The sequence below is a fragment of the Sander lucioperca genome, chromosome 4 (genome assembly GCF_008315115.2).
Source record: "Sander lucioperca isolate FBNREF2018 chromosome 4, SLUC_FBN_1.2, whole genome shotgun sequence".
Classification (NCBI taxonomy): domain Eukaryota; kingdom Metazoa; phylum Chordata; class Actinopteri; order Perciformes; family Percidae; genus Sander; species Sander lucioperca.
The window spans coordinates 19,955,425-20,099,603 of record NC_050176.1 but is presented as its reverse complement, the minus strand read 5'-3'; the positions used below and the strand labels follow the sequence as shown (position 1 = coordinate 20,099,603).

At 41.3% G+C, this 144,179-nt stretch overlaps 6 protein-coding genes across 13 annotated transcripts in view; 5 read left to right on the top strand and 1 right to left on the bottom strand.

Annotated features, from left to right (window-relative positions):
* dchs2 (dachsous cadherin-related 2) overlaps positions 1-4,929 on the top strand; it is a 44,205-nt gene extending 39,276 nt beyond the window's left edge. The window contains exon 20 of the mRNA XM_031302333.2: positions 1,323-4,929. Within this exon, the coding sequence (XP_031158193.1) occupies positions 1,323-3,925 (2,603 nt within the window). The 3' untranslated portion in view covers positions 3,926-4,929. The remainder of the gene's footprint in view (positions 1-1,322) is intronic.
* Positions 4,930-34,649: 29,720 nt separating this feature from the next.
* On the top strand, positions 34,650-36,843 carry sfrp2 (secreted frizzled-related protein 2). The gene is made up of 3 exons (XM_031302351.2): positions 34,650-35,584; positions 35,832-35,912; positions 36,224-36,843. Exons 1-3 carry the CDS (start codon positions 35,083-35,085, stop codon positions 36,526-36,528), a joined length of 888 nt encoding a protein of 295 aa, XP_031158211.1. The 5' UTR covers positions 34,650-35,082; the 3' UTR covers positions 36,529-36,843.
* Positions 36,844-42,615: 5,772 nt separating this feature from the next.
* Positions 42,616-46,842, top strand: tnip2 (TNFAIP3 interacting protein 2). Of its 2 annotated transcripts, none has more exons than XM_031302344.2 (6): positions 42,616-43,292; positions 43,925-44,230; positions 44,412-44,501; positions 44,724-44,987; positions 45,142-45,258; positions 45,737-46,842. In XM_031302344.2, the coding sequence occupies exons 1-6, from the start codon at positions 42,975-42,977 to the stop codon at positions 46,022-46,024; spliced, it is 1,383 nt and encodes a 460-aa protein (XP_031158204.1). In that variant the 5' UTR covers positions 42,616-42,974; the 3' UTR covers positions 46,025-46,842. The 2 variants fall into 2 exon arrangements, with proteins under 2 accessions (XP_031158204.1, XP_031158203.1); XM_031302343.2 differs by having other exon boundaries at positions 42,620-43,292; positions 45,734-46,842.
* A 6,333-nt stretch (positions 46,843-53,175) lies between these two features.
* Positions 53,176-75,067, bottom strand: fam193a (family with sequence similarity 193 member A). Of its 3 annotated transcripts, none has more exons than XM_031302285.2 (23): positions 74,622-75,067; positions 72,949-73,023; positions 71,710-71,952; positions 67,151-67,326; positions 66,875-67,042; positions 65,790-66,036; positions 64,990-65,114; positions 64,594-64,741; positions 63,711-63,785; positions 63,538-63,612; positions 63,321-63,433; positions 62,452-62,694; positions 62,120-62,276; positions 61,784-61,924; positions 61,016-61,294; positions 60,430-60,652; positions 60,007-60,324; positions 58,984-59,266; positions 58,648-58,834; positions 58,067-58,306; positions 56,963-57,866; positions 55,573-55,654; positions 53,176-54,198 (listed from the first exon to the last, which is right to left on the bottom strand). In XM_031302285.2, the coding sequence occupies exons 1-23, from the start codon at positions 74,841-74,843 to the stop codon at positions 54,105-54,107; spliced, it is 4,818 nt and encodes a 1,605-aa protein (XP_031158145.1). In that variant the 5' UTR covers positions 74,844-75,067; the 3' UTR covers positions 53,176-54,104. The 3 variants fall into 3 exon arrangements, with proteins under 3 accessions (XP_031158145.1, XP_031158144.1, XP_031158143.1); XM_031302284.2 differs by having other exon boundaries at positions 59,959-60,324; positions 63,711-63,773; XM_031302283.2 differs by having other exon boundaries at positions 59,959-60,324; positions 74,622-74,843.
* Positions 75,068-75,148: 81 nt separating this feature from the next.
* Positions 75,149-92,845, top strand: arfip1 (ADP-ribosylation factor interacting protein 1 (arfaptin 1)). 5 transcript variants are annotated; one of them, XM_031302287.2, is made up of 10 exons: positions 75,149-75,464; positions 76,984-77,372; positions 81,669-81,770; positions 83,124-83,232; positions 85,082-85,183; positions 86,326-86,438; positions 87,251-87,472; positions 88,680-88,837; positions 90,414-90,588; positions 90,685-92,845. In XM_031302287.2, the coding sequence occupies exons 2-10, from the start codon at positions 76,986-76,988 to the stop codon at positions 90,838-90,840; spliced, it is 1,524 nt and encodes a 507-aa protein (XP_031158147.1). In that variant the 5' UTR covers positions 75,149-75,464; positions 76,984-76,985; the 3' UTR covers positions 90,841-92,845. The 5 variants fall into 5 exon arrangements, with proteins under 5 accessions (XP_031158147.1, XP_031158146.1, XP_031158148.1 ...); XM_031302286.2 differs by having other exon boundaries at positions 75,150-75,618; XM_031302288.2 differs by lacking the exon at positions 85,082-85,183 and having other exon boundaries at positions 75,151-75,618.
* Positions 92,846-95,750: 2,905 nt separating this feature from the next.
* On the top strand, positions 95,751-140,067 carry fhdc1 (FH2 domain containing 1). Its single transcript, XM_031302345.2, has 12 exons — positions 95,751-95,943; positions 114,438-115,280; positions 117,113-117,174; positions 122,185-122,287; positions 122,424-122,509; positions 123,747-123,847; positions 132,247-132,317; positions 133,293-133,400; positions 134,160-134,230; positions 135,112-135,229; positions 135,389-135,553; positions 136,807-140,067. The coding sequence occupies exons 2-12, from the start codon at positions 114,774-114,776 to the stop codon at positions 138,979-138,981; spliced, it is 3,567 nt and encodes a 1,188-aa protein (XP_031158205.1). The 5' UTR covers positions 95,751-95,943; positions 114,438-114,773; the 3' UTR covers positions 138,982-140,067.
* Positions 140,068-144,179: the final 4,112 nt, after the last annotated feature.

The following is a 144,179-nucleotide window of genomic DNA, read 5'->3' as shown; positions in this document are numbered from 1 at the left end:
GAAGGCAATTAGAAGTCATTGAGATAAAGTGCTTCGGAGGAGCCATGCCTATCCTATTATATCCCTTTTTTTTAAATTCTAAACCCAAGAAAGAATTCTGGCCAGTCTTTTCCACTTGTAATTTATGAGCTTTGAACTCCAAAGTTTAATATCAAATAAATGTATTTCCCCATGTTTTGCTGTGAGGAGCGCCAATGGAAAGTGAAAATTGCATCAATGTTGACTAAAGCTCTCTAAATCCAAAAATGTAATATGGTGCTTTTTGTGGTGTGGTGCCTCTCGGTTTTTCCATTCCTATTTGTTTCGCAAACAATGAATGGTGCTGCTTTAGAATAGAGCCCCAGAATTAATAAAGTCATCATGTAGAAAAGTATAAGGGGCAGTGAAGTGGAACAATAAATTGGATGGACAAACACTTTATTGTCATCCAAGAAGAACTTTTGCTCTTACAGTCTGCATATGGAATTCATTAAAGAATAGTCACACTGGGAATAATGTTGCATTGCGGTGTCTAAAGACAGGGACAATTTAGATTTAACTCTTAGTACATTGTTGAACAAGTAGACATGTTTTATTGTTCTCAATCTGAAGAGAACAATCTGTAAATTTGTTTATCCATCTGTTAAATCAGTAAAAAGAGTGTTACAGTTTTTCATTAGTAAGGCCAGATGTCAGGTCTTTCTTAAAGTGTTTCTACCTTGTAAACCGTTTCATTGTGAGATAAAATGCACGTGTTTGAATGTGTGCATAATGTCTGTCTGACTGACTGCAATATAATGTTTTGGTAAAAGTGAAACAGATTTTAGTATTGAAATATTTTGGACACTGAAATCTGATATATTATCTCCTTGTTAGCACCGTTACCTATTTGCATATGCAGTAGACATAGAGCAATATCATTATTCATTTGGAGTCATGTTTCTAACCACCTGACAACCCAAAAAAAATCCCAAAATCACTTTTCTTTTAGCTTTATTTTACTTTCTCCCAACTCAAACTGAGAGAAATAGCTGGCTCTTTAGCATGCTAGATGCTCCTCTATGTTCACCAGTTAGTCACTAACTTTGTCTGTAGTTTGTGTGTAGTGTTGGACAGGTGGTGTACTGTACACTGGGTCAGAAAATAACTACTATTAGCTAAAAGCAGCTAAAAAGCTCTATAGAACTGAGGGGGGTTTGGTGGTAACTGACTGACAGGTTCGCCACTACAGTAAGAGCAACTTTCACATTGCGCAGTCATTGGATCCATTTCTTATATTGTAGTGTAGTGTAGATAAAAAAAATAAAACGGATTCACTCATGAACACATGTTTTGTCTTGTAGGGTCTGTTTTCACCAATAAGCCCTTGAAGGCCATCACAAACAGCAACCTGATCCATCTTTTGGTTGAGGCCAAAGACGAAGGCGATCCTGTGCAGTCTACTGTCACCTCCATAGATGTGCTGATTCTGGACACCAACGACCATGCACCTTTGTTCCACCAGGACATCTACACGCTCACCGTCCCAGAGGACACGGCCACAGACACTACCCTCCTGACGCTGTCTGCAGAGGACCAAGACTGGAGCCCCGAAAACACCCATTTGGACTATGCCATCATCAGGGGAAATGAGGAGAAGCGATTCTGTCTGGAAGTTAAAATGGTTCAGGTTGAGAGTCAGATGAGAAATGTAGGAAAACTTGTTCTGTGTAACCCTTTGGACCGTGAGACCACGGAGAGCTATGCGCTAACAGTGAGCGTGTCTGATCGAGGAACGCCTCCACTGAACAGCTCTGCTGTTGTTATGGTGACTGTGACAGACTGCAATGACAATGCCCCTGTCTTTTCCAGCACAGGATACCATGCACAAGTGAGTGAAAACAGCCATGTAGGTACCAGACTGGTCCAGGTCAGTGCTCAGGATCCTGACCTGGGAACTAACGGCCTGTTGCGATACGACATTATCTCGGGGAACAGCAAAGGTCACCTCAAGCTCGACCCTCAGTCTGGCCTTCTGGTGGTCAACCACTCACTTGACTATGAGGAAGACTCAAAATACACCCTCACCATCCGAGCATCTGATGGTGGTGAATCATCTGAAGAACGTAAAGTCACTTTTACAGTGGTCTTCATCACAGTGTTGGATGTTAATGATAACACTCCATACTTCATGTTCCCTACTGTTAACTGTTCAGTGCTGGAGAACCTCCCAGCGTTTACCCACACCTGTTCTGTCCATGCTGTTGACAGTGACTTAGGCCCTTACGGCCAGCTCACTTACTCTATTGTGTCCTCCTGCTTCATGGACTATGGCAGTGGCAGCCCTGAGAAGAAGGAGGCCTTTGCCATCGACTCCCTAACAGGCGACATTCACACCAGACAGACCTTTGATTACGAACGCGAGAGTGAGTACTGCTTTGTAGTGGAGGCCAGGGACAAAGGCGACAAAGCAGCTACAGTGAGAGTGCAGGTGACCATCAAGGGAGTGGATGAGTTCAGTCCCGTCTTCACCCAAAAGCAGTACCATTTCATCCTGCCAGAAAACGCCAAGGCTGGAGAGACAGTCGGTTACGTGATGGCGATGGACCATGATGGAGGGGTTGACGGGCTGGTGGAGTACTCCCTTGTGACGTCATCGCCGTTTTTCTCAATAAACAAAACAATTGGTGCCATTTTTGTGTCTGGTCCTGTATATCGCAGACGAGGCAACCATGCCAGTGAGGACATGGTGAAGCTGGTAGTGTCTGCAGGTAGTCCCAGATTGGCCTCCAGGACCACTGCCTGCCTAGTTTATGTCAATATATCCAGCTCTGCTGAAGCACTCACGGGGGTGCCTCTCAATGCACACATGCTCAGTTTGAGTGTCTCACTAATCACGTTCCTCCTTGTCCTCCTCATTTTTGTGGGATTGGTTCTCAGGTACAAGATCAAGGAAGCGGCAATCAAAAAGGCAGCTGCCATTGCCGCCAACTTGAACCATGGCACAGGCTCGTTCGGTAGATCCATTAGCCAAAGTGCCATCTCTCTGCAGGAGATGAAACCCAGCATCTTGGTGACCAAGAGGGACATATCGAACCCATACAATCAGTCAGACTCGAGCGGCCGTGGATCAGCAGAAGGTGAAACTGCTGAGGACCAGGAGATCAAGTGGATTAATCAGTACCCCTGCCGTAAAAGAGACGAATCTGTGCAAGGCAACCAGGCCTTGGAGATCCCAGACTCTGCTTTACCTGGGGACAATATCTCCTGCCACTCTATCGATGTAGGGCCAGAGCACATTTTATCTGTCAATAAATGTTTAGTCTCAGGGATGGCCAGCACAGAAAGCCTCCACCACTTCAAAGAAGAGGGAGGAGGTGAGGGACTACTTCCTGCAGTACTTACGTTGAGGGATTTGGAGGAAAGCATGAGGACGGGTGGGTACCCTCCACTCTCGGAAGCCCACGACTCTGCGGATTCACTTTCTTCACTGTTGTGTCTAGAAGAGCAGCTGCAGGGCAGCTACAGCTGGGACTACATTTTGGACTGGGAGCCACGCTTCCAGACTCTGGCCTCCGTTTTCACCGATATCGGGATGCTCCCTGACGAGGAGCTTCAAGGCGGCCGTGAGGAATTAGCAGCAGAGGCAAGCTGTCTCATGTACCCACCGCCCCTTATAACAGGAGTGGCTCAGCCTGGCATTAGGACTGTACCTCCACGAAAGCCGGGGCGTGTGCCGAGCCTGAGAAGGAAGCCCTCTTACCCCAAATATGCGTATTCCCCCTTAGCCAGGAACACAGGACTTACCCCTTCAGCCATGACACCCAATTTCTCCCCATCGCTGTCTTCTCTCACCATTAGGACCCCCAGTGCCTCACCAGTTGTCTCTGAGACCGGGGTTGGGGGTATCAGATTTGACTCAGGGCCCCTCACTGCAAGCCTACTGGAGGCAGAAATCCAGGTGTAGACACGAACTTCGATCCAGTTTATCTGTGGCATTCAATTCCATCTTTCATTCACCATCTGAAGGTATTTCCCTTAGTATTTTAGGAGAATTTAAGGGACACAATTTAGTTTTCATTTTGGTTTAATGACCAATAGGCTGATACATTGGTTTATTCATTCATCCTATTTTTATGGTTTTGGACTCATAGATGTCATGAGTTTAGTCCCAAAGGGGCGATACCAGGCAAAGTTGTCATTTGAACATAATGTAGTCATTGAATTAGTTAGATTGAGGTTGATCTCATAACTTGCTTCTGTAATAAAACAAATATCGGTAAAAGCCTGAACTAAGTCTTGCATTATATTCTTATAATGCAGCACTTCAATTAAGAGCAGATGTTCGAGTCGGCAATAATCATTGAATGTGTTATTGTAAACATGTTTATATGTGCAGAAAATGAAACACTTTGTTACTGCAGTTGGTTGCAGCTTCTAAATGGAAACCTTTCAAGGTTGGTTTAACCTTTAATAAGCAAAGAAAGGCAACATTGTTCTGTGGTTAAGTTTATCTTCCTGCAGTCATAAAATCCAGTATTTTGAATAGAGACCCAGTTTTGCCTCCCTCTTCTTTAATTCATTCGGCCAATAAAATTCCATGACGAACATTTCTTCAGTCTAGGACCGTTTTTTAGTTTCCATGTTATATTGTTCAGTATTTTAAGGCTGGAAAAGAGTCAAGTCTTTTAAGTCATTCTACACTAACACTAATTTTGTACGGATTTAGGAATTGGGATTATATTGTTCTGCTGTCACTGGCGAGCACGATGAGTGATTTTCATAAACTAGTTTTACTTTTTCCTCATGAACAGAAATGGTCTTTTCCTTTCATGATTGTTTTTGTGTGCTGACTGTAGAATACTGACATTCTGTTAAACAGCACTTTATGTACAATTTCCAGAGAGTTGTATGAGTTTGAATATTAATACATTTGCAAACAAATTTGCAATAAAGAAACTTTCTTCTGTATTTTCTTTGATTCACCATTTAAAAGAAGTTATGTTGGTGTACTGATTGTCTTTCAGGAGATTTTTATAAGCTTATGCATGTATGTGTATACTGTTATATTCAAAGATGAGAATAAGTAAAATGCAACAATAATGAAGTGTACTTAATGCTGGGAGAACATTAAAAGAACAAAGAAAATAGTATAATGAAACAAGGAAAATAATCATTAGATGTATGTTTACCACACAGAGCTAAAAATGTCCAGCTGCATAAAATATTGGAATGGAAGTGCCTCTTTATGGGCATTTTCGTCCTGAATCCATTTTCCCCATGGCAACCCTCAGTGTTTTCCAGTGTTTACTCAACAAGTATCCAAATTGAAGCAATTCATACTGCACACCACGTGGTTAAACGCCTGATCTTAACCTCTTGAACTTTGATGTTTTCCTTAAAAAAATCTTCCTAAGTAGCTTCAAAGTTCTAAAAACATTTTTATGTGGTAGAGAACAACGCTGCCGTATAAACCCTTGTTTCAAGGCTTCATTGAGGTTGTACCAAACTGTTAACATGCAGTATTTGTTCTCTCCATCACTTTCATCCAGTATCGGTGCAATTTTCCTTTATTTTAATAAAAGCTGAAGAGAGCCTCCACAGTTTTGGAGACTTTTTATTTTTTCTGCTTGTAACAGTGATCTGAACATCTAAGAAGTTTGCTTCTCTAAGTAAAGAAATACAAAGTGATTCAACGTGGCTCCACTTGGTCTGCTGTTAATCCAAATGTGCCGCCCTCTGGGAACATATGAGCTGAGGAAGCTGAGGAGCTGAAGTCTTTATCAGATAGTCTCATGAAAGATAATAAACAGACAGGCCCTGAACCAAACCAGCCAAATGTGTCCTGCATGTAGTCACTGATAGGTGCGTAATTATTTATTGACTCAGTTCAGTTTCTCCTCTGCACCTCAGTGGGTTTTGACAAGCTCTGCGCTCCTCTGTATTTGTGATTTCAGCAGGTCCTTGGCCTCGGGATCATGGTGATGGAAGACATCTCTCTCCATATCAGGTGATCTGGCCAAAAAACTTCTGTGTCTGAACACACAGCTCAACAGTCCCCACAACTGTTCAGTGGAACTTTATCAAATGCTGCCTGTCAGTCAGGCAACTAAATTTGCTGAGAGGTCAGGAAGTCTCAGGTACAAAATATTCCTTAGTTATTAAAAACACTTTTATGTACAGTACATACCTGATATTATTCACAGTTTAATAAAGCAGTCGTGGAAATTTACTGTAATCTCCAGTAAATTAGCTGCTATGTCTCCATTACCCTGTGATCTCCCACTATCTGCACCATGCTGGGATACTACCTGGCCCCATGTTTGGTGCTTGGTAACTTCTTTTAGGGCCTTTTCACACCTGAAAGTCCAAACCAAGGTTTGCATTTTTGCTACATTGTATACATATGATTGGTGGTTTCACATTGCAATTATGCGAGCATGCTAAAGAACTATACACAATATACCTACGTCCTGTCGTCACCTGCTGTGTCTATACACTTGCAATTGATTGGTTGGTAGACTCTCTCTCTCTCTCTCTCTCTCTCTCATCCTATCAGAAAGTAATTCCCAAACAAAATTTCTATTTATCAAAGTAGCACAAACCAGTTCGCACACATTAAACCTGGGACTTTTAGAGCCCATGGGGGGAGTTGCCCACTTTGTGCAGTTAGTAATCAAGCACAGAATGTCACTGGACAAATGAAACTGATAGACAGGGCAGTGTCAAAAAGAAACAGTCAAGTAAAGGCTAATACAGTTCTCTAAGCTCCACAATAATGTTATTTGTATTCGATCATCACTTGTCAAATCTGGTCATGGGTGAGCTCACAGCATTCTCCTTGAGCCCTGTTTTCCTGCAGAACAAGAAGAAAAGATTATCATCTGATAGTCCAATTTGATAATCCCTTGGAAGAGGAGGTATTGTGACAAATAGAACACAGCTGTGTTCTCATCCTGGCTTGATTTCATATTTATCTCTATTTGCATTCTATTGAGAGTTCTGCATTGTGGTTTCTGGCTTGTTCTGGCTTTGTTTCTCAGGGGAACTGAGGCTGTATGATGAATTTAGGTTACATACACTTGGTGGAGAAACAGTTGTGGAGCGGGAAAGTCAAGTCAGGGTGGCAGTTGATTTAATAAATTGTTTCAAAACGGTTTTGATGGTTTGCTAAATTTTCCTCTTGGCTAAAATAAGATTGGATGGAGTTAAAGATTAGCTAAACTCAAAGTTTTAACATTGACGAATGTAAAATGTAATTGCAGCAGTCTGATCCTGGTGTCTTATATTTTGTGCCAGAGGTACAGGCGTTTGGTATAATTTTACCATATTTTTAATTAACTTCAAACTTCTGTATGAGATGCAGATTTGTAGCATGAGATTTTCATTACAAATTCCACATGTTGTAAGCTATAACAAGAGCATCTGGGAACTCTTCTGAAGTTGTCTTACATGAAAGATGGTATAGATTATAGACTGAGGACTGGAAAATAAAAACAGCATAAGCAGCTCATTCCAGTTTGAGCACCCAGATTTGTGTCTTCAAAAGCCATTTTAATTGTGCATATTTTCTTATACTTTTTCAAGCATGTATATTCTATTCAAATGTACAAGTTCCTCAGTATGATCACGTTGCCTCTGATCAAAGCCTCAACTTTTTTTCCAAACAGAACAATCTGCTTCATACCTTTCTAGTAGCCTATTTAACTTTGATAATACACTGCAGGTGTACCAACATTTGGTACCAACCAACCAAGATCTATCTGTCACACAAGTAGCCTATCAAAAAATGTATTGATATGTCGAAAGCTAGCATAAAATTGGTCTCTGAGCCAGATTCATAATGTTCAATTTTAGACTAACGTTAGGCTATATTTTATAACTCAAAGTCCTTCTATGACTTGTGCTTAGACAACATTTAACATTTGAGAACAATTGCTTCTTTTGTTAAATGAAAACCAAATTATTGAATGTAGGCTACACAGCTAAGATTACACAGCCATGCTAGCAACTCTGAGTTGTACTGTACCAGAGACTGTTGATTAATTAGTTATAGACAGGGTTCATACGCATTTTAACCAATACTTTTCCATGACTTTTTCATGACTTTTCCATGACTTTTTGGCAATTTTCCATGACTATGTATTCCTGAAAATGTCAGTCGACATTATACAATAAGAATACAAATCTGTGTTAAAGTTTACCCTCAGAGGTTTAACAATAAAATAAATGACAATTTATGTGAAACGTATGTGAAACGTATGTGAAACGTATGTGAAACGAATAGAACGTTGAGGTTAGGACGACGTGAAATACATTTATTAATCACATATTATTATGCTGTGTTAAAAAAAAATTCCATGACTTTTCCAAATCTTTCTGGGTCTTTTTATGTTTCCAAAACCTTTCCAGGCCTGGAATTTGCATTTTTCAAATTCCATAACTTTTCCAGGTTTTTTCAAAACGTATGAACCCTGTATAGAGAATATTTCACTGTAGGCCTACTGGTAGTGGTACCTGAGTGGCACAGCGGCACTTTGAACTATAAATGTCAGCAAGCTAACATGCTCACAATGACAAAGTTGTGGTAAAGTCCTAAAGCAAAAAATAAATGTTCTGAGTCTGTCACATCACAGGAAAAATTGTTATTGACCACCTAGCCAAAACTGAATAATTAAAAAATTTGGTTTCAAAATTGTAAAATAATAAACTCTACTTGATCTGAGACGCTGGGGGCGTCGGGCGTGTCTGCTGAAGTATGGAGTTACTTATGCAAGCAAAAAAAAGGTTTGAGAGCATATTTCTCTCGAAACAAACTGAAGGCCCTGAGCCAACAGACTCTCGTTACAGCTGTGTGTTAGTTCATTTGCACATAGCCTATACTAAGAAAAAGTAGCACACCCCCTGAGCCGGAAAACCAGTGCCGCTCCACGGCAACAGACTATCGCATATGGAACAAGATTGCTAACAATATACAGTATGTCATCTTTATTTTAAAAACTGTATATTTTAACATAATACTAAATCCACAATACTGTACACCTCAAAATGAAATATGGAGCCTTCGACTACATTCACACAAATATATCCAAAAAATGCAACTGTTGTCCAAGCAAAATGTAATCTTACATACAGTATCCAAACTGTATATAGAAAGTGCTATATGAAATGTTACATAATACTAAATCCACAATACTGTATACCTCAAAATGAAATATAGAGCCTTACATTAGACTACATTCACACAAATACAAGATAACGAGATATCAAACCAGAAACAGTTTAATTGTAGCCTATAAGTGCAACCTGAGCTGACTATCAGATTTCTGTAGCATTGGGCTAGTAGGCTTTGAATCAGAAAGGGATTTGCAAAGGTATGCAGCATGTTTCGGATTATTTTCTCAAAATATAAGGGTCCTTTATTAAGTCAAAATGTATAGACCACCAACCTACACCGTAGACTACAAATAACCTAAGCTAATTTCCCAAAGAAGTGACATGTTCTTTTAAGTGGGCTGCTGGTTGAGAGGAAGAAAGCAGACACACACAAGAAACAAAAAAAGGGCACTTTGGCCTTGAGGGGCAAAAGGGGCAGGTGCTCAAGCACCCATAGCCCCCCCCCCCTCTGCACGTGCATGACTCCAGCGCTCATCGAACCATGACTACAGACCGCACAAAAAATCCTGGACACAGAAATCGTGAAACAGTCTTTTTCTCCACAATTATAAAATTAAATTAATTAAATACTACACAGTTCACTGTCTTTTCCATGTTTTTTTTCGAACATGTAGGCTATGTGTTTAGAAAGAAATCACAGATTTTGCTTTACTCCGGACGTTAACATGCTGATGTTTAGCAGGTTACCGTGTGTTCATCATCTCAGTTTAGCGTGTTAGCATGCTTTGCTGTTAAGCACTAAACACATATGACAGTTGAGGCACAAGGAAATTAGTCATTACTTTTTAGTCATTTAAACTGAAATATTTTGACAAATTAAATGAATGGTGCTAGATGAAGAGTTCTCCGCTGATTTAGCAGTGCACTCTCATAACACTGTCAGAATGGGCGGTTTTGTTTTCATATTTTTTAAAGGATTTTTTTTAATTCCACACATTTTTCTTCTAAGACAAAACCTGGCACCTACTTTACCCCCGATGCAACCGGACTGCCGACAGTTAGTTGGATATCCGGGTGTCCAGCAGCGGACTACAGAAGTAAGCTCACTTCTTTCCAACTCCACACACCCAGATTGTTTGTAGTCTTTAAGGATTTTGCTATTTTCAAATTTGTGACTATAAAAGAAATTGTTTGAGTGTAGAATTCAACTAACTTTGACACAAGCTTTGAGAATGAATGGTTGGACCTGCAGTAAACACAAACCACTTTACCATAGGCGGTGCTAGGCTATTTTTAGGGGTGCTGAAGCACCTGCTGAAGCACCCCTAAAAATCATCTCCGCACCCCTGATCCCCTTATCATTGTGATTTTGTGAAATCGTTTAGTGCTCAAACCTTTTACTTTTGCAAACCTGATAACGCGATGGAATAGGATAAATGACGACAGGCTCAGCTTTTACTTACAGGCTATCTGCGATTCCCTGAACGAGGGCGCCTCAGCCTACTGTTCAGTCTGCGCAGATAACTTTGGGGAACGGTCGTCAAAGTATGGCTACTTTCAACCACTGAAAAGGTAGGCTATGACTAATGGAGTGAAAATTAAATCTAGTCGAATAAACATGTTTAAGTAGGCTACAGGTGTAGTATTTGTAAAACCAATTTGTGGAACCAATCTGTGATTCCCTGATCACAATGATGGCAATTATATCTGAATTAGCCTAGCTTATTCACCACCGAGTCTAATTTTGTTGTGCAACGTTAGACAAATTGCTAACTATAGGAAAATGTAGCTTAGGAGTAGCCTACAACGAGTTTTTAAAGTGTGCTATTAATAGCCTGCCGTAATGGCTTGAGCACCGCTAAAAATATCCTAGCGCCGCCGCTGCAGTTACCTCCCTACCAGACACTTTCTTATTTTTAACTGTCAATGCCAATGAAAAATAAATAATTCAACCTGACGGATCATCAGACTCATTCATATCAGAACTGAAACACTGGAACAACAAACCCTGACCCACAGTCTGTTTCCCCATAGATGGATATACGTTTCTTTTTTTAAAGAAAACAGCCAGGTTCAGGTGAGAAAGTGTAAGATAAGTCTTTAACATTATCCCACTGCACTGAACAGCAACCCCATATTCACATATGTTATAAATAGGTGAATATATAACCTTTGGTAGCCTTCACGATACATTCTCTGTTGATTATTTGATTACATTTGCCTTTTGGTTGACAGCACAAATGAGTGAGGAGAATAGAGAGGGAGAAGGGCAGAGAGAGCAAGATGAACAAGGTGAGAAAATGGCTAGGTAGCCTATAAGTATATATATATATATATATATATATATATATATATATATATTTGTAGGACTACTGTGTTTTGTTTTCTCTTTTATTTGAAGATTATTTTCTAGTTGATTACAAAATGTTTTGTATGCGATTGTCAGTGATACCACAGAGGGAGGGGGAGAGGGAAAGAGGAGGATGGAGAGAGAGTGGACAAAGAGAGGGACCTGGAAGAACCAGGTGAGAAAGTGGACATATATTGTACGGGCAAAAACACTTAAAATATTCCATTCACATTATAATTACATATGCATTTCACGGAGGACTAGTTTCTTCCCTCTTTAAGTGTTATTTTTGCTAGGCTATATGATACATATTATTCATTGGCCTCTGATTTATTTCCTGTATTGCATAATATTGTTTTGTGGCTCATCATTAAAGTTGGTCTTCTCAGATTTATTGATGTCTTACTTATCATATAATGTAGTTGTTCTATTAGAGTAAATGCTTTTATTATCAGGCCCAGGCACTTAAGAAAAAGAGATGTTGGATTTTCCCCATCTGGTTCAGAGGCATTATTAGATTAGATTATTCATCATTTAGCTGTATAACCATATCAGTTTCTATCAATGATGTAAATGAAAAAGTTGAAAATTAACAGCAGAAAAAAATATGAATAATCCTATCTAAAAATATGTTAAGGCTTATTTTACCAGTTCAAGGTATGTGCAGGGGCGTAGCATAAAATTCTGGGCCCTGTAGAAAGGCATTCTCTATGGGCCCCTCCCTGCATCCACGGCTATTAATTCTAGCATCTTTTTGGGCCCTCCTCACATAAGGGCCCTGGGTACTCAGTCCCCTTTCCCCCCCAGTCCGACGCCCCTGGGTATGTGCTGCAATAATCATGCTTTGTAGTTGCCATCTTTTTTCACAGCAGATGCCTTGAATCTGTTGATAGTTTGTCATAATTGCATGTCTCAGTCTGTCTAGTTCTTTCTCCAAAACTCAGAAGTCATGATTTAAGGGTTTAAAAAAAAAAAAAATCTTACGGCCCCGGACCCCCCTAGCTTAACTGCTATCAACTGCTCATTAGGGGCTGAGCCCCCCCAAAGGTCAGATCCTAGAATCGCCCCTGCACTTTACAACTTTTAGATCCGTCCAATCCAATTCAAACTTTTTATTTATGAAACAATCAACACATTTACAGTTTTGTTTTGTATCAGTGTAGAGAGTGGTTGTCAGGAGAATTATATTTGCACTGAATTCAGATATGTTTTTAGTTTAGAGGAGAATCGGAATCTTAAGGTCTGTCAGGAGGTTTGTGGCAAAAAAATAAATCATCATCTTCAGTGTCATAAATTACCACTGGGCCCTTTTGACTCCAGATAATCAACATATGTGCAGAGTCCGGATATATTTTCCATAAATCTTTAAATTCATGTAAGCTGTGTTGTTGACAGATTGTGTAAGCATTGTCACACTGAGAAAACGCTTTATGCTTCATTTGTGATCAATCCAAATGTTGTCTGTTTTCTGTCTCTTCCACGCCCCCCCCCCCAAAAAAAAAACAAAAAAAAAACAAAAAACAAAAGGAGGCACATTTTGACAGCAGAAGAAAGAAATGTTAACCATCATGATGTATTAATAATGGGGACCAATTTTAGCATTTATTTATAATACATCCATTTTTCCCACAATTTTTACAAAGGAATCGCAACGCGCTTCACATCAAGAATTAATCACAGAACAGGAACGAGTAAACTGCGCTGACCACAGCTTACCTCTGTTTGTATCAGAACCATGTGGAGTGTCCTTTCTATCTTCTTTTCCGATGTTTGACAAGTGTGTGGGATGATATATGCCAGGGTGTTGCTGTGCCTGGTTCTGATGGAAATTAACACAGACATGATGTGGGATAGCTGAGCAGAGCTGGGAACAAGGATTTGAAGTGGGGATGGTAACATGTAGTGGTTTGTTGCTTGGCAGATTTCTTCCAGACTCTTATCGAGACCTCCACCAACGGTGGAGTTTCATTCCAAAACAACATACAGTACATAGATTTTTGGAAAACAAGACTTCCATACCTCTTAAATATATCAAACCCAGTTTATATGAACTACAGTAAACCACAGCAAGTAGTGGGAAGTATTTAAGTACATTTAAGTACTATAGGAGCAATTTTATCATACTTGTACATTGTTTGAGTATTTCCGTTTTTATGCTGTTTGTAATATTACAGCACTACATTTCAGATGAACTGTTAAACTGCTAAATCCTAAATAAATTATATACTTTAATAGTTTTAATGTGATTTGCCAAACAGTGGGTTCAACAATTATCCAGTTTCACTGCTATAAAAGTGTAAAAGATGTCCAGAATTGTATAAAACCACTCCAGATAAAAAACATTTTTTTTAGCCATTCTAGTTGCATGACTCTATGGATAGCAATATCAGTCTGTCAGTTGGTCCACCACTTTGGTCAAGACTGAAATATCTATATCTAATTGATACTGGATGGATTGCCATGAAATCTCATACAGATATGTCTGGTGCCCAGAGGATGAATCCTACTGACTTTGGTCATCTTTTTTCTCTCGAGCCACCATGAGGTTGGCATTTGTGGTTTTGAAATGTTAAATCAACTATTGAAAGTTGTATTTTGTCCAATGCTATGGTTAATGACCAAATACCCGCATAAATAAATGATAATATGGCTATACACAGCTTATATTGATACGTTTTTTTTTTTTTTAGTTTGCATGGCAGCTGGATTCTCGCGATATCACAAGATTAGGGCTGTAGCTATTGATTATTTTAGTAATCGAGTATTCTACCGATTATTCCATCGATTAATCGAGTAATCAAATAAGAAATACTTAGTAAGAAATACTTAGTAAACAGCAATAGTAAATATTTATTATTGCTGTGTACTAAAAAAAAAGGAAACTAATTCCAATTTCCAAGTACATTTTTGGTGACCCAAATGTTAATATTTTTCACCCCCTTCCCCTTCTTGCCTCTGGCATTTGCACTGGATATGCAAAAGAGCTGTTCACTAACCAGAGGGTAAATGTGACAGTACAAAGCTTACAGCAGGTCCATTCAACTACACTGTTCTGGGGGACACATTTTAAGAAGACTAATACTGAGTGAGGAGAAAGAATGCAGACATCACCGGCATGATGACATCATTCACGTGCATATTAAGTGGCCATGCTGGGGGGAGGAGCCGGTTTGTCTCCGGCAGCAGCTAAGTTTCCAAAGATTAGTAGCAAACTAATAAACAGTTAGACTACAAACCGACAGCTCTCGTTTTAGCTTGTTGGTAAAACATGGCTATTTGCAGAGTAGCATGCTGTAGGCTAGTTGTGTAAAACAGCACAGTGGACGAGCAGCAGACGTTAGTTAGCTACCTTGTGTCGGGTTCGCTCCGTGGAATGGATGAGTAGACTGAATGTTTTCTACAAAGATGATATAGTAGCATGTTTGCAGCTTAAAATGATCCCAAACTTTCTGTCGTTTTCTCTTGCCTGTCTCTTCTCTTAGACCCTCGCTATTTTCGTCTTTGTTCATTTGTAATCTGGGCCGTCAGTCTCGTGCATAGACACTATATAAACGGTCTTGTGTCCACAGAAGCGTCAACCTGTTGTGTGCGCTAGTAATTATCCTCCGTGCGGAAACACAGTGAGCCGTACAACCTTAATTACATTGATTTAACGAAGCTTCGAGGCAAAGAATTTTGCTTCGAGGATTTTTTGTAATTAAATTATTCGAGTTATTCGAGGAATCGTTTCAGCCCTACACAAGATTACACGTGAATCCATCCTGTCAGGCTCAAAACTAACGCGTTTGTGTCTGAACTACCAGCTTACCGCACCAATCAGCGTCCAGTGAGGAGCTACTGGCAGCTACGGGCATGGTTTGGTTGTGTGAGACGGCCGCGAGTGTTCATTTAAAACAACAATTGCAAAGGTGATAGACAGATGGTTCATCCAATCACCTGCCAGGGCCTCCTCTTTTCCAAACAGTTTCCAATGGCGGCTTTTTATATGGTTCTGTGTTCGTGACAAACAAACCGCAAACCATGCTTGTGTCAAATGACAGCGTTTTAGTGGCCGGTTAGCTCAGTTGGTAGAGCAGGCGCACATATATAGAGGTTTATTCCTCGACGCAGAGGGTCCAGGGTTTGAGTCCGACCTGTGACAGTTTCCTGCACGTCTTCCCTCTCTCTTCCCTTTCATATCTGAGCTGTCCTAGCCATTAAAGGCGGAAACACCCAAAAAAATAACCTTAAAAGAAATGAAAGCGTTTCGGAGCCACCTTTCAAGCCTACACACACACACACACACACACACACACACAGTCAGTCCTGGAGACTCTTGAACGAGACCAGTGGGGAGAGGGAGAAGGAGCTTTGTTGGTGAAGGGCAGGAGAAGGGAGGGTCAAACAGGCTTTGGATGTATGAAGGAGCCTCAAGCATCACATTTGGGTCCAATCAAATCAGTGATGTTTTTTGGCCACAATATATAAAACAGATGGACCAAAAATGGGAGGAGTACAATTCTTTTGTGTAAAAGCAGTTCAGAGTGAAGAAGTAACATTCTTTTTGATCTTTGCTTTGCAGCTCCCCTTCTTTTTGTTCATGTTTCATACTTTGGCATTTATTTCAAGTGTTGTTTTGTAGTTTTCGTTCTTAACATTAGTTTGTCTCGAGTACCGAGCATTTTCATGTCATGCCTGTAGCTTGTATGGCCTTCTGTTAACATATCTCAACCTTTGACCTGCTTGTAATATGAAGCCTAATATATTTTGGAGTGTGAATGTCACCTTAAAAGAGTGTTTTTGGACATGCAAAGTTGTCTCAAGTGACCTCTAACCCCTCAGGAAAGCAGCGGGGGATGAAGTGTGCACAGGAGGGTGGGGATTGTTTTAGCCACAAGGGTGAAAACAGGGCAGGTGCTCCCTACTGGGGCCTCCGTTCCCAGTATAAGGGGCCCGGTTCTCCTGTGATGGATGGGTCTGGCTGAGATGCCAGGCCCCTTTGGGGCAGAATCCACAGCAGGGGAGGCCACCATCTGGTAACAGAATGTCAAGGCTGACCCGAAGGTGGAGATTAATGCCCCAACCTCAGGTTCAAACTGAACTGGCTGTCTGACACAACGTAGACGAGTTGGCAATGACAACTTTCCTCCCTAGTCCAAAAGGAGTCCACCCATTTTTGTCTGTGGGGACATCAAGAAGATGGAGAGGATCTAACAACTTTAGGGTCAAGTTTTTCCAACCTCACCGTCTTCCTCCTTTTTCACTGGGTGTCCCTCAGTGTGTGTCATGGAGATCAACTTTAAACAGTACAGTGTCAATCTCTCTGGTGGTGCCAGCTTTGAGTCTGTGTGTTTGCCCTGCTCAACAAACGAGAGCTGTTGTTATGTACAATGCAAAACATGCAAAAATAAATAGAATTTCTTTTTAAGTCCAACTTCAACAGCATGCATAAATTACAGACAGACTAAAACAAACACAGCATAAACTTTTCCTCCTAGTTTTCCTTAGCCACCTAAAGAAGCAATGTTTTTTTTTTTTCCAAACCACTATACCATCCTCCACACTCATATACACAATCCAACCGCAACGACCGTGTGGAATAAACACAGGTGGTGAGTAGCATGAGTTCATTCACTGACCAGTGAAATCTCCATCAGTTAGCTCAGGCTAACAAGAATCAGAGGCCTGGGCAGTTTTTAGCGGGTGAGGTTTTTTGGGGCCTATTAGTGTCTCGGCTGCACAGGGAGGTTGGGAGGGGAGAGGTATTAAACAATTAGGACCATAGACACAGATGTGGGATACAGAAGGAAAAGCTCAATGAGTGCATGTGTGTTGAGGGTTCCCAGGCCTATGAAATTGGTCATGCAGGACTTTTGCACAGTGTCCCACGTTGAGCTCATTTCATCCCTTCACTTTGATGATACTCTGCAAAGCACAAAGCATATGTTTATTTAAACTATTTAGTTTACTCTGTCTGTGTTTTTGAATGTATATACAGTGCAAAAACATGAAAAAGACAGATATACTGTAGATAAACAGAAAGTATAGAAACATGTTATATACAAGTATAGTGCAAAAAAGATGTTGGAGGATTAACTTCACATGTCAGAAGGCAATTAGCCTAGCTTAGCATATACTGTAGACAGGAAGCAGGAGAAAACGCCTACATTGGCTCTCTTTCAAAAATCTAAAAACATTCCTACCAACACTTCTAAAGCTCCCTAATTAACACATTGTATCTTATTTGTTTAATTTGTACATTTTACATGCTGTAACGTTTTATTGGCAGGAACAGAGACTTCCCTGAGGCTTGTCGTCACGGTGAGGTTGCCAGGCATCAAGAAGTGCTGGGCTTTTCATCAAGAAATAGTTATTCCAGCTTTACAGCTCCAGATAATTAATACACGCAATACGCATGCAAAGACTGTGCAGGCTTTACAAACATGACTGCACAATACGTAGTTCATGAAGGTCACAATTGAGGTTCCTAAAACACTGTAGTCTGGATCAACGGAAGTACATTTCCAGGATAATTACCCGATGTCCCTCACCTTCCACTGTCTGTGTGTTGCCGTTCTCAAACTCTGTACGCTTCGGGAAACAACAACACAATTCAGGCTAGCAAGCTACAAACTGAAAATGGAAAGTTTTGAAGAAAATTTTGATCGTGCAACAAGCAGTGATGGGAGTAACGCGTTACAAAAGTAACGCTATTACAGTAATGTATTCCTTTTTGCTGTAACGCGATAATATAACGCATTATTAATAAAATGTCGGTAATATTATACCCGTTACAATCTCAGTAACGCGAGTTACAACGCATTTTAACCCGACATTTAGAGGCGTTTGTTTTTTTAAGAATTCACCAACACCGCGAAACATTTTGGCACAGAAAAAAAAGGTCTACGAGTGTTTCCTGTTACTGGATTCGGTGGTTGAGATGACTGCAGAGATGGATACATTTGCGACATGGACATTATTTTCGACATGGAGTTTTTTACGCTGCATTGAAGCGGGTTGTCCCGTCACTGTTCCCGTGGTCAGAACCAGAGACGGTAGGCTAAGGACATCTGTGTCCTGTCAGTGCCGACAGCAATGTGACCGAGCAACTGACAGATAACAACATGTCGGGAATTAATGTTTAGTCTTGCTACACGTAATATCATTACATTTTATCAGCGGTGGAAAGTAACTATACCGTAGGCTACTTCGATTCAATTGTAAGGTGCTTTTAATTGAGTATTTTCATTTTCTCCTACTTATTAGGCTACTTCTACTCCACCACAATTCAGAGTCAAGTAGGCTATTGTATGATTTACTTAACTATTTATTTTATAGCTTTAGTTACTTTGCAGATTCAGATTAATAATACAAAATAACATGAATAAATTATGTATATAGTGGATACAAATGACACTTTGTTGATCCCGTGGTGACAAGCTACCTGCCAAGTCATACTTCTGCATTTATTTTGGTGAAAGTAACTCAAAAGTAACGCAAAAGTAGTGTAAAGCATTACAATTCAGAGACAGTAATATTGTAATATAACTAATTACTCTCAAATGACAGTAACTAGTAATCAATAATGTATTACATTCTGGAAGTAACTGGCCCAACACTGGCAACTGCTTGGTTGTTTTGGGGATGATTGTGAAGATTTACAAGGAATATTGTTTACAGCATTTACTATGTAACTGGGACGTTTTGGGACCGATTGGTGGACAAAGTAAACACAGCAATAAGAGCAAATTACATTTAAATATGTATCCAGCTAATTTAAATAGCTCACGTTACTGTATTGTGTGAACAGTTAACTTCAGTTAATATCTTATGTGGCGTTTTCTTCTGCGGGGTGCAAAATTTCCACCAAGACAAGTTCCTTCCCGAGTCTATTTTGCAGAGCCCCCGACACTGCGTCCAGACCTTAGCGTCGCCCAAGACGATTGTGATTGGTTTAAAGAACCGCAAACAACCCAGAGCGTTTTTTCTCTTATCCCAGAATGTATGTGTGGTGTAGCCAGACCCTACTCCACAGCGCTGTGGAGAAAGGTCTGGCAGTGCGAGACTAAAAACACCAAATTAGTTCTGTTGCAAGGTCGGAAATTTGGAGCAAACTAAGTAGTAGAACAATGACTTTATTATTCATTATGCATTATACTGTACATGCACTTCACTAACCCTAAAATCATTTTGAATATTAGGCCATCTATCATCCATCCATCAGGAGTAACATTGAATACCAGCTTGATTTTATCAGAATACAATGAAGCTTTTAGTTTTAATATTTCTTATAAACAATTGGATATTTTATGCTCCTTTGGCAGAGCAACAGTAACATTAAGTTTGTCTTCAACAAAAAAAATCAGGCAAACAAAGCAGTTTCATCATCTTGACACTGAGCGAGTTTGTCACTTCTTGCTTACCATTACAGTTGTAATAGTAGCCTTAAAGCCCAGACATCATGCATGGAATGGGTTAGAATAAATGTTATATTTAAGCTTGTTTACACTGGATGTGTCATCTGATAGGGCATATGTAACTCCTGGCAGAACGAGGCATGGTTGGATGTTTTGGTTGGAACGCTATAGCTCGATATTGTGCCATCACCATAATTTAACCAGAACTGTGAAGCAAAGATTAGCTTAGATTAGATTATTTAATTAAGCACTACTGTGAATGATAAGCATGGCCATGTTTACTTTCTGGTCATGGGCCTTGGGGTGCAGTGATGATGCTCTAAACCATTTTCACAGAGCTTCTGTTTCATCCTTCTGTGACAAATACAAGCAGAATGTCAAAAGATTACAGCAGAAGCACTTTTGTTGGAGGTCGTTTTGTTGGATGTTTGAGGTTGGAAAAGCCCTCGTTAAAGGGGAGCCATCATTTAGTTAATGTGGGGCAGGGTTTTAAGTGCGTGTGTGCAGTGATGTGTCTCCCCAAAGAGTTTAGGGTAACTCAGGGTCTTTTCCTTCTCTCAGCAGGACTCTGCAGGTTTAATGTGCACTGCCCCGGGGATTGTTCCATCTGCCATTAGACAGAAACACACACACACACACACACAATGTAGTGACGCTATTGTAAGTCAATGCTAGTCTCTTCTGGGAGTGTACTGTGGAATAATAAAGGGCTTGGTGATTCCCTCTGACTGCATTAAGGGCGTTTTCCTCTGTTACCACAGTAGGAGAATTTAGCACGTGGGGTTTTAATGTTGCCTTCTTCATATGAAAACAACGGGGAAGCGGTGATGACATGTTTGTGGGTCCATTAGATAGACTGAAAGTTCACAGTTGGCACTGTTACAAAAGCATTTATCTCGACGGAGGAGCAAATGTCTACGTTTGGAAATAAGCTATGAAGTAAAACTTTGCAGTGTAGTAAAATAAGACTTCCAGGCATTATATGATGGAAAACATGTAGTGTATACATTTGAAGTACGGAGCACAGTTTGAAATAGTATTGATGAATACATAGATCAAGTTACGCTTGGTTGAGGCTGATTAGGTTACTCTAGCCCAGATTTTCTTTTTCAGTCGAGCTCCATCGGTCTTATTAACAAATGACCGGGCTGAGAGTACAAAATCATAACGTATACTCACTGAAAATGTTTGTCACTTATGTGGTAAGCTTTTTTACTTTTGTTGCACACATCCACATTTGCGAGTCATCGTGAATAATAAACAGCTGACTGTGCTGGTGACAAATGGAAGCAGCATATTTAGGGATATTTATGCCTGAGGGGTCAAAGTGTTTAGAACATATTAACGGAGAAATGGATTATGCCGGAGAAATGATTTGAGAAGTTAAGGACATTTTTCATCGTGAAACTGGGCTGCCATTGGAATCCCTTGCAACGGCCATGAATCCAAGTGTCCTCTGCCAGCTGCAAACCTTTCAGAGTATTGGATACGCAAAAACATCTAATCGGAGTATTTCTTTAAGATTATCTATACTATCCAGATTCTCTTGGCACTGCCTGGATTGCATCTGCAGACTGATTTTATGAAGTGGCGTATGTATGACACGCCAATTCGTATCCCACTGTTGGCGTGTTATCAAGACGCATACTTTTTAGCGTGTTTATCAATGCCGTTTGGCCTCCATTGACTTACAATACCTTGCGATTGCGTGTGAATTGACGCCGTAGCGAGTAGTATGAAAGGGCGAAAATCCATGTAGGGAGGATTGGTAAAACACAGGACTTTCACCCAGGAGAGCGGGGATTGCGTCCCGCGTGTGATGTTTCCTTTCCACGTTTGTTCTTTTCCTAAACCCAACCGGTTCTTCATTTCCTAAACCCAACCCACGTGGCGTGTCACGTTTCTGAAACTCAACCCCGTTCCTTTTTTCCTAAACCCAACCCGCGTGTGACGTTTCCTAAACCCAACTGTAGCCTAGTGATAACACGTAGCCTCGTGACAACACGCCACGTGGCTTTAGAAAGTGGCATGCATGTTTACACTGTGACATTGCAGACTGCCGTTTGTCCGCTGTATACAGTGTAGACATACATGCTGATAGCTCAAAATGCGTACAGATAACACGCCACTTGGCTTTAGGAAAGTGGCGTATAAGTCGTGATATCACGTTGGCATCTGGGATCAGATACATGTTATCCTGTGAGGGTCATCATTACATGTAATATGATAAATGTTATAGAAATATTATCAAATAATATCCTGTTTCATCTCACAGTATTATCTGTAGCTCAGTAGCTAGCTAGTTGTTTTAGGGTGTTGGGTCTACATTTATCAAAAGGAGGGTACATATAAAGAGCACTCTGTACTCTGATACTTACACTTTGGGTTCTTGCAGGATGTTTATATGAGTACACTATAGATAGTATTTTAATGTGTTTGAGTGTTGAATTTAATTATGGTTTTCCTCATGTACATGCAGTAACTCCTTCCCTTCTAAACCCTGCTTTTCTGACATGTATAAATGTTGTTGCTATCTCGATTTTGTATTGATTTATTGTTTTGAAACAGAAAGTTAAAAAAATGTAAAAAATTTATAAAAAAAAAGACCTGAGTGTGCAGAACATTTTCTCTTCATATTTGCTTTTCATGATCACCCAGTAAAACAAGACGAACAACAGATATAATTCCATGTGCTATTTTGTCCCTCGGCTCTCAGATCACTGGCATTCCAGAGCAAATTTCCTAGAAAACTGTGAAGTCTATATTCTGTGTACTCGTGCATGTGTGTAGATTTTGGCAAGTCAAGGGTATCTCTTAATTACATTTATGCTTTGCAAGTTGAATGGAGTTATAAGTCTCACTTGAAGTACACTGGAAGACGCTAAAACATTCGGTGTCAGGGGAAAGAAATCATATCACATACATCTGGAAAATGAAAAGATTATTATTATTATAGATAGCAACTACAAGTCACATCTTGTTTCATGGTTCAGAGTGGCTGTTTTGAAGTTTAGTGAGCAGAGGTTGTTCAGAGTTTGGTATAAAGTCTGTTTCTGTTCGGGTTGACACACACACTTCTCAGTTATGCCTCCAAACAAAATGTGTCCTTGTTGTGGTGTCACAACTGTGAATGAATACCAAACCTTTATTTACACTTGAGCCCGTGTCTGGTATTCCAGGGGTCACTGTGGGTCACTTGCTAACCTGCTGCTACCATCGCTAAAATTAAGAGGGGTGGTTTTTCTTTTTAGTTTTTTTTCTAACCCCAAAATTCCTGTGATGAAGGTACGTGAGATTATATTTCACAACATAAACTGCCAAAAGGCAAATGATCCATGACTTCTGCCAGAGTGGTAATTTGTTTCTGTCACTGACACACTGAGTCTTTGTAGGAAGTAAATTCTTTTGAAAACTTGACTTAATGGTTTTCAAGATCAAATAATTTGTATATTTCCATTTGCATTTACATCCAATAAACAGCCAAAATGACGAATAAAAGAAAATCAAAAAAACAATAAATCATCACATTTGAAGTACAAGTAAGTAAGTAAGTAAACCAAGTCAAACTCAAGATCCAACAACAGCACAACACTAAAAAAAAAAAAGAAAAGAAAAGAAAAAAAAAGCAATGTTTCAGATTGAAATCCAGGAACACATTTATCAAACTTCCCTAAAAATGACAATTAAAGCCACGTCCACATGGACCAAAACGATCTTTTTTTCCCCCGTCTTCCCTGGCATCGTTTCAAGAATAGTTGCGTCAAAGCCGGTCTACGGAAAGCCTTTCCACTCCCTATTCAGTTAACCTGACTCCACCAGATGGATTGCTTCGCATTTGCTCGGCATATCCATCTGGGAACTTTCCGTTGGAGAACTTTTGGGAAGGGGCGAAAATACTGGTTAGTTGATTGGATAAACCATCTGTCTATCACCACCTATGTTAGTGATAGACGGGCCAAATCAACCAATCAGTTCAATGATATATCAAACTCTTGCCGAAACCAGTCGGGAGAAGAGCAAAAACATCTTTTCCTCCGAGAAAAGCCTCCAGTGATGTTTTTTGCTCTTCTTTCAATGAAGGAATACTTTCTAATTCGAATAAAACTTGCGCGATAGCTACGCTCATCTCAACCGTGGAAGCAGCCATGTTGTTTAGACTGAACAGTCGCTTCTTGTTGCGTCACACCTAAACCTGCCTCAAAACCAACGCTGATTGGTCGGTCGTTTGGCGAACGGCTCCAAATTTTCTCTGTCTCAAGATGCCAGACTGATCTGCGAGTGGAAAACTGGAACTCGCGAGAGAGAAATTTGGTTGCAGTTCCACCAGAGTTCCACTGGGGGTGATGGCAGGCGAGTGCAAAATGAGTGGGACCCTATGGAGCTAGACGGCTAAATTTGTCTCTTTCGCCTGATTGTCGTTGAGAAATCTCAGATTTGATTGTAGTTTTTGCAAGTTCAACATGGATTATAGGTCGAAAGTTGAATGAACGAGTACTTATGTCCTTTTGATTTCTTACAGGTTGAGTCGTTGTTGCCCATAACACGCTAGCATTCTGCTAATGAATGCTGATTGGTCAGTGAAGGACTGATTACGATCGGAGATCACGCTTGACGGCATCCAAAGCAGAACCAGAATGTCAGAGTGACTATTTCGGCGTGGTCTTTAAAACATTAGCAAACCTCTTTCTAGCACGTGTATTGACACGGAGAGCCTAACCTGTCAGCTGTGTTGTCGATGCCTCGAGAGAGAAAAGGAAGTGACTCAGAGCTTGCCGTAAAGCATTATTTCTGGCCGTATATGTGTATGACGTCATTGACATTTGAAAAGGCTTGTTAGAACAAAAAAGTCACTTTAAAAAAATCTAACACCCAACACCGTGGTGGACACCGGTGGTCAGGGAAGCTGTCCGACTGAAGAAGGAGTCTTTCCGGGATATGTTATCCCAGAGGACTCCGGAGGCAGTTGCAAGGTACCGAAGGGCCCGAAGAGCTGCAGCCTCTGCCGTGAAAGAGGCAAAGCAGTGGGTGTGGGAGGAGTTCGGAGAAGACATGGAGAAGGACTTTCGGTCGGCACCAAGGTGCTTCTGGAAAACCGTTCGCCACCTCAGGAGGGGGAAGCGGGGAACCATCCAAGCTGTGTACAGTAAGGATGGGACGCTGTTGACCTCAACTGAGGAGGTAATAGGGCGGTGGAAGGAGCACTTTGAGGAACTCCTAAATCCGACTAATACGCCCTCTATGGTAGAGGCAGAGCTGGAGGATGATGGGGGATTGTCGTCAATTACCCTGGTGGAAGTTGCTGAGGTAGTTAAACAACTCCACAGTGGCAAAGCCCCTGGGATTGATGAGATCCGTCCAGAAATGCTTAAAGCTCTGGGTGTGGAGGGGCTGTCTTGGTTGACACGCCTCTTCAACATTGCGTGGAAGTCGGGGACGGTGCCTAAGGAGTGGCAGACCGGGGTGGTGGTTCCCCTTTTCAAAAAGGGGGACCAGAGGGTGTGTGCCAATTACAGGGGTATCACACTTCTCAGCCTCCCCGGTAAAGTCTACTTCAAGGTGCTGGAAAGGAGGGTTCGGTCGATAGTCGAACCTCAGGTTGAAGAGGAACAATGCGGATTCCGTCCTGGTCGTGGAACGACAGACCAGATCTTTACTCTTGCAAGGATCCTGGAGGGAGCCTGGGAGTATGCCCAACCGGTCTACATGTGCTTTGTGGATCTGGAGAAGGCGTATGACCGGGTCCCCCGGGAGATACTGTGGGAGGTGCTGCGGGAGTATGGGGTGAGGGGGTCCCTTCTCAGGGCCATCCAATCTCTGTACGACCAAAGCGAGAGCTGTGTCCGGGTTCTTGGCAGTAAGTCGGACTCGTTTCAGGTGAGGGTTGGCCTCCGTCAGGGCTGCGCTTTGTCACCAATCCTGTTTGTAGTATTTATGGACAGGATATCGAGGCGTAGTCGGGGTGGAGAGGGATTGCAGTTTGGTGAGCTGGGGATCTCATCGCTGCTTTTTGCGGATGATGTGGTCCTGATGGCATCATCGGCCTGTGACCTTCAACACTCACTGGATCGGTTCGCAGCCGAGTGTGAAGCGGCTGGGATGAGGATCAGCACCTCTAAATCGGAGGCCATGGTTCTCAGCAGGAAACCGATGGAGTGCCTTCTCCAGGTAGGGAATGAGTCCTTACCCCAAGTGAAGGAGTTCAAGTACCTTGGGGTCTTGTTCGCGAGTGAGGGGACTATGGAGCAGGAGATTGGTCGGAGAATCGGCGCAGCGGGTGCGGTATTACATTCAATTTATCGCACCGTTGTGACGAAAAGAGAGCTGAGCCAGAAGGCAAAGCTCTCAATCTACCGGTCAGTTTTTGTTCCTACCCTCACCTATGGTCATGAAGGCTGGGTCATGACCGAAAGAACAAGATCCAGGGTACAAGCGGCCGAAATGGGTTTCCTCAGGAGGGTGGCTGGTGTCTCCCTTAGAGATAGGGTGAGAAGCTCAGTCATCCGTGAGGAGCTCGGAGTAGAGCCGCTGCTCCTTTGCGTCGAAAGGAGCCACTTGAGGTGGTTTCGGGCATCTGGTAAGGATGCCCCCTGGGTGCCTCCCTAGGGAGGTGTTCCAGGCACGTCCAGGACTAGGTGGAGGGATTATATCTCCAACCTGGCCTGGGAACGCCTCGGGATCCCCCAGTCGGAGCTGCATAATGTGGCTTGGGAAAGGGAAGTTTGGGGTCCCCTGCTGGAGCTGCTACCCCTGTGACCCGATACCGGATAAGCGGACGAAGATGGATGGATGGATGGATAACACCCAGCAGTGTGTATTTTATTAGCCTCCCCTTTCGAATGCAACATTCAAATTACTAGACAAAAAATTATCTCCTGAGAAAAGTGGATTTTGAGGGGTACAGCTCCATAGACCACCATTCTTTCTACACTCGCCTGTGAGCGCCCCCTATATGGATCAAAAGTGGAACTGCAACCAGTTCAGAAGCCGGAAGTAACGAGAGAGTGGAACTTCTTCCCTTATTAGAAATTCTTTGGTTGCGTCCAAACGGATCCATTTGTAAATGACTCAACACACTACTTCATATTCCAGGCCTATAGGTGGCGCTGTGTCTGCTACAGAAATTCACCAAAAAACGGAGAAGAAGAGGCGGAGCATGCGCATAAAGCTTGCGCGCTGTATACAAACACACAGTAGAAGAAGAAACCAAACAGAAGAAGAACGACAAAAATGGGTAGTGCAAGGAAACCAGAATCGTTTGTGCGGACACAAGCATGTTGTCCGCCATTGTTGTTGTCGTTGTTATGAGATGTCGTCGCGGGATAAGAGGTCGAAGGCCAGAGGTCGAGGGGTCTGGCGATGACAACATCGATACGTAAGTATGCGGCTTCGCCATCCAAACGAAGACGCAAGGGCGGAATTTGTTCACCCTGGGACCAGGTTTCGAAAAAGTGCGTCTTCAGGTAGTGCGTTTACAGGATTCGTTTGGACAAAATGTGCGTTTATACCAAAAAGCGTTTCCGTGTGGATGGCCCCTAAGAATGCTCTAAAAAGCCATGTTAGGAAAAAAAAAGTTACATCAACTTACTCCTACTTACAGCAAAGTGTCAAGTAATTTACATGACCATAAAGTTGAATCAGGGGCGTGCTCGGAGCAGGAACAATCCATCAAAGACAACGATTTACCCTACATCTGCCATGTTGCTGATTTTTGTACATTGTAATTGATTGTAATTTTCATTTTAAAATGTGAATTTTATTTGTGCAAAATCCTCAATATCTCCATTAGCAAGTAATATGTTAAATCAACAACAATCTAATATATTTATAAACTATAAATAGAGATGAAATTCTAGGAAATTGCCTGAAATGGAAACTAAAAGGAAAGCACACTGGAGAACTTAGTATCACATTGACAAACATAATCAACGCCAGCAGTCATGTTGTTTCCGACCCTGTTTAATGCAAACAAAGAGAACAAAAACATCATATCAAATGTTCAAATCAAAGGCAAAAAAAAAACCCAGCCAATTCTGAATTAAACACATTGCTTCCACTAACATAGGCCTATTAATCATCACAATCAATAAAATATTTTAAAACCAGTCTAAAACATGTCTCAGAGGGTGATCGCCTCTATTTCTGTGCTGCAGTTATTTAGGAGCTACTCTTAACTGAATTTAATTATGTTTTATTCTTTAGGTTGTGAGTAGGTGAAAAAGTGAAAAGAAATTACTTTCTCTATAAAACTTGCAGGACAGAACTTGACTATAAACCTCCTTAAAAGAGCAGGAAACTCCCCACACTGAAGATAAATGTATCTTTTAAATTGTTTAAACCGTCTTCAGATTTTCATTCATGAAAGATTTAGTAAAAGCTCATGCACTCATTAAGAAGAGAACGGGAACATCCCTTTTGTGAGGACCGTGTGAAGGTGGCGAGCGGAAGGACTAGTTAGTGCCCTTCTCCACATGGGGTTGGAGATCAGGTACGGGTCATTCAGAAAACACTTTGAGATTCAGAGATTCTGGCACTTTGGTCTAAATTGTAAAATGTCCCCCGAGAGCCCTTCACAGTGTGAGTCTTCCAGCTTCAGTATTGGTCAGGGGTCAAAGAGCAGGGTCCTACAGAAGGATCTGCTTGTCACACTGATCCATGGACATCCTGCGAGCATAAACCTGCCCAGCTCTCTGCTGTCTTTTATGATACCATGACACCGTTTTTGGATCCTGTAACACAAATCTGGCTGGACTTTTGACGAGCCTTGAAGTACTCAGATTGTTCCCAATACTAATTACATCCGTCCGTAAGGTGATCACCACAAGCCATTAGAGCAGTTAGCTCTGCATTTTGGGAAAACTTTCTTGCCGAGAGTTAAATGAGAACATTGACGCCACTCTCGTAAAGCTAAAGCTCACGAATGAACATGTTCTGTTTCGTTTGTTTAATCTGTACAAAAAAGCGAACGACAAGAATCTTCCCAAAGTCTAGTCACAGTTAGGAAGTCTTTCTTTGTATAAATTAAACAAACGAGATATAACCTATTCATTAATCTATAGTCTGGATCAACTGAAGTACATTGTCAGGATAAAGCCTGACATCCAACGCAGGACGGCCCTCACCTTCCGCTCTCTGTGTGTTGCCGTTCTTAAAACCCCTTCGCTTCGGGAAACGATAACAGACGTTGAGCTAGCAAGCTACACGCTGAAAATGGCAAGTTTTGAAGAAGATTTGGCTCGTGCAACAAGGCAGGCCTGCTTGGTTCTTTCGGGGAATGATTGTAAAGATTTACAAGGAATATGTTTATGTTTACTATCTAACTGGGACGTTTTGGAGCGATTGAGGAAGATTGCTGTGGACGAAGTACACACCGCGATACACTAGTAAAAGAAAATAACGTTTAACCATGTATCCAGCTAATTTAAATAGCTCACGTTACTGTATTGTGCGAACAGTTAACTTCAGTTAATATTTTATGTGGTGTTTTCTTTTGCGGGATGCAAATGTTCCACCAAAACGACCAAAGATTCCTTCCCGAGACTATTTAGCAGAGCCACCGTCGCTGCATCCGGAGCTTAGTGCCGCCGCCGATTGTGATTGGTTTAAAGAAATGCAAACAACCCAGAGCGTTTTTACTCCTATCCCAGAATGTTTGTGTGGAGCCAGCCCTTACTCCCCAGCGCTGTGATGCTAGGTCTGGCAATGCGAGACTAATTCATGAATGAGTGAACTTTAGAGGTGCTGACATGAGGATTTTGTTACCTTTGGACAGAGCCAGGCTAGCTGTTTTCCCCATTTCTAGTCTTTATGCTAAGCTAAGCTAAGCTAACGGCTGTTGGTTTATACTTATACTCCTACAGACATGAGAGTGGGATCGATCTGAATCTTCTCATCTAACTCTTTGCAAAAATGCAGTAAGCATGTATATGTGTATACAGTACCAGTAAAAGGTTTGGACACGCTTTCCCATTCAAGTGAATAAGAAAGCAGGTCAAACTTTTGACTGGCACTGTATGTCAAATTATTGCTTTCCGTGACTCGTAAGTGGCTGTTTAATTAACATGAAATATTTCTAACATTGCATTTCAATACTTTAATAACAGAAAATACAAATAATCTTGTGCCCTCTCCACATATTTGTACAGTGCACACATCTCTAATATGCATGTGGTTATCCCAAAGACTGGTAGAGTGGTCTACGTGTCCCACAGCTGCTCTGAAACCCCATCCTGAGTCAATTAGACCTGTACAATAGGAACATCAATTACGCCAAGCAGGCACAATCTATATGACTCTGGAGCTCTAATGAGATTAATTCTTCTTGGATGGGATACATTCTTTCCCAAATGTCAATGTAGAAGGAGTGATTGAAGTTAACAAGCTCATTAGTGCACTTCAAGACAATGTTCAGAGCTGAATGGTTGATTCTCAGTTGGCAATCAAGGGGCCGTTGAAAAGGAAAGAGTTGAAAAGGAAAGAGCGTGGATCTTTTTTATTCTGGGCTACTAAATAACCCCTTATCTTATCAGGCAAGTTATCAGATAGCACCATTTTTGTAAATGTGTAGAGCATTGTTACGAAGTCCAAACAAAGTAGTAAAATACCAAGAGTCTGCCGTACATTCAAAACTGGCAGTGATTCAGCGCAATCACTCATAGGAGAGATTTCAGACCAATAAAGTTATACTGTAAAATATATTTTTTTCCTTTAAAGGATATAAGGCTGGCATTATTCTACATTTTCCATATGCAACAAATCCCGTCAGAAACCAACATTATATTAGTCGGTCTCTCAATAATCTCCAACTTCCCCAGCCCATCTATGGCCCGAAGCCCATTTGTTCCTACTGAAGACATAAATCTTCAAAATGGTAGTTTCATTTTTAAAAGAGGCTCAGTCATTTCCTGAAGCAGCTGACGTGTTTAGTCAACACTACTCAAACAGGAATAAAGTGCATTTCTTCGGGACAATTTAAATGTGCGGATTAATACACATTTGGTGCACTAGCGTGTATTTACGGCAGCAGGATGGTGTATGTGTGATTGATTCAAAATAAACTACAGTGTCCATATTCATGGCAATAAAGGAACATTTTTCCCAGCAACATTGTGGTTTTAATAGTTTTTGGCTAACAATAGAGGTCTACATTATGACACAGAGGAATAGGCTTACACAGACAATACTTGTTAGAAAGATCACTTCATTGTTGGTTTAGGTCTTTTCATGGGATTTCTTTGGACAATAAGAAAAATATAGAATATCACCAGACCTATCTTATAATATGTTCCGATCAGATGTAATTTTGTCCAAATCAGAAGCTGGGTAGCCTGGCTGTATAATAATGGGACTATGAGGAATCTGCTAACAAACAGGACTTTTCCAAAACAGGGTTGGTTTGGTTTACACTATAGCGGTCCTGATGCCTTTGATGCTCCTCACACTGAGCGATGAGTCTTCATGAACATTCAATAAATTGATTCCTCAAACATTTCCACTGGGGGTTTTATGGCTTTCTTTTGAACCTGCACCATACATCCTGTGATTGTTTTTTCAAGCCCTCTATTCTTTCTCTATTCTCTAAAGGGTGGATGGAGGTGGAAGGGAAAGAGAAAGAACGAAGGGTTACTGGGCTACAGATGGACCACTAGGTCCGACAAGCTGCGTCTCATTTTCACACAGAGTTGTAATGAAAACCCGCTGGGGTGACTTTAAGCAAATGCCTAGGATCAGCTTACCTTCATCCCGAGCCCCTGACCTTAACGGTCTGTGAGACAGTATTGTTATCTGTGTTGGAGGAATAAAGCCTTGTGCTTGGTAAGGTTTGATCTTAGTTGAAGTCCATTTATCCCCTTTTAGAGCCTTTGCTTTTTGTCATTTTAAAAGGCAAGTTCAAGTATCCAGGATGTATTACTTTGACTACTTTACCACATGTTTTGTATATATATGTATAATGATCCCGTTTCAGTTGTCACACAAGCTGCAATTACAGATATATCAACTCATGTCCCATATGAGTTTGCATACACAGCCCAAGAGTGCATCCGGAGTGTTTACAGCTGATAACATTTAGTCGCCCGAGAAAGGTTAGCATGTGACCTGCCACACCACAGGTACAGTTTAGCCAGCTGACCTGCTGCTCAGCTAAAGGGAGTCCAGTTGCAGGTTAATGGGGGGTGTTCACCCTTAAATGGCCATATAAGTGTTTCTACAGAGACCTGAATAGAAATAACACACTTTGAAGGAGAGGGGATACGAGGGGGAGAGCTGCCCTATAAAAACAGGTTAAACCTTTGACACAGACAAGTTAGGTCCCTGCTCTTCAGACCAACTTTGGCTCTACATTAAAATAACACAACCCTCTCATTCATTTGAATGAGTCTGGTCTGGTGCTGCAGCAGGGGTGCCAACGCAGAAGGCTACGGCAAAAAAAACATTTTTTTTTAAAATGCAGGGTCGTCTGGCAACATGACATCATCCAGCAAGGCGATGTGGTGGCTAATCAAATGCATGGATCTGTTACTAAAACTTCCTGGATCGTATTTCATGTCTCGCTGGTACCTGGAGCAACATGCACCCCCCACCAATGCAGCCCCTTGTTTTCTCTCTGAATGCCAGCTCAATCCTGATAGGCTTGGAAGACATTTTTTCTCTTTTAAAGGAATTATAACCTGTATTTTTTTAATGATATAATAACACAGGACCTAATCCCTGTGTGTAATGTGAAAGGTGTCACACATAGTGATAAGTCCACACAAATTATAAGCCAACTCTTCAGTTCCCGCAACTCTACTGTTATGGTTCACTCTCACCGCTCTCATAGCCTCGTTCTCAGTTGCTTTCAGTGAAAAAGCCCTAAAAAAAAAACACTGCGCACTATACTGCTCAGCACCAAACAGACAGACAGCAGATATTTCCGTCAGGAGTTGGTGGAGACCAAAAACAGAGCAAACATCGCTGTGGACAGTTTTAATTGAAACCCCTTTTTCCTAAAGAAACAGTCCCAGTGGAAAGTGTTCATAGCATGCTCTGTGGATCACCCAACAGTAACAACAACACTGTTTCTAGACAGAGATGTTGAGAACTTTTTCAATTTCATTTTTCAAAGCTTTGAGCATCACATATTAAATTCTATTCACCTCCAACTTAATCCTCTACCGTGGTGGTAGCAGAAATTTCAGAGACCTATATCTCATGACATCTTACAAATAAAGACAAAACTTTCCGCATGGCTAGATACAACTACAGGTAAGTGACAAAAACATGTTTATTTTTTTGTAATTTGTGTTAACTGCCCCGTTAAATAAAAAGAAAGTTAGAAAGCGTATTAAAAGTCTTACTGTAAAGAAGTATCGCTGTAGCCTGCACCTGTAGCAGGCTACAGGTAGTAGTTATATAGCTTTGCTCTCATGTACAGTAACCAGTTTCTGGAAGTGAGCAATATATATATTTACGATAAATGTCATGAGACAATAAGGTGGATTCATGAGTCAGGGTGATGCATCTAATTTAATTCAGACTCCTTTGTTAAGGAAAGCAAGTCGGGAAACACTGTATCTACAGTAGCAAAACAAACGCCTCATTTAAGGGTGGAGCACTTTATTCATAAAACATATTTACACATGCCACGTTCACAAAATCAGGGTTTTTTTTTTCATTCGTTCGGGCTTGTTTTCGTACAGAAAGAAAAAAGAAGTGGCACCTCTTTCCAAAATATCGTCTTTGTTCAGTTCTGCTAAAAAGGAAATTGGCACACCTAGAGCTATAAACTTTAATGACAGGTTAAATTCAGAGAAAATATACTACAACTGTGTTTTCTATTCAAATACTTTTCCCTACTACTTAAAACAAGTGACTCATGAGCTTTTTGAATGATTGAATGAGCTGATGAGGAGGTTCTTCTGAGAGACTGGATTGTGACACAGTGATCAACATGTGGTACTTTGCACACTAGATGAATTTTTTTTAAGATTCTTTTTGGGGCTTTTCTGCCTTTAATGGATAGGACAGCTAGGTGAGAGAGAGAGAGAAGGGGGAAGACATGCAGGAAATTGTCACATGTCAGACTCGAACCCTGGACCTCTGCGTCGAGGCATAAGCCTCTCAGTATATGTGCGCCTGCTCTACCCACTGAGCCAACCCAGCCACCACTAGATGAGTTTTAGAGTAGTTTGATGCTCATCGATGCAAGGCTTCTGAGGCTTCAGCTCCACACATGGTATTTAATTGACCTCCATTGCATTTGGGTGTATTGGGGGGGCAGCTACAGAAGTCTCAGTGGCAGATATCTTTAAATCTGGGTATAAGTCAAATCAAAAATATCTGAATATCTAGAAACCACAAAGGGGTCAGTGGGAAAATATGTCTCTGTAATTTGGGGGAATTTACCCTTTTAGCTAGAAATTCCAAAAACTAAGATCACACGAGAGATTTTAAGTGTTCACTCATTGCAGAGCAAGAGGAGGGTCAAGCCTGAGAAGAACCACACGGCTGTCTGCAGACCAGACTGTAGCTCAAGGGGGTCTGAGAGCGGATAGGAGCCAGAGCTGCAGTGCAAGGAGCAGGCAGATTTGGTTTCACCCCTGGGTGTGCTGAGCCGAGTGGAGGTCTGCTTCTCACACCATGGCAAACAATATATCACCATGTGGTATGAACCTGCAGACCTGCCCGGAGGATTTCACCACTCAACTCCTAATGATGGAAAATTAACGCTCCACTGAGCTGAGCTAAATGCACCCACTGACAGCATTCCCAAACTTTTTACAGCATGGGTCTAAAAAAAACAAAAAAAAAAACAAACAGCTAGTTAAGTCACTCGGGATATATTGCTGTTGATTTGGGCGTAATGAGGGAAAACCTGTCAGACACGTTTTGTTATGATTTCCACGAATGGCAGGAGATGAAATAGAGGGGGAAATTGTTAAGCAAACGACTGGTGATAAAATACTATGAGCTATAATTAGAAATCAAAAATACCTGTAAGACCCAGAGGAGGAACAAGTGAGTATTTGATTTCCTTTGGACTGAAGGGACACATTTGTCCACAAAGTTCACCTGATATGAGGAAACCAAGTGCTGAATGGAGAGAAGGTTCTTTACGCACAGCATACGCAGACTCCTCCCAGACTAGCCTGGTAGAAAACCTCTTGTTACAGTAGGAGCTGGCCACTGACACAGAATCTATCCGCGCTGACTGATGCTCAACAACCCCTGATTGCGCATTTATATCTTGCAGGGTTTTTTTTAATTTTTTTACGCGCATGCAAAATGAAGGCTTTTATTTCCACAGTGTCAGTGTTGTGGCTGATAACAATACCCTGGGTGGAAGCTATCCACGGAATGTACAACTTCGGCCAGCATGAATTATTCTACAAAAAGAACAACTGCAAGCCAATTCCTGCAAACCTCCTCCTGTGCCACGACATAGAGTACACAGAGATGCGCCTCCCGAACCTGCTCGGACACGAAACCATGAATGAAGTTCTGCAGCAAGCTTCGTCTTGGATCCCGCTGGTTCAGAAGCAATGTCACCCCGACACAAGAAAGTTCCTGTGCTCCCTTTTCGCTCCCGTCTGTCTGGACGATTTGGACGAGCCCATACAGCCGTGCAGATCTCTGTGCGAGAGCGTCAGGAACGGCTGCGCGCCCGTGATGTCCGCGTTTGGCTTCCCTTGGCCAAAGATGTTGGACTGCGACCGTTTCCCACTCGACAATGACCTGTGCATACCGCCTGCAGGCATTGACAGCGTTGTGCCAGTCACCAAAGAAGGTAAGGCTTTGTAGAACTGTATTTCAGAAGCAAATTTGCCATCCCCAAATATTGAGAAGGGCCAAATATAAATGCAAAATCTACTTAGTGGCGCATACATATTAATAGATCATCTGTCCATTTATTGCGCCAGAATCCACTGTGGTCACATCTGGATATGTGTGTCCCCTCTGCTACTACTTTGCACATTTTCTGTAGAATTATAGCATATTGTGTCATTTTTTACCTAATCTAATTTCTCTTTCAGTGCCCAGAGTGTGCGATGCTTGCAAGGAAACAGATGAAAATGACAACGAAATAGTTGACAACCTGTGTAAGAATGACTTTGGTAAGTAGTCCAGCCAACTATTATTATTATTATTATTATTATTATTATTATTAGAGCAATAGTTCCCAAAGTGAAGATCAGGGGCCCCAAGTTGAATTCACTGTTGAATGTGTTTCTTACACTCAAAGGTGCAGAGAAAGAATGTGTTTTGTGACCATTTCCCTCCTCACTTTTTTATCTCCCCTATTGCATGCATTTTTAGTACTAAACCATATAGAAATACATAAGCATTCTCAAGAGGCTCAAAAGGATGATCTCTATATAGTTTTTGTGAAAACAAATCCCTTATTTTCTCTCCTGTCTGTACCAAGCTCTGAAGATCAAAGTGAAGGAGATCTCCTACATCAACGGTGACACCAAGATCGTGCCGGAGAACAAGAGCAAGACCATTTACAAGCTGAACGGCGTGACAGAGCGCGAGCTGAGGAAGACGGAGCTGTGGCTGAAGGACGGCCTGCAGTGCATCTGTGAGGAGATGAACGACATCCACGCTGCTTACCTGGTCATGGGCCAGAAGATGGACGGCCATCTGGTCATCACCTCGCTGAAGCGCTGGCAGAAGGGACAGCGAGAGTTCAAGAGGATTTCCCGCAGCATTCGCAAGCTGCAGTGCTAGGAAGGGAAAGGAAACAAAAACTGCATGTGTCACTGTTGAAGAAAAAGTTTAGTTGAGCTCTTTCCAATGATCCCTTTGCAGTTGTCACACAGGTTGCGATTATAGTTCCTAGATTCCTCTCTAGATTCCACCTGTTTCTCCTTGGCCTCAGACAACACACCACTTCCTGTATTTTACATTGGTTTGTAGTTATAAATGCCCAATATCTTAAAAGAAAAAACTCTATAGTATAATTCTCATAGATTTCCATGTTGTGAAGGGTGACACATATGCCCCAATACACTCAAATTTGTCAATAAGGCCACACTATTCTTAAAAAAAAACTCATCTTTCAGTGGCTAAATCACACAGGTTGGCCATGTCTTCTGAGCAGGGCACACATGTATATCTAGTACAGACAGTAGTAAGTAAGTATAGGGGGGGACAAGTCCTTTAAATTGTAGTAATGTGAGATTTTGTGATGTTCATTGACTCCAATTCATTTTGCACTTAGTGAGTAGTGTGTGCCCCCTAATGGCCAGTATTAAAGTGATGTGTCTCTGGGCAGCTGTCGTTGTCAGCTCATTAATTGCACTCAGCTGGTGTCCAAGGTGTAAAGGAATCACTGAGTACAAGGTTAGAGTGAAAATTAGCAGAGCTTTGACTCTAAAACAATCCTTGGCAGATGTGGCTTACTGTTAAATCTTGCGATGCGTGTGAGTTTAAGACCTTTTTTCTTTTCTCTTCTGGTATTCCTGGGATTATAACCTACGAATTAAACTGAAAAAAAAATGTCATGGGGCATTCCTCAAACAAGATTAAGTCATCAGCAGTTGTTTGTTTAGGATTATTCAAAAGTCCTAGAAGGAACAAATTACATCACAAGGGTCAAAGGCCTTAGCTGCTTAAGTGATTAAAGTAACTCAAGTTAAATTTAAAAAAAATAAAAATAAGAGCTCTGGTATGAATTTAAGTCTTCCGAAATAAGGTATTTAGCACATTTGCTCTCATAGTACTACAGAAACGATTAACTGATTGATATTGTGTGTTGCATGTTGAGTGAAGCTGTGATCCCTGTGTGCATAGTGTGATGTTCAAAGACAGTTAGTGTTTTTGTATTCCTACTGTTTTCTCAAGCAAAAATGAGAAATAGCTGGCTATATTCTCTTCCTGTTCAACATTTTAATAATCTTAAGTAATATTTTTGTACTTGAGCCACTGCATACGTTTTTACCGCAGTATGATGAAAACCAATATTTTTCTACTCCAGACTTTCATATTTCATTTAAAACTTTTAAGTTGGGCTTTGGTTTGCATCTTCATTCTGTTTGAGTGACACAAGTTGGTTTTTAGGTATTATTATTATTATTATTATTATTATTATTATTATTATTATTATTATTAGAGGATGAATATCTGAGTTTTGGTTGGTAGTGTTGATTTGATGAGCAGTAACTTGTTAGGCGCAAATAATCAAGTGTGTGTGTGTGTGTGTGTGTGTGTGTGTGTGTGTGTGTGTGTGTGTGCGCGTGCAATGTAAAGTTATTTTTGAAAGTATTACTGTGTAAATATCAAATACTGCCTTTTATTCTTTTATAAAGTGTCCAGCGATTTAAAAGCTGCCAACGACATCTTGAAATTACTCATTTTATTGTGTGTGGCAGGAAATAATATAGTCACGAATAAAAGAGGAATAAAAAAAATATTTCTAAGGCCAAACCATTATTAATGTAACACCGCCATCTAGTGAAATTGAATGGTATAATCTGGTCATGATAATTGGAGGCATTTGGTGGTGATGTTTTTGCAACACTTTATTTACAGTTTTTTCCTAATGACATTGTGGTGCCTTAAATAGTAATGCTGTGATGCTGTATGAAGAGGAATCCACCGACACTGTTCTTGATTATAAAAAGGTTTATTACAAGCAAAGATTCAGCATCAATTTTACAAACTCCTGCATGTCAATATACCACAACATATACATACACATAACATATAGGCTTATAATGCTAAATAAAGCTTGGTCTGTAAGCATAGTGCCAGTTAAATTACATCCACATGTTGAATGATTTTCCTGCTTGCCTACATATTTTGTCCTTACCTTTCTGAGAGACACATGGCAGTTATGATGTTATGTTCCTGATGCCCATTTGTTTTTCACTACTTTGATAACCGTGAGAAGTTATTGTACTGTTCACAAAGTGAACAGTACAATAACGAACAATAACAATATTCCTACATGTAATTTTACTGAGAGAAAAGATACCAAAAGGCACGCTTATTGTTTTTGCCCATGGAAACGTTTACCTCCTTTCTTCAAGATCATCCAATTTATGTATTTGCTATTTTATGTTATTGGTTTGATTCTGTTCTTTTGTGTTTTTATGCTGCTATTACTGCCTGTATTTTATACTTCTTCTTTTTTGGGAACCCTGTGAACAAGTGCCATTATAATATCTTTATTTGCCTTGACTTAATCCCAAAAAGGCACCCTATAGCCTCACACAATGACAAATTTGAAAACATTAAACTCAAGACTTTTTTTGAAAACATTTTATTTCTTGGTGCATCAAATGTAAGAAATTTGTAAAATGTCCCATCAGTTTCCCCGAGTTAAAGTAAAACCGCTAATTTTGTGTGACCGAACATTCCAAAGCTCAAAAATAAATAAAACAATACACTGATATATAAATTATGAGAGATGCAGCAAATTCTCACATTTGAGAAGCTGGAACGAACATTTTTTACTTTTGACTTAGAAATTGATTATCATAAGTGTTGATTTAATTTTTTACGTCAATGAGTTAATCAACTAATTGTAGTCAGGACTACAACAAACTATTTTACAGGTCTACCCGTCAACCTGTGTTAGGAGGTGATGCAGTAAAATGTGTCCAGCTAGTTTATCATCCAGGTATTGTAATACCTGGATCATCAATTTTTATTTTATTTTTTTTTTTTTAAATGTGCTTTATAAATACATTTGGATTGGATGACTAACATTATACCAACAGGTCAAAAATATATTACCCACTGAGCACAGAGGGTAGAGTCTTTTGCCACTCGTCCAGAAGGTTTAATCAGTGGTGGTGAGTTCCAGGCATTCCTGCCTCTCTGGGTCATCACACGTGTCACATTGGCTGAGTTTATTGGAGCAGCATGATCAGGGTGTGACTGTATGTGAAACCGAAAAACGGGAGTGTCAGGATGGCATCTCAAATATTCAGACTACCTGTATTCAGAGTATCTACTGGAGAAGGGACTCCACATTGAGGCGCCTCGCTGGCTTCTGAATTGCACAGAAAGTGAATGGTAACTGGAAGCCAAAAAAAAAACTTTTCTTAAAATCCCACCGTGACACCTTCCCACGTTTTTTATACACTTCACACCTTGATTCATGTGAGTCTGACAGCTGTCACATGACTGCCACATGTGGCATTATGTGTGACTGACTCAGACCTACGTGGGACTCCCCACTGGCCAACTGACTGGCCCCTTAAATAAATGTCTAAAGGTCTTTAACTCTACACCCACAGTCTAAACTGTTGTTTCAATTTGACTTGATGATGATTAGAAGTGCAGTGTTTGTCCAGGGTCCAGCCATGACGGGAATGGAGTTCTGCTCGTGTAACAATATGTGTATGAATTATTATGCATTGTGTGTGATACCACTGCAAAGGGGTGTGCATATCAATAAATATATCCTGAATTCAAAGCCTAGCCCAGCTTCAGCCCTGATCCCTAACAGTGGATGTACATTTACTCAAGTACTGTAGCCTACTTGAGTAGACTCAAGCTTTGACTTGAGTATCTCCATTTCTGCCACTTTATACTTCTACACAACCTTTCGGAGATAAATTCTGTTCTTTGCAGTTCGAGAGCTATATTGACTAGTTACTTAGCAAATAAGGATTTAACATACTAAACATGCAATCACTACAAAATGTTGCATTTTTGATACCAAACACTATATAAATGGATCAAATTAGCTCCACCTTGACCAGCTAAAACAAACATTTTGCTAAAGAAAAAAATGTGACAATTCCAACACTGACGGAACATTGTTCAAAATGAGTACTTCTACTTTTCTTTTAAACTTAAGTCATATTGTGAATGGCATCCTTTTTATTTGTAACAGTATGTTTGTTATATACCTTTTAAGTAGGCCTACATCATCTGAATACTTCTTTCATCACTGTGCCACAGTGACACTTTTACTTTAGTTTATGAACCCATGCTAAAGTTGACTAAAAAGAGGAATACAAAAAATGATCTTTTGGAAATTGATCTTAATGCCTCAATTAAAAAAATGAGGAAAAATCCAACCTTTAAGGACACCAATTTTCTTTGTGAATGAATAATGTATCGTAAATAAATAAATGTCCTTCCTTAAAATACAGGGGGCATAAGTAAGTACACCCCTATGTTAAATTCCCATAGAAGAAGGCAGATTTTTATTTTTAAAGGCCAGTTATTTCATGGATCCAGGATACTATGCATCCTGATAAAGTTCCCTTGGTCTTTGGAATTAAAATAGCCCCACATCATCACATACCCTTCACCATACCCCCACATCATCACATACCCTTCACCATACCTAGAGATTGGCATGGTTTTATTTCAGTTAGCCTAATAGCTAGTTTGATTTGCATTCAGAGATGATTTTATGGAAAGTACCCCATGCCAATCTCTAGGTATGGTGAAGGGTAATGTGGGGCTATTTTAATTCCAAAGGCCAAGGGAACTTTATCAGGATGCATAGTATCCTGGATCCATGAAATAACTGGCCTTTAAAAATAAAAATCTGCCTTCTTCTATGGGAATTTAACATAGGGGTGTACTTACTTATGCCCCCTGTATTTTAAGGAAGAACATGTATTTATTTACGATACATTATTCATTCACAAAGAAAATTGGTGTCCTTAAAGGTTGGATTTTTCCTCCATTTTTTTTAATTAAGGCATTTAGATCAATTTCCAAAAGATTTTTTTTTTTTTTTTTTTTTTTTTTCCCTCTTTTTAGTCAACTTTAGCATGGGTTCAGAAACTTGAGTGCCCTGTATATACATCTGTCATCAAAAACAATGAGTTATGTTGGTCTTTTTGAGCAAGTCATTTTAATTATCCTCTGTGACATTTATCATTTTTAAATTCTATTTAATTTTACAATTTTGAATGCATTTGAATATTGGCATATTCTGTCAATTGAACATCTCGCAGAGAAGATGCTTGGAGTATTGCCTGTTTTACCAGCATAATCTTCTGGAATACTCGCTATACAGAATGACATCGTTGGAATATTCTTTTAAGACAATTATACGGTAAACTAGTACCATGATGGCACAATGACACTATAGGCGAATTCCTAAAATGTATATTGTAGATAAGGAGTTAGGAGTTACGGTAACGGATATAGTGCATTTTCCAAAATTTCATAAAGCAGAAATGCCCCACAGGATCATTAAGAGCCATACAAGGGTCAAATCCTGCTGTATGAATCAGCCAGTCTGGTCTGGACAGCTACATACTCACTGGTGTGGCCGTAACTGCGCAACTCAGACTGTTGGAACAGACATATTAAATGACATCATAATGAAGAGAAGAGAAACGACTGCAATAATGATGGGTTCATAACTGTTGGGAAAATCAAAAACTTAATTATGGGGAATTTGTTGTGACACTACAAATGCACTGATGTGACGTTTAGGGGGCGTGTTGCGTGGAATCCCTGTAAACTACCGTTGGGAAAATGTAATGCTTTTGGCCTATTAGCAGGCCTATTGTTTGTTATTCCATGCAAAATATTAGCTAATACTTATATATGATATTTGAAGCCACTTTCTGTTGTAGCCTACTACAATGACCTTTGGGTGGGATTAAACAATTTTGTTTATGAGATGCATGATAGGAACGTTTCCCCCCTTTCACTCCCAGGCTCTGTGGCCCAATTTGTAAACGTATACATGAACAACTTAATATGAACACGTTTCGCTGTTTTACAATTTTGCAACTTTGTTGCTATTGCTAATCAAAAAGCACTTGGGTGCGTTGAAAAATTGCACCTCTCGCTTCGAGAGTCCGAGTATACGACTGCAATGAAGGCACCACCGCTATTTCTTTTATCCGCCTCCGGTGATAACGTTACCTAGCTTAAAACTTCTGTAGCTTGTATTCAAAATTCGTGTCTTTTGTTTTCATTACCATTTGCCCCAGCAGGCTGTATAAAACCCCTTTTAACCTCCCAAATGACGGTCGACGGTGAATATTTTAGAGCAGGCAGGGCGGCTCAGTTTGACAAAGCTCAAAAAACTCCGCGGGGAAGTTCCCTAGGAAATCCCCCAAGACTGTACGGAGATATTATTCTCAACACCTTCGAGGTCCATTTCGAAAGACACGGGGCTAGAAGCGGAGACGTCAAATGCTGGATTATTAAAATACTTGTCTGTCAAATCTACGAAGCCAACTATGGATAACGTCAGTACAAACTCTGATAACGACATGCTGAAAGACAAACTGCGGAGTTGCAGCACGCTGAACACCCTGTATCATGAGACGCGGCAGGAAATCGACCTCCTGAACAAACAGATTTATGTGAAGGACAACATCATCGCAGATTTGAAAGCGAGGCTGGGGAGATATGAGAGGATCTACATGAATGTGGGAGATAACGAGTCTGTGGCCATCGGGCCGTCCAAGTCTTTGCTGGAGAGCTTGTGTAAAGAAATATGCAAACTGAAACAGAAAAGGAACGATGTGGAGTTCAAGGCATCTCGACAAACCGAGGTAACAAAATAGTTTTGAAAATGCTTAGCTAACTTATATGTTGTTTCATGCAGATGAGTGTTTATAGACAATGGAGTCTAAAATTAGCTGGAGAAAAGTTAGTACAGTGGCACAGGTCTGTTCCATGTAGGTACACGTCTTGGCAAGAACTAATACACTTTTAAAAACCCTATGACAGGTGTGTGTGTGTGTGTGTGTGTGTGTGTGTGTGTGTGTGTGTGTGTGTGTGCGCGCGCGCGCGTGTGCATACAAGTAGACCTATGATTGAAAGAAAATCAAACACAGAACAAATATTGGTAGCAATTGGGGTTCAAAATGAACTTTTTTGTCCACGTGCCTAATGGCCAGTAAATGTTCAAATTTGACCTGCCACTCAATAGATGACCATTGTTTGTTTTTTTTGGGCTGGTGAGTGAAGCAAATCTACCAGTGCACTTGCATATTTTACCAGCATTTAGCTAGTAGATGGTGCTAATTTTGAACCCTGGTAGCAATAATTAGAATAATACCACTTTTTATTTCTGCATGTATTTGTATGTAGCCTAAATTTTAAAACCTAAAATATGCCAAAAGATTGCACATTACAAACCTGATATGGCCATGCAATGTAATCTCCCTGTCTTTGCTCCCAGGAGATCCAGAGGCTGACTGTGCAGCTCCGAGAAAAGGAGCTGGAGTTGGAGAGCGTCAGGTGTCAGCCGGACCACGAGAAGGACCAGGAGATCCACCGGCTGCGCTCGGCCCTGGAGGAGAGGGATCGGTCCGAGGCCACCCGAGCCGTCCTCTGCACATCCCTGGCGGAGGAGGCTGACCAGCTGCGCAGCCAGCTGGGTGCCACGGTGAAGGTGTGCCAGGAGCTGCTGGCCAGGATGGAGAAAGATAAGAAGGGGGGAGAAGGAGAAGTGGAGGATGTGGCTCAGCAGCAAAAGTCCAATGAGGTAGGTGTGTGTGTGTGTGTGTGTGTGTGTGTGTGTCTTTCGACTGTTGGATATGTTTTTTAATACTTTTTGGGGACTGACTGTTGCCCTTTATTTACTTGTGTATATTAGACCTTTTAAAAGAGCACTTCTTTGGGTTTTTAGGGCCCTGTTGTAACCTCTCATCCACCATTTTCTACAGATGACAGAGTCCTTCGACATGAATGGTGTTACCGCCCAAATCCGTCAACTTCAGGAGGAGAATCAACAGCTAAAGCAGCGTGTGGCATACGTAAGTCTACACGGAGAACAAGTTTACAAGTTGTGGTCAATGACATATTTCTCCCTGAAGTCAAACATTTATACAAGATATTAAGGTGGTGGTGTGTTTTTTTTTTTTTAAGATATTAAAATGACTCCTAAATTCAACAATAATGTGCTTACATTCCACATCAGGCTGAAATACCGAACAGGGTGCGCGATCTAACCTTTTTGTCGTAATCTCTGCTTTTAGGTACAAAGTCTGAATTCCCAGTGGCAGAAGTATGACTCCAGCAGGGAGGACTATATCCGAGGTTTATGCCAGAGGCTGAAGGAGACCTCTGGGCCGGGCTTGATGCCTGGGCTTGGCTCTATAAGCGCCGGCTTGCTTCATCAGGAGATTTCCAGGCTCAACGGCTTACTCGAGGAGAAGATGAGCGAGTGTGCACAAACGAGGAGAGAAGTGGAGGAGATGAGGAGGCAAGATCAAGAGCGCATCCAGACTCTGGAACAGCAGGTCGGTGCTACATCGTGGCCTCAGTACATCTCTGTATTCTGCTACGCTGAATCTGAGATTACAGTTGTAGAATTTGACTGCATGCAGCTCTTGAGGCACCTGATGCTTGTTTGTTTGTTTTTAAACCGATTTTTCTTTCTTGTCATTAAATCAGGTCCTCATCTACGCAGACGACTTTAAGTCGGAGCGTGCCGACAGAGAGCGGGCACAAGGCCGGATCCAAGACCTGAAGGAGCAGGTTCATCAGTTAAAACAGCAGCTACACAAACAGGTGAGACTACAGCTTTTTAAACAAAAGTGGGTGAGTGCTAGGGCTGCACAATTAATTGCAATTGTATCGAAATCGCTATAAAGACTATTGCAATATCCAAATCGCAGGGGGGGGGGCGAGCAATATTTGGCAAACATATGTCAAACCATTTTGAATGAAGTCTTGTGGTGCTGCAGACACATCACGGCCTACAAATCAAACCAGATTTGTTTGGTACAGATCCTCGCAGGAATCGCACTATAATCATTGAAATATATTTTGTTTAATATTTTCAAGGAAAATAATGATACAAAATTATCATTCCCTCCAATATCGTGAATCATATAGCAATATCAGTCAAAAATGATTGCAATTAGATGTTTTCTTCATATCGGGCAGCCCTAGTGAGTGCATCTTTAGGCACATTAACTTGCATATATTCCCATTTGTGTTGGCTTGTGCAATCCTAACTGTGTATGTACCTAACTGTCTCCAGCAGGGAGCAAGCAGAGAGAACAGAGAAGTGGTTCCCATGTGCCGTGTGCACATAGGACACAGGATCTCCTCGCGGCGACATAAGGACTCTTCAGAGCCTCTGTTGAGGGCCACTGCTGAGATGCAGCAACAGCCGGCCGCTGCAGCGGCGGCGGCGGCGGCAACACCGAGCCCCGCGTGGAACCAATGTCCAGGCCTGTCGGAGTTACAGTGCCCGCGGTGCCTCGCCACGTTCAGCGACGCAGACGCCGCAGAGTACCTGAACCATTGTGAAGAGTGTGCCAAACTATAAACGGAACAACACTCATTTTTGGAAGAGACAAAGTTATCTCTCGCTGACAATAACTGAACACTGAAGAGCAGCACTACACGACAGAAAATAACCTGAGTGGAGTTTCCAATTCGGAAAGACTTGACTACAAATGAAACGACTGACTTGAGATGTTTGTACATAGTGAAGCAAAACTGTACAACCTAAAGTTCCCCTGTTGCAAGAAAATTAGTTCATCAGGCTTTTCTGAAGTCTGCATAGTTAAATATCCAGCGTCGGGTTCGTAGTGTTCTCCTGTGGCAATGCAGGAGATTATTGTGGTGGGAAAGTGGATGCCAATGCAATATATAGAATATCATATACCTCAATGTGTCAAATTAAAAACCTGTTGCACTTTCTTGACATTTAGCTAATAACTGAATCGTACGAGCAAGAGATTCACGACACATAAGCTTCTTATTTTGGTGCTATTAGTTTGTTTTTGATTGAACTTTACATATTTCTGTCCTGTAAATTATATATTAACAGATTTAAAATATATAACAATTATATTAATATTTATTCTCTTTGCATAAATAATAGGAAAAGGCAAAGCATTCTCGTGCAATGTTTTATTGCCTTTTCACCAAAGCCATGAAATATTTTTTTTTTTTTTTTTTTTGGGATCCAAAATCTTAAAACGCATTACAACTGGAAAAGAAATGTTTGATCCACTTTTTGTAACAGTGTATGTAAAGATTGCATCCCAACTGACAATAATATGCTCATTTTTGGGAGATCTAGTGCTGTCTTTCTTGAGCTGGCACATTATTTTTGTAATAAAAGACTGTTTACCCACACTTTATCTTATGGTGATTTATATAGCTTTAAGTATGTTTCATTATCGCGTGGTGTATTTTAATTCTTGAGACAGTCTGCAGCCTCGAGCTGTAACCACAGATCATAGCCTAACCACGAAAATGTTGGCACTACTTAATCGAAGTCTGTGTGCATGTCTTTTTAGTGTCTGTGTGTGTGTGTGTGTGTGTGTCCATCTGTGTCACGTGTATGTGCTTGCGCACGGTGGAAAACCCCTTCCCGGTGTTGCCTGAATGGGCACGCTGTACTGTCACAGTCATATTCCCAGCTGTTATGTGACTATGGCAAACACTACAGGGGTATGAGAAGACCAGAGAGAGACTGTAGCTCAAGTTACATCCAAGAACCCTCAACAACTGTAGTCAGTCGCTGTGAAGTATCATTTTGACACAACGGGCCTATAGTGCTGTTTGATTAATCAGTTGTCATGGGTTTAGTGTAGTAAGCACAGGAAGCTGGACATCCCCTGTTTTAAAGGAAGTAGGCAGTTGCAGTGCACAGAAAAGACATACCCAAACTACTGTCTTCTCTGTGTGTGAGTGAACATATACCCGTTTTTTTTTTTTTGTTTTTTTTTGATAATTGCTAATTTAAAGCAAAAATATGAGTTTTTAAAGAAGACGCATACATAATGCACACATTCTTGTCTTCTTGCAAAGGAAAAGTTGAATCGATGAGCAATAAATGTAGGAATCTTGCTCAATTCATTACTCCTTAGAGGTTTTGTCATTACCACTTTACCAATAGATTATGTTAGCTAATGTTGCCAAACTGTAGCTAGATATTGCTGTACGACCAACTGTAGAACTCTTATCTACTTGTGTCATTTATGGGATAACGGTAAATGTGGTTGCTAGTTGCATAGTCTTGCTTAAAATATTTTATAAAATATTTCTATATATTTGCTTTGTTTGCGTTCTTACCAAGAGTCAGGTGAGAAGATTAAGCTACTGCAAGCAGTTGGTTAGCTCAGTTTAGCACATCGACAGGATAACGGTTACACGGTAAACAAGAATTCGCTGAGAAATAGCCTGCAACATTTTTGTTCAGCTTAAACACACAAGATAAAACATATTAGTTAGCTTTAGAGGTGCTGATAGGTGGATTTTGTAACATTTGACAGAGCCAGGCTAGCTGTCTAGCTAGCTTAGCTGCTATTGGGAGCTTCATATTTACCGTACAAACGTGAGTGGTATTAATCTTATCTAACTTTCTGTCAGGAAGTGAATAAATGTATTTCCCAAAATGTAGAACTGTAAAATATATAATTTTAATGTTAATCTCAAATGTATGGATTTTTTGAGAAAAAAATCTGTCTTGGTGGTCTATCTCAAAGTTTTCCACCAAAACCAAATTCAACCAGATTTTAAAAACAAGATTTTTAGTTTTTTTTTTTTTTTTTAATGCTTAAAAAGAAAAGTGTTGAAGGACTACTTCTGAAATCAAAATGAAGAGGTTTGATTTGACAGCTGGCACATCACCCAACTGCCCAAGCACTCAAATGACACCAGGCAGCATCACATGCTAACTTACTCATCAGCTAACTGGGGAAGATATTTGTGGCTGAATTAGTTTCCAAGACATTTATTTAATTTACATAACACTTCTTATCCAATTCATGTGCCCGCAGAACCATTTGTTCCAATTTTGGCTTTAAAGGGCAACTTCAGTATCTCGTACTATAAAAGCCAACCACACGCAGACTGGTAGAAAATACACACAGGCCCCAAAAAGGCCACGAGCTGTCTGCTGGGGATTCTCCCCCCGCCCCACACACCCACGCATTTTACAACAGGGTCTATAAGTGACTGAACTTCAATGCAGAAAAACACGCTACCCACCGATCTGAGTGTGGAAAAAACTAGGTCACAAGTCCCCACCTGAGTGTCTGGAAACTTTTCTAAGAAACAAAAGAATTAATAAGAGTCAGGTGACAGCTGTAGATCAGTTCCTGTTGGAAACTAGTTTCAAAGCATCAGGATGTACTGATGTAGCTGTTGTGTATATACTTCTAACAAAGAGGGAAAACTTCTTGACACTGACACTTATCCGGACAAATACAGAATGGATAGATACGGCCTTTAATCTTATGTGTATCCTAAAAGAATGGGAATTTCCCGCCATCATAAGGGAATTCCCAAAAAAGCAGACATGTTTATTTGAAAATGGAGTGCTGTCGACTTGAGCAGATTATTTTTGATTTAACGTATGTTGGTTGAGGTAGTTGGTATTATTGCTGACTGTTCATCAAAAGATTTATTTGGTGAGAAAGTCCAGTTGTGGTGAGTTTCAGACATTAAAAACCAGCATTGTGGCAGATTCGAGCCAAGAACAAAGGGAGTGGGGGGTGATTACCTCTTTGGAAGGGTTTTGTGATCCTGAAGCGCTCCAGGCAGTTGACAATGAAAAGATCAGCATTCTGATTACAAGCTACAAGGCAGCTGTGATCCCTTCTAATAATCCTATTGGCATTCGCCCCTGTCATTGTCAGACTGCTGAGTGCACCATTGTTTTTCTTCATCAACCAAGACCACATTTACAGCCAAAGGTCAAAACAATGGAACATTTTGAAAGAACACATGATGGATGGAAACTTCTTTATAAGTGACCTTCTATAGACGTATACATCTATTATTAAATTAGGGAAATGTCTGACTTAAGTGGCTCTTATCTCTGCATATATCAAAAACACAAATCTGTGCCAATTTCATGTTTTATTTAGATCACGGCCCACGTTTGTCTCTCAGACATTTTCCTGGGTGTTTTTTGACTTGTCTACGTTAGCGTAGTTTTGTGGGGCATTTGCTCAAATGTGGTAGATCCCATCTTGCATCACCGGTGACTGAGAGCAAGCACACTCTACAAACAGCCAGACAGTCATTCATACCTGAAATAAATTCTGAGTCAGAAGTGCTTTGGTAGCTCTCACAAACCCAGACCTTTTGTCTTGCCCTTGTATATGAAGTACATTTACCACAGTTCAATTAATCATCAAATTGCACTGCAGGAGTGGTCATTTTTCATTGTGAAAACCTTCGGTTTTAAGAGTCACTCTTCAGAAAGTGAGGAAACGGCCACTGTGAGGAACGTAACTGTAACTCACTTCCTCTACTCATGATCCATTTGGCTCTGAACATAAGATATCAACATACGATACTTTTACAGCATAAGAGTCGAGCATAAAAAAAGCAAGCGCTGCTTAAAACTCCATTATAGTTTTCTTTTGTAAGTAAGAATTAAATATATGAATATTCTCCATCCTGAAGTGTTGGGTATCTCTTTACCCTTATATACAGTATGTGTGCAAATAAATGAGAAACAAGGTTAGGCTATAGCAACAAAAATGAACTACAACTTGAAAACTGAAAGATTAGTTTCTGGTTTTCCCAAGCTTTACCCAGACAGTTCCACATTTAAATTGAGCATATTTTAGCACTTCATGGCAGAAGGGGAAAATCAGCAGTTATTTATAGCTTATAAAAAGTTGACAAAAATGTCATTAGGCCCTCTATTTAATTAAAATAAAACTGGTGGAAAAACACCAAGCAAAAGCTTTTACTGCTACTAATGTCCTGTCAGTGCCGTTAAGTGAAAGGTACGTATTAACTCGTACCTCGTGATAAGCCAAAGCATGAACTCATTTCATGCTCACTTTACCCTGAGGGAATGTACTTCATTTCAAAACTGCCTCAAATCAATTTTCCCTAGAGTGCCATGTGCATATATGAAATGGGGCTACATATGTAAATACCTGAAGTAGCCCATTGGCAGATACCTTTTTTTTTTTTTCTTCAACTATTGAAACTGAACTCCAGGATCTGCATGACTCAGTTACAGTGGCCTTCTACATTGATTATGACTGTCAATTAGTGGATTTCCCAAAAGGAACACGTATTTATTTGAGGGTGTGACTCACCCTGCAACCTTGTGTAGCCGCAGACATGCAGAGCAGCAACAATGGGTAAAATTCCTGCTTTGTCGCAAGCAGTACATGCGATTCACCAGTTCCATATGGGCATGATCGCTTTTAACGTGAAGGGGATTTTCTCACTTTTGTTTAAATAACTTCAAATCCAGCATAAATTCGACATTTTGGGGAATAGCCGTGTGCTGTCTTGCCTGAGTTACGAGAACTTCGATACAATTCTCATGGGGCTTTTCTCGATCTGTGTTCTTCTATTGACTTGTGTTCTAGTGTCCCTGTGAAACGTCATCTCGTGTTGCCTGTACTGTCCCAATACACAAGTTCACATTTCACCAAGAACAGTTAAGATTCCTGGAAAAGTTCTTGACACGCCCATTTTACCGAGGATGCATTGGTTGGTAACTTGTATGAACTTCGCAGCACCCGTATCCCAACATTCATTTCGGCATTCAATGATGGTCGGGTTTCCGGTACAGGCAGACCAAAAACAGGACAATTTTAACAATTTTCGCCATATTATTCATCACTAGTGTTGAGCAATAACAGCAAGAACACATCATCTCAAACTGTTAACAGCGTTTTCTGTGCTTGTGAACTTGCGGGTTCATTCTTCCAAGAACAACCAGCAAGAACGTTCTCCCCAAGAACACTGTTCTTTGCATTCTTGAGATTGAGAAACACCCAGGTTCATTTGTTAAAGAAACGCTATGCAGTTTTGGTAATTTCTTCGCTGTTTTCTCGCTTTTTGCTCGCAGGTTTCTCTATAGAGCTCCCCCTACAGCTTCAGAATAGATATTTGGCAGCTCCTATGTTTACTCATGTCTGACTCCTCGCTCAGTCAGTCTGCCGTTTCCTCTTTCTCCGTTCCTCCGACAATGCTTTCCTAGCTTTCTGCTTCTTTTTTGCTGGATCAGCTACCTTGTTAGCTGGTTCCTGAATAGGCGTATGTGTGCAGTGCCGTGAAGAAATTCGTTACATCGCGAGACCTGATATATCACGCGATACTTCCTGATGCTGAGGCCGGCGGCTTGCGGCCAAAAGTTGCAAGGGTGGTTTTTCAGCTCACAGGCGCTAGGGGGGAGTGGGACGACCACCATTCAACCCGAAAAAAGTCACATAACCATTCCAATGACTCCGAAGCTTTCATTAAGGTAAATTAAGCTAAATACAGCTGCATAGTTCCCCTTTAAATATTAAGTTACAGTCAGTTAGCTTAGCTTAGCACAAACACTGGAAACAGGGAGAAACAGTTATATGGAGATTTTACTGGGTTTTTTTGGGATCTGGACCTGGTCCAATGTGGTCTACATATGCAAAAAACAGTAAAATCTCCCTTTATTGCATTTTCACAAATAGAATAAAGCTTTCACAAATCTGAAACTGGGTTTTTAAGACTCTGTAGCCTCTCTGGGATAATGTAGTCCAGATTTGACAAGTCTAGGTATTGTGGTTTTGGATCTGGACCTGGTCCAATGTGGTCTACATATGCAAAAAACGGTAAAATCTCCATTTCACAAATAGAATAATGCCATCACAAATCTGAAACTGGGTTTTTAAGACTCTTTAGCCTCTCTGGGATAATTTAGTCCAGATTTGACAAGTCTAGGTATTGTGGTTTGGGATCTGGACCTGGTCCAATGTGGTCTGCATATGCAAAAAACGGTGAAATCTCCCTTTATTGCAATAAACCTTTCACAAAGTGTGTTTTAGACATGATTAATAATTTACCTTAATGACTAACACTCATTCAATACAGTAACAGGTTAAAAAAACAGAGGATCAGTCACTTAGCAATGTAAATTATGTTTCCCTGCTGAATCGGACAGTTTTAAGTTCCCCTTAAATTTCCCCTTAACTGCCGAATCGGAAGCTGCGAATCAGATACCAACTTCAGCTTCGTACAAAAATCTGCCAACCAGCACCTCTAAAACTCACTTTTCAAAACGCTACATCTCGTTTGTTTAATCAGTACAAAAAGATGGATGTGTTAAAACGTCAATATGTTGCTCTACAGGGGATAATGTCCCGGACTATTTCTTGGCTCTAAAACGGTTGCCAGGCAACCAGCAGAGACTCGAGTTCTGTAAACATGTCATTTTTTTTAACAGATTAAAAAAATGGGATGTAATGTGTTAATTAGTGTGGTTTAAAAACCCCTTTTGTATCACCCTTGGACAGAGCCAGTCTCACCGTTTTCCCGTTTCATCTTTGTGCTAAGCTAACCGGCTGTTTGCTTATATTTAAAATGAAAATCCGCCAGAAAGTGAATGCGCTTATTTCCCAAAATGTTGAACTATTTCTTTACATGTATGTGTAGTTTAGGTGTCCATGTCCTTTATTGGAAATTTCTTCTGCATGTAGGAAATAAGATTTGACACAAGACGCATAATCCTGCCATACTACTGTATTCCATCTTTCAAAAAAGAAAGACAAGATTTAATATTACTTAACAATATGTTAAAAGTAGCCAGTTTGGCTTCAGTGTTAATACAATATACACTCTATAACAGATTGATAGTGTGAGTATTGTTCTTTTTCAATTTCATTCTGAAAGGATTCTGATACAAGCTGGCTACAGGTCAAAAATAAAGAAAACAAAAACTGTAACTGGTACACTTTTACTCAACAGTTTGTTAAACAGAACTTAAAAACCAAAAAAAGAACATTGTCAAGTATTACGCTTTTCTCCTTTCTGTGAAATAGGGTGGAGGGGGATGTTGGGGGGCAGGGAGTGGAGACCAGCTGACCAAGCCCATTCCCTTGTCAATCATGTTGATGAGATGCCGTGCTAGGAACGGGAAACAATGGGATAGTAAGCCACAATATCTCAAATACAGCTTTTTAATTCATTACATTTCTTTTTCATTTTTTGTAGTTTCCATTGTCTCTTATTTTTTTTGGAAGGAAACTATCCAGACATAGTAAGCATCTTTTGACTACAGGTAAGCCATTATAAGAAAATAATTTCAGACCATGGCTTTTTCAGTCAAGAGAAATGCCCAACTTGGACTAAAAGCACACAAGCACGCAAGGAAAATTAATCGGCTGTAAAGTAGCATTTTGTGATTCTTTTTGTGTAATTTAATTTAATTTTTGTTTTAGCTCTGCAGGTAGATCAGTCCAGATGAGCCTGTGTTGAAACCACACAGCGACAAGAACAAAGCAAGGCAGCGTGGGTGTGATTCGGGCACAGCGGGAGAGAAGTTCTGGGAGGACAACAGCTGGCTGGAGGTAAAGGGATGGGGGGGGACGGGGACGTGTGGGTTGGTATAGCTGTTAAGGTACTGATTGTGTCCTGATAGTCACTCACTAACAGCCTCAATGTGCAGCAAACGTAGCTTTCTTCAAACTAAAGTTTGACCAGTTGATGGAAAGTCGTTGGCGGGTCTGCCGGGCCGAATCCAAGCAAAACCTGAAGAAAAACAAAATAAAAAAAACATTAACCCTCTCAAGAGCCATACTCCCTCAATTTGAAATGTTAAAAAGGCCCCCTGATGAATTTTCATGTAAGGTTTCTCGCCAGAACACATTTTGCAAATCTCTGAGGCCTAATAAACGTGTTGCATGCATTTCCTTCCCGATTAAAGCTTTAGTGCGTAACTTTGTGATATTAACAACTGTCCGTTACATTCAAGCCATTGCCAAATGAGTTGCTACAAAGCTAATTAAGACTATCAGCTCCACCCCGTCTGTATTTCTCAGTATGGCTATGTTCAGAAGATTGTGTCGTCCGGTGACTTTCCCGTGCAGAAACTCGAGTGACGATAATTACCTCTTCTGAAGAGTTCATTTTTTTTTAATCCTCCGTGTCCTCCTTGGCTACTAGCAACTGCGTGGAGGAGGGGTGGGGGTGGTGCGCGATCACGTAAAAGGCGCTGACACACCAACCTGACGGCCGAATATCGGCAGAAAAGGCAGTCGGACTGATCAGACGGCTCCCGTCTTCCAAAAAAGTGCCTCGGAACACACCGAAGCGACGCCGACTTGAGCGTACGTTCTGCGCGTGCGCAAGACGTAATACGTCTCCATAACAGCAGGCGGAGCTAATCTGTATTGTATTTCAAAAAAGATACTCAGCTCTCGGGCTTCTTGTGGAAGAAGAAAGATGTCGCAGGCGAAAAATAAGGAGAAACCGCACTAAGTGGGTGAAGCCATGGATCTCACAGCGACAGGCTCAAGGAGCTTGCACTGATTCGCTAGTCAAGGGCTAGCATTCCACCAATCAGATGGGTCATTGAGTCTGACTGCCCACCGGCCGATTCAACGAGTCAAAATCGGCCAAAATGAAGGCCGACGGCTCCTCCGACTGACGACGGCACGGAACACACCGAACAGACAAGTCACCGACCTCACCGGACTGTCCGACAGCCGATAATCGGATTGGTTTGTCAGCGCCTTAAGGCTTGTATCATGTGGACTCACCGACAGTTTTGTCTTCATTACTTAGAATTCCTCATGGTGGAGACAGAAACTACGCACTATAGCTTTAAATGTTTTGTTTTTTTGGGGGGGGAAAATAGGCAATTTTGATGATTTTAAAACCTACATTGTTTACATCCGTGTTTGCTTGCTAGCAGTCGTTTTCTGCATTGCCTTTGCTGACACAAACTGTCAAACAGCAGTCAACAGCGGAATCTGTGCTTACACATTTACTGTATAAAAACATTACTCTATAGCGCAACTATTAGTCCAAAACTCCACAGAGTACCTGTGGTTGACACCAAGAGAAAAGCTTTCAGAAATATCTCATCAGTATTTGGCAGTCAGTTACTTTTAATACACCTACCTTTTGAAATATTCCACCTCCCTCTCCGTTTCATCCATTTCAGTGCTATCCAGGTCGATGTCTTTGGGCAAGAATACATCATCTAAAAGAAAATAACATAAATGCATGTTAATTGCTATTTTAAAATGTATTATTAATGTTGTAGGTGTATTATGAAGTGAAGTAGTCTCTGGGTGGCACCAAAGTTGGAAATTCTACAAATAATGGCTTGAATAAAAGTGGGGGAAAAGTATCTTGAAAGGATTCAGATTTGATAAGGAGATTCTATACCAGATTGTTGAGAATGCTATCTATCCCCTACCCGAGCCATAAGAGCACGAGCAGAGTGTGCAAGTGCAACACAAATATTTGTGACATAAAGTAAAGCTACTTTAAGCAACTCGCCATGCTACCTGCTTGTGGCAGTGAGACGTAAATGGCAGCAGCAATCTGCACAGTGCACGCATTTACCAACCACGCTGTGATGCCGTACACAGAATACCCAAGAGACAAGTGAGGAAATAGATCTAGCTGTCCCCGGTCAGTGTTCCGTTAAGGACACAGTTCGTATTTCCCTCACCTACAGTAGCATGACGTCTGCTACTGCAGTAGTAGGTCAGGAGTGAGATTAAAGTGCTCATATTATGCTGATTTTCAGGTTCATAATTGTATTTAGAGGTTGTACCAGAATAGGTTTACATGATTTCATTTTCAAAAAACACCATCTTTTTGTTGTACTGCACATTGCTGCAGCTCCTCTTTTCACCCTGTGTGTTGAGCTCTCTGTTTTAGCTACAGAGTGAGGCATCTCACTTCTATTCCATCTTTGTTGGGAGTCGCACATGCTCAGTAGCTAGGTAAGGACTACTAGCCAGTCAGAAGCAGAGTATGAGGGCGTGCCATGCTAGCAGCTAGGGGAGCATTATAAGGTGTGGTCCGTTCGTTATGGAAGTAAAGGCTGGACTACAATAGAGCTGTTTGGAGCAGTTTGTGAATAGTGTTTTCTGTTGGAGATGGTAAGTCCCTTTGGGGAGGACTTTGGGCTTTTTCACTTTGTAAACCTATAATGTTCACAAAAAATATATATAACACAATAAAGGAAAGGGAAAAAGCCAAAAAGCATAATATGAGTATTTTAAGACAAAAACCACTGGACATGGGCGCCTGTTTAGCTCACCTGGTAGAGTAGGCGCCCATATATAAAGGTTTACTCCTTGACGCAGCGGCCGCGGGTTTGACTCCGACCTGCGGCCCTTTGCTGCATGTCTTTCCCCTTCTCTCTCCCCTTTCAAGTCTAAACTGTCCTATACAAATAAAGGCCTAAAAAAAATAAAATAAAAATAAAACAAAACTACTGGACATAAACACACACCTGAATCCTAAAAATCAAATAGCGAATCGTAATACCAACCTATCGATGTGTTCATCTTGTCCCCCTTCTTCTTCTTGTTCTTCTTGGTCTTGCCTTTGGGCTGTGGGGATTCTGCACTGGGAGGTTTGCCATTCTGCTCAGACTGCAACGCTGGAGGGGGAGACGGGGAAGGGTTGGTCACAGGTGGACTCCTCCTGTCTTCCTTTATTTGGGTCAGCGGATGTTGTAGATGCTGCTGCCTTTTCCCACTGGCGCTTCTGATATTACACCTGTCCTCCCTCCTTGGTTCAGTGGTTGGGAGAGGAGCCAGGGCCTCGGCAGGCCTGATTCGCGTTGCTTTGGTGTCTGTCGTAGTGATGGGGGAGGTGCCGTTAGCTAGCTTTGCTGCCACGTCTGAGCTTTTGGGTAGCTCTGGAGCTTTCTTTACAGCAGCCTCAAAAGTGGCCACTTTAGCAGGCTGCTTGGCCTTAACTTTACTGTTGATCTCAAGCTGAGATGCAGGAGTGCCATTGTGGAGGATGGCTTGACAGTTGGGGATGTGGGTCTCAGTAGAAAACCCCCTCTCACTAGTGTGTTTTGGGCTGTGCTGTGTGCTGGGCCTAACCCGGGGTACAGGGTCAAATCTGGGTTCCTTCTGGTCAGGGAGGCGGATGAGGGTTTGAAGCAGTGACTGTGACTTTCCGTTCTGTAAGTTATCTAGGACGTTCTGAGCTGTCTGTTTGAGGGGTTGTGGGTTGTTTTGTGGGGGAGCGGTGTTTTCCTTTGCTTTCTCTTTCTTTTTCTTCTTAGCAGCACGATGGTGCTGCATCTCATGCAGCCGGAGCAGTTCCTTTTGAAGCGCTGCCTCTTCCTCTTCCTGCCGCTGTCGCCGTTGCTGCTCTTCCAACATCTGCAGCTCCTCCCTTTCACGGGCCTCTGCCTCCAAACGGGCCTTCTCCTCCATCTGAAGCACACAGAGACATACATACTTTCAGCATTATGACAACCTTGACCCCAAATAAATCCTAGTTGTTGACAAAAAAAAGAGCCGTGTATTAAGTACTACCAGAGTTACTGTAGTGGTTTAGGCTGGATGGACACGCGCTGGAGGTTATTGTGACTATTTTAAAAAGACTTCTGGAGGTGATTGGGAGGAACAGTTACCTTCTTTTGTTTATGCCTGGCCCGTTTGGCTGCCTTAGAACTGGAGGCAGGTTTATTGTCGGCACTATTGATGAACTGCAATAGGTCCTCCACCCGCCTGTGGTCCTCTACCCCTCCATCTCGTTCTATCACCGGTTGCTGCTCCTCACGTTTCGGCTGCTCTTCCTTACGTTTTGTCAGACGCAAGCGCAGCTTCTCCCGCATCTCTGCATAGTTTCGACTGGTAGGAGCAGCTGGGGGCTGGAAATGAAACAGAATGATCATTAAGGACACTTATAAATACACCATAAATATATTCTTACATTAAGCTATCAAACTATGAATCAATGGGGTGTAAATGCCATATTTCCATTTTGTTTTGTTTTACAGGGACCAAAACTTAAATGTCAATTTAAAAATGGATTTATTACATCTGAAAATTTTACTTAAACTGAATGCAGAATTGGAATTCAAGATTCTTCATGGAAATTCAAAAGCTAATTAAATTGGCATCCCCCCCAAGTTCAAGTTACCTTGACCCAAAATCATGTAAATTTGAGGTGAACATGCCAATTTCAGTGAGTAATAAATGTGTCTCTTACCCCTCCATGCCCAAAGAACTCGCAGTAGCAGCAGTCGCAGTACTTTCCTTCTTTCTGGTTTGTGGATGTGGAGGTGGAAGAGCTATGCTCGGAGCAGCTGTCTTCGTCCTGACTCTCCTCCCCGTCGTATGGCTGGTGCTCGTATGCCCCATTCGCCTCACAGCGATGTCCTTCACAGTCAGGATCACTGAAAATAATTTTACTTAAAAATTGGTGCCGGCAGACAGTTTTCTTTTCATCACAGACAACAAAATCCCCTTTTCCAACATCAGTCTGTCATTGATATATAATGGGCGTCCATCTTTCTGAGCCTGTAGGAGATGGTGGTGGCCTTACCTGCAGACACTGGGTGGGGCACTGACCGGACCATCTGCTGAGGAGGCTGGAGGCTCGGTGGGCGGGAGGCACAAACCCTGGTGGGCCTCCATGAAGTCTGGGGCTGGAGCGGCCATCTTTGGAAAGGGCTGGGATCCCATTGTTGGAAGGTGTGTGGTGGGTGCTGGGGGCAGGGTGGGGCCCGAGAGTGGAGGGAGGGAGGTCAGTCCTGTAGGGCAGTTCCTAGGGGGGGCTGGAGCGGGTTGCCTATGGTCCTCTTTACCTAGATTGTGAAATACATCATCTAGAGGAGACAAAGGTATACGGGTTGAGAGCATTGTTTAGTTCTTTGTCACAAAACACGCATTTATTCACAAAGCTTTCACACAATGGAGCAAATAATACAGAATTATAACTTTCACTCATTTTTAATAAAAAGATTGACTTAAAGTTGAACTGAAATTAAATTTTTTGTTTAAAATCTGTATATATATCCTTGATTGTTTGTTTTTACTTGTGTACTTATTTGGTCAAAACTGTAATTCCCAAATAGAAGAAACTGAAGTTTTTTTTTTTTCTTGCAGTGATACTGCCCTCTACATTAGTGTTACAGTGCATTAGTGATCAGTGCTAACAGCAGCAAGCTGGTAAGCTAGTTAGCGTAGCTTGCCAGGCACAAACATTTGCAAAAACAGTTGTATCCTCTTTTGAAAAATGGAACATTATGTAAAATGGCCGCAGTACAATTATAGTTAGTTTCCTTACACAAAAAGGGAGGAGAAGTTCAGATCAGTTCGACTTTAAAGCAGGACTATGACTGACTACACTTATTTTTTTGCTTGGTTTTGCCCGTTGTCTCTATTTTGACTGCAAAGTTAAAAGGCAATACATTTTACTTGGTGGGTTTTAACAATGGATTGACTGTAATAACTGTGTGGCCCATCATTTAATCATCATCAGTGCAAACCTAACCATTGCTCCTACCACCTATATTACCTAAAGAGTTGGGTCTTTTAGATGCTAGGTGGATGGGTGGGTTATTACTTGACTGGACAGTGGTGGCAGTGCAGGACACAGAGGACGTGGAGGCAGAGGTGGCCATCACTACTCGGTTAGTCTCCATGAAGGCATCCTGGAAATTGTAGAGACACTTCTTCTTGGCGCCACTCTTCTTCTGCTGTTTGGCTTCTGAAGAGGAGCAAGATGACGACGATGATGACGATGATGAAGACGATGACAACGATGAGGAAGCGGAGCAGGAGGGGGGTAGAGGGGTGGGCAGTGAGGGGTGTTCCCCTTGGGGGCCGATAGATGATGTTGGGGGGAGGGGCAGGTCTGCGAGGGGTGGTCCGAGCATGTCGCCTGTTGATAAATAATGCGAGACAAGTCATGACTTTAACCGTCTTCGACTTGCTGAGATTTTTTTTTTTTTTTATTGATTATTTCTGCTGTGCCACAGTAGCTCACCTGGCAGGGACTCGGGCAACAGCACAGATGGATTCCAGCTCTTCATCACAGCAGCATCCCACAGGTTCTCAAACTTGAGCGAGAGGCACTGCAGTGAGCTGTTCCAGTCACCCGCTCCACCTGCACCGCCAAAGCAGTTCTGGTAAACGTGCTCCGGTAACGACGGGCTGAAGGCCGGCTGCTTGGCCGCTGAGTGGTTTGATGTAGGGTTTGGGGGCAGAGGCTGAAGGAAAAAAAGAAAAAAGTTAAGTTACAAGACAAATCATATCACTAGTTTAGGATTATGAGGAACCGATTTGTACAATACAGTTTTGGATTTCTTTTCACTTCTCCTAGATTTGGTTCAGTCCGACCCCTTGTGGCAGAAAATTAAAATTACAGTGAAACTAACTGAAACTAGAATACAACTAAACTCAGTATTGTTCCTGGAAACTTTAAAAATCCCCAGTGATAAGGAAATGAATACATTTCCCTTTAAAGGGACTCTCATATCTATAATTCTATACACTTAAAAAAAAAAAAAAAGTAATCAGGAGAAAAATAAAACGTCTAGTCTTGGATGTATGGGCTCAAGAATTATCCTCACCTTGTTGTGAGTGAGAGGAGGACTGGGAGGGTAGAGTGTAGGGTGCAGTAAGGGCCGGGAGAAGTTGTGTAGGGGCAGGTGTCCGTGGATGTGGGGGTAGAGGTGGAGGGCAGGGTGGGCCGGGGGTGTCTTGCAGTCTGTGAAGAACTGGTGTCCAACAGTGGGAGGAGGTGCAGTGTGGAGCCGACTAGGGGGCAGACATGTGGCGGGGCCCAGGGTGGAGGAGCTGGGGTCCTGGTTGCACACGTGGCACTCGCAGGCATGCTGGACCTGTTCTACCTGAGAGTGGTAACACAAATTCAAAATATGTTGTCTGCTTTTATTCTGGAGCGTGGGTCCCTTTGCCCGGTCCTTAAATGTAATAAATGATTATTATTTACTTATGTGTATGCTGACACAATTAGTTAATTGACAGAAAATGTATCTGCATCAATTGTATCAATCAATAAATCATTTCAGTTGTTTTTTCAAGCAAAAATGGTCTGGTTCCAGCTACTTTAATGTTAGGATTTGCTGCTTTTCTGCGTTTTCCACAATTGTTGACAGTTGGACAAAACAAGACAACTGGTCATTTTTATTTGCTATTTTCTAACATTTTATTGACAAAGTTCAAGTATGTGACATGGGGACAAGCGCCAGTTGTCATTCCTTTTTTAGAAATTATGGGAACATACTTTGGAGTAATAGCTGTGTATGCGGAACAGGCTCATTCACTTTATTTCCAAGCAAATATAACACAAAAAAAGCGTATTAAAAGTGTTACAACACCTGTTGGTGGTTGTAAGAAGGACTGTTGGTCTTTCCTGAGGAAAGCTCCTCCTGCGGCCCTCGGGGCTCCCCACCAATCTCACCATCAACTTCCTCCTCGTCACCCTCTGATGAACTGCTGCTGCTGGTCATACGAGCAGACTAATACAGAAATGTGTTGGACAAAGAAGACTCAAATCAGCAAATGGGTTAGGAAACAGTACAAGAAACATTTCCCGAACTACTGGTAGCCCACTCATAATGAACATCAGTTTCATCATCCAGAAACTCGGCAGGGAAATTCACAACTAATCTTGGGCATTTTTTTGAAGTAATATACATCAGTACAGAACTCACCCGTGCCTTTAGTTCCATGTTTTCACATTCCCCATTGATGTCATCATGGAGGCCGTTCACAGCAGCGGTCACAACACTGTTATCCTCATAACCACTCATAGGGTAGATGTCCCCGAACTTACTGGACAACGGAGGCACTTCGTCATCATCACTAATACTAAGAGAAGAGAGAAATGAGTATTAATGTTAGTGGCGGGGGCGGGGGGGGGGGGGGGGGATTGGTTATAGGAAGAGGTGTGCAATTATGATCTGATATACCCAATACTAAACTGTGCCTAAATGATTTGTTACCAAGCATTAACAACCATTTGAGAGGACAGTGACTGACTTACAAAGTGTTGGTGTCCCCTTCAGGCAGAATGAGCCTTGGATGCTGCTGAATGGTGATGGGAGAACTGGAGTTGGAGCCAGATGCTGAACTGCCAGAGGAGAGGCTGGGAGGGTGCACCTCTGCCAGGTAGTCGCGGGGAGGTTCCCCTTGCAAGGGCAGCTTGATGTGGAGGTCCTCAGCGATGGGAGAGTCCATGATGCCACATGTCAGGATGTGAGATAGACTACAGTCATCACACGTGCACCTGTTGATAAGGGTGGGCGATATGGTCAAAATTTTAATTGCAATATTTATCACAGCATTATCTCAATATTGTTGAGTATTCAAAATGGCATGGTAAAAAGCAAGGTGTTAAAACTCATGTTCATTCGCGTAAAGTTAAATGTTTTTGTCAATGTATTGTTATAGTAACGTTTATCACAATACAATTATATGGAGAGAAAATAATTATTATTGCCAAACTTCACCTATTGGGGATAAAGGGGGCAGTTAAGAGTTAAAAGTTGAGTTCATAGTGGCCTTACTTTGGATAACCATTTCAATAAGAATTACAGATGTCACCATCCGAGTAGAACACTAACGCCAAATTTAAAGTTTTCTCACACTTAGCTCACTGGTTAGGTGAGAAATGGGCATAATATATAATTTGGGTTCAATTACTTGACAACTCAAAGTTAGGGAATGAAATCTTTCAAAAACTGAAAAACGTTTGACAAACATGACAAACATGTAAATAGATTAAAAAGGTAAACAAGAATATATTTTCTTTGATTTGTCAGTAAAGGTAGTTTCAATATGTTTTGAATTCGCAACATTGAAAGTGACATCTCAGGGCAGAAAATGAAATCCCAGTGAACCCTGGGAACTCACCTCCTTCGATAATTGCAGTTTGGGCAGTCTGGAATACTCAGACGAGATGATAGCATTCTCATAGTGTCTGTAAAGTTGTTTTCTCCAGGGGGAGACTTCTTACTGTTAGGTAACTATAAAGAGAACAACATGTAAAAAAATAAATTAATTAACTGCTCTGAAGTGCAGAATTGCACACTAAAATCTGCCATGATGGCTCCATATTCTTGTTGTGTACCTGTTCTTCTATTAATCTTCTCTGCTTAAAGAACTCCCAGTCCTCCTTCAGCATTCGCTGCTTAGTCTTCAAAGTCTGGAAATTGGCAGATAATGAGAAGAACAAACTTAATACCATAAATGGAATAAATTAAAAAAATTGAAGATAAGATTTCTTTTTTTAAAGTCTCTTACGTTTTTGCTAATCAAGGACTTGTGTGGCTCTGTTCTTTGGTTGCTGAGACTCTGACCCTCCACCTTAAAAAGCAACTGTAAAAGAGTCACATCCTTACAGCTTTAATTACGGCATCTTTATCAAGTACCACCTCAAGTACTGTTATGGCGCTTTTCCATTACGTGGTACTTGCTCGACTCGCCTCGACTCTACTCGCCTTTTTTGGTTTTCCATTCCGAAAAAAAGTCCCTGGTACCTGCTAACAGGTACTTTTTTTAGTACCACCTCAGTCGAGGTTCCAAGCGAGCTCAGCCGATACCAAAAGGTGACGTGAAAGCGACAGACGGGGGTGTTCTGAACAAACCCGCCATTTTTAAATAGTTCAGCCAGCTGTGTTTTTTTTTTTTGCTGCCTCCAGCTTCATTTGAAACAAAATGTGTCTTCTGGCTGTGGCAGCAACAACACACCTTCCACGTTCTGTGTGTGTGTCGCGTTAAGGTCATGGCAGTTTACTGCGGCGCCGCTTGTTTTACAGTTCTGCGGAGGCTCCAGGCAGAGCTTTCGCCGTAGCCTACGTACACACACACACACACACACACACGCTGGCTCGACGCACACACAAGCGCACAAGTATAAACATCAGGCCACTTACATAGGCTACGGCGAAAGCTCTGCGTGGAGCCTCCGCAGAACTGTAAAACAAGCTCAAGTGGCCTGATGTTCATTCTTGTGTGCTGGTTTGCGCGTCGAGCTGGCATATAAGACGACCAGCCACGCTGAGGCGGTACTAAAATCTGCAATGGAAAACGGACGCACAGTGTGGCGAGTCGAGCAGGTACCATGTAATGGAAAAACACCATTAGTTCCGGTATCAAATGTTTGTTTTGTCTTGGATGTGTATACCTGTTCATCTACATAGTCATCAATCCTCTTCTCACACTCCTGCCATTCAGTAGCCACCGTAGCCATTTCCTGCTGCAGCTGATGGTAGCTCTCGAACAAGGTCCTGTACATATCTTCATTGTATGAATCATGGGAGGCTGTGCCATGTCTAAAAAATACGCAGAATAAGACAAGTTATTAAAGACACTTGTTTTATCATTTAAGACAAGAGATTTGTAGATTTTTTTTTGTTCACTACAGTAAGATCAACAGTTCATTTAAAAAAAAAAATGCAACTTTCATTTTGAAACACTGAGTGTGGAACATTGGTCTAATTTGGGTCATGAGTAACAGATTAAGTGATAATGATGGATGAGTCATCATATCTTTTTTTAAACTAGTAAAACTATATCTTACTTCAGCTGTGCAACCAGTGCAGGTAAACTGCTGTGCAAGATCGGTTCAGAGAACACCAGATTCTCAAAAAGGTGCTTGTTGTGCAGCTCCCACGTCACATGGAATTTCTGGAGGTGCTCATTTTCCTGAGGAAAAAAAAAAGGGGTTAGAATCATAGGTGGGGCGTCAGGATTATGTCATATCTCGCGAGCGCGATAAACCATGCTCACGAGCAAATTATATCATTTCACACGCGCAGATATTACTCTTTGCACACCAATTCAACAATCGAGAGTTGTACAGGCAGCTGCGAGCATTAAACAACATATATGAAGAGGGAAAGAATGCCACCTGTGTGTATTAAACTAAGCAGCACGCGCACAGAGCAGCCACCTCGCTTTGCAAGCGCTGGAGGGCATACACACTCTCGCAGGTTAACTCTCCTCTGGAAGTTGATTTCTGCTTGCCTGAATGAAACTGACTTTTGACACTTTTGGGCGGAAACCAAGGGAGGCACAGGCCCTTCTATGATTGGTCACTTAGACCCACTCTGCCGGCTGTCCTTTTAACTCAGACGTCGATTCAGCTCTGTTACTACATCCGCTGCCGGCTGAACAACTCTGCCCCCCCATTCATTCTCTATTTATACAGAACGGCGAGGCGGTTTAACAGCGCAACAGTCCCGCCTTGAACAGGCTGTGTGAAAGAGACTATAGACGAAGCAAATACAGTAAAACAGGCTATAAAAAATGCCTTTGATGCCACTTGCAGGACAGCAAACAGTATCTCTGTGGCTCTGGCTACACAGAAGGTAAACTGACCAGGGTGAGCAGGAAGCTGCTGATGGTGCGTGCAGCTTGACAGAGGGCGCTGTACTCCTCCAGCAGCAGGGAGATGAACTGGTAGGCCTGAGGAGGACCCAGGGCTGCAGCAACGGTCCCCGCTGGTCCTGTAGCCTTGGGTCCTGTAGATAGATGCTTCAGTAGCCGCACCTTCATTTCCAAGACATATTCACGCGCCTGCTGCTCCAACCGTTGATACAGCTGGTAGGGGTCCTTTTTACAGAGTCTACAGGAAGAAAATAAGGTGATTCATCTTTTCAAATGTGAGCACACGGATGTTGAAATGCCTGAAAATGCCCATCCCTACTAGTAGCCGTGAAAAGCTCTATGCTCAGTTACCTGTTCAGGAGGAAATTAGTCAACTCGGCGTCCTTTTGGGCTCTAACCTGTCTCCATCTTTTAAATCAACTATTTACCCGTGTTTTACCATGTCTCTGGTCATGCAACTGTTTAGAAAGATGCAGAGTTTCTTTAGGTCGGGTAGAATGAATCTACCTCTGGTAATCCAGTTTGTTTGGTTGCTGCTACGGCTGCCACACACTGTTTTTGCATTTCATGTCTGGCAATCCAGGTGTCAAAATGGGCAGTTGACGACAACAACACAGACATTCCATTCAGGAATAGAAATTTCTAAGGAGAAAATACTGGCTTTAGCATTGTTGTCAGAGAAGATAGTATTTCAACTTAACATGTTTCCTTAATATCTGATGACATATTGTGGTCATTTTTTGATTTAATACAGTAAATATATTGCATATTGGACCTTTAATCTCCCCTTGGTCTACAGTTTAAATTGTTCCCTCAGTGAGTCATGGGAGAGCCAAAGGTCCTGTTTCAACAGGAAATGCATCATATCAAGGAAGTAAAGATGCAATTTTATGGGGCTTTAAACCAGACAGCTTACAGTAGAGATGGCACTAGTTTCAACTTGTTGACATCATTCCTTTCCAAAGCTGTCATGCCTGGTTGTTTTATTAGAGGCTTCTTCCCTGCATCCACAGTTCAATAGAGACCCCTAGTGGACAAACACCCTGAAAGAGAGAAATAAGACAAAGTAGTTTTACCTATCGACCAGCTCCTTCATGCCCTCCTTGTCTCTCTCCAGGGGCTGGTCGTGGTCATCTGCTAACGGTGTTCCTGTCTGTCGGTAGATGCAGCGCACTAGGTAGCGAACCTCCGACCAGTGGTTCTGTAGCTGCTGTGACTCCCTCTCCGATTCAGCCGAGATCTCCCTGTTATTCAGGACGTGATTTCATTAAGATCCCATCGACTTTAAAAACAAAGATTCAATAATACATTGAAATTAAATATACTTTGAATGGTCATCACTCTGAACTGACCGTCTCTCATTGCAGGCTTCACAGCTGCACACTGTATCGGCAGGCATTGGTGCGGTGAGGTCCGGGGCAGGGAGCATGGGTAGTGTAGGCACAGCAGTGGTCAGTCTGTCCCCTGTGGCTGCCTCCTGGCCCAGGTTTCCATTACCCACAGGCATGTGCAAAAGGAAGTCCTGGCTCTGTGGGAAATATAACACACAGACACTAAGATACAGAACATTTTTTTTTATACTTTGCTCAAGATGCAAGAGAGCAAAGAAACTTAGCAATTAATGTGTTTGTTGAATCACAATTATGTCTTTTGATGCTTATTATGTTTTGATGTTTAAAGTTCCTGACATGCTGCAACGACGCAGGGTAACAACAACAGTCAGCATAAAATAAAGCATATAATGGCAATGTGGATCTACTCTACTACTACTATACTATTATTTAGGAGGGTTTTTTTTACTGTTTTTCTCCAAGAAAGAATGGTATCTTTATAAAGCTGGATCTGTCGGTTGCAAAGGTCTGGACGTTAACACCAATAACTTTCTCCTTGTTCACTGTGGCAGCTACAAGGCCAAGAATGAAGACGTGCTATGAGCCGACCACAGAAGTCGTCCAGATACAGTAGCTGGGATCAGCCAATCCATGGAGCGAGTCTTAAGGCCGATTTAAGAACCTGTAATACGGACACGATGCCAACCAATCCATCCAACAGGAATGGCAGGGAGTAAGTGTTTCTTACACTTGAATCACATGTTGGAGTTTTGAGGTTAGCAGTCAGTCACTAAGCTAGGAGCCTCCCCGGTTTCTGATCTCATCATTGCCAAGCTATTGGAGCTATACTGTATTTCATTGTTACATTTTTTGTCCAGGCAAACTTCAACCGCTTCACAGTACAAGCTTTCCAGTGGTTTGGCTCGGTTTACTACAGGGCCATGACATTGTGAGTCAGCATGGTACCCCACTGCTGTGAGGATGCATTGGAACAATACATTTATGAGGAAACCCAACCCAAGCCAAGCAGCCATGTCCAAGGAACCCACACCCACAACAAGGAAAACCAATCCCCCGGACATACCTGACAAGCCTTGATATAAAGCCTGATCAATAGCATAACAACAACGTAACGGTTAGAACTGCCACCTGTAAGGCAGTAAGGTGACTTTAGAGCCCATGTTTCATTGAGGTACAGAAATCTTGCACCTAACACAAGATAATGTTCATTTAGAATTCTGCTACAATATGCAATACCCTATTTGTATGGAGCTAAAAGAGTCTCAATAAAGATAAATGCACACACTACATTCACATATGCACACACAGGATTCATACATGCACACACGATTCATAAATACACACACGATACACAAATGCGCACAAAATTCACAAATACACACACAAAATTTAAAAAGCACAGAAGATTCACAAATGCATACAAAATTCAGAAACGCACACACAAATATATCTTGATTTACAAACTGCTTGCGGTCTGTAAACTTCACTGCATTTGTGTGTGAATTTTGAGACTGCCGTGACTTGGCTCGACACACAAATGCCTTTTTTTAAACAGGGAATGATCTGCAACCAATCAGATATCTCCCTTGTTTTAGCCAATCACAAGAACGCACCCCACGTGGGGGATTGTTTACTTATAAGCCAATCACATGAACGCGTTCACACAGCGCTATATGAATGTGGTGCGAGCTAGCGCGGTGGAGTCATGGATGTATTAAGAGAAGTCGGTGGTACTGCACCCCATGGCCCAGAAAAACTTTTCACATAGACTTTGCATGGCGAAAGAAACGTCTATATTTCAGAGGATCATTTGTTTCTGGGTATATCAACTCACCAGCTCGAACACTGAAAGTGTTTAAAACGTCACGTTTTTAACATTTTTAACATTCATTAGAAGCGAATCCAGAATTATTAAATTGGGCATGATGAACGCGCATAGTGGACGTGAGCAGAGCCGCGGGACTGCGCCCGCCCGCTCACATGACTGTTCTCCCGAGCTCATGTAGCTAGCTGTAATAATGGATATAGCTAATGGTTGTAATTCACCATGTGTTCTATTAATACGTCCAGTATTATCCGGTATTATCTTATGAAGTCATGATACATCCGAGGGATGTATGTAGCTATGCTGTAAAGCCTGTTAGCTACGTGGATGTAACGTCATTAGCGTTTCCCAAACTGGCGGGCTATCGGCTAGCTAGCTAGTTGCTAACATCAGGGGTAGCTAGCATGGCTGTATTAAGATCTATAGCTACATAGCTAGCTATATGCCTACATAACGTTACTACAGACATAGTGATTACATCGCCATGGTTCTCTCTTATGATACATCCGAGGGCTGTATGCTGTAAAGCTTGTAACGTGGATGAGAGCTGAAGCCATGGATGAGCTTTGTTCACGAAACTGCAGGCTAACAGCTAGCGCTAGTTAGTAGCTAGCTAGCTAGTAGCACAACATAATTATTAAATCTCCTTGGTTGTCTAGCTAAATACATCTATCGTTTATTTAGCTAAGCATGTAAACGATAGGGAACAACGAAAACACAATGTTTAACGTTAGTGAATATTTTAGACAATGAAAATGGCGAGTTCATGAGTTCGCCACTTGTAAGAGACACGAGAAAGAAGCTCATGAACACGCATGTTGCTACCGGTTGCTACGACAACACACAAATTGTTCTTAATACATCCATGACTCCACCGCGCTAGCCCGCGCCTGCACCATATTCATATAGCGCTGTGTGAACGCGTTCATGTGATTGGCTTATAAGTAAACAATCCCCCACGTGGGGTGCGTTCTTGTGATTGGCTAAAACAAGGGAGATATCTGATTGGTTGCAGATCATTCCCTGTTTAAAAAAAGGCATTTGTGTGTCGAGCCAAGTCAGGGCAGTCTCAAAATTCACACACAAATGCGAAGCACTGCTACTTGGGCGGAGTGATTATTACTGACTCTGTGCGAACTCTCTGCTCCTCACCACGGGGCTTCTCAGGTGCTGCGAGCCAATCACTCCGCCTAAGTAGCAGAAGTAGCAGTGCTTCGCCTTCTGAGAATATAGTTCCCAGTGTGTATACGGTTAGAAGGTGGCTGTGTCTCATGTGACCTTGTTATTTGTACACGCTGTGACTATACAAATCACAACATGTAAATAGAAAAATGTTGGCGTTATTTTGTCACTTATTGGGAGCAGTAGGCTAGATGGAGCCGGTTACCTCCAGGATCTGTGCTAAGCTAGGCTAGCGGTGGGGGCGTCAGACAGAGTTATGACACACACGGAGATGAGAAGGGTATGTATGGACCTATCTAACTCTGGGGGTTACGGTGAATAAGCTAAAACCCCAATAAGTCGCCGTGTTCCTTTAATAGCCAAGAGCCTTATTAATTACATTGAATAATAACACCCTTATGAACACAACTCAGAGGAAGAAAGGTGACTTTCCAGTTTAAAAAAAAAAAAAAAAGCTATGTTGAATCACAAGATGTTTCCACTTCAACATTGGTGTAGGAGCCACATATTGATGTTGTTTATGGTCTCATTTATATTATTTATTGATTATTATATTGTGCACTTCTATTGTAGGTGGTGGGCGTTTTCATCACGGTTTGAGCGGAAGTGATAACATATTTGTTTGCTTCACCTGGGTTTTTTGGGCTTTGACAGAGAGGGGGTGAGCCTGGGAGCGAACACTTTCTGTTGACCGCCGCTCTAACGCACTTATTTCGACTCATAAAGTAACCTTACATTTGGTAACTGCAGTACTAGTTGTAATTTACGTGTGGAGGAATACATCATTGCAATAAAATCTTGCGTTTAGTCCCTTGCCGCAGCACTTTGTTGGAGTGCTTACAGCCGCAACAATTGGTGTTGTCCTTACAAAGTTGCAGGCTGAGCACATAGCCAGGTCGTCTTAACATAAAGAAGCTCTGTATATGAATAGTCATTAGTCTTAGACATAATGGCATTTATATAGCATAGCCCTGAGAGTGTATTTACAGTCATGCTCTGATATGTAAATCAAATCCGACATCTACAAAGTATAAAGAACATCTGAAAGTTAGAAATACAGATATTGAAAACAACAAATATAAATCATGTATGAACAAATATTGAATATAGTATTGCAAGTAGTTGATCCACTGCATTGTCATTTTGTTTTAAGAACTTCACACAATTTGCACGTTTGACCTACATACTGTTATTTAGCTATAGCTCAAAGTGAAGCCAAGTGAAAAATATAAATGATAGTATGTCCTTTGTAACATTTTATAACTACAACAGATGTTGCTTCTGGTTGCTCCATCTGTTTGAGCTTTTCTGGCAGAGAAATGGATGTGAACAGAAGAGCTACACCATCCACCGAAAGACTGACTGCAGCTGTGTGAGTTAAACGGCAGATTATCTGACATCAGTGCTGAGACAGATAATGTTTTGGAAACTGTGGAATCATTCAAAGAACCAGAGGAACCACAGTTCCCTCAGCCACAAACTTTTGACCGTCATCTTTTAACTTCTACACCTTCCCCACGGCTTTAAAACTCTCCATACCCAGGTGACTTACCCCCAACGACTGCTCCAGAGCAGTGTGTCGGTCCTCCTTCTCCACTGTGCGCCTGCAGTCAGAGCACACCCACAGAGGCAGCTGGAGGGCACTGGATGTCTTGTTGGGCTGTGCCGTACCATTTTGGCCCAAGATCCCTGCCTCTGAAGGCACAGCACTGTCCTTGCGCTCACATCGGCATAAGAGGCAGCGATCGCCTGCGGTGTAGGGAGCCCGCTGGTTTAAGCCAAACGTGAATGGGGTCTGTGGTGAGCATGTTAGTAGAAGGAAGTAGAAGGTACACAGCCACTTTAGCATTTGCATTAAACATTTAAAAAAACGTTTGTTATAATTTATTTTTCAAAGAAAACACACGCTATTTTGACGGAAAACTGAATATTTGTTATAGACAGTCAAACGAAAGCCTTTCTCTAAAAATAAGGTTTAAGATGAAAACAAATGGCTCCAAGATTGACCAGTCTGCTATACTGTATATCTGCTATATACCAAGACAGGTCACACTCTATTCCTTTGTAAGCCATTGCACTCTGCACTCTGAATACACCAGCTGTCTAAACCGCCCCCTCTGCACTCCATTAAAACACTGGAACCTTTTCTTAATGTGCAGCCTTGTCATTGACTGAACCACAGAGCGGCACAAACACATAATTAGCAGCCAGAAGTTTCAATTAATGATATCCACATTGGCGGTGTTTGCCAGAGAGAAGCAATCTTTTTTCAATCCCAAAAGCTATTTTGCATCCATTTCAGCGACATTTTATAGGTGTACTAGTAGTTCCCAGGAGAATCTGAATCTGAGGGTGCTGTGGTTTACTCAACTTCTCCAGCAGTAGTATTTTCTGACTACACTGAAAAAGGAGAGTCAATCATCATGATTTTTTGATATCCAGTTTAGCTGGTTTTCTATGTTTATAGATATTAATGTTACTGCCCAAGATCTTTGCAACAGGACAATATAAAGTTTGGTTAAGGCCACATTTTTGTTGACAGTCACTTTAAATATGGCTAAATGCTAACAGAAAGCTGCATTTGAGTTATCAGCACTAGAACACTGTTGTTATTAAAAAAAAAAAGTGCTGCACTGAATGTTTTACATTTTCTGAGTAAAGGCAATAAAATAAAGCCAAAATTAAGCCATCTTGTAGTGTGCTTTATCTTCTGGCATCAAGATGGAACAAGGCTTTGGATGAAAATCTCACAGTGGCCTCAAATGAACTGAAACACCTGATGTAAATTTACCTGAAGGACCCCGGAGAAGTCAGCATTCACTGGTCCTTCCGTAAACTGTGGTGTAATACTGTTGTTTACTTTGACCTGAGGGACACAAACAACTCAGTGTTTACATAGAACTGACCACACTTACACGCCAGGAACATATAATATGTCTATAAGAGTGAATCGTCTATCGCTGAGATTGATCATTTTGTTTAGGAACTATGGCTGATTGGCTTGGTGAGTAGGTCAATTACAACATCACATTTCAAATCCCTACATGGCGAAGTAAAAATCTGTATTTTCTGAGTTTCCAAGCCATGTGTGTGTGGTACACACTCAAGCCAGAAAATTGTTAGGCCAAACAGTCAGGCATGCCCAGGATAGGCAGGTAGACTGCCATATTAACATTATGTGTCCATAACTGATGTTTACACATTTAGCCCACTTGCACCCAGTAGTATCTAGTTTAGGTTATGTTTGATCTTTCTGCAATTTGCATAAACCTGTTTAACATTTATAACATAATTTGGCTCCAATAATTACATACAACTTAATAGTGGATGGTCAGCTGTGTTATTAGACACTTTTTTTTTTTTACACATTTTACACACTTCTGTATATCAATATAAGTAGAAAATCAGCTGACTACAATTAATCCAATTTGTAAACATATCATGCAGCACTTCTGAGTGTATTTTATTTTATGATGAATAGAGTATGTAATTCTCATGATGTGCAAGATTTGTCTGGATGGAGAGTCACAACATCCACAGGTTATTTACTAGTTAGGAGGCTAGCTGTCTCTGCATGTTTCATTAGAATACACACATTTGCTAAATGAAAGCCTATGTTTACCTTTAAATGACAAATGCACAGTTGTTGTATTGTATAGTGTGGTATTTGTGACCCCAAAAGCTAACCAACTAACTTGTGAACAGACATCTATGAGTAGAACTCTTAAACATGGGTCAGTTCATACAAAAATAGCTAAAATCGTATGGTACAATGTGAGTTATTGTTTTAGTGCTAATGTTTGCGCTAATGGTGTATAACTAAGCTACACTGGATAACTGAAGTTAGTTAGTTGGTTTAGATTATAAGGCAAACATAACCAAGTTAAACTCTTTAGAAGCAAGAAAAGGAGAAGGTCAGTTTGTAAAAACACATCGAGGCCCGACGGGGCTGAAGTTGTTAGTACTCTTCACTGTTAGCATTAGCTAGCATTAATGTTTATATGTGTAATAGCAGCCTGTGTTCCAACTTTGTTGAACCTAATGATGCTCCCGAAAAATTCTTGGTTTGGCTACTGTAATCTTCACATGGACTGTATTAACGTTAGCTCAAAGTAATGCTTCGTGGTGTCTCAGTTGTTGAGCTAACGATGGTAGTCACAGCGTTTGGCCAGGGCACAATTAGCCTAATGTTTACGGCAGTTTATTACCATATAACGAGACCAGTTTAACTACACAGCTATAACGTTACAACTTGCTAGCTGGCACGGTATTCCATAAAGCACAGCAACCAGCATTAGTGGCAATTAAGCCAGTTAATTTCTAGCTACGCATAGGTTAAGTTAGTTAGCTAGCTGTCCTACTCGCATCACTGTCGGGCCCAAATCAGATGTGTGTCGTTGATAACGCTGCTAGCTAGTCGCCCCGTTTTGACATCCACCGGTTACCATTGCGTGACACTCTTACCTCTCCGTTTATGCCCGCGATGGACCCAATATTCCCGTTGCCTGTGCTGCCAGGTGTTAAAAAGCTGACGACAGAAGCAGATGTTGATGTTCCCGCACAGCCAAGGGCCGAGGCAACCCCGGCCTTGCCACCGCTGGTATTGCAGACAGCACTGCAACTACTGCCACCGCCCCGCTTGTTCTTCCTGCGTTTAGCCCCTCGTTTAGCATCGGTTGGACTCATTTTTTCCACAAACGAAGCGAGACAACTTGCCGTCCAGACTTGGCAGGGTCTCAAGTGGAATGCCTGGCGCAATCACTCGGGTATAAATCAGGGATAGCGATTTAGAGACTCTCAAAAATACAGACACTCAATTCCATCAAAGTGCAAGCCGACTTCATATATTCCAATATGGCCTCTAGCTGGACTGCCTCAACCAAGCTTCGATCAGCTTGCGTTGCAACGCAACTGTGCGTCCCACATCCCGGGGCATATGGGAAATTGAGTTTGTTGTGTGATGTTACATTGTAGCCAACAAGCCAACGTTACAGGGAGATAGCTGTAGTTGTAGCTGAGATAAACATTAACGAGGAAAGCTTGACCAGAATATTAGTCTGCTCGTTGTCTTGTTTTTTACCTAACGTGTCTGAATATATTTTCCTTTAAAGTAACCTTTTAAAGACCTTGGACACAAACTGCAAAGAGCATGTTTTAACAGCAGGGGGAGAGCGCATGCAGCAAATGATTTGGTCTGCCTCTGATGACAGCCGAGGGCTCGGCCCGCACAGTGGATCAATCTTTCCGGGGTTCAAACAACAAGTCTAGTGTGCTTCAGGAGAGTCGAGGACCATCGATGATAAATTAGTAGAATATTTATATGCAACGTTTGCATTAACAGCAGGCCCACTGCCTTTCAGGAAGAAGCACAGTGCGGCACGACAAAAAGGAGTTCAGTGAACTAACGTTACTACAACGGCTAACAGTTCGCAGCTAAATAGTTAGCCACGACCGCACACAGGTAACGTTAATGTTAACTAAAGTTGTGTCATTCCCTTGTGGCGTTGAGTTACATATATGGCGGAATAGTAAAATACCGTTAACCATTTAAAGTGCTTTTATTTAAGTTTTTCATAGGTTCGTTATCTTCTCTTAAGCTAGGTTGACCTGGTTAACGTCAGCAAACACGTCAACGGCTTTCATACATTAAAAGTAGTGGACAGCTTTAAGCTAACTGACTGGGAGGTGAAACTACAGAAATGTTTGTTGAATGCTTGCTTTCCAAATAGCCTTAACCATGCAATATAACACTAACACTTCATTAAGTTATATTAATGTTATGTGTCGTTACTAGCATGTATAAGTATTTTATCATTTGGACACCCTCGCGAGTCAGGTGACTGTGCTGCAACAGGTAATTGTTCTGTTAAACGTGAGAGCTAGTTCCGGTGTGCAATGTTACAGAGAAACAGAGCAAACATTGTGACAGCAGCAGTGTTGTTTGACGTGTCAACTGTATAAATAGTCGCACCCACGTCATTTCCCATCTAGCTTAATGTCACTAAAGTACCAAACCTAACTCAGTAAACACGATAGAAATGGGTCATATTTTCCTGCAGGGAGCTGAAAACCTGGAAATGAGCACCTTGCCTTACCAGCTAACAGAACAGTATACAATTCAAGTGTATTTGTAGGGCACAAACTCGTACAAAATCCAGTCAAAGGCTTTACAAAGTGAAAACCCATCAATGAAGGTAGCTGGAAGTGGCCTTTCTCTTTGCCTGATTTGTAGGAAATGAGCCAAAATGAAAATTTGAGTTTGCCTATTTTTGTGTATGGATGTTTTATGTGGGGGTGTATGTGCTTGTGCTGTATGTTTCATAGACATGGCTAGTGTACACAGTGTGCAAACAAATGTCCAATTTGGGAGCAAACAAAGTCTATCTATCCTACATACTTTCATTCATTCACAATAATAATGCATTCATATTGTTCTTGTGTTGTACAAAATGAGCAAGGAGATTTGTCATTCCAGCTACATTCTTAAAAATAGAGTCACAACATGGGAGGAAAAAGTAAAAAATATATTTTTATCAAGTGCTTTCACCCAGATGCTTGAAGTCTGTGAGGTTTCTGGTAAGACCATCTAAACAGCAGCAAGTGTTATAAACAACCTTCAGGGGTTTTCAAATATTGTCAGAGATTTATCTTTAAGGAAAAATAAATCCTTAGCCCAGACTTGAATGTAATGATAATATATTCACATACAGGCACAAAATGGGGGTATACTTGTATTGCACTCCTTTACTGTACTGTATTAGTGCACTATGAGCAGTCTACTAGCTTGGTAGGACCTATTTATACCCTTTTATCTGTCTGTTTTCAGGTATGTCTGAAGTTAGTCTTGAGGCTGAATCGGGGAAGACCTCAGCCGAGGACTCTCAAATGGATTTTGAGGAGGCTGACAAAGCAGAGGAGAGTTTGAGGGAGGATGTAAAACAGGCGAGTGTAGACAACAGTAGGGGAAGAAATGACCGAGATGATGTGCTGTACGACATTGATATTGACAGCACTGAAGAAAATGCAGAAAACGGTGACAAGGCTATTCAGAAGGAGGATGAGGGCATTCAGAGAGAGAGTGTGGTGAAGACATGCAGTGGCAGTGATGCTGCACACATGTCTGACAGTGTAGAAAATGGGGGACACGAGACAAATCGTCATGTTGAAACAGCTGAAACACCAGAGGAAGGTGGAGATTCTCGCACTGAAACAAAGGTGATATTTACCTTCACTTTGGACACTCTTCTAGCACTTCCTCATTGTGCTCTTGTTCATGTTGCTGTTTCGATCTTCACTTGCTGTCGTGGTGGTGGTCTCTTTCCAATGTGATCATTGAGTATTAGATTGAATTTAGTTGTAAAGCTTTACGTGATATAATCAACTACGTGAACCTGAGTTATAGCCGTAAAGAGATTGTTTGTTTCTCCCTGGTAGATGTGTTTTAGATTTCATTCTGCTTTGCTGGAGGTTTTTAGGAATATATAGCTGGTGTAGCTGTGCTGATGGTGCAGTCGGTGGCTTTCTTTCTTTTACTTGCGTGTTGCTCTGTGATGTGCCGTGTGTGTTTGGGGATGATCAAGGCTTCATACACTTCCTCTGCTTTGTATACATGCTGGCCTATCTCAAAGTGATTGTTGAGAAGGATTTATCTTACACATGCTGTTTATTTCTATGCAGTCTATATGTATATTATTATAAAGTGTAAGTCATGTATACACTTCTCTACGTTTTCGCCTTCTTTTGTTGGACACTGACTGTTTGTGTGCAAGTGACATGTACTGTACATGATGTTTTAATGATGCCACTTCCTTTAAATGTTTCCCTGTTTGTAAGCTGGGTAGAGCTTTTGAGTTCTGCACGCTGTCAGCCAGTCACATGGTTGGCTAAGTGCAACGGATTTGGACTCCTGGCTGCACATTCTCAGGCAGTCCCACATTTCTTGTGTCGTTGGAATGTGTGACTCCTCAGGCTGTCGATTCACATTCGCTGTCTCGGGCTCAGTGCCAGTATTGTACATCAGATCGCACAAATTTAAAATCAAAAATGTCCTTTTTTTTGTAAACCTTTTTCATTTAGTAACCCTAAATGCAGCACAGTTGTAATCCAGAATCTCTAGATTTTACTTAAAGATACATTTTCCGTCCTTTTTGCAGCTTAATCCCAGCATTGTGCGACGTGGTTATGTGTCACGTTCTGCTGTAGTTTGAGAGACAAGCCATGATTCCTTCCTCTTCAGCTGACGCAGCTAATTGGACAATTCGTTTATTGTTGTAATCCCTTCCTCCCACGTCATGTTGGCTTGTATCCAGGATACTGAACTGTAGGCAACGGCACAAGATGACTTGCCATATCTTGCCTTTTCATATGCTGCATTAATTTTCAGCCACTTTATACTCTCAGTGCTCCTGTAGACTGATATTAGCAAGCTTCCTTGCAGAATGTTTGCAGATGTTAAATTGGATAATTTTTGCTCTGAGACCCCCTGATCATCTTGGATTACATGGCTGAATGAGTCCCATCAGGTTTCGCAAAATAAAAAGAATCGTATATTGAGATACATGGATAGTTCTGCAACAGCCACAGCTAAATTAAAAGAAAACAAACAGTGCTGGTCAGCAAATGTTGTTACAATCGGTGTTAAGTTACGCTCTGTTTTTGAAACGCACGTAATCCGAGACGTGCCTCTACCAGACAGCCTGTTTAAACTTGATGTCTGTGCTGATCTGCCTGCATGCAGGCGTCATATTGCCTTCAAGTATTTATGTGTCTGTCACATGACACAACACTCAAAGTAAAGTCTTTATCACACGTACCCACATGAAGTCTTCACTTTGGTCTTTTTAATATGTTATATTCTGGTTCAGCAAATCAGAAATATTTGGTTCTGGATTTACAAAGAGATGGTTTGACTTCCAGAGAGCCAAACATCCTAACACGTTTAAAGCGTTCTTCTCCGAGACCAGTTTTAACCCTTTTATAAACACACCTTACAGTATCAGATGACACCCTGTGATCAAAGCAAAATACTATCTTCATGTATTTGCAATAGATGACCCACCTTTTTAGTGACTTAAGACTTTAGTTAAAGGTGCCCTGCCACACGTATTACATTACTTTGCGGTAATGTCTGAAGTTCTACCATGGACTCTGTAACATTTTTTTGTGGAAGAAATGCCTTGGTTACCTTGTTTCAAGCCATTCTAGCGTAGTATAGAAAGCCTGCAGGAAGACTCAGCTCAATTTGTGCCAGTTCTCATTAATATTCAACGAGCTAAGCTGCTTGACTCTGACTGGCTAACAGCTAGCCAATGAGAGCCTGGCTATCAGCATCCTTTACCCAGAGCAACTGGGCGAGCTCATGAATAGTAATCAGCTCAGGCAACACCACGTCAGACTGACCAGCTTTTGTAATTGGCCTGATTTCTCCGCTTATTTCTTTTCAGTGGCTAGAGCTGACAGAGGGGGTGGCAGTTCATTTTCACATTCAGGACATAACACAAACGGACCTAACATATTTCAAGAAATACAAGTAAAAATGGTTTTGTGTGGCAGGGCACCTTTTGAAGAAGCTATGCGGTTATGTGTACTGTATCGTCTGATTAATTGTTTTTTTTAGTATTCTATCAATGGGACTGTGTCCGAGGTCACTAAGTAACTAATTTCATTCAAAGTCATAGTCTGAACTAGAGTCAAATATATTAACCCAGTATTAACCTGGTTGTTAGTGAGTAAACACATCATTTACAAAATAAACTGAAACCAAACATGCTAGCTTCACATATGAAATGTGTTCATTGATTTAAACTCACTTTTTAGCTCGCTGAGTAAATCCGCTTAGTCAGTTTACGTAGACGAGACCCAGATCTCCTTACTTGGTGATCCGATAGCCATTTGCATTATTTAGACATTGGTCAAGGTCCACCTAGAGTTGAAGGATCTTGTTCAAAGATTCAAATCAGATTTTATTGATTTAAAATACATGTTTTCAGTGTTAACCCTTTTGCCAGGCGGTGTCACTAATCCACATTAACCACCTTTACACTGTTGCTCTCAGAGCTTGCATGTAAAGCTTCATAGTGGTTTAGGTCAGTGTCGTAGTTCCTAAAACTCACACAGCTGTATCTTCAGCCTGCAACTACAGGCAGCCAGTCTATCATAGGCTAAACAAAACTGATGTTGGCACAAACTGTTGTCTCCACCCCGTGGCTTGCTACACGCCAGCATGCAAATGTGCAGCTAAGCAAGCCAACGTGTCGCCGTGTAATTATAATCCACAGGAACAACCAAGAGGGACCACGGTTTGTCGTTTTTATAAAGATCATAACAGGTCTCTCCTCGTGATTGTTAATTATATTTGAGGTCAAGAGAGAATTTTGTTCCATGCATGTTCCTGCATCACAGGATATTTATTTTTTTCTTCTCGAGTTTAACCACAAAATGACCCGTTATAAAACATGACAGACTGGGTTTAATGCGGTCTGAAAAAAATGATGTCACTGTAACACACAAAGCCTTGTGTTTGCTAGGAAACTCTGACGTGAACATGGCAACTGGAAACCAGATATTGTATACAAAGCATTGCTATGGCGAACAGGCGATGCTTTTTTTTGCATAGCCTAATGGGTGGCAGCACATAATATAAGATGTGTTCAATACGCCGCTAAACCAAGAAAAGGGGGGGAGATGGTGAAATGCTCTTGGTAACAGATTCCATCCTGCTGTGTTTAATAATTAAACAGAAAGGGTGTCGTAAAATAGGGGCGTGTTGAAATCTAATTGCTGTCGGTTGTTGCACAGGAACTTCAGATGTCCTGGTAAATGTTGTAATACTGTAACGTAACTGACTTATAGCTCATTAAGCTGTCCACCCTGTCCTGGAAGAGGGCAGATTCACACGAATACAGGCTTATGTTTTGTAAACACTCTCTGGGGTGGGGCAGTTTGGGTCAAATCAGTGTAACAGTGGATGTTACAATATGTTGCAGATATTCTAATGTTTAAACTAACAAAAATGTTATCACCAATGTATATACTCACTCTGAAGTCACACTGCCATGCCATCTCTATGTAATATCCACAGAACTATTATTATCGGTATTAAATCCCGGCCCAGGCCAATCATTTCCACCAGGGCGGTGTCCACAAGATGGCAGCCCGCAACTGTTGTGTCCCACGAGTGGATCCTGACTCCTTTTTTATGTGCAACCCCCACCTCAAATATCTAATCATAATAATGAATGAAAAATATTGTAACGGTTTAAAAAACATCCCGAAACACGTGGGATGTTTTGAATATGCAGAAAGTTTTTGAACAATACAGGAGATGAATGAAGGAAGTGAAGTGTTTGATGCTCAAAATTTCCTTGGGGGGCCCGGCCCAAGAACCTCCCCCGGTTAGAATTTGTTCCCCCAATGATATAACAAAAGGCCTCGCAAGATAGGGGGAGATTCCACCCCCACCCCCCAAAGCTTTAAAGAATAACTTGCTTCTTGTCACCCTCCTCATTACAGCAAAGCACAATGACTGAGGAATCCCATAGAAGCTCAGCCGCTGAGATCCCAGTCACCAGCAACGGAGAGCTGGATCAGAGCCCTGAGACCGTGTTCCAGAGGGTAAGGGCTTTGTTTTGAGAACAGCACAGCATCTCTCAAAACTGTATAATTGTCTCAGACAATGGAAGCCTCCTGGCTTCCCAAACAAAGCCTTGACTATGTCCTCTAAGTCGTTGGTTGAAAGATGGTGTCCCTAACAACACTATTACCCCTTGATATGATGCAATTGGCTCGACATAAAACATTAATAACTCTACTCCTGGATGAAATTTAACGGTGCAAACAAACGTACAAAATTGATGTCTTTGGCAGTGTATGCAAACGTAGGGCTGCAACCAGCAATTATTGTCATTATAAATGAACCATCATTGTTTTAATTTAAATTGTGTCTGTGATATATCAGAAAACAGTGCAAAATGCCTAATCAAATTCCCTCTTTTATTTTCATCCACAGTCAACAGTCACAAAGAAAAGCACAGAATCTTTACATTTAAGGAGCGGGAACCAGCAAATGTTTGGCTTTTCTTTTTTGCTTGAAAATAAACTCAAACAATTAACGAACGTATCAATATAGTTTCAGATTAATTTTTGTCGACCCATTTTTAAATGAAAATTCAAGAAATTGTTGCAGCTCTACAAAAAGGTTTAATTCCATGTAGCGATGACGTCCTCAGACAGTCAAGGTGAGATTCTTCTGCAGTGAAGTCATTTTGATGGGGACCTCAGGGTGCCCTCTCTTTCTCATGCATGTGCCTGTGAGCCAGCAGTGCTTCCAGATGGCCTGCTGTTTACCTCTAATAGCCCACAGTCACACTGACAGTCTGGCAGGGTGGCTGCCACAGCCACAAGAATGTATGCAGCCTCAAAATGTTAAATCTTTAAACAGTTGGCTCAGGCATTGAATGTAAATGCATACACAGGTTTATACAGTACACCACATAGCTGATGTTTGCTACTTTAGGGTCGCAGTGAGTTGACTTCAATCATTAGTGTGACATAAATGCTATGAAATGTTTGCTTCTACAATCAACCATTCCCCCCAACTGGCCCTTCATAACAATACAGTAGCAGCACCCACACCAAACTAATGGTTCTCTTCTGTTTTGTGCCCCTCTCAACCTTCCGTTTTTAAATTATATTAAAGATTAAATAAGGGGTGCCTGGGTAGCTCACCTGGTTGAGCGTGCGCCCCATGTACATGGGCTCAGTCCTTGCCGCAGCGGCCGCGGGTTCAATTCAAACCTGCGGCCCTTTGCTGCATGTCATTCCCTTCTCTCTCCCCCTTTTAATATATTTTCCTTTTCTAATTTTTGGTGAACCCAAAATGTTTAACACACATAGAGAAAGTGCAGAAAGTTCCCTGTCTTTGCTGCATGTCTGTTTATATAATCCCTGTTTGAATATTTTTCATAGGACTCCTACCCCAGTGTCCCCAGGGCCCTAAATCTTTCAGAGTCCTGTGTCACCTCCAGCAACTTTGCTTCAACAACAGAGGGCATCATTGAATCAGGACCATACAAAGGTAATTTTTTCATACTCAATTTTCACACCCCGTTTTTTTTTTTCCGTTGCTCTCCTTGTTTTGTGTATGTACCATTTCCCAGCTCATCAAACTAAATGTGATGGAGCAGGGGTTGATGCATAGACTGTGCAAGTGAAGCCAAAGCTTCTTGATCGCCCCCTTGTCGCCCCCTTGTGGCTGGCTCCAGTATAGGTCATAAATTCCGCCCCTGCCATGTTAGTGGATGGGACATGGGCCAAACAAAAAAAAATCAAAGTACACGTCAAATAAGTTTTTCCCAAAGATGGCTTCTGTCATCTTAGGTAGTTGTTATCGCACTGATGTTTGTTCAAGTGTTTATTTTTCTGATGAGTTTGTTTTGTATTAGTTATTTGATGCTATAAAAACTGGGTGAAACTTCATGATTGACAGCTGTGATTGCCTCGCGATTGGTCAGGCGGGTGTACGGGCAGAACTGTGATACCGCGGCTCCACCACCCTATCACTACAAACGTGCTCTGGGTTTATTGGCATTTCTTTAAACCAATCACAATCGTCTTTGGTGGCGCTAAGCGTCAGATGCACTAAAGGTGCCGCTGCAAAATAGCCTCAGGAAGGAACTTGTTTTGGTGGAACATGTGTACGTTCAAAAGTTGTTTTAGTTGTGCAACAGAAAACTCAGATTGGACAGATAGTCTAGCTAGCTGTCTGGATTTACCCTGCAGAGATCTGAGGAGCAGTTAACCTTAGTCCTCAGAAATCCACCGGAGTTTAGAATGCAAAACAAAGGAAGAGGAAGGTAATGGACCTCCGGCCGAAAATGAGGGACATCCAGCGGAACCTCCAGCGGCACCGGAACAATCCCGTCAAATAGACTACTACTGCACAGACTTAGCTCCAAAATTACAGGATGGCAGCACCTGTATCCGGGATATTTTGGCTTTACTTTTGTACAGTGGTAGGAAGTAGAGACTCGTGTCTGTTTTTATATACAGTCTATGTGACGGAGATGCTCATCATTAGAGCTGCAAAGATTAATCGATTAGTTGTCAACTGTCAAATTAATCGCCAACTATTTTGATAATCGATTAGTCGGTTTGAGTAACTTATTAAGACAAAAGTAAAAAACATTTGATTCCAGCTTGTTAAATGTGAATATTTTCTAGTTTCTTCTCTCCTGTGACAGTAAACTGAATATCTTTGAGTTGTGAACAAAACATTTGAGGATGTCATCTTGGGCTTTTGGGAAACACTGATCCACATTTTTCACCATTTTCTGACATTTTAGAGACCAAACAACTAATCGATTAATCGAGAGAAAAATCGACAGATTGATCGACTATGAAAATAATCGTTAGTTGCAGCCCTACTCATCATAAATGTATCATGCCTTGTAACGTTTTTTGTATTACTTTGCAGCATTCTGTGTTTACACAGCAGTCTTTCTCTCCATGTATTCGCAGTGCTCCACTTTTGTCTTTTATTGTCTGTGAAATTTGAATGTGTAAAGGTGGACATCCAATTGAATTTAATGAGTTTCCTCTGATCTCCAGGTTGTAACCCTCCTTTCCTTTTCATCATCATGCCCTTGTTACAAATGCAAATAAAAATCTCTGCATAGAGTGGTGAGCTGTTGTAGCCCATTTACCATGATGTTGCCATGGTTATTTCCAATGTTCTTTACACTGGTTGAGGTAGGCTTTTGTTCATTAACACATTGATCCTGCAACATAGAGAGCCACCGTGATTAAAAAAGAAAAAAAAAGAAAAAACATGCAAAGGAAATCTACATCAGTGAGAAATTCCCCCTTGTACTTGTGCAGGCTGGATGGTGACATACTAATGAATCATAACTCTGAATATCTCCCAGGGTCAGCAAGCCTGCCCACATCACCCGTGACACCTGTAGCTCCCAGCTCGGCTGTTGCTAGCCGCCTGGCGCGCTCTAACAGCGATAGTCAGGCTGAGAAAGGTACCAGCAGCGATGGAGTACGAATCAGATGATACTGAATGGTCACCATTTGCACACGAAATTAACCGCAGTGCTATTGTACCTTCTTCTTGGTTTTCATCAGTTTCTTACCTGCTGCTTGTTCCCACAGGCTGTGCTCCACTCAGAATCAAACCTTTCTTCTTCTCCTTTCTTGTTTGTTGACTCTCCAAACTTAGTCTTCACTTGAGTCTGGGCTAACGGAAGTAGTTTTCGGCTTTACAGTGGCTAATGATACGTGTTTACACACCCCTTAAAGTCATTTTCGGCTTGGAAAAACAACTGCTTTCACAATTCATCTGAGTGGGTTTTCCTGCTTGTAACCTTTTGTCCTTGCAAAAGTTGGCATCCATAGTATCCCATGTTTTCTGTCTATGGAGTCCCGAAACTGACAAAATGTAATAAAAGGTTGTCAGACAAGTCAAAAATATAACGCAATACATGTTTTTTTTTTGTGAAATAATTAAACTGGAATTTAAAAAGAAATATTTTTCAGCTAATGTTAGCTACCTCGCTGAAATTAACTTTCTTCATAAAACTACAGCCGTAGAGCGCACACAGTTTTAATCATCTATATGTTGCAGTGAGTGTTGTAGTGTCACTGTGTAAACTCTTGTAATATCTAAATCATTTTAACTGGGAAGCAAATGTTTCTTTTATACTTCATTTATTTAACTAAGAGTATTATTTATTGATGTATTCTGCTATATTTTTTGACTTGTCTCATATCATGTTAACTATATTTTGTCTGTTCGGGCTTAGAACCTTGCAGCATTTCCCCTCTATGCCAAAACCACAATAAAGCACTTTTCCTCACTTTTACTGCGGCTGTTTATATATATATATATATATATATATATATAAAAAGAAAAAGGTAAGTCATGACTAATTGTATTTTAATGTTCATTTTGATTTAAATAATCCTAGATGTCGTCAGCATCCTCTAATGCCTTTAAATTTAGTATTTGGTCTGTGTTGAAGTTTCAGTGTTAACGTGTCAATCTCATTACACTGTTGATGATTATAACGCTTGAATCGTACCTCCCTAAATTTTACCACAGCGCTCTAGCCTGCAAATCTAAAAACGTAATCACCCACTAAGTGAATGACTTTTAATTGTCCAGGCGAGATGAATGCACAGCCAATGAGTGGAGCGGTGGTCCTTTCAGATGACTTGAAGAGCCCAGCCATGGAAAAACTGGACCTAGTGAGAAAGTGGAGCATCAACACATATAAAGTAATCCTCTCTGTCCTTGACTTCTTTTTATGTCCCTCCTCACTCTGCTTCTTCTCCCAGCCTTGAGGCCTTTTTATGGTTCTGCGGAGGCTCCACGCAGAGCTTTCGCCGTAGCCTGCGTAAGTGGCCTGATGTTTATACTTGTGCGCTGGTGTGTGCGTTGAGCCGGCATGTGTGTGTGTGTGTGTGTGTGTGTGTGTGTGTGTGTGTGGGGAGTGTGAGGGAGCGAGGGAGAAGGGAGAGAGTGACGGCGATTAGCTTCGGAGCGAGTAGCGACTCTAGAGTCATAGTGAGAGAAACAAAGTGTCTCCCCTGTGTTTTCTGACCAAAGTGGGAAATCTGTAGCAGGAAAAGTTAACCCTCTCCTTGATTTCATGTTGTTTATGGAGAAGGAGAACCAGGAAATGAGTCGGGGGAAATGCAACGCTACCAAGCCATGGCCGAGCGGCGTGCGTCGCTGCGACGTGTAGTTAAATTTTTCGAGAGGTGCACGTCAGGCTACGGCGTAGGGTCCAGAGTAGACGCAGAGGGGTCTGCGGGGGTACGCCGTCGATTCTACGCAGAAGCATAAAAAGGCCTATAGTCTCAGTCTTTTTCTTCTCTGTTTATTAGGATGTTGGCAGAAAAGTGAACTATACCCCAAACTGACAGACACAACTGATTGATATCTTCTCTTGTTTTAGACGTTGTATTTTGGCTCCACTCTGTCCCTCTGATTGTCTCTTTCACAGTCTCTCTGCTTTTTCTCTTAAGTACAGCAGCACCTCCCAGCAGTCACTCTATACTTTAAAATGCTGCTCTGTCCTCTGCAGTGTACCAGGCAGATCCTGTCAGAGAAGCTGGGTCGAGGCTCGAGGACCGTGGACCTGGAGCTGGAGGCTCAGATCGATGTCCTCCGCGACAACAAGAGAAAATACCAGAATGTAATCAAGCTGGCTCAGACGCTGGCCAGTCAGCTGTCCCAGATAATGCAGACGCAGAGGCAGCTGGGCGACGCATTCGCCGACCTCAGCCTCAAGTCACCAGAACTGCATGTGAGTACATAGATGCACTGTAATCAATCAGATTTGGTAGGATAAACGGGAAGGGGCGTGTTATCATCCTTACTTAGTCCGAGCAAAGAGTCATAAAATAATGCAGAATATGTATTGACGTGTGTTTCGTGTGCTGGGCAAATGTTTACTGACTCTACTCTGATCCCTTAGATTACTACTAGCATCAAAGGTTAATGGCTTAAAAGGCAGTAAAGAGTTGTGCATAATTTAAGTTAAGGTCCTCTTCCTCTGAGTCCTCTAATTGTGTGTTACAATTATACAATATAATTAGCTTATCTATATTGCTCCACATTTCAAATACCATGTGCATTCTAGTTTATATGTGAGTGAGTATATACAGTACAATTACTGCACATCATAGGAATATACGTATGTACAGTATGTTATATCTCAGTTGTTGTCTCAGATGTTCTTTTGGGAACATTGTACTATTCTGCAAATTTATTTTTATTTTTTTGAAACTATTATGAGGAGTGGGTTTCTCCATAGGTTAAATGTTTAGGTTACACTTTACTTTAAGGTATATACATAAGAGTGACATGACACTGTCATGAACGTGTCATAAACATTATAAACAAGTCATAAACGTTTATGACATAACGCTTCTGTCATTAAGTGTCATTCGGTTTTTGTCATGACAAGTTAGGGTTAGGGTTCATGTGTCATGTCACTCTTAAGACCCTGATACACCAACCCGACGGCCGACCGTCGGCAGAAAAGGCAGTCGGACTGATCAGTCGGCTCCCCGAGGTCCAAAAAGTGCCTCAGAACACACTGAAGCGACGCCGACTTGAGCGTACGTTCTGCGCATGCGCAAGACGTGATACGTCTCCGTAACAGCAGGCGGCGCTAATCTGTATCGCTAGCGCTAATCCGCGGGCACGAAACACACCGAACATTCTCGACTCGAGTCACTGACCTCGCCAGACTGTCTGATAATCGGGTTGGTGTGTCAGGGCCTTTATGTAGATACCTTCAAGTAAAGTGTTACCAATGTTTGTTTAATTGACAAGGTGCCAACAAACTTAATTGTTTTACTCATATAGTTTTAATATCGTTATAACCCCTGTATATATACTTGCAAAATAAACTGTATGATGCTGCCACCTGCAGTTGCTTTAGTCACTGTGAACAACGGTGCACAATTCAGTGAGATGACTTCAATTAGTTTGACTCTTTTCTTTAGGAGGAGTTTGGTTACAACGCTGACACCCAAAAGCTTTTGTCCAAAAATGGAGAGACACTGCTGGGTGCCATCAACTTTTTCATCTGCAGTGTGAACACACTCGTGGACAAAACAATCGAAGACACCATGGTTAATATCAAACAGTATGAATTTGCCAGGTAGGTAATGCATGATCATGTGTGTTTATTGTGCCCGCGCAACATCTCCAAACCACAAAAGATTATTTAGACATATGGGTAAAATGTTTCAGTCCTGGCTGGATCTTTTGTTAGTTATCAGACAGCGTTAGTAGCCACATTTACTACACACTTCATGCAAAAACAGAACTAGAACTTTGTTTCTCCACAAAAAGAGTGTCTACTTACTCCTAACATGTACACTCTCATTCAGGCAGTTAATTGAATAATGCAACCTGTACAAAAATATTATAAGCATACATATAAATCAATGCATATTAAAGGATTCTTGTGGATTTTTCTTATAAACAAACATCCAGTGTTATTCACCAAAATGCATTGAAGCGTATTCTTGAGGTCTAATAAAGGCATTGAACAAATGTTCTCATTCATAAAACATTTCAAGGATTACTTTTGTCTCGTGTTGATTTTTAACAGTCTTGCACATCATAGTGTATACACCAGGGCTGTAGTACTCGAGTCCAGACTCGAGACGCTTTTTTTGTTGTCATTTGGACTCGGACTTGTCCCGGACTCGGTCACTGGACTCGCCAAATATTCTAGTTCTGTCAGGTCCATTAAGTCTAGAACAACGCAGACAATAAAAATGCTTTAGGAAATGTTATTGAATAAATTGCGAATTAAATTTGGCGGTATGGCTCTGTTCAGAGGAGTCCACTGATCTTTCATGAGCACCATGAAAGAGCAGAGAGTCAGGGGACAGCAGCAGCAGCATTAGGGGACGCTCACACAGTTTAAGACTGGGAGAGCTAAACTATTCCCCCATAAGAACAGAGCGGCAACGATGACATAGAAGCGTATGTCACGTTATACACGACCTGGTGGAGCTGGGGAGGAGGTGGGTTGCATAGATGCGCGCAGCAAGCCGTTAGGAGCAAACTAAAGCAGCTTTAAGTAGGGCGCCCTGTTTGAGTGTAGCCATTTAGCAGCGAGGGGAGTTTACCAGCTGATGCGCTGATGCAGATCAGCTGATGCGACCGTGTTGTTGGCCAATAGCGGTTAGCAGTGTCTTGACTACTTGGCCTGCCAGAACTGACGCTGACGCTCAATTTGGTCTCAACCGAGTCCAGCACTATATGCTTTTGTTCTAAAGTAACTTCCTCCTTCAAAACAAAACCATTGATGAAGCGCCCTTGTTCAGAAAACAGGTATTAGTTTAATTCAGAATCCATCTAGAGCAGGCATTGAGATTGGTCGCCTGGTATACGCCTGGCTGCATCATATACCTCAATCATCAGGTATCAATCATTTTCATTTTGGCCACAGACACAATGTCAGAGAGCACTTTGTACTATGACTTCTTCAGGACAAGTAATAAGTTTATATTTTAAATAAACAATACGGCCGAATTTGATCCTTGCTTTCTACGATATTGACTTTCTCGGTCTTGACTTGGACTTGAACCTCTTTGGACTTGGACTTGACTCAGTCTCAACTAGTCCTGGTCTTGGACTTGACAAAGGTGGACTTGACTACAGCCCTGGTATACACTCATATTGCATATTTCTGATACTGTTAAATAACACCACACATCTAGGGTTGAGTATGACGCGTACCGTACAGATTTGGAGGAGTTGAATCTGGGGCCACGTGACGCTGCCGCCATGCCCAAGATTGAGCACTGCCAGCAGCAGTTCCAGATCCACCGCGAGAAGTACGAGAGGATGCGGAACGACGTCTCCGTCAAGCTGAAGTTCCTGGAAGAGAACAAGGTCAGCTAGAGGCTTGCTCTGGTCGAGATGGCACCAACCTTAATGGCTTTCATCGTGCTCACCATCTCTTTGTTTACTTTTCCTGCTCCCAAACAGGTGAAGGTATTGCATAACCAGCTCATCCTGTTCCACAACGCCATAGCAGCGTACTACGCTGGAAACCAACAGCAGCTGGAACAGACACTCAAGCAGTTCCACATCAAGTTGAAAATGCCAGGTGGGGACAGTCCATCTTGGCTGGAGGAGCACTAATCACTGCTTTCGAAGCCACAGTGGCTCGGTTTGACAGAAAATGTCAAATTCTACAGAAACTACAGGACCCCCCCCCCCCCCCCCCCCCCCCCAACTCTACTGTCGCTGCCTTTCTAACTTTCAGAACTGTAAATCTTTCAACTCAATACAAAAAAGGAAAAAAAAAAATCCTCCCAGAATCAGTTTTACACTTGTTATATCATCCTTTTCATCTTGCAGTTATTTGAAATCATGGGAAATGCACTTTTATACTGTTTGACAAATCTGTTGAACAGGAGTTGCTGCAGCAAACACATTTGGAAACTGTAAATGGCTTTTTGTATTCCAGCATATGAATGTTGTATCCCAGCACGGCAGACATGTTGGCTCTGTAAGGGCAGCTACGGGATCCAAAACACTGCTGTCTTACCCATTATTGACATTACTCTTATCAGCTGACTGAGATGTGGATGAATGCTTTTTGAAAGACTAATCAGGAAGCTTCAGGACACTGAATACGAATTCTCTCACGATTTGATTTTAAACCCGTTATAAATGGGGCAAAGCGTCATTCAGATTCATGAATCATGCAAATGCAAACTGGTCATTTTAACCAGCAAACTCCGATTAAAGTGGTAGTTTGGCATTTTAGGAAATACGCTTATTTGTTTTGTTGCTGAGAGTTTCTTTAATAAAAGGCTACAGCCAGCAGACAGTTAGTTTAGCTTAGCATAATGACTACAAACGGGGGAGGGGGGCTAGCCGGTCTCTGTCCAAAGGTAAAAAACATTCTGCCTACCAGCACCTCTAAACCTCACTAATACAAAAACCAAAGTAAAAAAATCAAATTGTGGTTTAATCTAATCTTCGGACAGAGCCAGGCTCAGTGTTTCACTCTGATTCCAGTCTTTATGCTAAGCTAACCAGCTGCAGGCTGTAGCTTAACATTTAATCTTCTCAACTAACTCTCGGCAAGAAAACAAATAGAGTATTTCCCAAAATGTCAAACTATTCCCTTGAATTGATCTGTTAAAATCATACTGATCACCGTTCACAACATCCTGTATGTTGGTATGTTGACACTGCTACTTTTAATCAATATCACCCTTTGTTTTTGTTTTTTAGCATTCCCTTGTTTTGTTTACATTCATGGCATTTGACTGAATGGGTAAAAGTGTTGATTCTCTTAGATTCCAGAGAAAATGTTGGACCAGCCTTATGTGACTAAATGTGCCTTGAGTTCTTGAATTAGTTCTTTTCTTCCCCTCCGTGCTTTGATATCTGGTCTTGCTGTTGAAAACCAACGCTCTCACTACCATTTTTTTCGGGACCAACTCTTGAAGGAAGAGAATGGACCATGCACACACTATCAGAGTACAGTTAAAACCTGTACAACTGTAAATGTTAACACACTCCAGGCAACACAAACATGATGGCTGTGTTACAGAATACTCCAGTAACATTCAGAAAGTAAATATATTTTAAAACTTGCTGTTCTCAAAGATATTTATCCATATTGCACGTTCACATTTATGCATTTGAGACTAATTACATAAGAACTTGTAAGTGCTGTATGATATGTAAGGTGACAACCAAAATACGATTAACTTGAGAAACCTTTTGTAAATTTGAAAGAACAGCAACCTTTATCTGAGCTGCTAACGGTTTCTTTCATTGGGCTACATAAAAGTATATTTTTTAAAGAGGACATATTGTACCCTGGTATTGATAACCAGCTGTCATGTCCTCAATTTGTACTTTCCCTATGGCTCGCCATAGCAGTTTAAGAGTGTGAATCTTGTACAACAATCTAATGTTTCCCTGAAATAGATGGATATATATATTTGTAATTTTCTCTATTTTGCCTTTGAATATGTAGTTTATGATCAATGCTGCCATTTGGCTTTGATTTAGTTTTGTTTTCCTGATTACCTACAGAATGATGTGCTAGTGGATCTCTACCTTTTGTAATAATGAAACATTAACAAATGTTGAGTTAATAAAAGGATTCTGAATGTTTGGGAAACCTATCTTTTCTTTATCTCCAGATGTGTTTGTAGTAGCAGCTTGTATGAGAAGTCACCACCAGGGGCCAACAAAGAAATATGAAGCGAGGTAAATCCTTAAACAGTAGTACATTTGGCTAACAGAGGGCTACAGCAAGACAGATACAGACGTCGTCACTGAGGGGGCAAGAAAAGCTTATGGCATGCCCTATGAGAATTTACAATTATAATTCAAGTAACTCTTTTCTGCATTCATCCTGTTTTTTGTGTTCCTTTCTAGAAATACATCAGCGGTTTATAGGCTGTTGTTGACATATCAGTTAAATTGACTCGTGTTTACTTAAGTACAGGTGCTTTTAGGTTCCCCTTTAGGTTTTGATCACAGACCCACCACACGCACGGGTATACATTTGACAGGATCTGGTTAATCCTCAGAAAAGCCTTGTGGATGTTGATCACAGACTCAGTGATGTGTTCTATCTGTAAATACATTTCGATTCAAATGTGGCAAAGCAAATAGATTTCCTTTAACCAGACTTAAAGCAACAGTCGAATGTTTCTCAGTGGAAAGGGATCATGGGACACAGCAGTTCTAAGATGTCAAATCAAACATGAATATAAGAATTAAAAACAAACAAAAAAGTACCTGCAATTTAAAAATGCAAATGCGTTGTTAATAAATGCATTTCATTCAGTAACAATTCAAAACTATTTCCACTTTTTAATTCTTTTATAGCTCAGTGATCTGTGCAAAAACTGCAGGGATGTACAAACATTTTCAAACCACTGAGGTAATATGACTGGAGGAAAATATATCTCATCCATCGTCTGATTTTTCTGAACACTGTATATCTCATATGTGCACTTTTTTCCTTAGAAAGTGTACCTCCTTTTCACTAATGTCACCCTTCAGTACATCCCTGACTCATCTTTCATATTTTTCCACACTTATTATGTAGCAGGTAGCAGCGATGTTGTAATAATACAGTGTAAAAAATATTGAATTATAAGTAAAAGTCCCACTTTCACAAAACTAAAGTATTAGCAGCAAAATGTACTCAAGTATTGACATTTAGTCACTTTTTGCTGTTTTATCCCCAGTTTGCGGGATTTTCCTATCAAAACAGGAGAGTAGAAATGATAAACATAATCATGGAAAAAAATGAAAAGAGAAATGTTTGCAAAATTGTCTAAAGCTCTTAGCCTGGAAATCCAGACCCAAATCTGAAAGATTAAGGGTCTGGCATTGAGTAATGAAAATGGCCCAACTCGAGGGGCAGCACCAAGCATGCATTTGAAAATCTCACTGCACGCAATTGGATAACACTACGACCAATCACAACAATACACGGGGTGACATATCCAGAGCCCCATACTCTTATGCTGCGTTCCAGGCAACCTGTAACTCGTGTTTTCACAACCTTCTACCTGTGAAAGTGCCCTGGAACAGCAGTCAAACCCATAACTTACTACTCATGAACTCGTACCAGATCGTTGTACTCCCAGTTACAGTTTTTGACATCACATACACATAAACAACAATGGTGACCCGTGTTGATGCTGTACAGATGCCGGTGATTAACAGTGACAAATAAATAAACATAAACAGGCAACGTAAAGTAATTCCGTACATTGTAATCAAAACAATACACATACGATTGTGTACTACTACAGGTTATGTTTATTAAATGAAGCCCAAAATATGTCACGACTAGAAATCGCTAGTATCAGCTAGTGCTAGCTAACGTCAGCGTTAGGTAGCCGCTAGCTAACGTTAACGTTAGGTAGCCTAACCTGAACCCTGCCAATGGCACAATGTTTAGCTAGCCAGCTCGTGACTTTGCCTGGAACGCTACCAAGTCGTGAGTCGTGACTTGAAGTCGTAACTTACAGGCTAAAAATTGCATCTGGAACTCTGCATTAGCTACCAGCGGAGCTAACTGGTAGATTAAACTGTCGTCATCTGTTTAGCTCGCCTCTGGCCCGCCTATATCAGATACACCGATGTGATTGGTGCAGCTCGGCTACAAGGGCATAGTTAATGAGCATCATAGTGACTCGCTGAGCAAATTCAAATTGTGCTCTCGCGAGAACTCTGGATTTCCAGGGTATAAAGTTCTTGCACTATCATCAACATCAAGCTAAAACCAGACTTGTTGATTCCTGAAAAGTTGACAATTTGGGGATGGCAGTAAAATCTGAATATAGTACCATACCATACCGTACTTCCCTCAGAAATGTGGTGGCATAAAAGTTCAAATTTGCTTAAAATGCAAGTTATACTAGAAGCCTATATCAAAACTGGTGGAAGAAGTATTCAGACCCTTTACTTAAAGAAAACAGCAAGACCTAACATTTAAGTCCTGTATTCAATATTGTACTTGAGCAAAAAATACAGAAGTATTATCGAAAGTATTGTGTCGAAAACATTCGTTATGCAAAATGGCCCCATTCAGAGTGTATTACTAATATATATTACATTGTTTAATTAATATTACAGATTAATCACAGATTATTACAGATTAGCATTAATGTTCACATGGCATTTTACTGCTATAGTTGGTCATGGTGGAGCACATTTCAGCTACTGTCAGATTAATGGAGTAGTAGGCTAGTTGAGTAAAAAGTACAATATTTCCCTCTGAAATGTAGTGGAGTACAAGTGTAAAGTGGTATAAAATGGAAATACCCAAGCAAAATATATCTCAAATTTGTACTTGAGTAAATGTACTCAGTTACTTTCCACCACTGCTTAAACCTTATTAAAAGTACCTGGTTGCATGAACCCACCTGAGTATACCACTGGTGGCAGTCTTGTAATTGCACCAGCTGGGTGTGGCGCGCGCAGGGGACGCGTGAACGCGCCTGTTCCACCTGGCCCAATCACGTACGAGGAAGCTCACTACACCGCCGTCTGCTGCTGCTGCTGGTGCTGCTGGTGGTGAGTGTCTGCACTGTATGTGCTGCAGCTCGGCCAGGACACCTCCACCAGTTCACCTGACTGGCTGGTAACCTGAACTAAAACACAGATTTTCTCCTCTGAAAAGTATCGACCACTAACTCTAACGGTGTTGGAGCGCGTTACGTGTCCCTCCCGGCGAGCCTCTCATCCCCCTCGGTAAGTCAAGCAGGACGGTTCGCCGCATCATTATGTGTGTTTTGTGTGTGTGTGTGTGTGTGTGTGTGTGTGTGTGTGTGTGTGTGTGTGTGTGTGTGTGTGTGTGTGTGTGTGTGTGTGTGTGTGTGTGTGTGTGTGTGTGTGTGTGTGTAACGAGCTGCTGCAACTGCTACGAAAAGTCATTGAGTGTGCATGTTAGCAAAGCAGATTGCATTTAACCTTCCTACTACTGATTTCTTTAAACCTTTAAGGTGACAATAGAAGGTGTCTTGCAATGCAGTTGAAGTCCAAAATGACATCCTAATGATGATTGTGTGTAGTTTGAGGCCTGAATCTGTTGCTCCACTGTACTGTGTGTTGGCAATGTAAACACCAAGGAAACATTAGCTTGTTTTAAGTATTTTAAAGTTTTGATTCAACAACTTGATTATATCAATAATTTACATTTTAGGCTCTCAGCCTATAGACATACAATGCCTAAAAAGTGTCAATCCCATTTGGAGGTTTTCATGTTTTACTTACTTGTTACTGAATCAAACATTTAATGGGGGCTTTTTTGACACTGATTAACAGAAAGACAATATGTCAATATCAGAATACTTTTCATAGGCGCTGTAGTTATATAGCCTAGTAGTTAGCGTTAGAGCTTTTTTTATGTTGGAGTAACAATTTCTAGTTGTCACTTTCAGTTAATGAGTCTATTTGCAGAGGACTGAAGTTTATAGGTTTTGCTTAATTGGTAGTTTACCTACTTGCATGATCCATAAATATTGTATTTGGGCTGGATCTAGTTTGAAATGTTCCAATATTAGTGCTATATGTTTTAGTATTTGATAACAATGTAATACTTTTCCTAATACTTAAATATAAACGAGTTTTCCTACAAAATCCTTGTTTTATTTAACAAAAGTAGCCAAAGTCCTCATATTAAGACATTTATTTTCACAGCCAGTCTTACAAGACTTTTCCTAAATAATGCAGTTTTAAAATTGGCAATAACTTTTGATTTAATTCAGGAACTCTCTGTCCAAATAATAAGTAAACAAAACTACTGATCTGATGAGACATTTGATGCTATATTCTCAGCACTCTACGGTTTTTGATGGTGCTTCGGATGGATCTGGTTGCTACCACAAACTAGTTAGAAACGCAGCCCTATATATTCGATGGACCATTGTGGTCTGTGTTGTGTGGTTGATGTTTCAGTGTTGCGGTGGTTGTTGTGGATTCACATACAGATCTTAGGCTACCCTTTTAGTTCACCGTGTATGGCTTTATGTGCCTCAGACCCCGGCTTCCTTGGCTTTTGTACACTACTATACATGCTGAGATGAATTAGAGGGCAATCCATTCAAGTGTTGGGAACAATACCCCCGTGGAAAAAAGGGTTTCTCCCTGGGTCAGGTCAAGGGAGAGGGTGGTGTCACCCCTCCCCACCCCCCTCTCCCGGTTGCTGTGGAAGCCGAGAGTAACATGGAAAACTCAATTCTCTGACGTCATCCCAGAGGAGGAAGATGTTGGGGGGGGCTTGATTTATTTCTGTGGGAGCAGGAGAGGGGCTGAATAGCTGTTGCCAACTTGGGTCAACTCGAGTGGTCTTTATTGCCTGATAATCTGTCCTTGTCTTATAAATTCAATTTTAGTCTTCAATGAAAATCGGTAAAAAAAAATGAAAAACCATAACAAAAGACCATTACAGCATCCTTGGTTTGGTGTTACATTCCTTTCTCTTATGTCAAGCCCCAAACTCCCACCCCTGTTACCACCCAAAACTCTCAGCTAAAAGCTGTTTAATAAAGAAAATTAAGCGACAGTGACAACAACTGACACATCTTTTCTGCTCAAAAAAAGGATTCAGGGCTAAAATAAAAACACAAATATACAATGTTACAATACCTGTCTCAATAAATATTGTTTAGGGGATTAATGAACATTGCTCAGTGGCTCCTGTGTTGTGTTTTGCAAGAGTCTGTAATATGATCCGTGTACATGCGCTGCCTGTAAGTAGTGTTTCGTGGTATTAAAGTGTATTCTAATGAAGCCTGCTGACTCTCTGGGCTCTTGGGCAAACCCTTTTCCCCACCGCTATGTAAACATGTTGCATCCCCGCCATGTTGCCCCGCTGTTATCTCTATGGTGACCGGAACACCTGCTTTATTCGTCACCTTTGTATATCATAATAACCTCACTCAGGATCTGTTGGTTTAAGCCAAGTCGAGTCGTTTTTTTTTTTTTTTGTTGTTTTTTTCTTTTTTTTTACTAAACCAAAGAGTACGTGTGTTATTCTTTCTCAGAACGCTGTGATTAATCTGTAAGCTTCCGCTGTGTAAGACTGTGAAAGCCCAGAGGTACAGCGAGATTTGCCCAACGCTGATCTTGGCACCAGGCTCAGGTTGCTGAAGCAACAATTGGAGAGCAGAGCCAGAGGTGATGCAGACACAGTGGTCTGCTGCAGGCCAGACACCGATCACCCGGTGAACAAAGAAACAAACAGAAGAAGAGTCAAAGCTCTGTTTTTAATCCATAACCTCACAGATGGTGTACTCTGTCCCATCTCATCCGTCCTTCTTGTCATTACTTCCCCTGAGTGGGTTTAGTTTCACCTGGTTTACGTTTTCCCTGGGTGAGCAGTGCCTTTGTATCTTTTATTAGGTGGTTTTGTTTTGTGATCTTAAGGGTAATATACGTACGTATGTCTGGAAAAAGCTCGTTTGAATAACTATTGAATTGTTCCTATTAGAAGAGGGCCATGTGATACAATGGTATATGTCCTTTTATCTATATAGATAAAAGGACTTCTATATAAAGACACAAATAACACAAGATGCATCAACCTGCATAACACAAATATATATATAGACATCTTTGTGTTTATATATAGACACATAGATGTATAAGTTCAGCAAACACAGAGCAACATATTTGTGTCCGCCTGACAAGTTGAAGTCCAATGTTCCCTCTCCTTATAGTTCTGTTTTGGTCTCCACCAACCCCTGAGGGAAACGTCTGGCTCTTTTATACAGCTAAATGCTTCACTGTGTTCACCAACTACGTATGTAGTTGCTAATTTTGCCTGTCCGTCGTTTGGTGGCGGGCAGATAGTGCGGTTTGTCAGAACATAGTTTAAGAAGAATAGTTTTTTGTGGCATTTTTAGGCCTTTATTATTGACAAGACAGCTTAGACGTTAAAGGGGAGAAAAAAGGGGGAATGACATGCAGCAAAGGGTCGCAGGTCAGAACCGAACCCGCGGCCGCTGCGTCGAGGACTGAGCCTCAATTCAATTCAGTTCAATTTTATTTATAGTATCAAATCATAACAAGAGTTATCTCAGGACACTTTACAGATAGAGTAGGTCTAGGCCACACTCTATAATTTACGAAGACCCAACAATTCCAGTAATTCCCCCAAGGGCAAGCATTCAGTGCGACAGTGGCGAGAAAAACTCCCTTTTAGGGAGAAATCTCGGACAGACCCAGGCTCTTGGTAGGCGGTGTCTGAAGGTGCTGGTTGGGGGTGTGATGAACAATGGCAATAATAGTCACAATAAAGATGCTGGAAAAATGACCAGAAATAATAGTTGTAGTAATTCCTGGCATAGCAGGGCACTGCAGGGCGTTACAGGTCGTAGCAGGGCACAGCAGAGCATAGCAGGGCGTAGCAGGATGTAGCAGGACGTAGCAGGGCACTGCAGAGCGTAGCAGGGTGTAACAGGGCATAGCAGGGCGCAGAGCAGGACCACCGGGACAGCTGCAACCATGATTTAGGTGCCACCCTAGTCCAAGGAAACATGCTGGGCAAAAGAAACTCATAAGGACAATAAGCTCCCGAGAGCTAGGTTAGTAACAAGCATTTTTGGGACAAGGATGCACACAGATGGAAAGAGAGAGAAGAGAGAAACTCAGTGTGTCAAAGGATATCCTCCTGCAGTCTAAAACTATAACAGCATAACTAAGAGAGACAGGTTAAGGAGAGGAGCCTGCTCGGGCTAGAACTCTCCCCTGCCGGATCAGGCTGTACTGGCCTGCCTCCCTCTATTTTTATGTTATGGTAGATTAATCTGACGACTACGAAGAGAAGTATGTATGTGTGTGTGTGTGTATATGTATATATATATATATATATATATATATATATATATGGGCATGTACTCTAGCAGGTGAGCTACCCAGGCGCCCTCAGAACACATTTTAAAGATAAGCATTGTGTTGCCAGTTTATTAGGCACACCTAGCCAAAACAAATGCAGTCTTATAGAACAGTCTGATGATAGATCCTGCCCTCGTAAAGGTTATAATGTTAACTCTTTGTCAAAACTATTGTAGGGAGGTGTTGTTTTAACTGTATGATCAGCACTGTTAGTTTGTACTGCATTATACTGACGGGTGTTTCATATTTAGTCTTACCCTCATTGATATAAATAGGGTGGAGAATATATTCACACCTCTCAGTATTAGACTGGTGGCGGAGTTTAGATACCATGGTGTAGTGAAATATCTGACAGTTGACACATTTATGCCGTCTCATGATATATATCATCATGCCCAATCCTAATGATTATTTCATCATCTGTTGAGTTAACTTGCATATTGTTTTGATTAATGGATTGATTGTTTAGTCTATCAAATAAGTTAAAAATCTCTTTTTCAGTCTGATGAAGGTCCTTTAGACCGACAAATCATACATAAATTTACCAGGAAGCAAGACAGTGTTTTTTTCACTTTTCTTTCAAGTTGTTAGTCTATAGTAGTAAGTAAATAGTCGAAAGTGCTCTTACAAGGTCCCAGAGCGGAAGGTGATGTCTTCAAATTTCTTTTCTTTTTCCCAAAATATTCAGTTTCCAACTATGTAAAACACAGGAAAGCAGAAAATCCTCACATTTGAGAAACTACAACCAGCAAATGTTTGACATTTTTGCCTTTTATAAATGGCTAAAACGATAAACTAATGATATCAAAATTTGCCAATCCACTTATCATTTCAGCAGTGTTGGACATGCTCGCCTCAGTAAGTTTGAGGTTGATGCATCTATCTATCTATTCCTATCTCACACATACACATCCGTGGTTCTGAATTATCAGCTGCTTACCAACCAAACTTTAATGAGTGAGTTGTTAAGAGGATAAACACATATTCCTGGTCTGTTTGACTCAGATTTAGAAAGGTTTTGCTGTTGGTTATATAATTAGATGAATTCCCTCCTCAGTTACGGGTTAGCTGACAGGCGCGATATAACCGGTGTTACAGGTGAGCTAGTCATTCATATTAGTCTTAGCTGAACCCGTCTGAAGCCTGTTTAAACAGTCATTGACAGAGCAGCAACGCATGCGCTGCAAACTGGCAGCTTTAATCTTTAAAATCTGAAAACCGTGTTACAGACACAGGCTGTTATTAGCAGCTTTATGCTAAGCTTGGGGGATATGTTGTGTTGGGGGTCTTTAGAAAATCCTTCCTTCTCTGACTCTGCAGGTGTTTGCTTTGCAGTAGGAGGCACAGTGAAGGGACTGCAGTTACAAGACAGTTTGGGGAGGGTTTGCAGTAAAGGTTACATTTTTGTGTACATATGCATCTTAGTATTTATTATATGGTGCTATACAGAGCTGATGTGAGCTATAATATGATTTGTGACAGTGTTGGCAATATTTGTTTGGGTGATATTCAGCTTCTAAGTCCAATACATCCCATGTCATTAATAATGTCTTCATAGAGTCAGCAGGAAGTAATGCTGCACTTGTATAGGCTTCTAATAAGAACTTCCTAGTTAGACATAACATCTGCCTCAGCAGCCTCCCGGCTATTGCACACTGCAATAAAAATCATGGAAAATGAGGGGTTTAATGTGCTGCGATTTTTTTTCTCCGTATAGATTTCCATGATAGATCTGTTTGAGATCAATGTGTTAATTTTAAAGAGTAAATAAAGAGTGATCTTTGTACTAAAAAGTTACTTTGGAGGATATCAACTTGATTTGTCGAACTCTGATGGCCGAAGTCTCAAAATCAAAGTCAGATAAACTTTGGAATTAGGGCTGGGCAATATTATCGATATTATATCGACATCGATATATGAAGCTAGACATTGTCTTAAATTTTGGATATCGTAATATCATGATGTGACATAAGTGTTGTCTTTTACTGGTTTTAAAGGCTACATGACGGTAAAATTATGTCATTTTCTGAACTTACCAGACTGTTTTAGCTGGTCTATTATTTGCCTTTACTCACTTAGTCATTATATCCACATTATTGATGATTATTATAAACTCTCATTGTGTAAATATTTTGCGAAAGCACCAATAGTCAACCCAACAATATCGCCGCGATATCGACATCGATGTATTCGGTCAAAAATATCTTGATATTAGATTTTCTACATATCAAACACCAGCTCTGTTTGGAATACATTTTTGCACACAAGGACGACTTTTTTTTTGTCCCTCATCACTTACGTTGAAAGCACATTATAAGGGATCTTGTAATGGCCATTATGAACAGGAGAAATGATCACAGCAAGGAAAAACTGTTCCAATCTTCATATGAGCACCTGATGTTGGTTTAAAGACAGACTTGAAAAATTGTGAAACTATCCTTAAAATAATAAAACGATGGTGCTTCTTTGTTAAACTCTCCTGTAGCTCCATACAAATGACTGTTATTCTCATGCCAGGTTTATCATACACCATACATATTATTGGTAATATACTTGGCACCATCACTCCTAGGAAAAGCAGCTCAGTCAGTAGATGATACAGTTAAATGCAACTCATTTTCATGACTCATTAGTCGCAGCAGAACACAATGCCATAATTATTTGTTTATTTGTGATTAACGTGATCGTTAATCAGAACTTTAAGCCCCAAATAGCCTACCATGTGTTTTGTACTTTTCCCGACTGCACTACATAACCCAGAAACCCACGTTGCTGTCACAAGAACTCGTGACAAAATCTCAGGTTCAGTCACGCTGATGGCGTTAAGAGAAAAGTTGTTACAGTTTGTACCTACTCAGTTAGAAAATAGGAGATATCCACTTTTAAAGATTTTTTGATTTTTTTTTTTAACCTTTATTGGATAGGACAGCTTAAGACAGGAAAGTGGGAGAGAGAGGAGGATGATATGCAGCAAAGGGCCGTGTGTCAGAATCGAAACTGGGCCGCTGCGGTAAGGACTGAGCCTTGGTACATGGGGCGCACGCTTAACCAGGTGAGCTACCAAGGCGCCCATAGATCTCCACTTTTAAGCACAATTGAAATTTGAAGCGTCAAACACTTCATTTTCTGCATTCTCATGAATTTTTCTGCACCAATTTATGGTGCAAATGTCTTTATTTATAATAGGAAAATTAGATTAGGTTTTTTGGGGGGTTACACTGGCCAGTTTTGATTATTGGGGGGTTGTAAATTATGCCTATGCCTCCAACTGACAGCTTTCCTCTCACACGGAACAGGACTTTGATGCAGAGAGAGATGGAAGGGAGATTGCGGTCTATTTATAGTACCGTTTGTGAATAGTGGGCTAATTTTACAGAAGAACATCAGGGACAGTTTTCAGGTGGATTTAATTGCCAAGCTGAAGATCGAGCAGGACCGCAACTGTTTTTTTTAACCAAGAGGACCGCACACTGCAGACTTTAAAAATATGCTGTTTGCAGGACACATCTCACTTTTTTAATCAAGGTTTATTTTTTCATTTTCAGTTATGAACAACACAGTTTATGCAGCAATCAACGGTCGCGTAGATTTGAACAAAACCCCTCCCCACCCGTCCCACCCCCAGGTAGCAGGCAGTTAAGAGTAATATGAATTACCAAGAGTTACACACATCAACAACAAAAAGAGAAATAATAAGAATAGAAAAAATAAATAAAAGAATAAATAAAAAATATACACTACCGGTCAAAAGTTTGGGGTCACTTGCATTGTTGCATTGTTTTTTTAACCAGGGCAGCAGTTTTCAGATTACATTATATGCTTACATAATTGCAAAAGGGTTCTCCAATGTTTTCTCAGTTAGCCTTTTAAAATGATATCAGATTAGTAAACAGAATGTGCCTTTGGAACATTGGATGAATGGTTCCTGATAATGGGCAATGTAGATATTGCATTAAAGATCAGCCACTTCTTTCTACAACAGTCGAGAACCCTTTTTTTTCTGTAATGGAAATTTCTAAGTGACCCCAAACTTTTGACCGGTAGTGTATATCGCGTATAAATATAGTGGATAGGAGAAAAAAAGAGTAAAATGCAGCAAGAATGCAAATGCAAGCAAAGGAGGATGTAGGAAGGTCAACTAAAGTCAGATTGTATGTTGATCCCTTATAGTTAGTAACCGAGCATCTAACCCATCTATAAAGTCTAAAAAGGGCCTCCAAATCAAGTAAAATTTTGAAGTAGATCCTCTCATGTCATGGCGCAACGGATCTTTTCTACTCTGTGACTGCAAAACCTCCCGAAACCAGTGCGCAAAGGCAGGAGGGGAAGCCTCCTTCCACTTGAACAATATTAGTCTTCTTGCTAGCAGAGTGGAGTAGGCCACTAGGTTTGCCTGGGTGGCCTTCAAGTGCGCACCAGCTGGAACGACCCCAAAAATAGCAATCAGAGGCGAAGGTGTAAGCGAGCAGTGCAACACAGTGGTCAAAGCGTCAAAGATGGATTCCCAAAATGGAGTCAGTTTCGGGCAGGACCAGAACATATGGAATAGGTCAGCAGTGTCTAGACATCTCACTTTTTAAGGAGCTGTTTTCCTATTTAGTCCCTGTAACTAGATTCTGTAAAATCAGTGACAAGCAAGACAGACGGCATCCTCTGCTGACGTTTAGCAGATAAACCTGTGATGGAAAGTTCCATGTTTGTCAGTATTGCAGGTTTATTTTCACATGGCATGAGGTGCTAAGTATTGCACCTTGGCCTCATTAGCAGTGTCTTTCTCAGACAAATAACACCATATAATAATCCCCTTAACACCAATTTTGCAGATTTGAGAGTGGAGAAACTGTTCAGTTTCATTGGAGTCACGTTAATCCTCCATGCAGAGCCTACTGTATCATTGTTTTGGAGGTTGTTGGCCTGAACGTGCAGCAGGCTGGTCAGCCTAAATTCTAGATGTAACCTAACTCATTCTGCAACGTTATTTTGAAGTTACACGTCACACACAGCACTGTTTTAATCAGAATTACCTCCTTGGTCCTAAAAAATGGCTTTTATCATGATTAAATAAGAAATAAGGGATGGTTAAGAGAAAGGGGGGGGGTGGAAGAGCCTGGGAGGAGCAGTGCCTTGTACTCTGACAACCTTTCGAACTAAAGTTGAAAGCTAAGCAGACTGGTTGGAGTGACTAGAGGAAATGGTGAGGATTGTCTGACCTGACGGCGTGTAGTCAGAGGACTGACATGTTCATTAATGTATTCTCTCATCTGGAGACTGGAGTCTAAATCTTTATCACTTTGTGTCAAGGGAGTAGGGCTGAAGGCTTGAGTGTTTTAACTCATCTATCCTTCAAAGATGAACGAGATGATTTTAATTACTAATTAATAACTCAAAAGTTTTAAATTTCACTCTTAAAGGTCTTACATATTCTTTATAGCTTGTTTTGGGCAGTAATGTTGGTTATAAAATGTTTTTGTATGGGATTTAAGCAAAAATTCTCAGTGCTGTTGTTCCAAACATCTGACTTTCTGTAAAATATGTGGACCTTAAATTAATTTCAGTTATTATTTTGGTTAATCCATCCAACCATCCATTTATCCTTCCATTTTCTGTTGCGGTTCCAGGTTGTTCAATGATTAATGAATAATGTTATTGTGAATTATATTGCTGTGATATTAACGTCTATGAATGTCATTCATGCACTTAATAAATCATTTTTGGCCGGTATGACCATGAACCAGGTATAAAATTGCGTTCTTTGTGGTAAACAGTCTTTATTTAATGTGCTGAACCCTGCAGAAAGCCTATCTATATTCTAGAGAAAAAAAAAGACCCAGAAGTCATATTTCCTTTGCCCTTCAACAACATGTTGCTTCCTGCATTAGAAATATTTCACTAAGCCATAAATGTACACAGGTGACTTTCCTCTGGGTCAGCACCGTTGAGTCGCTATCTGCTCAGGACAGCAGCAGCTGGGTTAGAAGAGGGGTTACTTTATTTATGGGGACATGAATAATTTACTCTGTCAGGTTCTGCCAGGGTTCACTCAGAAAATACAGACATAACGGTACCAAGCGCTCAATCTTTGAAAATCTTTGATAAATCCAGGATTTGCTGAATAATAGGCTCATTGTCTACAGTGTTTCTCAATTAAACTACTTTTTTTTCTATTGTGGTGCCTTACACAACCAGTGGCACGAGGTGATAAATGGCCTGCAGTTTACCAGACATTTGATATTTTGTTTGTTAGTTAAGCACATTTTGTCCGAATAACACACTGTTAGAAGAGCAATTTATATAGAGGTGTTAAAGATTTTACATAGAAGTGATGTGTTGTATTTATCTAAGGAACATTTTTGTCCGAGGAGGAGGCTGCAAGCTTAATGTGATTTATGCAACAGACCAGATTTATATGGCTTGATGTACATTAGCGATGCTGCTGCAGTCTGTCACCTTCTGCTACATCTGAATGATGGACTGCAGTCCCTCCCTCTGCTGTTGCCAAGAACCGCTGTACTGTAAACGTTTGGCTCTGTTTGCTAGACGCACCTAAAAGCTGTCATTTCATATCCTCTGTGCGTGAAAAGACCTTTTTTGGCAACACGACCCCTTTGTCTTTGGTATCTGGGTAGCTGTAGCTGGGGCAGTGTGTGACTGTGTGTGTGTGTGTGTGTTTTGTTGCTGAGAGAATATGTTCAACTTTGTCTATTGTGTGTCCTCTCTATTGTAAACAGGACATGGAAATCAGAGAGATAAGCCAGCGCTGTGAAAAGAGATCCCAAGTGGACATGAAGTCCTTTTCATCCAGGGAGTCCCAGAAAGCATACTGAGCTGCTGCATGATACAGAAACACACAATCCAAGTGGTAAAACACAAACAGTGTGTGCATATTTGTTTATAATGCTTGTACAGTTAGGTGCCGTTATACTACTCAATTCAATCTATATATTGTGTGTATATATATATATATATATATATATATATATATATATATATATATATAATATAATATATATATATAATATATATATATAATATATACATATATATATATATATATATATATATATATATATATATATGTATATGTAAAACCCTTTAAAAAGCAGCCATGCAGAGATTGTCTTTGGGAGCCATAAACAGGGCTAGGACATTCGTGGTGGTGAAAGGGGTGTAGTGATATGGACTCCAATGACAGCAGAGAGACAGCTAGGATTATCATTGGTTGACAGGAAAGCCCACAAAGAAATCCCCATTTTGATGACAAAATCAAAATGATTGTTTCCTGCTTGAACTTGTGCTAAATGCGTCATCAGTCTTTAATCAATCGACAGAAAATGAATCAACAACAATTCCGATAACTGTTCAATTAATTTATCAAGAAACAAAACTAATAGTCTACAGCAGTGTTTCTCAACGGGGGTGGTACAGCCCCCCCAGGGGGCGTTCAGAGGACGACGGGGGGTGCTGGGAGCAATATTTTGAAAAGGGGGGCCTTGAGGTGCCCTTGGGGGGCATTTTGTTTTAAGGTGAGTTAACACCAACGATTCACAACAAAACGAGTTTACAATTTAAACTACTTGCAAAAAACAGTGGTCTGCAACATTAAACCTGCCAGTTTACGCCCCTGCGACTGGACGAGACGGTGTTATCTTCTTCTCTTTAGTGTTTCTGTCAGCTCGGTGCTGCCTTCACAGGGAACGGGACGTCGGAGCATCACCTTAAATGAACTCCGTACTGCAGCATTACAAATCGGTCTTGTCATGAAATTTAAAGTCTTCAGTAAACATTCAACAAAAGTTAGGGCCTAATCATCAATCAATCATAATATTCAGGGCAATTAGCCTACATCTCATTTGATGGGGGGGGGGGGTAAGGGACCTGGATAATGGATAGGGGGCGCTGGCCCAAAAAACTGGTCTACAGCCTAAGCTGTAGCAGCTTTGTGATGATACGTTAAAAAAAATCTTATGGCGCTTACCCACTGCTAGTACCAACTCTACTCTACTCGGCTCGGCTGGACTCGACTCGGCCGCAAGACAAATTTTGTTTCAAAAGAAGCTGGAGGCAGCAAAAAAACACCACTGGCTAAACTATTTAAAAATGGCGGGTTTGTTCAGGACACCCCCGTCTGTCATTAGCAGTGATGACGCAGTGATTAGTGACGATTCTCTCTGACCAATCAGTAGTCTGCAGGTTTTTCACGTCACCTTTTGGTATCGCCTCAGTTTGCTTGGAACCTCAGCGGACGTGATACTAAAAAAAGGACCTGTTAGCAGGTACCAGGGACTTTTTTCATAATGGAAAACCAAAAAGTGAGTAGAGGCGAGTCGAGCAGGTACCATGTAATGGAAAAACGCTATTAGTGCCAATAAAATCCTGTCATGGCTGCCCCCTCACCACTGTTTGGACAAGTAGAGATCAAGGTGGTCAAAAGGGATCAAAAACAAAAAGGCGTGACAGCGACATCCCACTGAGCCTTACGCAAAACGTCTCTCTGCTAACGAGCATTCCCATGGTAATGATGATGGAGCAGGACTGGCCAAATTCCTTGTGAACGCACCTCTTTGCCCCTACGGTGTCAGTGAAAGACCTCTGCTCTGCGGGGTGTTCACTGACCCTTAGGAAATTGAACTGGAAGTTAGCAACAGGGGATTATTATAGCAGCCGGTGGCGCCTTGACCTTCAGCATTACACATTTGTGATTGAGAGCGGATTTATTTGTTTTGGACTCGGTGGCCCCCTGGTTGCTCGTTGACAGTTACCTCCGGTTTGAAATTCTTTTTCAGTTTTGCAGAATGACTTTTTAATAGAACAAGAAAAGAAAAAAAGTCCAGCAGGCAGTCAGAGGTCTCTGCATCACTGTTTGCTTATTATGAAACAAAAGACAGGTGACAAATTAAAGTAAAAGACTACATAAGGTGTATTTGGCATAGTTATCCAAGTCTCTACACCTCTACTGGAGGAATGAACATCATTCAAGATATTCCCTCATTTGGTGCTTTTGGACCCGTCAGTCCAAGATCTCACGTAGGTGTTCCATTGGATCAAGATCTGGTGACTGTGAAAGCCATAGCATATAATTCACACAGTTTCTCACCATTTGCTGAACAATTTGTTATATAAGCAAAAATTGCAAAAATGTATTGGTTTCAACTTAAATGTGATTATTATTATTAATGTGATTATTATTAGTATTATGATAGTAAACTATATATCCTTGGGTTTTGGACTGTTGGTGGGACACAAAACACCACCATTGGAATTTGTTGAGACTTTATAGATCACATGATTGATTCTTCAAGAAACAATCAGTAGATTAGTCAATAATGAAAATAATGGTTAGTTGCAGTCCTAACTGACACACAGACACGAGACCCAGGTCAATAGAAAGGGACCCTACACAGACACAATTAGTATGAATATTATTTTTCATCTGTGCTTCATCATGTGCTTAAGCTGCTGCTGAACTGTTTGAGTGTGTGTGCTGGGAGGGGGGAGAGAGAGAGTGAGTGGGTTGATGGCGCCCCTGTTTTTGCTAAACTGCCTGTTTTTAATTACTATGGACACCATATCATTTATAGTCCTGTGAAATTTATATTTAAAATTGTTAATTGTTTTTTTTTAATTTGTCATACCTGCCCAGGGACTACAGGTGGAAATTAGCAATTGTTGCTATAACCTGGCCCAAGACATATTCTCTTGTTTTAACATGTTTATTTGTGCATTGTCCCTGTTTCAAATAAATCAATTTCCAATTCCAATCTGGCCCAACTCGGGTCCTGGGTGAGTGGGGTTTCAGTTACTAGGACTCAAGTGGACCCACCAGAACCTCTACCTCAGATTGGTCATGTGATTCCTTGAGAGACCACTGCTGTAATAGACCATATACATTCATGTTAACTTTAGTCTCGCATTGCCAGATCTTCCTCCAAAGCGCTGCGGAGGAGGGTCTGGCTAGTCCACACAGCATTCCGGGATGGGAGAAAAACGTACTCTGGTTTATTGCCATTTTTTTTAAACCAATCACAATCGTTGTGGGCGGTGCTAAGCGCTGGGCAGAGCCACGGTGCCGCTGCAAAATAGCCTTGGGAAGGAACTTGTTTTGGTGGAACGTTCAAAAGTTGTTTTAGTCGTGCAACAGAAAACACTATCTGATTGAACAGATAGTCTGGCTAGCTGTCTGGATTTACTCTGCAGAGATCTGAGGAGCAGTTAACCATAGTCCTCATAAATCCACCGGAGTTTAGAATTCCAACACAAAGAAAGCGGAAGGTAACGGACATCCGGCCAAAAAGAGGGACATCTGGCGGAATTTCCGGCGGCACCGGAGCAATCCCGGAAGTGGAAGGTCGTGGATATAGACTGTTAACTTTAACCTGTTGATCTGGGCAGTGTTACCTGTCAAAGACTGGCTGATAGGGAATGCCTCGGGGTCGACAACAGGTGGACCTTAAGGTGAAGCCCCACAATCTGTCTGTGTTGATTCATGGCAGCAAGTGGATGTGAGGAATGTGGACACGCAGACTGCTCTTCTCTGCCTCAATGATCTCTGTATAGTGTTACTGACAGGTGTGTTTCCTCTGTAAATCATCTGAGACAAAGGATGTCAGTTACAGCGTTGTTGTTGGTTGAAATATAATGAAATTAATGTGAAACCCCACAAACCAATCACTGTCACAGAGCTGATTTCTTTAGATAGGCAGGATTAATGTACCTGGAGCTTAAGCACATTAGCACAGTGGTCAAATGTGACAACTGACAGGACAACTGCAGGCTGTCTTTAAGTGCGTGTTTAGTTTGACATTCCATGACAAGACACTCATTCGCTTTTTTGGTGAGAGTTATATTTTGTTTGTTTCATTCATACAAAAACTGAAGCATAAAATCAACAATTTTTGTTTTTTACGGGAGCTCTCTCGACTATTTTTAACTGTTTCCCCCTTTATACTAAGCTAGCTAACTGTCTCCTGGCTGTAGCTTCATATTTAAAGAAATAGTTGGACATTTTGGAAATATAAATAAGCTTATTCGCTTTCTTTGCCGAGAGTTGGATGACAAGATTGATACCACTTTGTACATCAAATATGAAGCTAGAGCTAGCAGACGGTTAGCTTAGCTTATCATGAAGCCTGTAAGACTGAGCTAGCTTTACTCTTTCTTTTGCCTAGCAGCACCTTTAATACACATTTAACACGTAATATCGTAATATTTTTCTGTAGAAAAAACATTTTTCAAATCACTTTGTTGTTTTATGCAGGGCTTTGTGCCAGACTATTTCTTGGCCAGGCGCAGTGACTTTGTGGAGTCTCAAGACTTTATTTTATTAACGTGTAATTAGTGAACTTTAGGGGTGCTAAAGACCCAGGCTAGCTGTTTCACCCTGTTTCCAATATGCTAATCTAAGCTAACCGCCTCCATCTGTTGCTTCATATTTACTGTAACATTACAGACATGAGAGTGTTATGGATCTTTTCATCTAACTCTGGAAAAAAAGCAAATAAATGTATTTCTCAAAATGTTAGCTGAGATGGCTGTTAACAGAAAAAAGAGAGATAACAGCAACAAAAGGCGGCAGACAGTTTAACTCTTTTGCTCCTGAGTTTTCTCCATCTGCTATTGTAGCCACGTTTTTAGCACCACAGAAGGAGATGACTCGGTGTGAGGTCAGATGTTCTCACAGTCTTATGAATTAGACATGAGTGGCGGTGTGGTCCAGCTCTGAGAACCGGACAGCTAAGCGTGCAGGCTGATGTTGGCAACATGAGGCCATTTGTGACGTGTTCTTTATAAAATAATCATAATCTCTGGGTATCAGGTGGAAAGGGCTGCTAACTAATGTGATTACCACTAAAATGTTACTAAGTTATATAAGAGGCAGAGAGCTGATTCTATATATCACCAGAAAGTGGCCACTGATACAATGTTTGATACCAAGCATTTATTATTATTTTTATGTGAACGCATCCCAAAGAGAAAAAAAATTAATTAACAAATTAATTTTTCCTTAAGGTGATGAAGGCAATTATTGCCCCCATCCACCAGCATGCCTTTGATCTATCTCCTGTTTTTTGTCAGAAGCACCATTCATTTCTTTGTTTAGGCCATGAAGAGTATCAGATCACCGTAACCATGTCAACTGTGGCAGTGAGTGATGTGTGAGAGAGAGAGAGAGAGAGAGAGAGAGAGAGAGAGAGAGAGAGAGAGAGAGAGAGAGAGAGAGAGAGAGAGAGAGAGAGAGAGAGAGAGAGAGAGAGAGAGGGAGAGAGAGAGAGAGAGAGGAGAGAGAGAGAGAGAGAGAAAAAGAGAGGCGAGAGAGAGAGAGGAGAGAGAGAGAGAGAGAGAGAGAGAGAGAGAGAGAGAGAGAGAGAGAGAGAGAGAGAGAGAGAGAGAGAGAGAGAGAGACTTCCGATATGTGAGGTTGAAGACTTGTTGGGTTTTCCCACACTTATTTACCACTTTATTATTAACGGCTTACGTGTTAAATAAGTTATCCTCTGGTGTTTTTGAAAAATTGTTGTTTCAAAACTAAAGTAGTCATCAAAAATATTGTCCAATGACTCGCATTTTAGAGGTTTAATCTTCTAAAAGTCTTAGACTAGTAAAAGCACTAGATATGCCAAGTAGTTTGGGATCTACACAGCTGTGTGTCTCAACAGGTATGCAATAGGCCAATTTGTCAGTTTGTTTAAGTTATCAGTAATTATTTTTAACTGATTCTCAAATGTGATAATTTTCTGCTTTTCTTGGTCTTACATTAAAGTAAATCAAATGATATTATGTTTCCCAGTAGACACTACTTTATATTGCTTTATGTATTTTATATAACCAGAGAGCAAAACTCAATTTCATGTTAAGGGGTATTTGCACTAGTTTTTTCTTTTATGTGTAATTTAATAGAATTTCAGTTAGATTTGTGGTGCCAATGTTAGATTAATTGTATTATTATTTTAAGGCTGTAACTAACGATTATTTAATAATTGTTGAATAAATAAATCTTTAATTGTTTGGTCTACAAAATGTCAGAAAAAAAACTGAAAAATGCCCAACACAATTTCCTAAAGCCTACAATGATGTCATCAAATGTCTTACTTTGTCTATCGAATCCTCCAAAATCCAAAGCTATTTCATTTACTCTCATGTAAGACTAAGAAAGGCAGCAAATCCTCACAAATGAGAAGCTGGAATCGGGGAAAATGTGGCATTGTTTACTTGAAAAATAACTAGTTTTTAGGCCTTTATTGGATAGGACAGCTTAGACGTGAAAGGGGAGAGAGAGGGGGAATGGCATTCAGCGAAGGGCTGCAGGTCGGAACTGAACCCGCAGCCACTGCGTCGAGGACTGAGCCTCTGTACATGGGCGCACGCTCTACCAGGTGAGCTACCCAGAGGTCCACTTTTCCTTTTAAAAGTACTGTATTTGAGTGAATTTAAAGTCCTCCCAGCCAGGCATAAGCCAGTTTAAATATTAACTTAAGCTTTGTTATCCAGCAAAATGTGCTGTTTGTGTCTTCTTCAGTCACTTCGTTGGATTTGCTGTTACATTCTTTTCCAGGGTGACCTTGCAAAGCAATCTGACAAACTTTGCCCAATCTCAACTTTTTTTCTGGCGCACTGTGTTGTTTTGTTAATGGCGTTACGCGACAGGCTCTTCCCTATGGCAACAGGTGATAGTGATCTGAATACATCAGAGACCGCCGGCTGTTTTCCATAAAACTACAGTCTGTTCCTCTGATTAAAATCAGCAAGGCTGCCTGATAAAATTTTAGTAATGGTTGATTTTAACTGGAGTTCATCGTATAGGCCTACTGTCTCAAGAAAATTAAATGAATAGAATTAATTGGATTAACAATGAAGAGTTGGCAGCCAGAAGTAATTAAACAGACCATCAGACACATTACCTATTTATTTATTTATTTGACAAATTCACTTTTCTCATGGGGCCAAATGAATGTCCGCCTGATGCGAGAGCCGTAGAGAACCTCTACCACTACATAACACATGACAGTGTTAAATGAGACTATTTGTTCTAACCTGCAACCACTTGTTATCTTTCTTAGTGTCCCGCTACATGAGAACTGCTTAAGAATGAAAATGATACCAGACTGCGTAACAGAAGCTAAGCTGTGGGTGTAATGTCTCTGACCATTACACACCCCAGAGCCTGACTTCAAAGCCCTTCAAAAACAGAAAAAAATCGGATTTGCCATTTCCCTCATTGTGAGCCCCTTTGACTGGGAACCCCTTCTCTTTTGATCTGTCGCACCCCTTAATTTCAGATTGTCCGTGACAACACACGACGCATGACTACCTCTGTGTAATCCTGTCCCGTGTTGTTTTTGTTGCTCTCGAAGGTCCATGGCCATCACCGCTGCCCGCCCTCTCCCTCTGGGAGGTAACCTTCAAAGGCCCGGCTCAGCACGATGGGCGACCAGCTGAGTGACGGAGATGGACGGAATCAAAGGACGTGCTCCCTTCATTGTGGCCAGATGAAGGGACGCCTACCTTCTTCCAGCAGTGAGGGGACGTACGTTGCAGCATTTTGATGTTCTTCAGAGCGTATTGACGCACCTAAAAAAAGAAAATAATAATTTAGAAATCATTTTGAAAAAGTGGAAATACTGATCAGATATATTCAGGGTGTGCACTCTCTCAGCATAGAGCCCATATGCCGACTGATTATCCCTGTAATGCTTGTTATGAGTTGTCCATCCTCAACCAATGAGCCAAAGAGCTGCAGCAGCGAGTGCAGCAGCGGCACCACTTCCTCCATCACCACCTCTGACCCATCCTCTATGTCTGGACAAACTCACGCCACCCTACCTTCCCTCGGTGATGCCCCCGACACCTCTAAGCATGAAGCTCCCCCACCTCCCCCCCTGCCGCCCCCACCACCGGGGGCACCCCCGCCCCTCCCACCTCCAGAGACTACGTCCACCAGCCACAACGCCAGGAAGAAGCGCCGCGTCCGCAGCTTCTTCTGGAAGCCGATACCGGAGGAGAAGGTGCGCGGGAAGCCCAACATCTGGACGCAGGTGGTGCGGCAGCAGCAGTACCAGATCGATGTTCGCTCCGTGGAGGAGCTGTTCGGGCAGCAGGAGGAGGCAGTGACAGGCGTACGCGGGGCGCCACCGGCCGCCGGAACCTCAACTCGTGTCTCCAGGTCTCGCTCCTTCAAGGAGAGCAGCAAGGATGAGGTGAGCGGTTGACACTTGCAACACTGGAAAAAAAAGTTTCTTTTAACAAAGAAGACAGGTGATGGTGGAGTTTAGAGTGCTGACACAGTGATTATATATAAATCCTCTTAAAGTTAAAGTGGCCCATGTCTGGGAACTAATTCCCTGGATTTAATTTGGACCAAAGAGAGTATTATGGGATTCAAAGGTGCCCTAATTTGTGTTGTGTGCTGATTTTTATCCCCCCAACTTTTTACGTGCTCAAACCGAGGAACGTGTTTTACAGATTTAGGGCTTATTTCGAAAAGTAAATAAGAAATTCAAAAAAGGTTTTGCTCACCATTAAGTCTTAATGACTCTTAAAAGTTCGGTAAAGTGAGAATAAACCAGAAATCTTGCACGCTATCGGTCACAGTCAAGATTCAGGCCTGAATCTTACCTTATAAAGTTCTGCCAACTGAAAAGATCTAAGATTTTTAAATGAAAAATATTATTGTTGATTGTTGTGACTATATTCTTGTTTTATTCTCTGATGCTGTCATTACAAATCTCAGATTCAGAAAATACACAAGCTTAGAAATACGGAGTCCTGATACCAAACTTCTACATCCACTGCCATTGTTTTTTGAAACCTGTGCAAGACGTGCTGGTTACGTCAGGTCCTGAACACACCACTGACCAGATCAGAAAGTCCCAGATTCATAACCATACAATGCTAGAGTGCATAATTCTACCCCGCTCCCACTGTATTAGGATATCCCTGTAGGGACGAGTTAGGTTACAGTGCTCAGTTACAGCTTTTCTTTGAGTGTAGGAAATGAGTTGTGTTCATAAACAGAACAAAAGCACGCTTGCGTCATTATGGACTCCTGTAAATTAACATGTGAACTGTAAAGCAAAACCTGCGTGAGGCGTAGGGAGACTCATGTTCCAGAATAACTCACCTCTGCGTCCCCACGATAAGCTGACTGCAGTTGGTCAAACCTCAAAGTGACTTAAAGTTACTAAACACTCATTTGGGAGTTTGAGAGAATGCCACCATTTGTGCACACAGAAGCATGTTGTATCTCTAGTTGCTAATGGTTGTGTATTACATATTTATGAAATATATTGTCCCAAACCGTACGTTATTATCGTGGTCACAAGGGCACACTATATAATTATATTAGGGCTGCAAACAGCTTTCACTTTCAATTAATCAATTATTCATTAATTGTGTAGTCTATAAAATGTGACAAATGCTGATCACAAGTTCTCACTGCCCGAGATGATGTCCTCAAAGACCAACAGTCCGAAACCCAAAGTTATTCCATTTCTAATGATATCAAACAGAAAAGCAGCAAATCTTCACACCGGAGAAGCTGGAATCAGTTGATTATCGATATTGTTTTGCCGATCAATGTTCTGTCGATCAGCTAATTATTTTAGCACTATATTACATACATTATATCTTTGGGTATGTAGAAGTTGATTACATTTAAATTTAATTGCTTTACTTGGCTTTCCCCCACCTCACCTGTACTCACCGTCTTTCATTCAAACCACAGACGTTTCTAATTGCTATTTAAAAGCTCTAATTAGGTCTTGTGAGGGAGCCTTTTTAAAAATGTACATACTGTACAGTCACCTGTTAAAGGAAGGCAGTACGAGCCATCGTTAATGAAGGAGACGTGAGCCAAGTGTGGCCCGGTGGAATTTCAGTGTCCCATAGGGCGACTATAGGTGGTGGTGGGGGCCTGTTCTATAGGTAACACAAGCAACAACAACCAGGAGTTGTTAGAAGAAGGGGGGGGTGTGGGTACATAACCCAAACAACAGCACATTCATGTATCACTGCTTTTATCTGTTTTCAGATCAGCATCCTTGACTCCAAGAGAGGGATGAATGTGGGCATTTTCCTGAAGCAGTTCAAGAAGTAAGTCTTCCACCTGTTTCACTACCTGAGGGAAGAGCTGCTTCCATGATGCTCAGTGGAGTATGTGACAAATTAAAGCACAAACATGAAAGAGGAAATGTCTTAGGAAGCCTCCAAAGCCTCCAGCTTTGATGCTTCTTGTTATAGATTATCTAAGTCTCTGGAGTCTAAACTTGATATTCCCTCATTTGGTGGTGTTATGATGATGGTGGAGAGTGTGTTTTAAAGACCGCCCCGTGTGGCTTTGTGTCATTTCCTGCGTGTCAGTTGATGACCAAAGCAAACAACAGATGCATCATACAGACAGATAAAGTAGTCAAGGTACAGTTGCTGGGTTGTGCTGTTCTGAGGAGCAAATGGGATGACATGACTTTTGCTTTTATGGAGAGTTGACACATTGATAATGGGAAATAGCACTGATTGGACTGGCGGGTCCAGTCAGATCATAAACTGTGACTGTGAAAGAACATCGTCGTTCACTTGTCCTCACTTTATTACCTCCGCCAAGGAGGTAATGACTTCAGCTCAGTTTGCCTGTTTGTTTGTTTGTCCGCAGGATTACAGGAAAAACTACTGGCCCAATGTTCATGAAACTTAGTGGAAGGGTGTAGCATGGGCTAAGGAAGAACCCAATACATTTGAGAGCAGATCAGAATCACCGGGAAGATACACAGATTATTTTTCACTTTCGTTAACATTGCGAGATTGGGCATTTGTGCTGCATTCATGTGGTGTCTGAATCATCAGACAAATTAGTTCCTAGGAAAATTCCCACTGCATTAACGTTATGAGATAGGGCATACCTTGGCAGAGGTCTGCACTCTCCGAGTGCCCTTCTAGTTCATCAATGTATACTTGGTGACGGTCTGAGCACCAAAATGTCATTGTAAAAGTGAGTGCACATTATCAATTTGTCGGGATGTACCACTGTTCTGCTTCCCACTTAAAGTAATAATCTTGAAGATGTTCATTGAAATAATAGCTGTTAAATCACTCTATCTCCGAATAAGGTAACACAATGGTGATTGAGCCTATGCATTTGCAGGATTATGAACTGGGTGTCTGTGGTGACATTCCCAGTGAAAAATCACAAGCGGAGCATAGTTAGTGACGTGTTTTACATCACCCAGCAATGGTTGCTTCGCCAGAGAGGGTAGGTTGAGCTAACGCAACAGACTCGCTCTTCAACTGCCAACTGACTGACGTCACACTGTTTAGATCTCTGGGAAGTTAGATCCAAAACTAAACCTGCAATTACCGCTTTTCACCATCCGTGCTGCCAAAGATAACCTAAGCAGACATCTTTGAGATTGTAACTTTTAGTCAAGTCAGTTTTATTTATATAGCCTAATATCACAAATTTGCCTCAAGGGGCTTTCCAATCTGTACAGCATACGACACCCTCTGTTCGTAACATCTTGATTTGGGTGAGGAAAAACCTCAGGAAGAGCAACTGATGAGAGATCCCTCTCCCAGGTAGACAGACATGCAGTAGATGTCGTTTGTACAGAATAGACCAACATAGTAAAATTACAGTATGGACAATCAGGATGACAAAATTATAGATGGATTGTAAACATATGAAGAATGGATCCGGGAAGATGTTGAGCAAGTTCAGGTGTTGCACTGTCACACTGCTGGTGGGTGGCCTTGCATAGAAAACAATGGCTTCTGATATCCCACAGCTATTTATTAAGATGAGAGCTGGTGACCGTGAAGTGGTTTCTCCACTCATTTATCCATGTTTTTCCTTAATTTGTCACCTGTCTGCAGATACAGTATACTCATGATATTTCTGTTTTTGAAATGTTATTGTGTTAGATTTTGAGGCCACAACAGTGAAGAATGAGTACAAAGAATCTAGGAGGAAGGATGGTGGTGAATGTATGTACAATTTGGCAGGCTCTATCAAACTTTTTGTCGGCTTGTGGCCACACAGTGTCCTCACAAGTCCTGAGGAGAGAGAGAGATATTTATTTGGCCATTATGTGCAGGGCAGTGATCACACAGTTTTCTCTATGGCTAAAGAACACTTGGGAAAACACGATTGATCCCAATGTAATTTGAGACTCGGGAGAAAGGGAATTAGACCGAACACTTAACTGTTGTTATCCTACTTCATGTACCACATTTGACTACAGTGTGTTTTAGCTGGTTACGCAGTTGTCTCGGAGATATGAGACCCAACACTGACAAACATTCTCACTTTCATTTTGTGTTTTAGTGCCTGACTGAGGAAAAGAAAATACATGAAAATCCTTTGTAACTGAGAGAGATTAGGGTCAAAATATGTGTCAGTTATTTTAATTGGCTTTCTTAGTTCAACATTCATTGGTTGAGGAAATCTCAAGATGTGTTTGACCCGGGCTCAGCATTGTGTTACTTAAGTCGTCTGGAGCAGAGTAGACAAAGTGTGCTAGGTATCTTTTTGCATGACGGTGTATTTGCATGGCTCCCCACTGTATTTTAATGACATTTGACTGTCAGCCATACTGCACTCAGTATGAGCAGTGACCTCTTCACAGATAGGGTTTGTTTATGTGTGTGCCTTTTAAACTAATATGTATTTATCCTCTGTCCTATGTATGATCCTCCACACTCTCCTACTTGGGTTTGTAAATGCTTTGAGCCAGTTTATACAATATAAATTCATAATTTTCATCATTCAGCATTCAATACATTTAGGCGCAAATACAGCATGATGCTCTTCTATAGCAACAGAAAACCAAAAGTTAAAACAATATGCAATACAGAAATGGATTTGCAAAGTGGGAGAAGCTGCTGATTCCATAGGTTTATTTTTACCACTGTAAATTCCCATTTCCATTTAATCTTTGAACGATATCCTCAAACACTTGTCTCCTGGATCATTTACTGATACTGTAGGTTTGTGTTGTGGCCATCGGTTTAAATTGTTTTAACCTTGTTTCTGAGAAATCACTTGTCATCACTATCCATTTGCTGTGTTGAATGGCTCTAAATATACAATACTCATGAGCCTTAGCTGCTGTTGCTATGGAGAAGATACCAGAACACCACACCATACTCAATAAATACGTATGTCGTATGTACCCAGATTTCAAAATGTAATGAATAAATTCAGTAAGAAAGTTTATTTTGAGTGTAAAATCCATGTTTTCTTACTATACTATAAAAAATAAGGAAGACAGTTACAGAAAGAGAAAATAATACCAATGTAAAATATATAAAAACAATAGCTTTCTACAAAATTATATGTTTAGCTTCAGTTAACCAGCAGCACTCACACAGCGCAACTTGTAGTTGACTCCTCTTGTTACGTTTTTATAAAGGCTTCAAGTTTTTATTTCAAAAAAACAAACAGATATTTTCTGGCACTGTTGCTCAGCTTCTGAACTCTATCATTCAATCGAGATAGTTTCATGTCTATCCGAGCTCTTTTAAGGCTGTGATGGGCATGAAACTGTCTCCGTTTTATTTGGCTTGAACAATAATCTCTTATCCTCTACCTCCCTCTCTTTACAAATGCTTTATGTCAGTTTTCACAACACCATTTCAAAGAGCAGATTTAATCATGCAGCAATCCATACATAAACTAAGCTAAAACACACACATGAGCCTCTTAGACTCACCTAAAGGATTATTAGGAACACCATACTAATACCATGTTTGACCCCCTTTCGCCTTCAGAACTGCCTTAATTCTTTGTGGCATTGATTCAACAAGGTGTTGGATGCATTCTTTAGAAATGTTGGCCCATATTGATAGGATAGCATCCCCCACACCATTACACCATTACACCACCACCACCACCAGCAGCCTGCCCAGTGGTAACAAGGCATGACGGATCCATGTTCTCATTCTGTTTACGCCAAATTCTGACTCTACCATCTGAATGTCTCAACAGAAATCGAGACTCATCAGACCAGGCAACATTTTTCCAGTCTTCAACTGTCCAATTTTTGTGAGCTCGTGCAAATTGTAGCCTCATTTTCCTATTTTTAGTGGAGATGAGTGGTACCCGGTGGGTTCTTCTGCTGGTGTAGCCCATCCGCCTCAAGGTTGTGCATGTTGTGGCTTCACAAATGCTTTACTGCATACCTCGGTTGTAACGAGTGGTTATTTGAGTCAAAGTTGATCTTCTATCAGCTTGAATCAGTCGGCCCATTCTCCTCTGACCTCTAGCATCAACAAGGCATTTTCGCCCACAGGACTGCAGCATACTGGATGCTTTTCCTTTTTCAGACCATTCTTTGTAAACCCTAGAAATGGTTGTGCGTGAAAATCCCAGTAACTGAGCAGATTAATGAAATACTCAGACCAGCCTATCTGGCATCAACAACCCTGCCATGCTCAAAGTTGCTTATATCACCTTTCTTTCCCATTCTGACATTCAGTTTGGAGTTCAGGAGATTGTCTTGACCAGGACCACACCCCTAAATGCATTGAAGCAGCTGCCATGTGATTGGTTGATTAGATAATTGCATTAACAAAAAATGTAACAGGTGTTCCTTATAATCCTTTAGGTGAGTGTATGTAGTAACAAACAAGTTTTCATTCTGTTCCAGTTTACAACTCTAACTGTGGCCTTAAAAGTTAAATAAACATGTATTTGATTATATTGGAGTATTAAAAGCCTCATAAGGGGATACTTATTACAGAACTACTGTGCCGGGTTACATCATATTGTAAGGTGTCAGCTTACTGGATATTGTTCATGAAGGCTTTATAATAGTCTGCTTTTATAGCAGTGATGTAATTGTGTGGCAGTACTACAGACTTGGGTGTAAGAAGACATGATCAAGAATATGTGTTAAACTGGGAATGTCATGTGAAGAAATAAGCAATGAAATACAGTTGAATATTGTCACTGTCAGTATTTTTGGGTTTGTTTTTCCTGACAGGGATGTCTGACTCTGTGGGTAACTGTTGGATTCAGTGCCTTTTTAAAATAAGGAGGGGGGGCTTTATAATAGAGCACCTGTGCTATTTATCATTAAGTTATATTGAAATGAATGGTTTGTGTTTCAGGTCCAACCGCTCCATTGTTGAAGACATACGACAAGGAGAAGGAAAGCCTTATGGAGCAGAGCTGCTCAGAGACCTGCTGAAGCTCCTGCCTGACGCAGAGGAGGTCTGTGTTTATTTATGTCTATGTGGCTTTTAGTTTTTGAATCAAAGACTAAAACTGATAATAAAAGACAGTGAATGTAGATAGAAAACAATAGAGCCTGCTGAGCTTCCTCTCTCTATTCCCTCCCCCCCAACAGATCAAGAAACTTCAGGCGTTTAAAGGAGACCCAGACAAGCTGACACTGGTTGATTCCTTTATGTTCTTCTTGATCCAGGTGCCTCGGTAAGTTCATTTCAATGGTGTGTACATAGTGTAGTTTCAGTCAAAGGGAAATGTGAAGTCACTCATTTGACAGTCAGTGAAAGAAGAAAGGGTTTGTCCTGTATCATTTTGTGAGGATGGATTCGCATTTAGTGGGGACTTTCCAGTGAACCGCTCTCCTCATTCACATGTGTTCCTATAAAAGTGTTGTTTGTATCTATTCATTATTCTGGGACAAATGCACATTAACTGACCATTTAAACTGTAATGCACCAGCGTTAGCAAAGATTGGGTAATTGACATCTGCATTCTCTTCCCAAAGTTTTAAAATTACCCTACCTGCAAAGATTTGAGTCTCACATATTATTTATAGTTAATTCAGCTAAACGTTTTCACATTTATGAAATTTGTTTTGGTCTTTTTACCAGACTTTCTTTTCTGCAACAACACTGGGTGATTACACATTGAAGTAGGATTAGTGTAATGGAGATGATGCGATCACTATTGGGGGTATGATGGAGAAGTAATGCAATGACTGTATAAAACAAAATACTACGCTACTATTAAATGAAGTAACTTTACTGACTCATGACTATCTGGAGGTGCATAAGGCATGGATACCCGACCCGAGCCCGACGGCACCCGACGGTATCCGGCGGGCCGGCCCGGGTGCAGACAGATATTTAGAAATGGTGTTCGGGTTCGGGTCGGGCTCGGTCAGCGCGATAAGGCATTTGTTGTAAAATGGTGCTGTGGGTCCTTTAAGAGAGCTCAGTGTGTGTGTGTGTGGTAAGTGGGCAGAAGAGAGATAGAGAAAGAGGAAGCAGACGTGTTGTATGCAACCGGAGCAGAGTTGATGGAATAAGTTTAAGTTTTGTACACAGTGTGCGGTGTCCGAAATAAACCCCAGACTGAAAGCCAAGTTCATTCATTTGCTCACCAGAAACGGGATTTTAACCCCGACATTATTCATTTTATAACGTCAGCCCTGGAGGTAACGAGTCTCCCCTGGTAACCCTATCCATCAACTCCCACTGCCACTCAGCTAAAATAAAGTTATTTACCACCAACAATCCCTCCTGTTTCCCCATCCACCATCCTGAAACATTTGAAAAATAATGTTTAAGCTTCTCTGCAGAACCTCAACAAGTCCTTGAAAAGAGGTCTGTCAACTCCCATTTCCATCTCATCACAACCCACAGAAAGAGATTCCCCTCAGGTCACAGATTTAACCGCTCTCTGCTCTGTCTCCCGACAGGTTCGAGGTTCGGATCGAGGCCATAGTCCTCCGCGAAGAGTTCTTTCCTTTCTGTGCTCTAATGAGCCGCGAGATCGATGTCGTCCGCGTCGCCACTAAAGGTAATCACACACGGGCTCTGCTGCCTACATACACACACACACACACACACACACACACACACACACACACACACAGTTGTACATACTCAGACAGGTGACCCAGATATTTGAGCAGTCAGGGGTGCTGCACAAGAAGTAGAAATGTGTCACCTGAGATACGTTGATGTGGGGGCATAGTGGAAAGACAAGGCTGTGTCATCATATACTGTTGATTTTCTAAATCTATAAATAATAAATTATTTGAATTAGGAAATTTACCATATATTTTGCAAAAGTTGATAGTCAGCCTTTATCAGTCTTGCTATGGAATGACAGCAACAGAAAGTTGTGCCGTTTTTAATGGTTTCCTGTCAAATTCACATTAAACATGACCGTGACAAGACTAAGACAGTCTACAGTAATGCTAGCGGCTCTGTGAGGCTGTACTTGGGGACTGTGGTGCTTTGGCTAATTGCTAACATTTGCATGGCAACATGGCAGATAATATATGCAGATAATGTTTACTGTGTTAGCATGCTAACAAAATTAGCAGTAAACACAAAGTACAGTTAAGGCTGGTAGGAGTGACATTCATTTAGCAGGTATTTCATTAAGGAGAGACTTCATTTAGAGTAAACAATATTTTTTGCATGGAGTTTTGAGAAGAGTCTTTGGTGCTTAGACCATCCTGTCCTAGTATATTTAGGGGGATAGTGATGCTGTCACAACTTACACAGTTGATAAATGGGCCTACCAGAGTAACAAATTCTACAAGAACACAAATAGATCTAATATTTAGCAATAGGCCAAAGCAAATTGTCAAATCCTTTAATATGCTGACTGGACTATCTGACCATAATATGATCCTGATAGCCAGGAAGCTAAATAACAAGCGTTTTGCTCCGCTTGTCCAAGAACAGGAATCTTTAAATATTCCGAAAAATATGCAAAATCAGTTTATAAGTGCTGTTCAGAGCATCAACTGGGAGAACATAGTTGTAGGAAAATCTTTGGAAGAAGACAGTCAAAGAGTTACACAACAACTGAAGAGATCAATTAATGCTTTCACATGCAGTCAACGACATAGGAAAAAAAAGAACACCATTCCTTGGATAACCACAGACATCTTAAATCTAATGAAAAAACGGGATATGGCTTTGACATCTGCCATTAAATCTAGAGCAAGCAGAGATAGACATACTTTCACTATGCTACGGAATAGGCTTGTCAAAGAGATAAGGATGGCCAAAGCCAACTTCTTTTTGACCATAATTAAAAAAGCAGGAAGTAATACTAAAATTATTTGGAGCCAGTTAAGAAAACTAATGGGGCATAATGTTAACATTGCCAAATCACTTGAACTTGTTGTTAGTGGAAAATTAATAAACGAGCCAGCTGAAGTAGCTTATGCTCTCAATAATCATTTCATTGACTCAGTAGAAAATATCAAGTATTTTTCCTCTGAATATAAGAATATATAGAATATATCACTGAGGCAGATGTTATGAGAGTGATTCGATCTCTGAGGCCATCTCGAGCGAAAGATGTCATTGGTATGAACACTATTATGTTGAAAGACCTTTCTGAATCATTAGTCTACCCAATTACGGAAATTGTTAACCTTTCATTTGCTCAGGGAGGTCGCTTGTCCATCTGCAACTACAGACCCATTAGTATCCTGCCGGTGTTTTCCAAGGTGGCCGAAAAACTTCTCAGAACAAATGACAAATTATTTAAATACCAGTTCCAATCCTTTACATCAAAATCAATTTGGCTTCCGTATTAATCATTCAACGGAAACGGCCAATTGCTATTTCATTGAAAAAGTCAAGTCACTGTTGGATCGAGGAGGGGTTGTTGGTGCTGTTTTTCTAGATTTAAAAAAAAGCATTTGATACCATTAAACATGAAGTTCTTTTAACAAGCAGACCTGTCCCAGACAGGCCCTAAACCGTTTAGTGATTTATAAACCAGCAAAAGTATTTTGAAATAAATTCTTTGAGGCACTGGAAGCCAGTGTAGAGACCTCAGTACTGGAGTGATGTGATCCACTTTCTTGGTCTTAGTGAGGACTCGAGCAGCAGCGTTCTGAATCAGCTGCAGCTGTCTGATTGATTTTTTAGGGAGACCTGTAAAGACACCGTTACAGTAGTCAAGTCTACTGAAGATAAAAGCATGGACAAGTTTTTCCAAGTCCTGCTGAGACATAAGTCCTTTAACCCTTGATATATTTTTAAGGTGGTTAACTGACTTTGTAATTGTCTTAATGTGGCTGTTAAAATTCAGGTCTGAGTCCATGACTACACCAAGATTTCTGGCTTTGTCTGTTGTTGTTAACATTATCGTTTGAAGCTGAGTGCTGACTTTTAATCGTTCCTCTTTTGCTCCAAAAACAACCACCTCAGTTTTTTCTTCATTTAATTTAAGAAAGTTCTGGCACATCCAGTCGTTAATTTTTTCAATGCACTTAGTCAGTTGTTGTATTGGACTATAGTCCCCTGGCGATAAGGTTATATAAATGTGTGTGTCATCCGCATAACTATGGTTACTTATTTTGTTGTTTTCCATAATTTGAGCCAGTGGAAGCATGTAGATGTTAAACAGGAGAGGCCCCAGGACGGAGCCTTGGGGAACTCCGCACGTCATATTTGTATCCTCAGATGTATAATTCCCTATAGACACAAAGTAGTCCCTATTCTTTAAATAAGACTCAAACCACTTTAGTACTGAGCCAGAAATGCCAACCCAGTTTTCCAATCGGTCTAGTAATATGTCATGGTCGACCGTATCAAATGCAGCACTGAGATCAAGTAATACTAAGACTGAAATTTTGCCACTATCTGTGTTTAAGTGGATGTCATTAAAGACTTTAACAAGAGCTGTCTCAGTGCTGTGGTGTGGTCGAAAACCCGACTGGAAGGCATCAAAACTGTTGTTTAGTGACAAGAAAAGGTTGAGTTGTTGAGAAACCGTTTTTTCAATGATTTTACTTAAAAATGGAAGGTTTGATATCGGCCTATAGTTGCTCATTAGTGACGTGTCTAGATGGTTCTTTTTTAAGAGTGGCTTAATGACTGCAGTTTTCAGGGCCTGTGGGAAGATACCTGAGAGAACAGACGTGTTTACAATCTGTAGAAGATCTGTAGCCAAACAATTTGCAACATTTTTGATATAAAAGTTCAGATGCTACTGGTACTGGAGGGTTTGTTAACCTATCGACAGTAGCAAACAAAGCACGTGAATTATTATTGTTTTTGGCAATAATGTCCGAGAAGAAGGACCGCCTTGCATTCCTCAGTTCCAAATTATAAGTGCGAAGTCTCTCTTTATAGGTGTTATAATGGACCTGGAGATAAGTTTTTCGCCACCTGCGTTCTGCTTTTCGACACTCTCTTTTTTCTGTTCTTACCAGTATGGCATTTCTCCATGGAGATCTTTTCTTATCAGAGACAGTTTTTACCTTAATGGGAGCAATGGCATCAATAACATTTGTAATTTTACAATTGAAATTGTCTACAAGCTCAGTGACTGAGACCCCTGAGAGGGCGGGTGTGCACGAGAAAAGCTGAATGAATGTTTCACTGGTGTTGTCAGTGATATACCGTTTTCTTATTAACTTTGTTTGGACACTTTTGTGCACAGAGATAGTGCCATTAAAGAAAACACAGGAATGATCAGACAGAGCAGCATCAGTTACCACAACCTTGGAAATGTTCAAACCCTTTGAGATAATCAAGTCCAGAGTGTGCCCCTTGTTGTGTGTGGGCTCCGTCACATGCTGAGTCAGTCCATAGTTCTCAAAAATGCAACACAGTTCTTTTGTCCCTCTATCCTGGGGGTTGTCAACATGAATGTTGAAATCACCAGCAATAACTACACAGTCAAAGTTAATACAGATTAAAGACAGCAGTCCACTAAAGTCGTCAAAAAAGGATGCACAGTATTTAGGTGGCCTGTAGATAATTAGAAATATAGGTCGAGAGGGGGACCTTAAGTGAAGAGTCACATATTCAAAAGAAGCAAAGTTTCCATAAGATATTTGAGTACATTGGAACGAGTCGTTAAACAAAATGGCGACTCCACCTCCTTTCTTATTCGCTGTATTCTCACTCATAAAACTGAAGTTAGGGGGAGCTGACTCAATGAGAACAGCATCACTGTTATTATGGTCTAACCAGGTTTCAGTTAAAAACATAAAATCACGATTGTGCTTAATAATAAAATCATTGATTAAAAATGATTTTCCCACCAAAGACCTGACGTTTAGTAAGGCTAATGTTAGTGTGTTAAAATAATTATCTGTCTCGTTTTTTGGGACAGGCTGTGGCTGACGAGGAATGGATGCTAAATTTGCTAAGTTGGCAGTTAAGTGCTTCTTTTTCTTACTTAGCAGATTCAAATTCTTTTTCTATTACCTATGACAACATAGATTGACGAAGAATTGAATACACAGGGCCCAGGCTTGTCCTGGAAAGAGTCATGAGTGCCACTTGTCATGCAGCCTGGGCCCAGCACATATCAGTTAAAGCTTGTTTCATTCTGTACACAAGCATACTTATCAGTCTGGTGAGAAGGAGTTAGCTGCCGTCCTTGAGGGGGCAGAGGTGCCTGGCGTTTTACTTTCAGTGGTTGAGTCCAAACAGGGTCAGTTTGATGCTGGGGGCGAGTGATGGGAGAAGGTAGTGGAGCAAACTTGGTTCCAGCATCTACCAGCTGCTCCATCCGGTCAGTGAACCCCAACATGTGGCAAGGGGAAACAGGGGAAAGGGTGAATGGGGAGAGCGATGGATCCTCAAAGGTGTCGGTGTTGGTAAGGGGGTTTGAGGAGTGTTGGACGGGTGAAAAGGGGGGTTGAGATTTCTCGTCTCCGCTCTGTGGTCCTCCATGGTCAAATCTTTGCTCAGGTGGGGGCTGTGGTGGATCACTGCCGCACTTTGTTGTGTCTTCCTCTTGTTTTGTTTGTGTTGATTTATCTTGTCCTGTGTCCTTGGCCGAGGGAGCAGATGTGTGGTGCAGAAAGTAAAGTAGGCTAGAGGTGAACAGCTTTACTCCTGGCTTGTTAAGGAAAAGTCACTCTGCTTTAAAAAGATGTCTGCGGTCCCAGAAATTGTTAAAATTGTCAATGAACCGCAGAGAGTGGACGGTGTCTTTGGGAAAACAGAGAATTTTGGTGTTTTTACTGCTTTTTATGTCTTTTACAGCAGAGTCACCCACAATCAGAGTTTGCTGCCCACTCGTTAGCTTTCCCTATAGCTTTTTACTTTTTGAATTTCTCTGTCCTTACCCTGCTGTGTGATGATGAGACGCAATCCAGGTCATGTCCAGGGTCCTGCAGCAGAGGAGCAAATCTGTTATCCAGTTGCACACTCAGTTGTTGGGGAGGCATTTTGTTGCTAATTCTCCCTTTTGCAGCTGTCCACGGCTGTGTCCTACTGAGTACAGGGGTTGAAGAGGTGCTCTGCCTGGATGGTAATGCAGGCCAGCCGTTCATATCACAAATCTCAGGGTGCTGTGCCCTGCCCGTTAGTCGTCCTTCCCAGGAAAAGGATTTACTCTTAGGCTTTGCACCAAAAGAGTTCCAGGGAGGACTACCACTTGTTGATTTATTACCTATTCCACAGCCCTCCTGTCTGTCCGTAGTCTTGCTGGTGCTAGTTAGCCGTGTTGACATGCTTCTGTCCATTGTTTTGGGTCAATGGTAAAGTGGTGTCATTTCCACATGATCCGTTGACTTCCAGGTTTACTTCTAACCGTTGAATTTTGGTTTCCAGAATAACAATCTTCTGAAGGAGTTTGTAGTAGTCCTCCATGGAGAAGGGAGGCATCTTGCTGCTAATTAGCTTTAGCTACAATCACTTTAGGACAGGCTTGAGCTATTGGTAGGCCACGCTCACACAGAAAAATGTTGAAATATGGCAATAGCCTACTATGTCTACAAAAAATGTATAGTCCAGTGATTTATAAGTATCCAAGAGCCGCTGCTCATAGTTTCTCTCAGAGGAAAAGTAAGATTATCAGCAGAAATATGCAAGCAGAGGCAGGAGCAAGCAGCAAAGCGTCTGCACTGTAAGAAGCAGGAAGCAGCTAGGGTATTTCACACTGTTCCTTAAGGTCTCCTAATAGGGTATGTAACATTGGTTGGGCTGAAAATTGCCCGAATGCTATTTTATTAGGACCTTAACTACCCTGTGAATATGGCTCTATTTGGAACAAGAGCTTTTCTTCCAAATATGGTATGCTCATGAATATTTAGATGAGCTGCGCGCTGATTGGTTTGAGCGAACCCCATAGAAACACATTGGAGATGAGACAGCAGGTCTCATATTTCAGACACTGCAAAGTTATATGTTGTTTGTCGGGCTATTTTGTTATTAAATTCACTTCTGATACGTTTTTATGCGAGAAATCAACTATATAAAGCTCAAATATGGGCCGTTTTACGAAAATGTATGGCTAATTGCAAATTTGGTAAGACGTGTCGGACTTTAGGAGCTCCACACAGTCTGACGAGAAAAAGGCAACCTCACCCAGTGAAAGTCACCGTTTCTCGGCTACTGGACTACTGGAGCTCCGTGGAGCTCCGTGGAGCTGGCCGGCTGCCGGGCATAGCTAGAGTATATTTAGTTTGCATTTCGTCACGCCACTTATATAACATCTGACCCAAGGTCTTATGAAGCTAACTATGGTGTCCAATTTCAATTTAATGCATTTTTGTGAACATTAGGGATTTCGTTAGCTGCTACTGTCCCTTCAATCCTAGCTATGTGTACAGATCGTGGCTAGCTAGTTAGCTTCACTTTCGGCATAATTAAAGTCTATTTACAGTTTGAATTTCGTCACGCCACTTATAGAACATATACCCCAAGGTCTTATAAAGCTAACTATGGTGTCCGATTTCAATTTAATGCATTTTTGTGAACATTAGGGATTTTGTTAGCTGCTACTGTCCCCTGGAGCTTCATCAGGGCCTCGGCATTTTGTAGTCCAGTAACCCAGAACCGGTGACTTTGCGCGGGTATGGAGCACCACGGGCTTCCCTTCGTGACGGAGATCCAGCTAGCTCACTGCGAGTCTATGAAGTAGGACACGCCGAGCAGCGAGGCAGCACCGGCCGCTGTCACATAGCCTGCTGAGCTCCTGCTGAACTGCGACACACAGTCGGACAAAATTTGCAATTAGCCATCTATGTTCGTAAAACGGCCCATATTTGACCTCTACATAGTTGATTTCTCGCATAAAAAAGTCTCAGAAGTGAATTTAGTAATTAAATAGCAGACCTCTGGAGATCTGCATGACCTAGCTAGATTGAGAAGACTAAGCTGACCTCAGGTCAGTGGTGTAGCCTATGCAAATTTTGGGGCGTGACTTGAGATCATGACGTCAACATCCAGCTTTGTTGAGATTCGCCCGTTTTCAGCGGCAGTTTCAAAATGTGAGATTTGCTGAGGATAGGGGTATCAATGGGATTTTGAGCTTCTATGTATGTCTTATTTACCCACCGAACTGTCGTTATTCAACTATGACAAGGTAAAATCGGTTTTGCATTCTATCACCCCTTTAAATTTAACTTAAAGAAGAGGCTAACAGGTAATCAGGATGGTTGAAAAATCCAAAATCCGAAAGCAGCAGCCAGACCCAGGTGACGCGTTCGTCCAATCAGCTGCCGGTTTTCATTTTTTGGGCGACAATACAGATTAGCGCCGCCTGCTGTTATGGAGACGTATTACGTGTCTTCACTTTGGTGTGTTCCGAGGCACTTTTTTTACCAACTCGGGGAGACTGATCAGTCCAACTGCCTTTTCTGCCAACGGTTGGCCGTCGGCTCTGTGTGTAGCTGCCTTTAGAGTGAATGCCCACAGAATAGAAGCCGGAGAGAGAGAGGCAGAGATATTTGGGAATGAATAAGTGTATAAAAGGAGTCCTCCTGATGGAACTTTCGCTAAGCTTCATTTGACAAACCAATGTAGCCTATACCCGATGATAGTGTTTGATGAAAAATTGCTTCTTTTGCAACCATCATTTGAGCCTGTGTCATTTTAGCTGAGTCACACTGTCTTGCCTCTGTGGTTTATTGGATTTTTCTTAAACCCTCTTCTACAGTACCCTGACCTTTTCACTACATTGCAGAGCCATCAGTTAAACACTGCATGGGACACATGAAGTTGAACTTTTGTGACACCATTTAATTGAAACTTTCAACAGTATGTAACATTTACCCTTACTGTGAGACTAAAAGGGCAGCTGGTCTAAAATGCAAAAATACATTTCCGGTAACTTTCTATAAAGTAGGATGTCATTCTTACTGCTGACAGTTGTTCTGTGTGGTGGTGCTGGTAAGTGAAAGTGAAGTAGTGTGTAATGGGTGCCTGTGATCTGCTCTTGATTCTCTTAACTGAGTTTATATTGATCTCATCCTATAGAGCTGATGAGCTGCGAGGAGCTTCATGCCATTCTGCATCTGGTGCTGCAGGCCGGAAACATCATGAACGCTGTGAGTGCATCGGTTATGTTCACTTAATACATTAACATCACTCTCATATCTAATCTGGCTGGCATTATTTTCTACATTTCCATTTCCAACGACAAAAACTAATAACAATGTTATTTTGGTGACACTGCACCCCAAGCCTTTTCATTCCTACTGAGGACATACATCTTAAATTAAACAAATATATTGGTTTGGTAAAAGACAAGAGACTACGTAATTTCCTTAACCAGCTGGGCAGTGTAGTTTTTGACAATTGTTACTGAAACAGGAGTAAATAGTGCATCTTTAGCTTAGCTTAGGAAGAAGACCGGAAACAGGGGGAAACAGCTAGCATGGTTCAGCCAGCACCTCTAAAGTTCATTAATGAACACATTGTATTTTGTTTTTTTAATTGACACAAAAACTGAAGCCTAAAATCAACAATTTGTTGCTTCACAGAAGCTCGCTGGAATATTTCTTAACCGACCTTTGTGCTAAGCTTACCGTCTCCTGGCTGAAGCTTCATATTTAAAGTAATAGCTGGACATTTTGGGAAACACGCTTATTCACTTTCTTCGCCGGGAGTTAGATAAGAATATTGAGGCAACTTTCATATCTGTACATCAATCATAAAGCTAGATCTAGGAGACAGTTAGCTTAAAAACATGTTGTGTTCTAGTTTGTTTTATTTTGTTGAGGTGCTGGTAGGGTGATTTTTCTAACTTTAGACAGAGCCAGGCTAGCTGTTTCCCCCTGTCTCTAGTCTCCATGCTAAGCTAAGCTTGCTCTAGCTTTATAATTGGTGTACAGACAAAAAGAGTGATATTTCCTAAAATGTCGACCGATTCCTTTTATAATTCCAGGCTTAGGCTATACTTGCAGATCAATTCATTGTTGGTTTTGGTCTTTTCATGGGATTTGTTAATTAGGCAAATATAGAATATCCCCAGCCTTATCCTTCAACATCTTGATATGTTTCTGTCCCTCTGCGGTTCACAGGGCGGCTACGCAGGCAACGCTGTGGGCTTCAAGCTGTCTTCCCTCCTCTCATTGGCCGACACCAAGGCCAACAAACCCGGGATGAACCTCCTGCACTTTGTTGCCATGGTTAGCGAAGGCTTCAGTTACAGTATGATGCACACATTACCATTAGGACCTGTACTATCGTATGTAATCAACACAGCAAAGTGGGCATCAGAAAAATTACCATGTCAACACTTCTCTGACACAATGTCAGCATAAAATTGAAAGTTGAAAGCTTCACATGGCTACCGTTTGTTGCTGGGATCCTTATTGGGTTGCATTAAGTCAAACCTCTACTGTATATACAGTACGAATAAGAATAACATAAACTTGTCATATGCATATTTGGAACTATTTCCACATGTGAAGAATTAAATGTACTGAATGCGTATTTTATCTGAGATACTATGAATTTGTACTGTACTATAGGAACTCTTTTGGAGACATTGCTCAGGTATATCTAGGATAACTAGACACCGATTTCATCCAGGAAGTCTGTGGTCTATCATTGTTACTGCAGGTAAATCACGCAAAACGTCAACTGTGTGAAATAATAATAAAAGATATTGTCAGGCACATGTTTCAGTCCAATAAGAGGCAGTCTCTTGTCAGCCAAAAGGATTTAGTTTTGTATAAATCGTTCACAGCAGTGGTGCTTGAGTAAACAGACTACAGGATGGCAGTTGGAGAGCAGATGGTGACAGGAAACAGAAAAGAGCCAAGAGAGGCTGGCCAAGCACTTACATAATCAAATAACCGAGAGTGGTCCTTCACACTGCAATGATGCCACTTCATTATGATCAGCAACAAACTAATTGGATATAAATGTGTCTCTCCACACAGGAGGCAAAGAAAAAAGATGAGAAGCTGCTCAAGTTTACAGAGAAACTTCAGGATGTCCAGAGTGCATCCAGGTAAACTTTTCAGCATTTACCACCCTAAAAAACGTGGCGTTAATTTGTCAGTGCACTTGTATCTTGACTGTGAAGTTGGGAATGATGGTATGAAGCAGGCTGGAAGGAATCTTTTTCCCACCAAAGGTTGTTCAGTTTCACCAAACCTAATTTGGTTTCCAGAGCTTCCACCACTGAAAATTGGGGGCGGTTGTAGCATTGGTTAAAAACTGATTTGCTGACAGTACTACTGGTCCTGCAGCCATCACATTTAAAAAAAAGTGAGGACTACTGTAACCGCTTCATATACTATACTAACTCCAAATGCAGTGGCCTCTGAAAAACTAGTCATAAATGAATTTTTAATTGAATTTTTGAAGTATGTAGTACTTCCATGTTTAATTTCTGTGTTCTGTAAATGACCAAAAGTGTAAACAACCATTTGATCAAACTGAGGTTATAACATTGTATATAGATTTTTATTGCTGAATTGACAACAACATTCAGCCTCATTACTCAGGCTGACATCTGACTTAAGTGCAGTACTTGGAGAGTCATGTTTGAGAGTCCTGTTCAGAACGCAGTGTGATGCTGCTGGCTGTCTGGCTCTGTCAGCTTGACAAGGTCATCTCTGTGTGGAGACAGTGCAGCTCCTGCACCAGAGAGCCAAGATTACCCCTCCCTCCCTCTCTCAGGATATTTTGAAAGCATTTCTCACAGCGATCCTATCGTCCACCTTTAACAGATGACAGTCTGGCAGTGCATTCAACAAAATGCTGTCAGGTCTTGTCATGCTCAGCAGTATTATGAGGACAAAATGATTATTGTGTATGCTATCACCAAAATGGTTTCTAAGCACATTTTCCTGATCTGAATCTGTCTGCTGTAATGTTTTCATGTAGAATCTCAGTGGAAAACATCGAGGTGGAGTTTTCCTCCTTATATGTTCGGATTAAATCCCTGGAGGAGAAAGTTCAAGGAGACCGGGAGCTAGTGCAGCAGCTGGAGCCCTTTCTGCAGGTGAAGCAGCAGCAGTAGTTGTATAATACGTTATATACACACATACAGAACGTTGGATCCAGGCCACTGTACATTCCTGGCGCTGCTGACTCAAGTGCTATAGATAATGACAGCCATTAAAGTGTAATAATAAAAAATTGTATGTGCCCGATGTCTCAGAGTTCAGCACAGACGCTTCAGGACCTGAAGAGACGCAGGCTGGATCTGCGCAAAGAGGGGAACGCTCTCATCGACTTCTTGTGTGAAGACAAGGACACCTTTAAGCTGGACGAGTGCTTCCGCATCTTTCAAGACTTCTGCAACAAGTTCAAGAAAGCTGTCAAGGTCAGTTGTCGTGAAAGAATAATTGTAGTTTAACAACTGGGCCTCATGCCCTTGGGTAATAATAACCCACTAAGTTGATTGCTGAGATCTGGGAAAACATCAGCATCGCTAAAAAGGAAGTCAGACTGGTAGGAAACACAAGGAGACAATTACACAGGTTTTAAAGTGGCCATATTATGCTCATTTTCAGGTCCATAATTGTAATTTGAGATTGTATCAGAAAAGGTTTACATGGTTTAATTTTCAAAAAACTCCATATTTTTGTTGTACTGCACATTGCTGCAGCTCCTCTTTTCACCATGTGTGTTCAGGTCTCTGTTTTAGCTACAGAGTGAGACCTCGCAACTTCTGTAACATCTTTGTTGTCAGTTGCACATGCGCAGTAGCTAGGTAAGGATTACATGTGCTAGCTAGCGGTTTCTACAACTTCAGTAGTACAAGGCAGGATTAGCCGGGAGACTTCTTCTAAACGAGGGCGCACTTCCAACTTTGTGTGGAATACCTGCAGAACAGGGACATGTAAGTAGTTCTATACAATTTATTTTGTGGATTAGGGTGAATTTGTGTGTGTTGTAGCAGTGTTTTGCCATTGAGAACGAGCTAGCATGCTAGCGCTAGCATGCTAACGGTTAGCCCCCTAGGCCCCTCGTCTCGGCTAGTTACGTAGAAAGCTGTGCAGATTTTGAACAACTCACCTGGAGACTGAAGGCAGGACACATTCAGAAACCCGTATCTCTCTCAAAACAGCATGGATGTTTTTTTTTTTTTTCAAAGTTTGTATGTGTGTGGAAGCACCAGAGACACAAAATAACACCACAAATCCCAGAAAAAGTGATTTTTTTTTTTTCATAATATGGGCACTTTAAAGAAACCATGTTATCCATCCATCCATCGTCATCCGCTTATTCGGTGTCGGGTTGCGGTGGCAGATGCTCCAGCAGGGGACCCTAAACTTCCCTTACCCGAGCCACCTAAACCAAAGCACTGTGCTGTGCTGTCCTAGGGGCGTGGATTGCATCAACAAAAACGGTCCGCTAAAATAGAAGAGCAGTTGTGCATGATACATCATAGCTAAAACTACGAAAGTAAGATCCCTGTTAAAATAACTGGGGAATATCCATTAAGAGGAGTGATTTTCGAGGTAAAAAGATGCTTGAAATGTTCATTTCTTTCCAGTTCAATTTGATATTACCATCATTTATTTGTCTTCCTGCCTGCCTCTAAACACTTCTAACTTTTGCTCTTTTTCTCAGGACAACACGGACCGCGAGTTGAAGGAAGCAGCCAGACTGCGTCGTCTGCGAGAGCTGGAGGAAAAGCGCTTTGCTTGGTCGGGTGCTGATCCGAGCAGCGAATTTAGTCGCAGCAGCAGCGAGAGCGACGTGGGGATGCTTACTAAGGAAGGCCTGCTTGACTTCTTCCAGCAGAGGTCTCAGAGTCCGCAAAGCCCGATGGGACGCTCCGCCAGCGCCCGCCGCCACCGTCACACCATGACCTCCGTAGCAGACCGAGAACTCCAAGGATACCTGGAGCTATTTGGAGGCACCGGGAACCCCGCTGACTATTCCAAGTTTAACAGCCTACCTCGGCCGGGCCGCACGGTGCAGCGCAGGTCGACCCCCTGGATCTCAGCCCAGGACGACAACCGTGAGCTGGGCTGCGACACACAGGTGGAGTCCCCACGTGCAGAAACGGAGCCTATCAGCCCACTGGCCAGGTTTTCGTCCTCTGGGCTAAACGGTGAAAATGACCCATACAACAACAATCATTACTCATCTGTGTCCGAAGGCAGCGCTCTGCCTCGTCCCTTATGTGTCTTTCAGAAGCCCGCCAATCTTCCCAACCCAACAATTACCAGCCACTTGAATGTTAGTGTGGAGAAGCACACTTTAGTTCGAGGTCCTCAAGCTTTTGAGCTACCTAGTCCAAACAATAACAGTAATCCTCTGCACTTTGTCAACCAGGGGGATATTGTGGTGACTGATTTGGAAAAGGAGAGACGGTCACCTCCCACAAATCTGGACGTCCTCCTGCATGATAACATTTTAGAAAGAGGAGCAGATCCCAATGCAGCCTGGGGAGGGGAAATAGATCCTCCCACACATGCTGGGCTCTCTCCTGAGACAGAGAAAGAAGATGAGGACAACAGCACAGTTTCATCAACAACCTGTGATACACCCCTCCCACTGGATACCTCTGTATCCAATAAGAAACCATTGTTTTATATACTAGACTGCACAGAAACGGACTGCTCTGTCACCTCGGATTACTCTGAGGTGGAAAGCTCGTCTCTAATGAAAGAGGGGCTTCATTTCAGAACAACTGACTGCAAGAGATCCGATCAGGAGAGCCAGCTAGATTCGAGTTCCTTGTCCTCTAATTTGGAGTCCATGTCTCCCATGGACCAGTCCGTTTCCACCAATGAGCTTTCAGCGCCCAAATCTGTGGACGCAGCATCCATGACCCCATCTGCTACCGCAGACGAGTGGGACACGGAGAGCTGTGACACCGCTGAGGGGAAACAAGGTGTGGAGACAGATGCGCAGAGAAGCAGCAGAAAGCCTGCGCATACAAAGGGCAAAGCTAACAAAGCGACAAAGTGCAGCGGAGGTCGCAGTGTGCGAACGCTGACCAGCAGCGAGAGCCAAGGCATGCGGAAGGTTGTGCCCATCAGCAAGCTTACAAGGACAGGTAGCAGGAGAGGAGAGAGACTTTTGGAGCACGGCGGTGGAGAGTCACGCCGTGACCAGAGCACCCCAGCGAGAGGAAGGAGCGAGAAGACCGCAAGACCTCCTCGACACTCCAGTCTGCCTCCGGATGAGTCCAAAGCTCAGAAGGGGAGTAGCCTCACAGGCGGCGCTTCCAGATGGGCGCGCGAATTAGCCCCGAGAAAGGCTACCATCAACAAGCAGAGCACCAAACCCCTGAGGAATATCCCCAAGCCTGCACCTGAGGAGAAGATGTGCCGCTCCACCATGAGAGCCCTGGCACAGGCCCAAGCTCAGGCTCAGGGTGGAGCTTGCTCTGAGCACAGCAGCTGTAACACACTCGGCGCAAAAAACACCTCCGATGTCCCCAGCTTTGCCCGCAACACGGTAGCTTTTACTTCTAGGTCCAGGAAGGATCTGGGCCCCCCGTCTGTCCCCTCCACCCCGTCTCGCAGACCCTCTCTTCTAGGTCGACAAACCCCGGTGAAGCAGAATAGGTTGTCGCCCACAGTTCACACTTGCGAGGAGCAGCCCCAAGGCACAACCCTGCGACGGGTACAAAGTGTGAAAGCAACCAGCCACAGCGCCTACCGCAGCGAGACTCCCCCACCACCTCCTACACGTGAAGTTGTTCGTAAGACTAGTAGCTTTTCTGAAAAGTCCGTCCAGTCTAGAGACTTGGTGACGCCCAGCAGAGGTGCTAAACCAAGCTGGAAATAAAGCAAAACCTAGTGGAAACTGACTGCAGAAGGACTTAAAGAAAGAGAGGCTTTGATGTAAATTGATATTCGCTCTTCTTCCCCTTCTACTGTGCAATCGTATCCTCTCATATCACGCAAAAGACAGGAATCTGAAAGATATTTTAGGCTATCTCACCCTAAGGTTCCTCTAGTAGCTGTATCTGTATCAGGTTTATGAATTGCAAAGAGCTGTTTTTTCTTTGTTGCTGTTGTTTTAACAATTCCCTTTTTATTTTAGGGGGGGGCATTAACTAAACTGACAAATGGCAAATAGGTGTTTTTACACAGGAGCCTCTTTGCCTGCTTAGCTGTCTATTTACTGTATATGCTTGTGTCTGTGATGATGTTGATGTCGAACACTACTGACTATATGATGCTGCTAATTAGCTCCGACAATTTGAGACTGAGTTTCAGTGTCCGTTTCATTCAGGGTTACAAGATTTGTTGTACCTACACTTGCTGCTGTTATGGTGTCTTTTATTTTTTTAGTGCGTCCTCCTGTAGAGCATCGCACCGTTTGATTTCTTTGCTTGATACCTCAGAAAGATCGCAGTGGCCTTGTACCGGCAGAAAAAAAAAGTAGAATATGTTCATTTGGCTCTGCATGATGAAGATGTAGATCTGATAAATTGGTTTAAACTGCAATGTCACTTTTTTTTTTTTTTTTTTTTTTTTTTACAAATCCCTGGTATAAATCATATTACTACGATATATAAAGTCACAGATTATAAGCCAGTGTATACCAACTGTGGTACCTGTTGTACCTTGTGTATGTATGTGTGTCTGTAGTAAGTAAATGTGTTAGAACTCCTCCATAGTATCATGGAGTAGACGTGCACGTAGGAATTGTTTCCTGTATACTGTAGGCTAATACACGATCAACGCTAATGCTTTGCAAGAAAAGCACTGAACGTGTCTGAAACAACACTGACATAATCATCAGTCACATGATTGTTTTGACAGCCTGGTCTAATGTTTCTACTGTGAATGTAGTCATCTCATATGTTCTCTAGGCCTGCACCTCTCTTGACAATGTTAAATTGCAACAATAACTGGTCATAATTCAGCCTAGCCCCAGTTTGTGCCTCTGTTACATTTGCGTTACAGAGCTAAGCAGCTGTTATCCTGAAAAATCTGAAACCCAGACGGTTGTCTAACACTGGTAACACTTACTGCTGTTTTGAAGGCACTTTCAGAATTTGTAAAGACTCTTATAACTAGAAGGGCACTTGGAGAACACCGCTTCCGCCAAGGCCACGCCTTATCTCGCAATGTTAACGTAAGTAAATATCATTTGTTTTTTCCCTCCTTTCCAACATGTAATGCTTTCTTTCCTGGCCCATGCTACACCCTCCCACCAAGTTTCATGAAAATCAGGCCAGTAGTTTTTCTGAAGTTCTGCTGACAAACAGACAAACAAACCAAAGCGAAAACACAATCACCTTCTTGGCGGAGGTGATCATGTGGAGGAAGAAATATTCCGTCCGTTGCACGATATTGAAACATTTTAGCCAGTGTCCCAATTTGCAACTATATTTCTAATGCAGGTAGCCAGAAATGACATGTCATTGCTCATTTGTATGTCACGAGAATGATTTTATGGAAATAATACAATGTAACATCAATATGGACGTAAAATAACTGACAAAGGTTATAGATTTTGTTTCACGTCGTACAAATTGAGCATGAACATATGTCATTTTCGGCTACCATATTGGTTTCTTAGAAAGAAATACTCTGCTGCCCAATAATGCAGTGTTTAAAGCAACACTAAAGCACTTTTCCGCTCCGGTCCCCCTACAGGTTGGAAGCGGAATTGTCCATTACCGTTACCATTATTCTTATGTCTCATTCGAACTACAGATCTGCTACCCGATCTGGCAAACTTGCACCAAAATAACGTACCTTAAAATAATGTTTCCAAAATCATTTCAGTGGTTCATCAGCTCGTAACAAGGTGAACGGCACTTCTGCATTCGCTTTGCTGCCCTCTATTGGCTATAACCGCACTATGCAAGTTTGACAGATCAGGTAGCGGATCTGTAGTTCGAATGAGACATTACGACAGCGGTAATGGACAATTCCGCTTCCAACCTGTAGGGGTACCGAAGAGGAAAAGTGCTTTAGTGTTGCTTTAACTTCTCAAGTTGTGTAAATGTTTCCCCTAATCGAAACACGGTAGCCAAAAATGATTTATACAATGTGAAACAAAATGAAAAATGTTCATGTCCATATAGCTGTTACATTGTGTTGTTTTATATTTTGATACAAAGAACTACTTTTTAAAGATGAACAGGCACAAACTGAGGCTAAATACAGCCCTGTTGACCATTTCACACCACTTGCCTTCCAAACTGCATTGTGCCATTGCCTTGATGGCAGCAACGCTCACGACAGTGCATTGCCTTAAAGCTTAATGTAGCCGATCCATCACCAGTAGTAACTGCTCGATCGTAAAAGGAGAGTAGAAACTTTTCCTACATTCCATCCCACCGAGCTGAAAAACAGTGACTCCGTTGGTTAGTGAAACGCTCGTAGTGATACACTTTGTACATAATGTAAAGACATAGTATTTTTCTGACTATCAATATGTTTACATAGCATTAAGAGTGAAGTATGTGAGCGCACACATATTAAAAAAATTATCCAAGCATGCATATCTTGTATCAGAGCCCTGGCCTACAGTGTGTTGACATGCGGTGGCTGTCTTCCTGTTCCTTTTAATGCAAATGAAGTTGATGTACCGATGACACAAAAGGCCCAGTGTGACATGCAACTGTGTGTGTGGTCTGCATGTAGCCTAAATTGAAACCCCAGTATCAAGTAAAGTAATGGAGGGCTGCAGCTAATGATTACTTTCCTTATCAATCAATCTGACCGACGAATACTTTCTTGGGTAATCAGTGGGTCCATAAAAAGCCAGAAGACAGTGAAAAATTCACAGAAGCCCAAGTAGACTTATTAAAAATGCTTGCTTTGTCCAAACCCAAAGATATTCACTTTTTCACATCGATTTGATTGTCAAAATTTGCTGATTACTTTTCTGCTGATTGATTGATTGATTGATTGATTGATTGATTAATTCATTAATGAATAACCTACTGTAGTTCAGCTCTGAAGTAATGACTTTTTAAAATGAGTAGTGAGTATATGCGTATGGGAATGCTACAGCTCATTCATATTTTACTGCCATTCAGCCTAAAATACAATCAAAAAACATCTTTAATTTGAGCGTGCAAATTCACCTTGGAAGCAGCAGTTTAACACGATTGAGAGCTCTGGAAAAAGCTAGTAAGTGGACCTTGAGTAAAGCTTGTGAAAAACCCATTTGGGATTTTTTTTTAAACTATCTTCCTGTAAGCTTAAAATCACACAGATTGTTAAAAAAAGAATTTTCTCTTTTGTCTCTACAGTTTGCAACGTATAAATCTTCAAACCAAGAAATAATGTGTCTTTAGCCTAAACAATACATTTGTCTCGTACAAAGTACAAGACAAAGTTTAATTGTGGAATCAACTTTTGTTTACATTTGGATTATTTGGATCGGGCTGTTCAAAGAAAGAACACACCAACTTATTTTGCAACTTCAACAGCTGTATAGATGTGATTCCTCCAACCTGGACACAATGTATAGCCTACAATAAGTCTCGGTCTTCTGCACTGTCTGTCCTCAGAGTCGTCCTTTGTGTATCCCACAATGCACGCTGCTTGCACCTTTGTAACAGCCCCCGAACGTTACAATGGGTGCCCTTTACATTTCGTCTGACTGGCTTACAGCAGCAGAGCTGCTGAGGAATTTGAATACTTACTCGCCCTTTTCGCCACCACTTCCTTGTTACGGGATGGTTACCATAGTAACAGCCCAAACATCAATTACGATTGCTTACTAACGGCTCTGTAAACCTGAAAGGTCATGCCGTCCACAAACCTTTGTATAGACGGTATTGTTTCAAGTCACTATGCAAAACGTGTTCACAATATGTGACTTAATGTTATTTAGAGTGAATCTTTTTTGCCTTTTTTAATTCATCACCTACAGAATTGCTGATTCTCTAGTAGTATAAATATGTATTTCCTTCATTTATCTTTCACCAAATGATTAAATGTCCCTTCTTTTGGCATTAATTTACCCCCAAGGAAGTCTTTTGCACACTGGAAAGGAATGACTAGTGTGTGTTGTTTTTTTTTACCTTGTGATGAGAACCGTTGTGTGTCTGCTGTAGTTTAACAATACATGTACTGTAGGTGCTCTAACGCTCTGCTTTGTCTGAAGTCTCCCAATGAAAAAGCAAAGACTGATCATATGATCATCTCTGATCACTAGGCCACAGGGCTGCAAATTGTGACGTTACTCTTCTGCAGTTTGTATTTCTGATGATGACATCCGAGAAATAAATAAAATTCACATGTTGCTGTGTAAACTGAAAACTTGTTCCTGGTTTTTCTTTAGCCGGAACTTTGTCTGTCTATTTAAAATAGCTAGTTCTCTGCAGTCTTGAGGCCACAATGTGGAAACTGACTGCTAATTTCAAGCTTTGCATTCACACTATAATGCCCACAAATCACAAGAAGTTAGTATTGTTTAAGATAAAATGAATATGTAAAATTAAACTAAATAAATAATCAAATTACTATGTTGACAATTTCTCCTCGAGATTATTATCAACTATGTATATGGTTTGGTTTTAAACAGGCAGAGTTTATATTTGCAATACATGTTTGGGAAAATATTTAAAGAAAGGGAACAAGTATTGACCCAAACCAAATGTACAGTTATTTATAGTGAAATACTCCAGGAAGCAAAAGTGCAAAAGCCTTTACAGTCTATGACAGGGGTCTTCAATGTTTTTCAAACCAAGGACTCCCAACTACATATTGTATAAAATAAAGGTGCATATTAAACTGGGCCTACAACAACGTGTAGGGTGGCCTAAAGCCTCTTTTTAGTGTATATAAAATACTAATGGCTGCCTCAGTGACTACCTTACCCATAAGCCAGTAAGCCTATGATCAATGGGATTTTTTCACAAATAGGCTGATTTATATTTGCCAGTAATTGGTTGGATTCATGTTAAGACATTTAAAAAAAAAAAAAAGTAAACTTTCAGGGGTTGCAAAGAAACTCCCTTCATTCATTTTGCCTGATGATGGTCTAGTATCGAAACGTTGCCTACTATT

What these genes read in the sequence shown, in the direction of transcription:
- fam193a (XM_031302283.2), bottom strand. Translation starts at nt 74,843, where the DNA reads ATGAGTCCAACCGATGCTAAACGAGGGGCTAAACGCAGGAAGAACAAG. An exon ending in ATGAAGGAGCTGGTCGATAG is followed by an intron (nt 66,037 to 66,874) that starts GTAAAACTACTT and finishes TTCTTCCTGTAG; the next exon opens with ACTCTGTAAAAAGGACCCCT. An exon ending in GAAGGGGACACCAACACTTT is followed by an intron (nt 62,277 to 62,451) that starts GTAAGTCAGTCA and finishes CTCTTCTCTTAG; the next exon opens with TATTAGTGATGATGACGAAG.
- arfip1 (XM_031302287.2), top strand. Translation starts at nt 76,986, where the DNA reads ATGTCTGAAGTTAGTCTTGAGGCTGAATCGGGGAAGACCTCAGCCGAG. An exon ending in ATTCTCGCACTGAAACAAAG is followed by an intron (nt 77,373 to 81,668) that starts GTGATATTTACC and finishes TCCTCATTACAG; the next exon opens with CAAAGCACAATGACTGAGGA. An exon ending in AGTTCCTGGAAGAGAACAAG is followed by an intron (nt 90,589 to 90,684) that starts GTCAGCTAGAGG and finishes GCTCCCAAACAG; the next exon opens with GTGAAGGTATTGCATAACCA.
- sfrp2 (XM_031302351.2), top strand. Translation starts at nt 35,083, where the DNA reads ATGAAGGCTTTTATTTCCACAGTGTCAGTGTTGTGGCTGATAACAATA. An exon ending in TGTGCCAGTCACCAAAGAAG is followed by an intron (nt 35,585 to 35,831) that starts GTAAGGCTTTGT and finishes TTTCTCTTTCAG; the next exon opens with TGCCCAGAGTGTGCGATGCT. An exon ending in CCTGTGTAAGAATGACTTTG is followed by an intron (nt 35,913 to 36,223) that starts GTAAGTAGTCCA and finishes GTCTGTACCAAG; the next exon opens with CTCTGAAGATCAAAGTGAAG.
- fhdc1 (XM_031302345.2), top strand. Translation starts at nt 114,774, where the DNA reads ATGCTTGTTATGAGTTGTCCATCCTCAACCAATGAGCCAAAGAGCTGC. An exon ending in AGCTGGAGCCCTTTCTGCAG is followed by an intron (nt 135,230 to 135,388) that starts GTGAAGCAGCAG and finishes CCGATGTCTCAG; the next exon opens with AGTTCAGCACAGACGCTTCA. An exon ending in AGTTCAAGAAAGCTGTCAAG is followed by an intron (nt 135,554 to 136,806) that starts GTCAGTTGTCGT and finishes TCTTTTTCTCAG; the next exon opens with GACAACACGGACCGCGAGTT.
- tnip2 (XM_031302343.2), top strand. Translation starts at nt 42,975, where the DNA reads ATGGATAACGTCAGTACAAACTCTGATAACGACATGCTGAAAGACAAA. An exon ending in AGCAGCAAAAGTCCAATGAG is followed by an intron (nt 44,231 to 44,411) that starts GTAGGTGTGTGT and finishes CATTTTCTACAG; the next exon opens with ATGACAGAGTCCTTCGACAT. An exon ending in AACAGCAGCTACACAAACAG is followed by an intron (nt 45,259 to 45,733) that starts GTGAGACTACAG and finishes AACTGTCTCCAG; the next exon opens with CAGGGAGCAAGCAGAGAGAA.